The sequence below is a fragment of the Cupressus sempervirens genome, chromosome 7, assembly GCF_028749045.1.
Source record: "Cupressus sempervirens isolate cs-2001-9-10 chromosome 7, ASM2874904v1, whole genome shotgun sequence".
Taxonomy (NCBI): Eukaryota; Viridiplantae; Streptophyta; class Pinopsida; order Cupressales; family Cupressaceae; genus Cupressus; species Cupressus sempervirens.
In genome coordinates, this window is record NC_143124.1 from 398,357,528 (window position 1) to 398,501,706 (window position 144,179).

The window sequence follows — 144,179 nt, forward strand, 5'->3', positions numbered from 1 at the left end:
TAAATTGATGAAGAGTGGTGTATAATGTGAAAATTTTCACATAATCCATCAATAATTTGATTTTTAAAGTACAAGGCATTATCTATGAGCATTGCATGAGGTATGCCAAACTAACAAAATGATATGGTTGAGAATAAAAGAGGAGATCTATTTTCTTGTAGAGTCGGGAAGTGGTATTGCTTCGACCCACTTGGTGAAGTATTTGGTGCCGGTGATAATCTATTTATGCCCACTAGAGAAGGGTGGATGGATGGCTCCAATAAAATCAAAGCCCCATTGATAAAAAGTTCATGGCATGGCCAAAGGGTTGAGCTCTTGGACTGGTGCATAAAGAAGGTTACCATGAACTTGACATTTTTTGCAGGTTTTGACATAGTCAATAGAATCATTTTCCATGGTTGGCCAAAAATAGCCCATTGTAAGAATTTTCTTTGCTAATGTGAATCCACTGGAGTGTGACCCAAAAATCTCTACATGGACTTCTTGTAGAGTGACTCTAGACTCATCCTTTTTGAGACATCTAAATAAATTATAGTCAAGACCTTTCCTATACAGCGTATCAGTGACCAAGATGTAATAGGAGGCTTGTCAAATGAAATTTCATTTTTGGTTACATGAGAGGTCAAAGAGAATGGTGTCATCATGGAGGTAAGTGATGATGGGACTGTACCAAAGGGAATCAAGAGTGTCTAGGTGGCAAATGATAAGAGAATCAAGTTGAGTAAATGTAGGTTGAACCACCTCTTCCACTAGGAACTCATACCACTCGTGCTGCTCCACGAGCTGAAGTAAGGAGACCAAGGTGGTCATAGCACATACTACTCTATTCCTTTCTCTAGGAATTTGTTCAAAAGTAATTTGAACAAAACATGCCTTGAGTGTATTGACCATATGTGATGTAGGGAGTTTAGAGAGTCATAACTTTTGACTATAATCTGGGTTTTCTTAGATTTTTCTCAGTTTTTTTCAAAATCTATAGTTGAGGTGGATTCCAACTAAGCTAGCTCTATTGGGGCCATTTTCACTTTTTTTTTAGAGCCATAAATTCCATCTTGACCTCTGAGTTTTACTTTTAAAATATCTTAGGTGTTTTTTTTAATTTTTCTACTTTGTAATAACTTCAAAATTTCTTTCTAAATTTTGGAGATTAGTTGGCAATTCACCTTTTTAGTTTAAAGGGTAGATTTAGGAAATTTCAAATTTTCTTTTGGAGGTTTTTTAGAAGTTACCAAAAATGGCATGTTTTTCATATTGTCAAAATCTACCAAATTTGGGAATTTCCTATTTTTTCATAGTAGTTGTTATTTAATGGAGTTAGAGATCCATGTAGACAGAGTTTTGGAGGAAAAAAGAATTGAGAGTTTGAATCTGTATTGTGTTCTGTTACGAATTTATTAATTTCTCTGTGAGTTGAGATTGGCCTACTACATCAATATGGTTATAAGGCAATAATTTTTTATCTTTGGTCTAATAAGTGTCAGTAACTAAATTGATGATTTAGTAGGAGTCTCCATAAACCTCTAGGGCTATCAGTTTCCATTCCAAAGCTAGCTTGAGACCCAAGACCAAAGCTTCATATTCGGCCATGTTGTTGGTGCAAGGGAAGATTAGTTTGTAAGATTTAGGGATGGTAACACCAAGTGGCGTGATGAACAAAATACTAGCACCTGATCTATGGTGTGTGTAGGAACCATCAAAATAAAATTTCCATGTTATCAGCTCTATCTAAAGAATGTGCATATCAGGGAAGTCAACTAAGATAGGATTGGAACCCTCTATAGGTGCATCTACATTTGATAGGCAATGGACTATCCTTATATCACCTTCCTATCAACATACTCAATGTTAAATTTTCTTAGGATCATCACCCATTTAGCTAGTCTACCTGTTAATGCTATCTTACTAAGAAGGTATTTGAGAGGGTCAATTTTGAAGATGAGCTTGACTTTGTGTGTTAGGAGGTAATGATGTAGTTTTTGGGAAGAGAAAACTATGGCTAGGCAAGCCTTTTCAATGAAAGAGTAATTAATCTCATAATTGACCAAGGTACGATTGATGTAGTAAATGGCTTGTTCTTTTCCTTGATCATTTTCTTGTGCTAGAAGAGCTTTGATTTATTTATCTATTAGAGAAATCTACAATAGTAATGGTTTGTGTGATACCAAAGGTACCAACATAGGCAGATTCATCAAATAGGTTTTAAGTGTTTCAAAAGCTTTCTAACACTAAACATCCCACTTAAAATTTATGTCTTTATGTAGCAAGTGTGTGAAAGGCATACACTTTTCTGCCAACTAAGAAATGAACCGGTGAATTGATTAAAGCCTACCTTGAAGAGAGTGTAACTGACTCAATTTTTTTGGAGGTTGCATATTGATTATGGCTTGTACCTTTTTAGGGTTGACTTCTATCCCTTTGGAAGAAACAATGTATCCTAGGAGCTTTCTTGATTTGATGCCAAAAGTGCATTTCTTGGGATTGAGCTTGACTTTGAACACTTCTAGGCAAGTGAATATTTTGGCTAGTATGGGAATATGTTCTTCTCAACTATGGGATTTGGCAAGAATGTCATCCACATGATCTTCCATGAAGATATGCATCATATCGTGAAAGATAGTGGTCATGGCCCATTGATAGGTATCCCCAGCATTCTTTAACCCAAAGGGCATTACATTCTAACAAAAGGTGCCCCATGCATAAGTAAAATTTGTTTTCTCTTGATCTTCTAGTGTTATTCTAATCTAATTATACCTTAAAAACTATCCATGAGTCAAAACATGGAATGTCCTACTATTAGATTGACAATGGTGTCAATGTTGGGGAGGGGGGAATCATCTTTGGGACATGCTTTATTTAGATCTCAAAAATTGATGCAAATGCATATGCTACCATTCTTCTTTGATATGGGGACAATGTTGGATATCCATGATGCATATGCCAAGGGTCGGATGAAATTGGTATTGATTAACTTTTCTAACTCTGTCTTGACTAACAAAGCTATATGGGGATGCATCTTTCTAAGTTTTTGTTTTACTGGCTTGACCTCTGGCAAAATGTTAAGATGGTGGAGGATTAAGGTCAAGTCTAAGCCAAGCATGTCTACATAAGACCATGTGAAGTTTATCTATATTTCTTTGAATAATTCAATTAATGTCTTCCTTTATTTTGTGCTCAAGGACTATGCCAAATAAATGACCTTTGGTTCTTGTTCTATGTCAATGTTGATCAGTTCTGTTAGCTCAATCAAAATAGAAGATCACTTCTTGGAATGATTGGTTAAGGTATCAATTACCCCATCTATGGGTTCCATGCTTGAGTTTTCACTCTGGGATGCATCATTTCTATTTGTTTCCATTTTTTTGTCAAGATTAGCCATAACTTGGTGGTGGTCATTAAGGTTTTGGGATGCTTGCCCTGCTCTAGTGTGACTGAGCTAATTGATACCCGACCCAACCATATGCTCTTTTTCCATTCTTCATTGATGAGATGGTTCAACTACGTTAAGATAGATGAAAAATTCATGGTGAGTGTCAAAATGAGGGAGGTGATGAGGCTTAGTTGTATCTCAGTTAATGAGTTCGAGATGGACTAGGGAAAGTGATTCATAGCATGGGAAGGGTTTAGCAGGGTTTAAAGACATAATTTCATTGGATGGCTTATATGTTATATTTTTCAAATCTATGACATGGACTTCTTCTAGTATGTTAGGGAAAGTAGAGCTTGCGAGAGGCTCATAGCAATCATCTTCAACTTCTACTAGAAAGAAGTTAGGGAATAAGGTTTGAAATTGAAACCCTTCAACATGTTCATCATCTTCTAAGCCACCCTAATGTATGTGTACAATATCACATTCTTTATCGTGGAGAGATTCCTTAGATAGTGACTTAAATTCCATTTAGCGAAATCATCATTATCTTCATTATTGGAGGTATTTATGGGTGGTTCTTCTACAAAATGTGAACTTGAGAGGGACATATTTGCATTTATGATATTAGTTGTAGTTGGGGTATAACTATCCTTTTGTTTGGGTACCCACACCAAGGTAGAAGAGGAAGGATCATTATGCTTTGGGCAAGCTTCATAAGAGGTTTGTACCTTGTCTTGTCCACAATACCCTATCCCTATTTTAGACTTGTTGGACTTGAACTATGCCATAAGAGGTTTGATGATGCATGTCCCTTTCCCTAAGGGACCATCTCCCGTATATCCCATCTTTTTCATTAGGTCAAAGCCTTTCCTATGTAGGTGGGAAGAGATTTCAACATTCTATTGACTGATGTCTTCTATTGAGTTTGGAGGTGTGCCACTTGCTTTGGTAAAGTGTGCATGATATGGCTTGGTGGATGATAGTTTTCCATGAGACCTTAGAGAAAGTGGGGGATTAAATAGGGAGATTGAGTACTCATCTACCCCTTTATGGTGTAGCTTACACATTCTATCAAATTCTTTCAATAGTTTATCCATTTCTTCGTAGTGTAATTATTTAGGATCTTTTGATGATGGTGGTGGTGAAGTAGTGGAAGGACCCAAACAAACCACTTTCTCTTTACCCTTAGTTGATGTTGATGAGTGGTTTCTTGTTTGGTTAGTAGAGTGTGAAGTTTCTGTAGCTGTGGACTGGCTAAAGTCATCTATCGGTGTGCTAGCTTCTTCCCTGATATGAGGGACAAGTGAGTTACAATAATGGTCAAAGTCTTGATCTTTAGGTACGGTCACCTCTTAACCCATGTAAGGAAATTTAAGGCACTGGTGGATGGAATGGCTTGCATGTCATGAATGCATGGTCTTCCCAATAGGATGTTATAAGTTAATTCTAGGTCTAAGACCTAACAGACAATTTCTTTCACAACTAGTCCTACTCTAATTGGTAATATAACCATGTCTTTGAAGGATCTTTCTTCATCATCATAAGCCTTGATGGTAATCTATTTTCTTGGGTCAATAGCATCCTCTGTGTACTCAAGGGCTTTTACTAAATTGAGTTTGCAAATATTGAGACCAGCCCCACCATCAACCAATGCTCTCTTAACTTAGTTCCTATGGATGAATACTTCAATGTGCAAAGGATAATTTTGTGGTTGGATGACAGACATGTCATCTTGAGCTAAAAAAGAAATGTAGTGAGAGGCAACTAGATTACTAACCATGTTCTAAAATCTACTCACATCTAGGTCATTTGGCACTAAGGCTTTGGTGAGTATTTCTTTATGCTCTAGGGAGATTTGCAATAGTTTGAAAATGGAGATGTGGGCCAAAGTCTTGAGTAATTGGTTAACCAGGTTGTACATGGACATGGAGGAACTTGGAACTACTCAGTCGGGGTTTGTCACAGGTCCTGGTAGGATAATTCTAGAGGCTTGACCTCAAGTAATGGTGTTTGAGGATTGTTTTTTTGTTTTTATCTTTAATTATGATTACATTTACAATGTCATCAAATCCAAAAATCATGTCAATGGTATTATCGTGGTGATGCGCATAATTAACCTTGGTTTGAGGAGGTGTGTTTTTATTGGCCTTGGAAGACTCCCCCTTTTCATGACTCATGAAGGAGTTCTTGAAGGTTGTATGGTCTTCATTATTGTTGAGATTTTTTACTTCAATAGTTCCATCATTTATTAATTTTTGTATGACCCCCTTAAGGGCAAAATAATTGTTTGTTAAGTGCCCACAATTTTGGTGATAGGCACAAATGTGTTTGTCATTCCACCATTTTGGCTTGACTTGGGGTTCATATGGATTGGCCTCGGGTAACATGATGAGTTCATTGGACAACAGTGTTTGTAAAGCACTCTCATAAGACACCCCTATGGGTGTATACTCCTTAGTTATATTAGAAGACTGATATCTTTGTGGGGGAGGAGCTTGATTGTAGGCAACTTGTTTATTAGACATAGAAGGATTTTTTTTGTTATGTTGCTAAAATGGGTAGATATTATTTTGTTGAGGTGCAACAATGGGACCTAGTTGATTTAAAGGGAGTTGAGTTTGAGTTTTGACATGGTTTGCTTCAACTACCCCATCATTTGTGATTTTTTTGTTATTGTTTCTACACCATGATTTTTGTTTCTCAATGGATCAATCAGAGGAATTGTGTGACTGTGAGGAATTTTTGGAGAAATCTTTACCATCTTTATATAACTTAATTATGTCATTGTTTACCAAGGTTTCTTCCACCTTAGTGGCATTTTCTAAGGTGGTTTTATAATCTTTAGGCCCTTGGAGTTGGAGCCAATAATTCATTAGTTTTGAGAGACTGTTGATGAAGATATCTATCTTTTCTTTGTCTGGTATGTCTCTATGATATTTGGCAGACATGTGCCTCCACCATTGTAGGAAGGTCTTGAATGATTCATTTAGGAATTGTTTTGTGTTACCTAGATCAATCATTGTGACTTCTCTTTCAATGTTATAAGAATATTGGGTGATAAAAATGGAGGCCAATTGATCAAAGGTTTTAATATTGGAGTGCAATTTGGAGAACCACTCCATGGCTTGTCTCCCAAGGCTCCTAGGAAATAGATGCATTAGGTACGTTGTGTCATGGACAAACTCCATACTTAGTGTATAGAATTGCCAAAGGTGATCTTGTGGATCTGATATACCAAAATATTTATCATATTTTGGTATCTACACATTTGGAGGGAAAGGTGTGAAGGTAATGCTTTTATCAAATGGTAGGGGACACACCTTTTCAAGCCTATATTCCCTCTTTTTAGGACACACACGGGTTGTATTTTCCCTCTTTTCATCTTTTCCATTTCTAGTTGTAAGTCTTACAATTTTTGTGTGACAACATCTAAAGGTGACTCTTCTTCATCTTGTTTCAGGTTGGTCACATCAAAGTCAAATGGCAATTTTGCACCTTGTGCTAATGTGAGTATGTAGTGTTCTTTGTATTTCTCCAGTATTTTATCCATGATATAGACGAGTTCATGATTTTGCTGAAAATCTTCGATTTTAGTTTTGATACTTGTGTCATGCCATGCATTAGATGAACCCATTATGGCTAAGGATTCTGAATTTTGATTGAACAGGGATGACTAGTGAGTAACTGTGTTCTACGAGCAATCTATTGTTGTAGTAGATTTGAGGAGGTTTAGAGGGTTTGTGTGTTTGATGGCTCTACTTGCTATCCTAGTAGTCACTTGTATGGGCAGCCATTTTGGTTTTGTTGGTACCCCTGTTTTGCATGGTGGCCTGAAAGGTGAATTGGATTCTTTTAGTTTTCAGGCATTTTTCAAAAAAGTGAAAGTTTTCATTGACCATGATTTGTTTGTAGTAACAAGCTAGATAAGAAAAGGTTTTTGCCAATGTTGATAGGATAAGGTTCACTTTCATGAATTCGAGTAAAGGGATGGATGTGTGTCTTTGAACATCTCTAGCTTGATGTATGAAGTGAGGTAATGGTAATTTTTGGGTTGATGACGATGTAGCTTTGCTTGTTTCAAAATATGTCTTCCATCAAACATGGAAATTCCTAGATTTTATAAAATGCTGGCAAGGAAAAGGGTATCCAAATTTATTGTTTGTTTGTAATTATTATGCATGCAGATAGGCTCTATTTTATGTTTTTTCTCAGATGCATCACAAAAATGGTTAGATGCACTATTTTAGTGATCAAATGCACTATTCCATTATTCAGATGCATCATAGGAATAATCAGATGTGCTATTTTAGTGATCAAATGCACTATTTCATTGCTCAAATGCATCATAGGAATGGTCAAATGCATTGTTTCAAGGCTCAAATGCATTGTTCTACAAGTATATACATCATAATAGAGATAAAAAGAATTACAAGAATGTTCAAAAGTTCTATTTTATGTAGTGTATGCACTATTTTAAGGTTTTTTTGACAATGTCTTGATTTTGAACTTGGTTTCTCAATACCAATTCGAAGTTCTTCTTTCTGGAAGGATTATGGTCCGCACTGGTGTTTGTTATTAAGTTTTAAAGTACTTCCAAGCACAATAGCAGTAGAACCATTGCAAGATGTAAAAACTACACACACCTAGAAAATGGAAGAAAATGGCTTCCTGACAAGGTTATCTAAAGGCTGGTGACTAGTGGATCTTAGTGTTCCAACTGTGTTTGGATTTACCTCTCTTGTGACAAGGAGCTTCCCACCAATGCCATGGAGGTTTAGCACAATCCCTTGTGGGACTACTAGAGGAAGACTATGTTCTAAACATGGGTGGCTTGTATTTGATTAGGAATACAAGACTGGGGGCAATCCCTCTCACTAGCCCTACTAAGGCAAGTCGAGAGGTAGCCCTTCTATGGCTAGATAATCCTACCTAGTGAAAAGTGAGAAATGGAAGTCACAAATAGGTCTAGAAATTTGATCACTTGAGAAGCATGAGAGCATATCCCTACTATTTTGGTTCCCCAAACATGACAAACACAAAGGATTAATTACTAGCACTTATACTAGTGAAGACAAAGGGGCTCCTAATTGGACTATGTGTGGGTTCTTTCCTTGTTGAATTGTGACTAATCTTTATAGAAGGTCAGGTATTCTAATCAACTCAAAGGAGTTAACAGCATGGGCCTACTTCTTTATTAGATTAGTCAGATTGAATGTTCTTATTAAGCTATGTTTGAAAACTTAGAAATGCCACACTTTCAATTAACAAGAGCCAAGGTCCAACTACCTAATTCAGAGCTAGCAAAGGCTAGGCATATTTATGAGGGTTTTTGTTCTTGTCGCACATTTTTGGTAGCATTGGAGCTTAGATGAGGTCTGCAAACAACCAAAAATTAGATTCGAACATCAGATGTGAAGGTTAATAGCTCATATTAGATGTATAACATAAAACAACATATGCGTCATAGTAAATGGTATATGAGCTATAAGAATGACCAAATGCACTATAAGAATGATCAAATGCATTATAAGAATGATCAAATGCACTATAGGAATGATCAAATGAGCTATAAGAATAATCAAATGTGTTATAAGAATGATCGAATGCACTATAAGAATGATCAAATGCTCTATAGGAATGATCAAATGCACTATAAGAATGATCAAATGTGCTATAAGAATGATCAAATGTGCTATAAGAATGATCAAAAGAGCTATAAGAATAATCAAGTGCACTATAAGAATGATTAAACATGCTATAAGAATTATCAAAAGAGCTATAAGAAAAATCAAATGCGCTATAATAATGTGCAAATGCACAACAACATGATTCAAATGCGTTAAAAGAATAGGCAAAAGCATTAAAATTTTGTGTAAAAGTGCTACTACATGAGGGGAATGGAAAATCTAATCTTTGTGAGCTTGGAAATGTCTTTGAAAGTTTTTGATCTCGGTGTGTAGCTTCTCACATGCTATAAAACTTGCAAAAGATCAAATCTACCCCAAAACTAGGAAGAAAGTAGATCTAAAAGAAGAAGAATAGATTAGCAAGAAAACTTGAAGAATAGAGAGGCTTTAATATGAATCCCCATGGTGGGCCCCAATTTGTACACAGTGTAAATGCATATTCATGAAACCTTAGTGTAGAGCACAAATGGACTGACAACAAACTAAACTAAACCCAAGATATCATCATCAGAATTTAATCTCTATGAGTGTCTCATGTTTCCCTAACTACAACTGCTAAAATAGCTCTCAAACTAGCATCTTAATGACAGTTCTAGAATGGGAGAATGCTTAAAATGCAAATCTACGATGGATACATGCAAGATTTATGATTGAAATACAAATTATATGCTATCAAGATGAATATGAAATGAACTAAGAAGTGATAAATGATGCTAAATAACACAAAAAAAAAGTCTAAAATGCTATGAAAATGCTATAATGAGAATGCTAAAATGATGAATCAAAATGTGCCTATAGTGTAGATGCCTAAGACTTGGTTCCGTTTGCTCTTGAATTCTCCTTCTCTTTATGGGATTTTAGAAGGGGTTGGGGTAAGAATTTGGGTTTTATCTTTCACCAGTGGATAGAAGTGAAATTGAAATTGTCTCATGAGAGACAAGAAAAGGAGCCCAAAAGTCTTGATTTGTGGCCAATTGTGACTTTTATTTCAACAAAAATGTCTCATGAGAGACAAGAGGAGGAGCTCAAAAGTCATGATTTGTGGCTAAATGTGACTTTCATTTCAACAAAAATGTCCCATGAGAGACAAGAGGAGGAGCCCAAAAAGTCATGATTTATGGCTAAATTTGGATTTCTTTTAATTCTTTATATAAAAAGAGGATTTTTATTTTGTGAGAATAAATGGATTTATTGATTTAATAAAAGTTCCACTTATTCTGAAAAGTTTGTATTTTCCTTCTCCTTTTTTGAATTTCATTTTATGATTTTGAATTTTTTTTCTCCTCTTTTGAAGTTGATTTAGGTCTTATTAATTTGATAGATGATTAATGTAATCTTTTAATTTGAAAGTCTATTGTTTTTCTTCTAATTTTCTATTTAATTTGCTCTAATTAATCAAAATTACGTGATTTGCCAATTTTTTGGTGTCAACATGACCAAAACCACAGTAACTCTCTAGTTACCAAGAACCATTAGATCTCAAAAACACATTAACCTTAATGATTTCACGGCTTTTCCATATCCTAATTAGCAAAAACAAAAAGAAACTCACAATGCAATGAACAAAAAAATAGATTAGAATTTTTTAGACTCACTCAATTGTCTCACCAACAAGGGGAAAATTAACACCAAAATTTGTTGATCCATCATTAATTATTAAACTATTACATATATAAGCCCGTAATATTTTGGTCATCACAAATATTATATTTATGAAAAGATAGAAGAAGAGAAGCCAAAAACATAAGAACATGACATTTTTCATCAAGAATGGAATAATGATTAGGCTTATATATTTCAACTTCTACTATTGGTTGGATTGGCCCTTTCTTGGCACAATGTATGTCTCTTCCTTTCCCTAATGATGGCTACAAGATTCTCCTTCTTGGGGATAGACACATTGTTTAATTGAATCATCTAAAATTCATAATCCACTATGAATCCTTCTATGGTGTCAACCCAAGTTTGTATTTTTTCTGACACCTTCATTAGCATTCCATCTATGGTAGTTAAATTGTAGAGATCAAAAGTCTAAAATTTATTAGGGACCACTAGTCCATCAATGAAATCCTAGTAGATAGTCTTCATGTGCTTGAAATCAATAACTTCTTCACTTTAACTCTATGTACAGCTCTTGGACATAGATAAAAAAATTTCCCATTACTTCTTTACTAACTCATATAAATTTTTTCGTTGCTTCTTATATGTTATCATACTTTCTCTCTTGAATTTGACATACCTCATCCAATAGGATAGGGGTTCATCCTCATTCTTTAGAATGCCTAAACTAATTATATTTTCTACCTTTTATTTCCACAACTTTGTACATGTAAATGGAATCCTTTAACTTCTCTATGTGTTTCTTGAAAGGGTCAAGATTTTCAAACATGATATCTTTTAATTTTTTGACCCTTATATAATGGGCACCTAGCTTTTCAATTAAGGGTAGACCCCTTACCTTCATATCTTCTAGTCACCCATGTCCAATATGACCAAAATGCCTTTCTTCCTATAACTTACAAGTATAGCCTTGTTTTCTTTAGAAAATGGGTCAAAAGACCTTACATTTGATGATTCTCCTTCCTAGCTAGAGAGTGGGGCAAACAATTACCAAAGGAACTTGGATGATTCCTTTTTTGCATCCTTGATCTAAGACTTTGATATCTAGAGTTCATCTAGATCTTCATCTACTTCTTGGTCAAGAAATCTCCACATCATGCACTTAGTGTCATGTCTTAGTGGTGCCATGTTGTACTATTGAATATTGAAGTCCTTTAGGCTAAGATCAACCAATTTTTCATCTATCTAAGCTTGGAAAACCTCCATGATGTAATTTCATTTGTTAACATTCTTACCCAAGGCTACTTGTGTGGGAGATTTCTTCACCTTCTTGGTAGTTGGTTTATAGTTTACATTTATGGTGATCAAGTCTTTTGGAGGTGCCCCTTCCTCTATCCTTTTTTTCTTTCTCTCAAGTGTTTTCTCTAGCCAAGAATCTTAGGTGAGGACTACAATGTTATGGCATCAAAAAAATTCCTTGCCATAGGGGGAGTGTTATTTTTCCTTTTAGAAAAAGGAAAAATAATTGTTTTAGTATAGGAAGTAGTGGACATGAATATTACCTTGGGTATCTAGTGCTTGAGTTGTGTCCTATGGTAGTGGATCTATATTGTGTCCATCATCCTATTGGAATCTGTCTAAGCTATCTAAGTTAATCACCTAGATAGATCCATCTTTAACCTTTGCACCTTTGGAACCTATCACTTTCTCCTTCTCCTTATCTTTATCTTTACAAGGTTCCTCTATTGAGACTATAACTAGGATTGACCCTCCCTCATAAGTAGGGGTGATGGGAACACTTTTCTCTAAAGGTTGGTCTCCTCCACCTCCTCCTCTAATAATCTAGGAAGGTTCCTTAGATGTGCTTTCAGTAGTTGCAACTATGCTAGTGGAGGTCACAAAATACATCTATGTTGGTGGAGATCCCAATGGTGAAGAACCTATCCTTTTTCTCTAAGCCTTTGTCCACTCTGCCTATTTATCTATCCTTTTGATTACCTCATCTATCAAATCCTATATATTATCAATGGTAGGACCTATAGGCGGGGTCAAATCAATGGGGGTGTCTTTAATTTTCTTCAGATATGTGGAGGACTACATGTATTGACCATCATCCCCAACTCCCTCCACATCTATACCAATATTGTATGATTTTACTTATTCCACTATTGTTCTAAATAAAAATATTTCTCTATTCTCAAGCTCATCTATACACTTAGTAATGTGGGAATCTACTTCAATCTTAACCCTAACTACATATTGTTCTTGAAATAGTCTATAAGGTTTAATTTTAATCAAATTACCTCATGTGAATCTTACTTGTACTTCTCATCAAAAGTCATTAACATGTTTCTAGCATTATAATGATATGTTAGCATGAATGTTGATGGTATTCCTTTGGGGGAGTATCCTAAGAATTTCCAAAGAATGTACGATATTATTAGCATGATTGACATGATGCATTCATGACTGTATTTTTCATTGATGTCAACATAGTTGTATTTTTGTGAAGACTGGCAGAGTATCAGATAGTGAATGTCATATAGATAGAAAACTGATGATTAGGTCAAGCACAGTTAAGGATAGGTTCTACATTTTGTTTATATGATGTGGTTAAGTGTACATGAATCAAGTTGAAGACATGCAGAAGATATGCTTGATTTACATAGAGAACTATATAGACAGAGTATCTAAGAAGTAGTTTTTGATGTTTGATTTGTATCTCTTTACAGAGATAGAGTAGTGATATAAGAATTTATACTATGATAGTAAACATTCTAATGATGATGTTAGTGAGTGCACAAGGTCTAGACTCACGCATATGATAAGTTGTAAAGACTGTGAACCAACAGTGTTGTATAATTGTAGAATAATTAATTATTTTAATGAGGTCCAATTATAATTAACTGGAAAAATCCTCAAGGTTGACTCAAGGTTTTTTTTTGAGGACATGGTATAAAGGAAGGTTATTTTCCTTATGGTGGAGTGTGAAATTGAAGTGTTATACATGAATTATTTGATATATACAAGTAATTAATCCAAGTGATTATTACATGTGAAGTTCGTGATCTAGTATCAAGATTAGAAGTCTGGTTGATAGGACAAAGGAAGAGGAAGTACAAGTACAAATCATTTCTATTATTTTTCAAGGTATAATATGGAGATTATTTGGATAGTGAGTTCAGTGATCTTGCCCCTAAAGTTGTTTGGACGATAGGTCCATCTACCTTCCACAACTCCTAACAGGGTTGGAATCTCTTAATAAGGATTCAAAGTCTCCTAATAGGGACTGATATGTACTGAATGTTATTTTTACTCTTAACAGGGTCCACCCTCTAAGAAGGAACATTTATAATAGTACATCATTTTGTGGGTACCATCCCCACCAAGGCTTTCCCACTGATCAAGGGTTTCCCCAGTTAACATATTTGGTGTTATTGTGTATTAGTGTCTTCTTATGGTTGTTGAATATATTTCTCATATGGTTAAGGATTAATAAGGTCAATAATTGTTAGAATAGTTGGATAACTGATTCACCACCACCCCCCCCCCCCCCCCCACCCACCTCTCAATTATATTGATGGACTTTACTTTCTAACAATTGCTATCAGAGCATCGAGTCCTTGAAGAGAAAGCTTAACAGCTTTGGGAGATCAATGGTGAGTCATTTAAGGAAAGAAATTCTAAATTCTAATGAAGTTAATTTTCATATATAATCATAAGATGGAGGTTCTGAGGTGAGATATCAGAATTATATAGAGAACAAAAGATTGACTTCTAGATCTAGATTCTTTTAGTTGCATACAAAAGGATAAACCTACTAATGCAAGCACAAGAAAAGGAAGGTCTAGATCTGAAGAATATAAGAAGATTGAAGAAGGAATTTCTCTACTTATGAAAAGAGAGTTAGAAGGTATGAAATTTTTTTGTTTTTTGGACTTGTAAATAATTTGGTCATTGTTCATCTAGATTTCCTAAGAGAGTAACGAAAACTAGAAATAATTCACTATCTGATGATGATAAAGAATTTAAAGAAAGTATTGAAAGACTCTTGAATCATAGTGATGATAAAGATAATGAGCTAGAATTGATTGAGAAGGATAAAGTAATAGAAGAGATAGCTTTAATGACTATTGTTGATGCAAAAGATAACCATGAGAATGTAGAAGTTTTCTTTAAAACTAACAATGACTTGTAGAATGATGTACACATTATTGAGCAAAGAGGAGAATAGATAACTGAACCAAGAGAAGAAACAAGATTTGAGATAGAAACTCCTACACCAAATAGGAATTTGGAAAAGAATCACTATGAAAAGTAGATTATTGGAAGTAAACAAAAAGGATTAATTACAAGAAATAGAGTACATGAGAAATTATGTCTAATTTCTCAAGTTGAACCTAAGAGTGCAAATGAGGCATGCAAGGATGATCATTGGATTCAAGCAATAAAGAACTAGATTAGATTATGAAGAATGGAATACCAAAATTAGTTTATAGGCCTAATGACAAGGATTTTATAGGAACTAAATTGGTATTCATAAAAAAGATGAATGAAAAAGGTGAAGTTCTAAGGAAAAAATCTAGATTGGTATGCAAAGAATATTCATAGCAAGAAGGCATAGATTATGAAGAAACTTATGCCCCTATAGCTAGAATGGAAGTAGTAAGAATGTTCTTGGCATATGAATCAAATAAAAGGTTTAAAGTGTGTCAAATGGATGTCATGTCAACCTTTATGCATGGAGAACTTGAAGAAGAGGTTTACATTAAGCAACTTGAAAGATTTCCTTTGACGCAAGCACCTAGAACTTTGTATGCAAGATTAGATTAATATATGGAAAAAATTGGAATTTTCAAAAGTTACAGTAGATAGTAATTTATATTTGAAAGGATTTGAAAATGATCTTTTGATCATTGTGATATTTTTTGATGACATAATCTTTAAAGGTGATAATGAAGAAAAAGGTACGTTTCCTAAAGAGCTGAAGAATGAGTTTGAGATGAGTATGATTGTGTTAGGATTAACCTTGAATAGAAATAATAGTTACATGCAAATATAACCAATACAAGAAAATAGTAGATTTCATAAAAGAGAATACAAGACACCAAGATTTAATGTGGTTCACACAATCCCTGGGCTACATCCACCAACAGCAAGTCTAGTATTATTATTATCTAGTGATTACAATCTGCTTTCCCTTATAGCTCAATATCATTGGAAGAAGCTACAATATCACCATTACATTATGAAATCCCTAACTCTAAGCTTTTTTTATATAAGATTTTTTCGCTTACAAAATTAGGGCTAGCATAAGTCATCTAATAGGAAAAATAAAATTTGATGCCTTTTACAATATAATGACATTATTGGCTTCTGGGGTGCTACCTCTCAAGCCAACCCCATACTATGACAGGGAGCACACCATAGGGGTGCTTCCCCCAAACCCCCGTAGAAATAATATGGGGAGAAAACCATGCTGAATAAAACTATGAATCTAATTAGGCCCCACATCACAATAATCTCTCACTTAGAGATTGATCAAACTCCACTACAATAACCTCCCACTTGGAGACTGATCATAGCACTCCTAAACTTCTAGCTCCCACTAGAATATATCAAACCACCTTGGATCCTACTGTTCTTTTATTCTATTCAGTCAAGATGACCAACTAGAGCTAAAGAGGTGTTTAGCTTCTCCCTTGTCACTACCTTTGTAAACATATCCACTAGATTTTCATCTATATGTATCTTCTCCATCTTTAACTATCCATCATCCAAAATTGAATGAATTAAATGGTACCACAACTATATGTATTATTTGCAAGATGAATGGCACTTTTGCTATCTATGAAAAAATAATTATCCCTCTATGGGTGTCCCAATTCTTCCATGAAGAGCTAAATCCATATCACCTACATGGTTGCCTCTATAGTAGCAACATATTCTATCTCTATAATGGATAAAGTGTTCACCTTCTATAATCGAGAAACCCAACTCACTATTGCCCCACACACAGTAAAGACATAACCTATAGTACTCTACCTAGTATCAATATCCCCTACCAAATCTGAGTCAACATATCCTTATAAATCAATAGTAGAGCCTCCAAAATATAGACACTTATTGGATGTTCCTCTCAAATATCTAAGAATCCATTTAACTACATTCTAATGATCAATTCATGGATGACTCATATACCTACTAACAACTCCCACTGCATGTATAATATTTGGCCTAATACATACCATAGCGTACATCAAGCTTCCTACAGTTGAAGCATAAGGTACCTTGGACATATTATCCTCCTCTTCTTATATCTTGGGACACACCTCCTTAGTCAACTTCAAATGACCACATAAAGGTGTGTTGACAGCTTTAGCATTCTCCATTGAGAAACATTGCAACACCTTCACAATATAATCAGCCTAAGATTATGTCAATTTCTTGTTCTTCCTATCTTTATAAATCTCCATACCAAGGATTTGTTTTGCTTCCCCCAAATCCTTCATAGAAAATGCATGTGCTAATTGTTCCTCTAACCTCGTAATGTGATCCATTTGAGACCTAGCTATAAGCATATCATCAACATATAAACATAAAATAATATAGTTGTCATCATCGAACCTCTTAAAATAAACACAATGATCTAAATGACACCTACTATATCCATGTTCATGCATAAAACTATGAAATTTTAGATACCATTGTCGAGGTTCTTGGTTCAAGCCATATAAACTTATCTCCAATCTACACACTAAATTCTCCTTATGTTTGACCTCAAATCCTTGTGGCAATACCATGTAGATCTCTTCATCCAAATTACCATGAAGAAAGGTTATTTTAGCATCAAGCTGCTCTAAATTCAAATCTTTAGTAACTACAACACTTAAAAATAGTGAGAATAGAAGTCATTTTAACAACAGGAGAAAATATCTCATCAAAATCAATGTCATTTTTCTATACAAATCCTTCTACCACTAACCTAGCTTTAAATTTTCTTACCTCCATCCTCTTCTTTCAAAGCCCTTTTACTTGTAGGCAACTTGCATAAATCCAAAGTCTTATTTTTTAGCAAAGATTCCATTCCTTCTTTCATTGTAGTCTCCCACTAAATCTTTGTATCTACCTACATAGGTTCATCATAACATTCAGGTGCACCAGAATTAGTAAGTAAAATAGAATACAAAGAAGAAAAAAATCTTTCTAGAAGTCTACTTAGCCTTGTTGTCCATCAATATTTCATTGGGGTGTGTGGTATTTATTGTTGTGGTTGTTGTAGATCATGAGGAATTGTTGGAACATCATCTTTTGGAGTATCATCTAGCAATACATAATCATCGTCTTTATTCTCATGTTGCTACAATAGATCTTTGTACAACACTTTCTCATTGAATATGACATCCTTGCTTCTTACAATTTTACCATTTTCAAAATCCCAAAGCCTATAACCAAATTCATTAATTCAATATCAAACAAATACAAATTTCATTGACTTAGCTTCCAACTTGATTCTATTTTCAGAATCTATATGAGTAAATGCTTCACAACCAAAGGTTCTGAGAAAAGAATAACTCACCTTCTTACTAGTCCATGCTTCCTCTAGAATACCATAGCCCATAGGAGTAGAGGGACCTCTATTAATCAAATATAGAGTAGTATTGATCACCTCCACCCACATGTTTAAGGGAAACCTTGCATGTGACCTCATGCTTCTTGCACACTCCATTATAGTGTTGTTCATGCATTCAATCACTCCATTTTCCTATGGAGTCCTTGGAATAGTTTTATGTCTATGAATACCATTAGTGGAACACTAATCTTTAAATTCATGACTGCAATACTCACCACCATTATTAGTTCTAAGACATTTTAATTTCTTACCAATCTCATTTTCAACCAAGCATTTCCATTTCTTAAAATTTTGAAATACATCATATTTATGTCTAAGGAAATAAAATCATACTTTTTTAGTTGCATCACCAATAAATATAACATAATATTGAGAGCCGCCAAGGGAAGATACCTGATCTAGTCCCCATACATCTATATGCACAAGCTCTAATCTCTCACTTTTCTTTTCCTTCCCAGTCTTCACAAAACTCACTCTCTTTTGTCTTCCATACACACAACTTTCATAGAAATCCATATTAACACATTTCAGACCTGGTAAAAGCTTTTTCTGAATGAAGTATTTTCATACCTTTCTCACTCATGTGCCATAGCATTGTATCTGAATCTATAGCATTTGTTTGTTCTCCCTACTCAACTACAGCAACTATAACTTAACATTCATTTTCTCTAAAACAATCAAAGTAGAAAAAATAATATGACCTATACAAAAATATAAGGTGCCTACTTTCACATCTTTTGTTACTACAAGGGAACCTTTTGAAACCTTCCAATTTTTATCATTAAAAGTAACTACGCAACCCTCATCACCAAATTTTCCTGTTAAAATTAAATTCCTACTTAGCCTTGGAACATGTCTTACCTCATGTAGTGGCCAATTATTCCCATTCTACCATTTAATCTTGACTTTTCCCTTTCTAATAATCTAATAGGGTTCATTATCCCACAAATAAACAAGCCCAAAATCCCCTTAGACATAATCAATAAAATAACCTCTATGAGGTGTAGCATGAAATGAAGTACCAGAATCTAAAATCCATGAATCATCAATACTTTCTAAAGAAAGAAGAAAAGTGTCCTCTTTGAATTTTTTACTTACCACATTTGCTTCCTTATTCCCTTTTGGTTTATCTCCTTCATTGTTCTTTTGAGTATAGCAATCTTTCTTCTTATGCCCTAGTTTCCTAGAGTGTTGGTAGTTGTTTGGTCCTCTCAATTGAGACATCTTCCCCTTTGATTTTCCTCTTGATTTTCCATGATTTCCAGAATTATTTCTTATCTCAGTCATTTCACCTCTGTTTTGTGTGTTCAAAGTACTTCCTAATGTAGATCCACCTGAGGTTTTTCTACAAGTTTCCTAACTAAAAATAACACTAATCACATCATCATATTTTAGGGTATTAGATCCAAAAATAGAATTATTCATAGCCATTACCAAGTCATTCCAGCTTTCAAGAAAAGAACACAAAATCCAGAAAGCTGTAATTTCTTCATCAAAATTAGCACCCATAGAAGATAACTAGCTAGTAATAGTATTAAACTCATTTAAATAATCTGCAATAGATGCACCTTCTATCATCTTCATATTAAGTAAATGCTTCATGAGAAATACCTTGTTTGAAGCATAGGGCTTTCCATATAGTTTTTCTAGGGTTTGCATCAACTCTTCTATTATCTTTGCTTTTGTAATGTTAAATGTCATCATTGGTACTAGGAATAATTGAATGCTTCCAAGTGCCTTTCTATCTAAAATCTCCCAATCCTAATTTTTCATAGTTCCCTGATTCTTGGTTTTTCCTTCCAATAGCTTCCATAAATCCTTCTGATAAAGATAGTCCTCCATTTGCATCTTTCATAATTGAAAGTTTTTCCCATTAAACTTGTCAACCCTTAGCTTTACCTTGTCTTCCATCACTCCTACTCAACTATGAGACTCCCACTCAACTGTGAGTCCTTCCTATAGAGGATCACTAAAAAAAATGACAACAGTCTGGCTGAAAAAAATGATGACAGTCTAGCTAAAAAAATGATGATCATTTGGCTCTGATACCACTTGTTAAGATTAACCTCAGACAAAAATAAAAGTTACATGCAAATATAACCAATACCAAAAAATAGTAGATCGCATAAAAGAGAACACAAGACAATAAGACTAAACATGGTTCACCCAATCCCTAGGCTACATCCACCAATAGCAAGTCCAATATTATAATTATCCAGTGATTACAATTTGCAATCACTTATAGCTCAATACCACTGCAAGAAGCTAAAATATCACCATTACATTATGATATACCTAAACCTAAGCCTTTTTTATACAAGCTATTGCTACTTACAAAATTAGGGCTAGAATAAATTGTCCAATAGGAAAAAATAGCATTTGATGCCTTTTACAATATAAGGGAATTTTTGGCTTCGAGAGTACTATCCTCAAAAACCCTCACAAGGGTTTTGCCCCTTGACCCCACCCTATACTATTACAAGGAGCGTACCTAGGGTGCTACCCTTGGACCCCACAGGAGCACTATCCCCAAAGCCCCATAGAAATAATATGGGGAGAAAACCATGCCAAATAAACCTCTAAGTCTAATTAGGCTCTACATCACAACAGATTGTTGAGATGAAATTTTTCTTGGGTTTATAAATTGTGCAAAATAAATATGGTTTTTAAATATCACAAGCTAAGCATTTGAAAGACTTGTTGAAAAAGATTTGGCTTCAAAATTTGTATGCTTGTTGGTATACCAATGGTAATTGGTCACAAGTTATCTAGTAAGGATGAGACACCTATAGTTGAGAAAAAGAAGTATAGATCAATGATTGGATGTTTGCAATATCTGAATCACACTAGACCATATATAGCAAATAAAGTTGTGATAGTAGCAAGGTTTCAATTTGATCCTAAGGAATCTCATTATGCAGCAGTAAAGAGGATATTCATATATTTGAAGGGTACAGTTGATTATGGATTATGGTACGATAGATCAAGTAATTTTACTTTGTGTACTTATATTGATGTGGATTGGGAAGATAGTATAGATGATAGAAAGAGAACTAGTGGTGGAGAATTTTTCCTTAGAGGAAGATTGGTCTCTTGGCTAAGAAAGAAATAAGATTGTATTCCATAACGCACAATAGAAGTAGAGTATATGGCAGTAGCAAACAATTATAATCAAATCATGAGGATGAAGTAGATGTAGAAGGACATTGGAATAGAATTTTTAGAACCTATTATCATACATTGTGATAACATAGGTATAGTGAGTATGTCTACGAATCTTGTATCACATTCTAAGACTAAGCATATATCCATTAAGTATCATATTTTAAGAAAGAAAGTTGCAGAGAAAGAAATCAGATTAGAGTATGTCAATACAAAAGATTAGTTTGCAAATATCTTTATGAAGCTTTTGCCTAAAGATACATTTGAGTATTTGTAAGGTATGCTTGGGGTTATACATTTGCCTACTTTTGAGTAGTTGATTAGAGATTGCATCAGCCTAGTGGTATAGAGCACTACTATTTGATTGGACTAAATTTTAATGCTTCTTGTATGGGGGAGTATCTGAGATTAGCAGAGTCATTTAGGACTGTTGGTAGTTGGTCTAAGAACTTTTTCTTTGGTCACTTGAGTTGATTGAAGACTTGGAGCACATGATTGACATAATGAAACCTTCTTCATTAATGTCAGTGGGGGGTGGACCCACAATAATGGGTTACACATTTTTGCCTAAACTAACACTAAACTATGAATTTTCAAGAAAACTTTCACATTCAAATGCAAATTTCCATTTAAAGGTAAGGAATTTGAAGATGAAGTAAATTGGAGTCTTTTAGAATTTTCTATGTAGATTCTAAATATATATTTTTATTTTTATTTTGAATTTATTTGATTGAATTAATTTTTCTCCCACGAAAATTGCTATGTTATCAAAAACCTGATTTATAAAAAGTGACATTATTTTTGTCACACATAAATTTTTTTCTACAATAGATATCAATGTGATTCTTTCGAATTTAGCTTGTTAACATTCATAGCAAAATTGTAGAGGTGATCTGATGTCTTTATCCTTATTATTTCATATTTTATTAGAGTTTAAAGTTGACCTAACACTAATTTGGACATACGTGGATTTTGACATGTAACTTATTATAGATTTATCCAATTTCAAAATTTCTTTTTTTGAATGAAAGAGGACTCAAATATGGAGACAGTAGTTATTTTTCAAAATATTTATTCTCTTAGTTACTATTTTTCCACAAGCATTCAATATATAGGTTTATTTTTTATAACAAACCTATATTCAATTAACGTAAAAAAATGTATACTTAAACCATTCGAAATATATCAAATCCATAGTCATTAGAAAGCTAGTTCTGAGTACATGTGTCCTAACAAATGAAATATCTTAAGTGCTCCATCTGAACCTCGAAACAGAGCCTGGAAGCCATGAAAATGACAAGAAATATTATAGACTTTGAAAAATGCATCTACATTACTAGTTTCGATAGAAACTAACTTTCTATCGAAAGTTTTTTAATAGTTTCGATAGAAACTATTTTCAATTAGTTTCTATCGAAACTATTTAGGACAAATTTTTCATGCCTAATTAGTTTTGATAGAAACTATTTAGTTTCTATAAAAACTAATTAGGACAAAAAAAAAAAATTAGTTAGTTTCGATTGAAACTACCTTTGAAGGTAGTTTGAATCGAAACTATGTGAGGAGTTTCTATCAAAAGTTTTAGGGCCAAAAATTTGTCTTGTGAATTTTTGGATGAATTTCTTCCTCCAAAAAAGTGTAACCCACTATTGTGGGTTCACCCTGGGGGAGATAATGCATAAAAAGCATCTCTTTAGTACTATAAGGGAGAGATTGACTAAAGGGGCAGAGATTGAGATCTCCTATGTATGGGTAAGAGAAAGTATTATTGATGGGGAGTTACATTGAATGTGGAAGAAGTTGAGATTTGTTCTTGATGATAAGAGCATGAACAACTAATGTCAATACTAAAGCAAGAGATGTAGAAAGAGCAGTGTTCTAGAGGATTTAAGATTTGATTGATGAAGAAGCTTTGAAAAATGAGAATAGAAGTAGTTGTAGCAAAGTGTTGTTTCGATATTCTTGGGACTTAGATTTTTTTCATCTATGTTGCCATCAATGCCAAAGGGGGAGACTATTAGCATGAATGTTGATGGTATTCCTTTGGGGGAGTATCCCAAGAATTTACAGAGCATGTGGGTGATTTTTATCATGATTGACATGGTGCATTCATGACTATATTTTTCATTAATGTCAATATAGCAATATTTCTATGAAGAGTAGAAAAGTAGCAAATAGAGAATGAGGTCATAAAGATCATGAATTGATGGTCAAGTCAATCATGGTTAAGGACATATTATACATTATGTCCTAATGATATGGTTAAGTGTGCATGAATTAATTTGAAGATATGTAAAAGATATGCTTGACTTATAAAGAGCGGTATATAGAATGAGTATCTGAGAAGCACTTTCTAATGTTTGATTTGTATCTCTTTACAGAGATAGAATCATGATATGTAAAGTTATACAGGGATAGTAGATAGTTTGATGATGACATCAACGAATGCACAAGTTGTGGACTCACACATATGAGAAGTTGTAAAGATTTCTTTTCGACAGTGTTGTGTAATTGTAGAATAATTAATTATCTTAATGAGGTCCTATTATGATTAATTGGGGAAAACCTCAAGGTTGACTCAAGGAATTATTTTGAGGAGATGGTATAAAGGAAGGTTATTTTCCTTGTGCTGAAGTGTGAAATTGAAGTGGTATATGTGAAGTATTTGGTAAAGGTGAGTAAGGGATTCAAGGGATTATTGGATGCAAAGTTAGGTATCTAGTATCTACATTAGAATTTTTGGTGATTGGACAAAGGAAGAGGAAGTACAAGTACATTTCATTTATACAAAGTTTCTAGATTTTATAGCTAAGTGCACTTACGTAATATGAAGACTGGATAAAGTTATGAAGGATTTACTGAAGATTAGTTCAAGGCAACATGTACAAAGAATGGTTATTGGTAAATTCTAGTTTTATCTCCTAACAGAGAAGGAATCTAGTTGAGAGGACTCAGACAAATATTGAAGACATTCTAGAGATGTTGAGGTTCAATGAAAAACATTTAATATTATTGTGTGAAGAGTTATGAAGACTGTGAGATGAAAAATTACTTGTAATTGTAAAAATATGTAATATTGTAATGTAACGTGTAGTGTAATATATTAAGTTGGTCATATATTATTATTGTAAATTGGGAAAGCCTCAAGGCCATCTCAATAATAAAAAAATTAGGACTTGGTACAAGAAAAGGTCATTTTCTTGTGGTAGAGTGTTGTATTGATCAATGAGATCATATGCATTATTATGTTTGGATATGTGAGCTTGAATGTGAATATATTTTGGATTAGAGTAGAGTTTGGTGCACTTAAGATATAGAGAGCTTACAAGGGATTGTATTTGCCAAGAGAATTTTCTATTGGATAGTTTTTGATGTACACTTGTATTATTCAATGAGGATAATATGGAAGTGTTTTGGATAGTGGGCCATTTTGTCATCCTTTAACTCCTAACAAGGTTGGCATAACTCCTAACTAGATTGGAATCTCTAACATGGATGAAATGTCTCCTAACAAGGACTCATATGTACTAAATGTATTTCATTAACTCCTAAGAGGGTCTATCCTTTCACAAGGAATGTGTATATTAATGCATCATCTTGTGAGTACCATCCCCACTAGGCTTTTCCCTTTGGTCAAGGGTTTCCCTAGTTAATAGATCTAGTGTTATTGTGTATGGTTATTTTTCTATGGTTGTTGCCTCTATTGTTTACATGTTTCAAAATTAATAAGGATAATGAGATTTCTTTTAATTACATAGTAGATTCCCCCTTCTGCCCTCTCAGTTATCTTAGTGGAATTTACTTTCTAAAAATTGGTATTAGAGCCTTAGGTCCTTGAAGGTAAATTTTAATAGTATAAGGAGATCTATGGCACAATTTAAGAAGAAATTCCAAGTTTGATGGAGTTAACTATGATAGTTGGAAAGAAAAGAGGAAGACACATTTTCTATGCATGGGTCTAGGTTATTGGTTGATTACTAAAAATCTAAAGGATGTCATTGAAGAAGAAAAGATTGAAGGTTGTGATGCAAATAAAAATATATATTCATGTTCAATATTCTTACTAGAGAACCACTATTATCAACTCTTTTTGAAATAAAATTTTCTCAGATAAAATCTTTAAGACTTGCTCATGAAATTTGGAAATATTTGAAAAGTATATTTGAAGGTGATAATCTTGCTCAAAAGGTTAGATTACAGAATTTGATATGATTATTTCAAGATGCTAAAATTATGGAAGATGAATCTATAAGATGTTACTTTGGTAGAATAGTAGAGATTTTTGTAGGAATCAACACTTGTGGAGGAAAGAAATCTGAAGATGAAGTTGTATGGAAGATATTGAAGACTTTGACACCTGGATATAGATAGACAACACAAATTATTGAACAAGTTATCCTCTTAACATCCAATTTACAAGAGAGAATCTTCTTGGGAGATTATAGTCAGGGGAGATGTGGATGAGATAGAGTGGATATATGCCTAGAGTGTAAATTCTTTTAGTGAGTTACATGTTTAACATATGTTGATCAGGAGTGCAAGTACAAGTGGAGACTATGCTAGTGGTAGCCAAACAAAAGCGTATGAAGATAAGATTATTGAGGAAGGAGTTTCCCTACTTATGAAGAGAGAAACTTAAGGTAATAAAGTTTTTAATTTTTTGATTTGTAATGATTTTGGTCATTATTCTTCTAAATTTCTTAAAATATTAAAAAAATTCAAGTCTAGAAAGCCCTATAAATCAATAATACATGAGCATTTCTTTTATGTTGATGAGGATGGTGAGCTTAATGTAAAAAGTGTAGACTTCTTGATTGAAAGTGATGATGAAGATTATAAAATAGGATTTATTTCTATTAAATAATAAAGCCCTAAAAAAGAAGTTAGAGAAGAAAAGGCATTAGTGTTACAAGTTAAAAAGAAAAAATCTAATTGAATTAAAGATAGTGGTTTTTCCCATCACATTGTTAGATAACTGAGAGGGGGAGTGAATTATTTATGACCAAATATCACATAGTCCCTTCAAATATTCTAACATCAATAATATAGTATAATTTTTAACAATAAACACTAGGTATAGACATCCAACTTAATACTTTCCAAACTTATCACTTTTTGTTCCTTGTATTACCAACTATCAATAAAATTTCAATTATTACTTATTAAACTTAATTATTATTGAGTTTTAATATAATTGAACACATGTAAAATAACTTTCAACACAAATAGCATTCACACAATTAACACCATGTTATTTAACAAGGAAACCTTGTGAAGGGAAAAATCACCTAGGGACTAGCAACCCAAAATTCTCACTCTTCTGAAGTGAGATTGACTAAGAGAAAACCTTGTTACAAATTACATACACTTTATTAAAGTGACCTTGTTAGAGGATTTTACCAAAAGATCATGTAGACCTTATCACTCCTTGTCTAGGACGAAAAAGAGTGGCCTAATTTAAAGAACTTATAAATACTTCTAGTCAATGTTACAATATAATATTTCATAGACTAGTTATGTCCACTCAGTGCTTCCAATATTTTATGCTACAATGGTTAAATAGGTGTAGAATAAAAATGATATGTCCAATATAGAAAATACCTTTGCATGTTTAGATCTCAGTTCTAACTCTTTCTCTTTCTTTTCTCACTTGGTTCTTCTTTCACTTTTGACTCATCTATTTCATTCCTTCTCCTTTCTCTACTTGGCTTGCTTTACTTGGCTCAACAGTTATCTCTTTTCATTCAACAACTTTGCGCTTTGATCTCTTCTTAACAATATGATCACTAATAACACTTCAACTAACAATTGCAACATCAACATAGCAAAACCAGCAATACTAACCTAAATATGTTTGGGTTACCACCTTAAATAGATTTCTCAATGCTTCTAGATCCTTCCATCTTTTATGTCTTAATCAAAATTGTCAATCTTAGGACTTAATACAATGAATTTAGACACTCATAAAATAAAACTTTGCATAGAAATTGTTGGGAGGATTATTAGGAAACAAGATGTTGAGAGGGGGGTGAATCAGGATCTTAAACTTTAACTCATAAAACCAAATTATTGAATTCACACCTAATTCATCTCATATCTTAGATCTAACATTAAAACTATAATTTTGAATAGAAAATGAAACACATCACATCCATAAAAGATTCAACACATAACACAAATGATTTGGTAACCCAAAAACACTCCAATGTGAAGGTAAAACTGGGGTGGGGATGAAACCCACAAATCTTCATTGTTGCAATAATAAAGTTAACCTTTTAGGGTTACAATGTTTGATAATAATATATAGTCTACCTATAAGGGGTCTACCTTATTAAAATCTCTAGGATTGTTAAAGGATTTCACACTTATAATTAAATAAGGACTCTGTTAGGAGGTTTGCATAGACCTATTAGGATCACTCGGTTAAGAGATTTTCCTTGATTCAAAATTGATTCAGTACCTAATCCTTGGTTTTCTCTGCAAGCTAAGTTTGGATCTCTTCTATACAATGTATGATCTGATCTCTAAATTTGATATCTCCTTTTAGTTCTTCACTATTTTGATTTCCCTTGTTTAAACTAATTCCAAACATAACCTTTCTTTCTCTATTTTGTCCTTTTTTGCTTCTTTCATGTGTGCATTCATTCACACATACACATTCTCCTCTATCACTTGCATACACACATATATTTATTCTAGGATTGGAATCTTCCTTAAATAGATGTTCTATAAACTTTTTAGATCTCAATTGATGGTTCACAATTCATCATCTTTTGTCATTAATTACTAAATTTTTGAATGGTTGAATTTCATTCCTTGGGATCATTACCTTTTGTGATGACATGTAATATGCCTCTACAAATATTAAATCCCATATGGAAGTTGGCCAAAATGGTTTAGAAAATTGTTCGTGCAATTACAAACTCATATGACAAAACTGAACTACTTGGCATCTGAATATGCTTACACTCAATCTTCATTTTCATTTATACTAGCATTCAACTTCTATATACATATGTTCTCTATTTTCTCAAAGAATATCATCTTCCTAATTTACTCGATCTCTACTACAATAACTTGGCTTGCATATATTCTCAAGCTCAATTGGGGTGTTGTGAAATCACTAACTTGTTTGACATTTAATGCAAAATAAATAATTCCTTTGTTATGCTTGGCCTTTACTAGATGACTCGGTCACAATGATGACCATTCATCCTTTCTTAGTAAATGACTAAGTGTTTGCACACTAATAGACAACATAGGCTTAGATATCAACAAGAACTTTGTGTCCATCCTTACCTTTCTTCATTTTCCTTTGTTAGATCCTTCTTGATATTTCTTAGCCTTAGATCTTGCAAAAAATTTGACTCCATTCTTAGACCTTCTTGAACTTTCCAAATTTCTTTCATAAGTCAGCCTCAGATCTCAATTTCTCAGTCTTGTTCATCTAGGTGTCACTCAGTAAACATAACATTTACTTAGGCAACACATAACTCAATTTATACTAACTTTCTTAGGCATCATTGTGTTCTTCAATCACTTGGGCAATATTGTGTCACTCAGTGAATACATTCTTCCAACATTAACCTTCCTCACTTGAGTTAGCTTTGTAAACTTCAATCCTTTACAACAATACATGATTATAAAATAATCAAATTATATTACATGATCATTGTATAGCTCATTCAAGTACCCATTGAATACCTTATACAACAACTTTTTCTTCATCATTCTCTCTTCAAATTCTCTCTATCAATCAAATGATATGGTACTTTCCTAAGTTAACATAATGTCTAGTCAACTAAGACATTGACATCAATGACAACATAACAACTAATATGTCTCTTTTATGTACATTCATAGCATCGGCACTTAACAATCTCCCACTATCAATTACATTATCAATTGGGGCTAACACACATGAGTGGAGATATGAATAAATTTTTTGAATTCAATAGCTATGATGGAGGAATAGTTAGAGTTGGAAATAATGCAATTTGCCATATAAAAGGAAAAGGGTCTATTAAACTTGATGGAAAGACTAACACTGGTGATATTTATTTTGTGGATAATTTGAAACAATCTTTTGAGTGTTGGACAACTAGTTGACAAGGAATATGACTTGCATTTTATAGAGAAGACTTGCATTATCAAAGATAAGGATGGCACATTGATTGGTAGTGGTACAAGGACAAGAGGTAATGTATTTTAGTTGAATCCTACTATAGTAGCAAGGGATAGGGCTTGGAAACATGTCATTCCTAGCCATAAAAAAGGAGTTATGACTTGTTGGCATTGTATGATAACATATAATGGGGGAGGTATTAATATATTAAAATATCACCTTGGACATATACCAAGGTGTGATATCAAAGCATGCAAGGTGGTCCCCCAAAATGTTATGCGTGATATGAAAGTTCTCTCAGAGGAATCTCTAGGGAAGAAAGAATTTTTAAAAACAAAGAAACAAGAAGAGATGGCACAATTAGCTCAAACTAAAAGTGTAGAGGTCTCTTCAAGTTATCATGGACATGGTCACCCTCTAGTTCCATCTTCTAGTACTAGTACATCTCAATGTGTGAACATTCAGCCTCAGATGTGTAAGCAAAGATTCTCACTTGATTCCATCTTCATTCCATGCACAACTCTAGGTGCACGTCCATCACTTGAGAACATGTTTTGGAATAAGGAGAAGCATGAGAAAGAAAATTTGGTACTTTGAGATTTAATCTTCTATAACAACCTTCCATTTAATGCAGCAAGATACTTATTATTTTAATTTATAATTTTTATGGCTTCTCTTCCTTTCAAGACTCAATAATTTATGTCTTACTTCTCTTACTAGTAATTTAGTAAGTGTACTTATTAGTTATTTGTTTATTCAATTTGTTTAAGGTCTCATTATTGAAAAATTTCCACAGATTATATTATTGTTTGTGGTCTTGGGTTCAAATCACCTACCAATGAGGAGCTAAAAGGTCATATTTTGGCCCGTTAAGTTCTTGATGTAAAAGTTGAAACTGAGGAGCAATGTAAAGTATGGGCCACCAAGGGTGGCACCATCATGACTAATGGTTGGACAAATAGAAGACATAAAATATTGCTGAATTTTCTTGTCTCCTCATCACCTAATTTGATGTTGTACTTAGAAAAGTTAGAAGTAAGTAAGTTAGTATTAAATTAATTGGTCATTGTAATTCTATTAAATTTCTTTATTATTTCTCAGGTTCCACAATATTTTGAAATCAATTGATGCCTAGGGGAAGACCAAAAATGTTGAGTATCTTTGTGAGGTAATAGAGCAAGTATTGAAGGAGATGGGTGAGGAGAATGTGGTGTAAATTGTGATAGATAATGCAGAAAATTGTGTTGTTGTTGGTAAAGATCTTATGGATAGGCAACGCCACTTGTTTTTTACCCCTTGTGTTGCTAATTGCATGGACCTCGTGTTGGAGGATCTAGGTAAAATTCCTTGGATTAAGATATTTTTAGAGAAAGCAATGAGTATTTGTAATAATCATGTTTGGGTCCTCAACCTTATGAGCAGGGTAATCTTTAAGAAACCCCAGACTTCCACCCCCCCCGGCCCCCTGCCCCGCTTCCCTCCATTAAAAAATGTGTTAAAAGATGGTGAAATAATACCGAGGAAAATATTAATTATATTGGAAAATAATTTAGTTTACACAGGAAAAAAAAAAAAAAAAAAAATCTCCATTGACAAATTATTCATGTTCCCTAAAACTATGTGAAAAATATAGGCAAATTATTTTTTTTCCAAAACTAAAATTATATATATATAGATTGGTGATTTTTTTGTTAAGCCCAAAATAGTTTTATATGTGAGAGAAAAATTAATTGTTTTAAACAAATAATAATGGTTGTAGCTAATCTTTGGTGGTAAACTAAAAAATTATTTAATTTGAAGGAAAATTTGCCAAGTGTAGTGGCTACCAACCTTTAACTAGAATCTATTGAATGTCATATCAAGGTTGAAGTCATAAATGTGATCAAAGCCTCGCAATTGTTATTCAAATTATCCCATTAAGATTTATGAAGTCATGATGGTCTAATTTTTCATAACATCATAAGTATGTTTCCTAAGTGTAATAAGATGTCTCAATGTTACGATATGATGTTATGCATAGGGTCATAAATCTTTTCTTGTAAGTCTCGTAAGATCTCACAAAGTTACAATATATGGACAAGCATAAATTTGCAAGTCCTATATCATCCAGACACAAAGTTTTTCAAGGCTATGAGGGACGAAAGGTGAATATTATCATAACTTCACCAAGGTTAGTCCTCACAAAGTGAAAAGGGTTACAAAGTTATGAAAGTTAGGGATAAATGATATCATCGCAAGCGTTAAATACTAAAGAAGGAAACAAGTCTCAATGTTATGATAAAAATAAATTCATTGTTGGTGTAGCTTCACTCCAGTTTAAAAGGTAAAGAGGTTAAGGGCTCTAAGGTTACAAAAATTGTCAAGTGTAAGTTCAAAAGGATGAGGGCTAACACATGATGATGTCACATGGACACTCTAGGTCATATTCTTTTCCAGGTCAATGCTAAAGTGTAATGTCTAATGAATCTCAGGGGCCCATAGAATTACAATAAGGTAAAGTAAGAAATATGTCATGCATAAGTTCAGAGTGGTTTGGCAAGGAAATTCTCAAATGGTTGTGGTATCACAAGGAAAGCTCTAATGATTAAACTTAATGTCAGCATAGCTTCAGAGGTCAAAAGTGTTAGTCATTAGAACAAGCTCCAAAGTTATAAAGACCATTGAGCATAGCTTTACAACAGAGAAATAAAGTAAGAGAAAAAGGGTAACAAAGTTGTGATGCAAACCTTGAGCAGTTAGCATAGCATCAAAAGTCACATGCAAGGGTTAGTAAAATAAGTTACGAAGTAGAAATTGACTTCATGCATGACTTCATAAGGATAAAGGATTAACTATCATAACATGTCCCAATCTTTCAAAATAGTTAAGTATCATAAGTGTGCTTCATGGCACTTAGGGAATAATCTGAAAGATATGTTTTGAAGTTGAGATTAAGAACAGAATTGGTGTTTGTAGCTTTTTAGGAGTTTTGAGGAAGCCTTTGATGAAACCTACGATGTTATGAAAAAGGTTAGTAATTTAGATGCTCACATCTTTGGAACCCTAAAGGGAAATTTTCAAAATAATATTTCAATAAAAAATGGAAGGATGTTGTCTAGGGTATTGCACAACACTTTACTGAAGAAATAAATTCCTGTGCATGTAGGATTAAATGGAGTTAATGAGTTTGATAAGGTAGTAAATTACATTCCTTAGAGGTACTATTATACATAAAGATAATTCTCTTATTTGATAAAAAAAACCATTGCAGAGCTATGAAAATGTTCATGTTGTGAAGCTCAAGTTGTTTAGTTACCACTACCAGAGTTGCAAGTTTCGATGTGAGTTTCAGACTTCAGTACTAGTAGAATTATCAAGTACCAAAATATTAGAATCTAGTTCTTCACAAGAATTTTATCTAGAGGTTCCTCCTAAGGTGGTTCAAAAAACAAAGAGAAAGGAAGCCTGTATGTAGAGAAATGGATACATACTTTTCTTGGGTCTCCTAATTTTTAGTCAACAAGCAACTATGAGTTGAAAGACCCATATTCTTATTGTAGAGATTTTGTGTGCTCTGGCACCAATAGGTATGAACTCTTCATGTTTTTCTACAAAATTATTCTTAAAGGGCCTCTAGCCTCAAACCAATGGGAAAGAAACTTGGAAAACTTAATTGTTCCTAAAGTATTCATAAATGTAGACTTGATAAAAGCACTGATCAAGTCCTAAAACCATACCACTCAATCCTTTCATAGAAAAGATAGGAGCATATTGTCTACATTGGATAGGTCTTATTTTATTAAAGCTTTTGGGTTACGAGGCCAAATGAGCATGGATATTGACTTGAAAGATTTGTAGGCCAATTTGAAAGGCAAAAGAATTACTTCACTAGTAGGGTCATGAGGCACCACATTCCTCTAAGCATGAAAAAAATTGGTGAGATACCAAATAAAATTGATAAGGTGTTGCCAATAAAATATTTTCATAACTACTTCAAGAATATTGTGTATGGTTTTCATAAGGTGATTGGATTGGATGGGACTAAGGATGTTTCTAGAGGATTTTATGTCATAGAAATCAATATTCAAGAACAATTTACAAAAATATAATATAATTATGTGGGACACATAATCAACATGATACAAAGTTAGATCAAGGCTACTTAAAGGGGTAAACTTGGAAATTTCAATTTCCACCATTATTCTCTACTCATGTACCTAATACTTTATGGATACATTAGATATGTCAACCCTGATTTCATAGATGCCATAGAGGATATGCATGGTACATTTCTAATTCATATTTGGACATTGGTATGGGATAGGCATTACCCTTTCTCAAGCTCTATTTCCTTTTTCAATCATTTTAGTTTTCTTTTGATGAATATGTTGGGGATAGAATTAGAAAGGATTCCCCAAATTATTAGGAAATTGTGTAGGCCTTTTGTTTGCTATGATGACTACCAATTAGATCACAATTGGGGGGTGCCTTTTTATTCAATGAATTTTTCAATTATGAGGGTTTATGCTTGCCCCCAACATCCTCATATCCTACCAAAATACATTCTTGTAAGATTAGGAATTGTTGAATTCATATGGAAACTAATGATGGTGGATAAAGAATACTTGGGCCCTAAAATGCACAGAGGGAGATTTCTTTGCAGAAGTTTCAAAAATGGTGATTTTATCATAGGGAAGGATGCTTTAGATGAGGTCCATGAATCCTTGAGACATTACAATTTATCCTTTGCTCCCCAATGGGTCTATGACCTAAAGAATGTAGTAAGAAATGCTTTGAAGGAGATGAGGCACTATAATTTTCCTAGCAATGTAGAACTATAGTAGGAGAATTTTATAAGTAATTACCTTAAAGGTGATGTTTTTGTAGATAGATTGAGAAAATGGGAAGACATTGTAAGGGTGGAGAATGAGCTAGAAAAAAATGATAATTTTTTTACTGGATTATATACTAGGGAACCATATTTTGAAAGAATTAGAAAATGCATTGAAAACTATGATGATAATATGGAAAAGATGCTAGAGAACCCAATGGGGGAAGAGGAGAGGCTCAATCTTGACTCTTCGGAGCCAGGTGTACTCCTAGATACACAAACTGATCAACCTGGATCATTTGAATGGGTGGGGAAGAGAAATAAAAGGTAGAAATTAACACATGTTTATGTGCTAGAAAAAGTAAGAGCAAGGGCATTACAAATTATGTCTAGTCAAAACCAATACTTTTTTTATATGATGCAAAATCTCCTTTTTAAACAAGCTACAGTAGAAGAATAATCTCTTAGTGAGATAGAATTGGTAGCAACAAGATTGGATGAAAAAATCATCCAATCTAAAGAATCCATGAAGGATAGTGATTTTATACAAGCTAAATTCAAAATTTTCATGTTCAAGATTAAGAAAAATGAATTGATGTTGTCCCTTAAGCCTTAGGAATTAGAAGAAAAAATCAAAGAATTAGTGGCCAAGCTTTAGGCCTATGATCCCAATAGTCATTCAATCACTAATGAAGAGCCTAGAGATCTTCTAAGGAGGAGTGGCATGCTATTGGTGCCTAGTTGTGATTTAGGAGGAGCATTTGTGCTTGACCAGATTAGGAAATAGGAAAGATTTGTGTCATATAAGGCATTTGGCCCACAAGATTTGAAAAGGGGATCAAGATACAATATTGACACTAAGACTTTAGTTGTTTGGAGCATTGCTCCATAACCAAACAAATAAAAATTAGTAGATGTCTAGGATACTACCCAAGGGAGTATGTTGTTATGGACCCTCGAGTCTACAACTAGAAAGGAGATCTCAATCTTGTTGAAATTTTCCTCTTATGTGAATGAGGCAAAGGTTGATCAGATTGAGGATCAACTAGCTAAGACTTTCAAAGAATATGCTGCTACAAGAAAAGTATATGAGGAAGAGCTTAAGAAGAGATATACTCTGGAATAGAAAGTATGAGAACAAGAGGAAAAGATAAAGACCTTAGAGAATGAAGTGAATCACCTTAAAGAATAGTTGAAGTCTCAGGAAGAGGCTAGAGTGGAGGCCAGGACAGAGGTGCCAAGAGAATCATCAGAGCAAATTGCATAGCCTTATGAGGATCAACTAATTGCCATGAAAATAAAAATAATTGATGAAAGAAAAGATATAAGGCTGGATACTTTGAGGGGTGTGTTGTTGCATAGGCTAGAAATTTTGAGGAACATCTCCCAATACGTTCATGGTGCATTCATTTCTCTACAAGGAGCGAAATATTTGTGTTTTGGGCCTTTATCTTTTCTTTCTCCTCTTTTTAACAAATGGTGCCCATATACACAATTCTTTGACAAATTAGTGTTGTCAATGGCTATGAAAAACTATCTTACCAAACAAGATCATTTGTATCAGGTAGATGCTAATTAAAGTAAAGGAATTATTTTCTTTCTTTTCTAGTAAGGCCCAAGTTATTCAAAGTAAAATTTAAAAGTGTTTACTGATGGTATTGATGGTTTCATTCCCTCCATTATGGATGATGAAGGAAAGATTAAGGATTGGCAGGAATGGTCAAATTATTTTGACCAAATTTTGAAGAATGAAAAAGTTGTTGTAGTTTTTTATGAAGGGGCTGATATATCCACAATCCATGAGGTTACTAATGCTTTATACAAAAATGAGGTGGATATGAAAAACTACATAGTAGAATTAGAGCAGTCACAAATGTCAAATGGAGTAAAATATTGTAAGAGATTGGTGCAATTAGAGATGTAGAGTGGCCCACTGAGCAAGAAATTGATGTCTAAGAAGTTGTTAATGGAGATTCAAGCCCTGTCATCTAGGGATAATTAGAACAATTGGGTAAAGTTTATATTGAGCCAATAGAAGAAGGATAGTTTATTCAAATAGGATATCTTACCTTTGTGGTTCACCCACTATGGATATTCCTACACTACAAAATAAAAAGATCCTGAAAAGTCCAAGCTACCAACTATCAATTTTACAACTATCTCTATATCTTGTGTATGAGCATTGAGTTTATAAATTTATAGCTTGTACTAGGAGTTTTTTTTAATGAAGATAGACTAATGAATCCTATTTAGTTATGAAAATTGTTAAGTTTCATACATATAGTGAATGTATTTCAACTTTCTCTCAAAAAGGTTAATACAAGAATTTTTACAAGGAAAATGTGCTCTAAATCTTCTCTCCTTTGGTTATATCTTGTGGTATTGTTAATATTTGAGCATGTCTTAGATAATCATATGCATTTTATTTAAGTGTATATCATTTCATGGTTGTTGATGTTGGAATGTTTAGAATAACTAGGAGGGCGGTGAATCAATTATCCAAGGTCCAAATCTACAAATAAAACTTTTTAGTACTTCAACTTATACTTTTGCATGCATTGATCATTCAATATCTTAAATTTTTTCATATTGTTCTCCTAGGTCAAAATAACTTTGTAGAAATGTAAACATGAAATACCACAAAATCAATCACACATTTTGACAAAAGGATTTTATGTGGAAACCTAATTTTGGAAAAACTACCAGTAACATGCTACCAATTTTCACTCTTCTAAAGTGAGCCCTATGAGGAGCCAACCCTATTAATAATTACAATGCACATTGTTAAATGTGACCTTGATTAAAGGATTTCAATCACCCTATTAGGAGTGAGTTTTGTTAGGGGACTTTAGAAAATTCCATTAGAATGTCACCTTGTTAAAGGATTTACTCATGATTGTTAGGTCAACCTTAGTCCAAAGGATTTATCCAAACTGATAAATTGTTAGAAAGTAACAGTAAGACTTGATCTAATAATAAAAAAACTTACTTGCATGTTACAGATCTCACATTCAATCCTCCATTTTTCTTTGCATTCATCCTCTTCATCTCTGATAGCTTGTTCAACCTTTAAGCCTTCATCTCCTTACACCTTCTTTCTTAGTATGCCAACTATAGACTCTTTCATTCGGCCACCATATGAAGCAACACCCTAGACTCCTTGTCTATCTCAGGTTTGAGTTCTTGACTTATTGCTTCTAGCTTGTTATCTCCTTATATGGAGAATTTAGATCTTTTGCCACTTAACACAATTGTCCATTTTATACTTAGGTCGCATTCATTGAATCTACCTATCTTTCCATTTTATTCCCTTCTAGAAACTTCTCTTACAATCCTCTTTGAATTCATCTTAAAATGATTTATCTTGAATTTTGTATCACTAGCTCATCATACTTATCTTCCACATGCTTCACATAATTCAAGAAATCAACTTTGTTGGCTTAGATTCGTCAAATCTTTGATTAAACTCATTTTAATGTCACTCAGCAATAACATATTGTTTTCTTGGCAAATACTATCTTCTAATGCTCGATCAAAACAGGGTTGCTCGGCATACACTAAGTTTTGCTTGGTTGTTGTTGCCATCTTCTAATGTTCAGCACATACTAAGATTTCTTCACTTGGCACCTACTAGATTTCTCTTTCCTTGACACATACTAAACTTACTTCATTCAGCTTCAACTAACTTTCTTCTTAACCTACACTAATTTTCTCAGCTTCTATTATTTTCTTAGTTAGGCTTGGAAGACACATTTCTTTACTTAGTCGTCTTCTAGTCTTTGCTCAAGTATCCTTTCATTATAGCCTTAAGTAGATAAAAAATACACTATATCATCAAAATCTTTCTTGGTCTTAGTGCTCCTTTTATACACCATATAACTCAACCTTTCTCTACGTTCTTTGTTATCCATTCTTTTCATATCCTCTTCATCAATTAATAAAATAATAGCATTGAAACCAAAGTAAACAATTATCATATCAACAAGTAGCAGGTTTGATGTCAGTGACAAAATAATGATTGTTCCATGATAGGTTTCATCACTTCTTCATTTCAACAATCTCCCTCTTTGGCATTGATGTCAAACCAACACCAACAACATTACCAAAAAGAAACTTTATACCTTTTATTGAAATCTCTCTCTATCAATATGTGTGCCTTCCTCTATATACTCTTATCTCTTCCTTAGATTTCTCCCTCATCTGGTCTTGTCCCTCTTTGACAACAATCTTTCTCCTTTTTTCTTTGAACTCTTTGATATCTCTCTCAATATATATTCTCCCTCTTTGACAATAATTCCAAAGACTTGGCATCTATGCATGTAGATATAATCAATTCAAGTTCTCCCTCTATTACCTTGTATGTGACTATACAACTTTTGTTTCAGCTCCTTCCTTATTTTAGAAAAGTCCTAAAGTAAGATCGACTACATCAAGTTGTAAAATATGTCATTTAACTTAGTTGATGCAAGGCACTAGTCTTACTTCTTAAATAGCTTTGGATAGGGGTATCACCCCTAGCTTACCTCTAAGATATTTATGTGCATCCCTAGGTAAAGCCTTTGTGAATATATCAGCTATCTATTCTTTTGTATTCACATGTTCCATTCTCACTTCTTTGTTTTGAACCAATTCTCTCAAGTAATGATACTTGATTACAATGTGTTTTGTCTTTGTGTGCATCACATGATTCTTAGATATGTTTATATCACTTGTATTGTCATAGTAGAGTACCACAGGTTCAGTAATTTCTTCCTTCATTCTTTTGAGTAACTATTTAATCCATACCACATTTGTGCAATTCACTATAGCAACCACATATTCAACTTTAGAAATAGACTGTGAAATACAATTCTATTTCTTTCTAGTCCAAGAGACTAATCATTTTCCTAAGAAAAATGCTTTGTCATGTGTATTTTTCTCATCATCAATGTTTCTAGCCTAATCAACATCTATATAGGCTCTCAATTCAAACTTGTCATTTTTCTTGTAGTATAAACCATAGTCTTCTATCCCTTTCAAGTATCACACAATTAACATCCATTAAGTGATTTTCCTTAGGATTTGTAGAAAACCTTGCAACAATCCCAACAGCTAGTGCAATGTCAAGTCTGCTATGAATTACATATTGCAATTTTCCAATCATAGACATGTACAATGTTTGATTTACTTTAGCAGAATCATCAGTTTTGGATAGTTTTTGTCTTATCACTATAGGAGTGCAAACTAGTTTTGAATCCTCCATACCAAAAGTTTTTCAAGATTTCCTTCACATACTTGGACTATGTGATACATGTAAATACCATATTTCATCTGATATACTTACAATCCAACAAAGAATTTTATTTCTCCAAACATGGACATCTCAAACTCTTTCATCATTTGGGAATGTCTTACACAATGCATTTTGTCCTTCAAATATGATATCATCAGCAAATATTTCAGCTAGTAAAATTCCTTTACCTCCTTCTATCCTCAAGTGTAGATTGTTGTTGTCATCAATCTTCTCAAAACCAATCTTCACAAGATAGTTATGTAGTCTTTCATACCATGCTTTGGGAGCTTGCTTCATACCATATAATTTTTTGTGCATTCTACACACCATGTTCTTGTTGTTTGCATCAATAAAAATTTCAAGTTATTCAATGTAAACCTCCTCTTCTTGTATACCATATAGAAATGATGGCTTAACATATATTTGATAAACTTTAAAACATTTATAGGTAGAATAAGAAAGCAGAGTTCTTACTCTTTCCAATCTTGCAACTAGGAAAAATGTCTCTCCATAGTCAATTCCCTCTTCTTGTGCATATCCTTTGCAAACTAATATTGCCTTATTCCTTGTAACTTCACCATTCTCATCCAGCTTTTTTCTGTACACCCACTTGGTTGCAATAACATTCTTGTTATCAAGTCTACGTACTAGTTTCCATGTTTTTCTCTTCTCAATCTAATCAATTTCTTCTTTCATGGCTTCACTCCAATCTTCATTCTCTAATGCATCCTTCACTGACTTAGTTTCATGCATGCTTAGGAGACATTTCATTTCTCAACCTATTCCTTGTCATTAGTCTATCTTCTTTATCTCCAATAATTTTCCCAAAAGGGTGATGTATTCTGACATACTTTGACAACATTGGTTCCGCTCTCCTTTATACATTGGGTCTTTCATTAAGTTCAATTTCAGATTCACTGTGCACTTCTTTATCAGGTAACTCAACATCCTTTCATGTGAATTGTTCTCAGTATCATAATGTACCTCAACTTTTGATTGCAACTTGACTCCTGAATGTAGCTTGATGTCGATTATATGTGACTCAATAGTCACTGATTCTTTTTTATTAGCAACTTGGTTTGCAAAACTATCAACATTGTCAGAAATGTCTTCATAGTAGTACATAAAAGTTCTGTAATTTTTAGGTTCCTTATTTGCTTCATCTTAATGCACTTTTGTATATTCATCAAACTTTACATTTGCACTTTTCACAACTTTGTTAGTGTTAGTATTTAAACACTTATAAGCTTTACTTCTTGTGGAATAGCCTACGAATATATCTTCTTCACTTTTAGCATCAAGTTTACCATTTCTCTTATCCTTCAAAATGTAACACTTGCTTCCAAATACATTAAAATATTTGACATTGGGTGAGTATCCATATCATAATTCAAAAGGTGTGGAATTTTCACCTTTATTGATCTGTACTTTGTTCAAAGTATACACAATTATACTAATAGCTGGAATCTATACCTTTCTTGATTGTACCACAAAATCAATCACATATTTTGACAAAAGGATTTTACGTGGACACCCAATTTGGGAAAAATCACTAGTAACATAGTATTAATTTCCACTCTTCTAAAGTAATCCTTGTGAAGAGCCAACCCTGTTAAAGGTTACAATGCACACTATTAAATGTGACCTTGATTAAAAGATTTCAATCACCCTATTAGAAGTGAGCCTTGTTAGAGGACTTTAGAACATTCCATTAGAATGTCACCCTATTAAAGGATTTACTCATGACTGTTAGGTCAACCTTAGTCCAAAGGATTTATCTAGACTAATACAATTGTTAGAAAGTAATAGTGGGACTTGATCTAATAATAAAACAACTCACTTGTAGATTATAGATCTCACATTCAATCCTCTATTCTGCTTCACATTCATCCTCTTCATCTCTAATAGCTTATTCACCCTTTAAGCATTCATCTCCTTAATCTTTCTTGCTTAGTATGTCAACTGCAAATTCTTTCATTCGGCCACCATATAAACCAACACCTACACTCCTTGTCTATCTCTTGTTTGAGCTCTTGACTTATTGCTTTTGGCTTGTTATCTCCTTATATAAAGAATTTAGATCTTTTTCTACTTAACCAAAATCTTCCATTTTAGGGTTAGGTAAGATTCATTGATTCTACCCATCTTTCCATTTTATTCCTTTCTAGAAACTTTCCTTACAGTTCTCTTTGAATTCATCTCAAAATAGTTAATCTTGAATTATGTGCCACTAGCTCATCATACTTATCTTCCACATGCTTCACACAATTCAAGAAATCAACTTTGTCATCCTAGATTTGTCAAATCTTCTATCAAACTCATTTTACTATCACTCGATAATAACATGTTGTTTGCTTGGCAAACATTGTCTTTTGATGCTCAGTCAACATGGGGTTGCTCAGCATATACTAAGTTTTGCTTGGTCACTACTTCCATCTTTTTACACTTGGCACATACTAGTATTTATTCACTCGACATCTACTAGATTTATCTTTCCTCAGCACATACTAAACTTCCTTCACTTGGATTCAACTAACATTCTACTCAACCTACACTAACTTGCTTGTCTTCCATTATTTTCTTGGTCAGGCTTGGCAAACACATTTCTTTACTTAGCCTTTTTCTAGTCTTTTCTAATGCTCAAGTATCTTTCATTATAGCCTGAAGTAGATAAACAATACACTATATCATCAAAGTCTTTATTGGTCTTAGTGTTCCTTTTATACACCATATAACTCAACCTTTCCCTAGGTTCTCTTGTTATCCATTATTTTCAAATCTTCTTCATCAATCAATCAAATAATAGCATGCAGACCAAAGTAAGCAATTATCATACCAACAAGTAGCAGGTTTGACATCAATGACAAAATAATGATTGTTCCATGATAGGTTTCATCAATCTTCTTCATTTCAACAATCTCCTTTCAATAGTTGATTCAAGGAATCAAGTAAATACTCCTAGGAGTTAATAGAATCATTGAGTTGTAATAAAGGATATTATAAGAAGGATTAGGATATATATATATATATATATACACACACACAAAAAAAAAAATAGATAGATAGGTCAAAATCCTCATTGTATTGTTGTGACTCTAGTAATAACAATGGATAAGGCACTAGTGAGAATTATAGAGGTAAGCAAACTTTCTACGTTGTTCATGGTTGAAAACAAATAAATATAAATCAATCTTTTACATGTTACAAAAGAGCTATAAAGTAGGTCCTCACTTAGTACTGTGAGTTGATTGCTTTGTGATTGGCTATTTGAAATTTGTGATTGTCTTAGTCTTTATTCTTTCAAATTTCAATACAAAACCAACTTACAAAATAACATCAACAATAGTTTTGTAATTGTAAATGCAATAGGAGTCAAAATTCAAGAAATACAACATATGAACTTTAAATTTTTGTAGAAATACCTATGAATTAAATGCTAAATCACTTCAGTGACTCGGTGAGAAGTCTGATGCTTTTATATCCCACATGGAATCCATGTCTTGAATTTTATTATTAGTAACAGGTTCCTCTACATTTTGAGTTAGGTATTCAAAATCATAAAATACTTTATCTTCATTCTAACTCTAGGACTAAGATCTATAATTTGTCTCAAAACTAGTAGTAATAACACCAAGTGTTGAAGTGTTGGAAAGCCCTCATCTCTCACGAATGGAATTCCAAATTGTCAATGCCCTATCATAAGGAAAATTTGTAACACTATACTGGGTTAAAAATAACCTCAAGCAAGTTTCCAAATTTATGTCTAGTTTGTTTCTGATCTTTGATTTCAAAAACCCCAATGCACTAAAAACTCTTTCATCTTCCATCGTCCCCAATATCATTGTTTGACAAAAATCAAAAAGTTTAAAATATTGTGATATTGATTCACATAATACTTTGCTCTATCCTTTTCTAAAGCTTGGTTATTGCACTAGGTTCAAATGGATTCTCCAAGTTTTTAATACACAATGCAACTTGTCTACACCATTTTTTAAGCTTAGTTGAATCCAAAATTCCTTCAATTGGTTGTTCATTTCAATATGCATGTTTTGAAAACTCTCTCATCAATTCATCATTTTTTTATGAAACATTTGTACATTATTTTTTGAATCTCTAAGGCATTTCCAAAATTGAGGAAACACACAACCCATGGCTTCAATAATTTCTACTTGGGGGAATCTTTCACAAATCTCACCTAAAAGTTCATAGGAAATTGACTTCAAATTATCACTAACAAATTTAATAATGTTGTCAAAATCTGCATTTTTAACTGGAAGTAGTTTTCCTCGCTTGTTCATCTTAGCTATGTGCATTGGTATTTGTTATCATTTTACAAACACACATAAACAATTCTTTTAATTGAATTTTAAAAAATTATCAAAATGATTCAAATCTATAACTATCTACCACCTAAAAGAATTTAGGCTTTGATGTATTATCATATCTGAATATAGAGCATCTAGGGCAACACATATCATTTTATGTAAACTATTATACGCAATGATATATATACTTTTTTCTTGGGCTTTCTTAATAAGTTGTTTCATTAAATCTACATTGGGGAGAAGATTGGCTAAATTTAACAGAGTCTCTATATCACTTAATTTGTGTAACAGATCAGGAGCTTTGTCTACTATGATGTGTTGTTCATATATTAGTCTAATCAAGGATTGATATTGTGTTAGAATTCATTCTACTGGTCCATGCAAAGAGATCCATCTAGTCTCAACATCCTTGAGAAGATTGTTTCCTGGTGTTATTCCCTCTGAAAATTCTTAAATTCTGCAAAACATTTAGGACTTTTGCAAAAGTAAGAGTATAGCTTGTGGACAATATCTTTAGCTTTTGACAATGTAGAAAATTCACTTACAATTCCATATGCTAAATCCATTCACTGTTCCATGCAATGTATGCCAAGCATGTAAGGTGCAATAGTAGTTTGTAATCTTACACAAAGACCATTCCTTTGGCCTCGCATTACTGTAACTCCTTCAACTCCAAGACACACTAACTTCTTGCCAATTGTCAAATCATCCATACCACCAACTTCATTCAAAGCTTTCTTGACTTCAAGATATAAGTTTTTTGTTGTTGAATTCCCCCTCATTTTTCAAACACGAATTAGATGAAGTTGGTGGACATGATTGTTTACTGTATACACATGCACACAGACCCAAGAAGTGTTATCTACTGCAATAACCTCATCTAAGGATAATGAAATGAATCTAGATTGTCTTACTTTCTCCTATAAATTTTTCTTTTCAACCTCAGAAAGACAGTTTTTTATTTCTCATCTAGCATTTGTTGACCAATGTGACATAGGATAGTGAGGGACTCTCAAAGAAGATAATAAATTACCATATTCTAAGAAGTCTCCCATAGGACGCCCTCCGAACATAATCGAAAAACAACACTCATTTGTATTGGTTTTTCCAAGTTTGCTTCATTTGTTGTCTGTTGAAAACCAATTTTGATTGAATTTTCACTACTACCAATTACTTCCATTCTCTTCTTATGCTCTTCATATTCTATGGCATACTTAACATGAAACCATTCTTCCTTTTATTTCCACCTCAGTAGTGATATTTCTTGTCTGTCTATGGTTTGTTTTTCATAAACCTTACCAATAATCTTTTCTATAGTGTTGAACTTTAGTTGCAACTTCTTCTCTCTTTTAGTTTTTCAAGAACAAATCTTGCATAAGCATCCTCTTGTTTGTTCATCATTGTTTTCAATTGGTTCAATGAACCAGTACTTTTCTACCCTATCGATCTTAAAATTTCTTATCATTTCCTCTTTCTTTTCCTCATTCCTACATTAGTATTATCTTCATTACTAGCATTTTCAACTGACCAGTTTTGTGTATCCTTAATAACATCTTCCAATTGTGCCACCATTTTTATCCTCATTTGATGCATTTTGATTTAACTCACTAACAACCTCATCTTATGGTGGTGGTAGTGGTGACCTATTGAGACTCGATTTTGCACTTGCAATTGGAGAAGTTGACGGAACATAAATGTTTCCAAGGAAAGCCTTTATGGTAGTATCTTCAAGTTTTGGGCATCTTGATGGCCTCCCAATCCCTTCACTACCCTGAGAATTCTTACCCTTGCAATCCCTTCACTAGCATGAGGAATCTTAGCCTTGTCTATCCTTCCAATCCCTTCAATGACCTGAGGAGGTTTACCCTTGTCAACTTCTAGGCTTGGCCTTTCATTTGCAATCTCATCACTTCCCTGAGGAGTATCAGTCTTGCCCATGTCTAAAATGGAAATCATGTCAGTTCTATCACCATAGTGAGAAGTCTCAGTTTCAAGTTCAACCTCCCCTAGTATCTCAATCCCTTCACTAGCTTAAGGATACCCATTGTCACCTTTGTCTGACATCTTGACCTCTAAGCCTCTCACAATTAAAGCAATTAAAGTTATAGCAATATAGCAAAGTAATTGCTTGCCTTGGTGACTTGGTCCTTTACACTAAATGGTGAATCCTTTGTTTACCAAGGCAAATTGCAAAACTATAATTTGTAAAGTTAGCCCTCCAAAATTTTGTAATAGCAAATTTTTGTTTAAGTTTTGAAGCTTTTCATTAACTAATTGCAATATCAATCTACAATTCCAATTTCCATTTTTGGGATATTCGCAAGATTTTCAAAATAATTTAGGGTGGTGAAAAATGTGTGACCTATTCCCTACACATTGTTTATATAACAATCTTTCTAAAATAGGTCTTGGTTTAATATAACAATCCGGGCGAATGTAACGGTTATCCACCAACAATGTAAATTTTTTGGGGCAAAATGGGTTGACTCATTCAATTCATAATGAATAATGGTTGGTGAAATAGGACCTAGTTAATAGTGCTAGTTTAAATATCGAGCGAATATAGAGTACGCTACAAGAACCATGTTGAACGGTGTATTGGCGAATAATGAGAAATATAACGGTCATTTGCATGAAACAAGAAAATCTCAATGGAGATTAGAATGACTGTTGACTAGCTACCATGTAAAAATTGAGCGATTAGAATGACGTTGGATCGGTTACTATTTGCCAATTTTTGAAACTAAATTTCCCAGAATTTGCCAAAAGGTGAATATTTGCCACTAAAAAACACTCTTCTTATGAGGCAACACACAAAGAAAAAAGAGTTGTCTAGTCCATCGGTCACTAGATTTGCAACAAATTTCCTCATGTTGCAATCTTTTCTTTAGGCAAAAAGTTGGTTTGAAAGGCATGTTTGTATGTGAAGACTAGACAAAGTTCATCATATGCAAAACCCAATGCAACAGCTAAGGTGGTTGATCAAGTTTTTTTATGAGAGTAGCTTTTGGAAACCCACTAAAGAGATTGTGGAGGTAATTTTCCTTTTTGTGCTCATTTCCATTTTATTTCACTATTTTTGTTAAACACTTGTTTATGTTCATTTTTCAAAGGAAAGCATAAAGCTTAATGTGTTGTTTTTCACAATGATTGTAGTTCATAGAGCCTCTTCTTGTTATCCTATGGATTGCTGATAAAGAGAAGCCTTTAATGTGTTACATTTATGAGGACATGGATAGGGAAAAAGAGGTCATTCAAGATTTGTATGCATGTCAGAATAAATATGGTCACATCTGGGGTGACATTGATAGGTCATGGCACAATCTACTTCATAGGCTTATACATGCAGTTGCCCACTTTCTTAATCCAACATACCACTTTAGCCCAGATTTTAAGCCTGATGAAGAGGTGTTGAGTGGCCTATATGATGTTATAAAGAGGATGTCAACCGATGAAACTGTTGTAACAATTATAGTGTGTGAGATAGAGATGTATAAGAAAGCACTAGGAGTGTCAGATGCAAGGAGCAAGAGGCCCCCTATTATTATAGGAGACCTATTTGCATGAGACTTATGCAAGAAAAACCGAATAGAACTGGTGTTCGGTAAAAATCTATGATTCTAATTTCTAATTTTATTACCAGTTACCACTTTAGAATCCAGAATCTAGATTGATAAAGTCAAAGTTATAGAACTAATTTAATTTTTTCTTGTTTCAGACGTATGGTGGGAGATGTTTGACTCTAAGGTGCAAATATATAAGATTGCAATTTGTATCTTGAGCCATCCATCTAGTGTTTTAAGATGAAAACACAATTGGAGTATTTTCAAGACACTCGAAGAGGCACAACAAGTTGGCAAAAAAAATGTTGAATGGTCTTGTATTGTTCACTACAACCTTCACTTCTGCCACAAACAGATTTTGGACATTGATACATCTCCTATTGTATTAGAGAAGGTTGATATACAAATAGGGTGAAACATGAAGGTTGATGATCTTGTCTTTAGTGATGAAGACTTGGAGTGGGTTGATCAAGTGGATCGAGAGGGAGGTAGTGGTGATGGTAGTGGAGGAGGCTAAAGCATGAGAGGACCCAACGCAAGACCCTGAGGCTGAGAGTGATAGATCTGACTCTAATGATGAGGATTATGAGTGTGCAAAGGATGATCATGATTAGCATACGGTTCAACCTCAATCACAGGTAGAGATGATGGCTCTAGAGTCTTCCATGACCTATATTAGCGGAAGACATAGACTACTATGAGCCTTTCTTCTGATATAAGCTTTTAACTTTTGATTCCATGGATTGCATATTCCATTGATATTGTAGAGATTTGATAGTTACACTATATTTCATATTTCTATTATGTTATTCAGTTTAGCTTTTAAGTAATTTTTTTCAAAAATTTGCATTTACACTTATGTGATCTATGCAAAGTTGTGTGTGTACAAAGTAACTTCTATTTATCTCAATTATCGTGTGTATTTGATGTTAATTGGCTAAATGTTGCATGAAAAAAAATAAAAATCCTTAGCCCAATTTGGATTGATCAAGAAGGCTAGTTCAGATATATGGGGCACTCATTTAAGAACATGTTAGCTTGTTCCTTTTAAAGATGATTTTTCTTACAACATGTCAATCCTTTGATTTTTTTTATTGACAGTCAACTATATAATTTTAGTCAATCTCCACCATCCCCTATTTCATGAGTATCGGTTCATAAGATGATCTATAAACTCTTATTGTATTATAAACCAACCACAATTAAAATAGCTTTCCTACTTGCTTTGCAAATGACAGTTCAATTCACTTTATATTGTATCAGATTATGTGATATTTTATCAAATATTGAACCACCAATATTTCATGAGTAATGGTTCACAAAAACATGTGTTTTTTCACCTTTAGATTAGCTTATAATATTTATCTAGGTATATTTTGTTTACAGTTAAAAGTGGTTGCATGGATGCACATGCATGTTGGTATACATTTTATGGGTACGTGTCTATGAACTTTTTATTTTCTGAATTTTGAATGTCTTTTCTTACGCCTTTACCTAAATGTGGCACTATAGCAACTTCGGTTGTATACAGACAAATCAGCTTCAGCCCAAAATATAGAAACATATATCAGTGCATATGGATACAATATCTGGGAGTACTGTATCCATGTCTGGTACCTGCTCCACAGATGCATATATCCGGACAAAGTAGAGGAAGCATCTGGCTACACAGCTCCAGAATGTAATTATAATTTGGTTTAACTAAACGTTTGGATATCAGTTTCCTATTTCAACTTAGATTCTTACCCGATACAGTTTTGAGAGTTAAATTTGTATTATGAAATCTAATTTTTTATACTCATCCCACAGATCATGAAAGGACACTTTTACATTGATTAAAATTCTGCACATTGATTACATAGATAATCCTCTGCAGCTGTTGTAAGATAGAAAATGAAAGATGGATGATTTTGCATCTGAAAATAGATGCCTGATAAACCATTATCAGCAACTGGCAGCAACAGATGAAGGTACATTACCATCTAGTCGTTCAGAACTCATTCAAGCATGAGCTAAAAGAATGGACACGTGACATGGGTCACGTCTCAAAAGCACAAACAGGCAACACTTACGGCAACCTCAAAATTGGTGATGATTCAAAACTCCATATGCTCAAGGAATATTGATAAAGATTACAAATCACTTTTTCATCAATTGTTGCATCATGGCGCATACTCCTAGCACATAATCTCATACTCCTAGCACATAATCTCAAGTGCATCCCTTGTTCGACCAAGAAGAGTCAACGCTGTTGCAGCAATGTGAGTCCCTGTCAAACCAGCATGTGATAATTGTTCTCTTGTAGACCCATGCTCAATATAATGGTCAGGTAAGACCATAGGCCTCCACTGTGACATTGCATTTGCATCAGAAGTGAATCAGCATAAAAATACAGGATAAAGTCTACCATGTGCTTTATGAGGTAAAATATATACTAATAAATGTACCTTCAGTTTTCCATCAAGAAGGCCATCAAGTGCCATAAACTGGACAACATGAGATCCAAACCCTCCAACAGATCCCTCTTCCACTGTAATTAAAACATGGTGTTCTCTTGCGAGCTGTCTAATCAATTTAAGATCAAGTGGTTTGCAAAATCTTGCATCTGCAACTGTGACATGTATCCCAAGCTTAGCTAATAAGTTCCAAGCCCGCAAACAACTTTGCACCGCTGCTCCATATCCTAGAAGAGCCACCTCAGCACCATCAACCAGGATTCTACCATTTCCAATCTGTGAAATGCATTCATTATGTCTCATGTTTCAAATCTTTTTTATGATTTCCAATCTGTGAAATGCATTCATTATGTGACATGTTTCAAATCAATAATTGTGAGCATAAAAACAGAAAGTGAAATGGCATAACAATATACCTCCAGAGGTCGTCCCTTATATCCAGATGGAAGTGACACTCCAGCACCATAACTTCTAGGATAACGAATGCAACTGGGTCGGTCATTAACAGCTACAGCAGTAGCCACCATGTTAAACAACTCTCTTTCATCAGAAGGTGCCATAACAATCATATTGGGCAGACATGCCATGTAGGCTACATCAAATGCTCCAGCATGTGTAGGCCCATCTGCTCCAGCAAGTCCTGCACCGTCCATTGCAAATCTGACAGGTAACTTTTGAAGGTCGACATCATGAATCACCTGCCAGTAAAAGTAGAATATTTTTTTCATCTCTGTTGATAAATTGCTGAATCACTAATTATCAAATGAATCTACTTTCAAAACAAGGAAATCCATTAATTTAAAGACTTGTAAGATCACAAGCAGTGTCTACTGTCACCCAAGTATGATATCTGCTTTCAAAGTTCAAATGGATGAGATTTCACAGTTTACGAGAAGAAAAGGAGAAGGATTTGGGAAGAGTTAATATCAAGATAGCTCCTTGTCAAGCATCTATAGCTTTCTTCAACTATTATTGGCATACTACTGTAAATACTAATAGAATTTTGTGGATATCTATATTGTATGAATTCTTAAGATAGATAGTCATTTATATAATAAACAGATAATAAAAATAGGCAGGATAGAAAATGTGCCGCACTGATCAGAGCTATGAAGTATTCAGAGTTTCAAGACTGACTGTAGGAAGAGATAAACTGAAGACATCAAATAATAAGGTTACATGGAGAAGAATTTTACTCACTATATTCAAGTTTAATTGAAAGATAATAAAGATTTAAAAATTGAATAATACAGTCATCAAAATACAACATAGCAAAAAGGAACCTTCCCACACAAGACATAATAACAATCTAAACTGAATAATTAAGATATGTACAATTGAAGTTGGAGGAATATATAATCAAACAGATTTTTTCTTTTGTTTAAACTCACAAGCAAGTTTAGTTCATGCAGACATAAAAGGATGTGCTTATAATAAAAAGCTACGTTGATAACTTGAATTAATAAGAAAGCTAGTTATTTACATAATCTCATAGAGAAGCAAGTCTACTGATTTCATAGAAAAATCAAACACAAGTTTAATGGGATATCATTAGACTCTCAAATGTACCTAATGTTTGATAGATCTCTGACGTTGCACATTCTCATGAAATCCTTGCACACAACATATAAAATCAAGACTTCACATGTATTTCCATGGTACGTGCACATACAAGACCTACATTGATAACCACAACCAGCAGGTTGAGGCTGCAAGAAGACACACTACTAAACTAAAATGAAACATCGGTTAACAATAACCAGCATGGATCACTAATTTAGAGCTTCAACTAACTCCATCTTTTCCACATAGGACAAACAATTAGAGTGATTTAATCATTTCTTCAATAACGTGCATACAGAATAATGAATTCTTAATAGTGTTTGATCCATCTCAGAAATCAATATTTAAATAGTCCTAAGACTCTACTGAAACAAGAATACAGAAAAGGAAAGAATAACTTGACCTAGACTTTATAATAGGTAAGTTGACATTTTATGTGTTGTGCATCTACACTTGATGTTTGCTTGTTTACTGGACAAGAACTTATATCCCCGGCAATAGCACCAGGATTTGGTGATTTCAATGCTGAGCCAATGTGCCAATGTCCTCGCCGTATGGACGACATATCTATCTAGTTTGTATTATTACCCCTCCAGTAATTGGTAAATCCAAATTATAATGCACTGTGTGATTAGATCTGTGAGCGTGTCTGTGCATTTAGAGTTTTGCAGTTGTTGCAGAGATTAAATTAAATTCTGATTTAATTTGTTTGAGGGTTTTTATTGAATTGATTTTATTTAATTTATTTGTCAACTAATTTGTCGTAGTGAATTCCAATTTAATTAGAATCCCCTGATTAAATTTGCGAAAGGGGCCAACTAGTCTATTAAGTGATTTAATATTCTAATTTATAAGTCACTTTAATAAAAAGTGTTTATATTGGGCAAAAGTGAGTTTTATTACTCACTTTTCACTTTGTACTTTATTGTTTGGAGGTTTTTGCTACAAAACACTCTTGTGAGGATTCATTGTTTTACTTGTTGTCGGAGTTTGGACCATTCGATCTTCACGAGATCGGTCTCGTTGGATTCGTGTGGGGATTGTTCCACTTTTCCAAAGTTTTCAACCAATTTGGCAGGGCTTTATTTAGTTCTTCCCATTCCTGGTTTTTACCAAACATGAGAGGTAGGGCTTTCTAGTTTAATTGTTTTTATTTTGTTTTAGCTTTTTCTTTTGTTTGCTAAATGTTAGGGAGTGGACAATTAGTGTTCCCCTCTGTTTTTATGCGATTCCATCACCTGATTGGACGGGGATGAGCATTTTATTATTGTATGTTTTTGAAAATGAGAGTTTTGGCACTATTCGCTGTTGGATTTTGATTGTGTGTTTTGGCACTGTTAGCTGCTGGATTTTGATTGTGTGCCCAAAAGTTCAATTTTATTTGATTTTCATGAGTTTGGTCATGTTTGTGAAGTGGGTTTTCAATTTCATTGAATTCTGAGGTGGTTGAATTTCAAGTGTTTTTGGCATTGCCTGGTTTTATGTGCCCTCAAATTTTTGTTTGTTTAGGACATTCTGGGGTATTATATTTCCTAATCCAAAGTTGTGTTTTCAAACTGGTTTTGGTGGATTTGTGATTCTTACCAAAATTGTCATATTGCAAATTTGAACTTGGTTTGTGAATTTTATTGGATCCTTGGTCATTTGACCACATTTTGGAAATGGATTTTCAATTTTATTGAGATATGAGAAGTTTCAATTTCCCTTGCCTCGTGTTGCATGCCACCCATATTTTGTTGGAATATTGGCAGAATTTATTTAGATTGTAGAAATGGATTGTATTCCATGTTCCTTTCATGTCATGGTTTTACTTTATGGACATTGGGATTCTTCATGTCAATTCCATACTCCTGGATTTAGACCAATTGAGTGAGTTATTTGTGCTTGTTTCATTTTACATTTATTGTATCCAACTCTTGCAATGGTTTTATTGATAATATTCATGAAGTTGGTTGTGCCCACACACGAGCACATGCATGTGCATATTACAGGATCTTGCTTGACTCAAACTCCCAAATTTAGGACGGTTGAGGTATTACTCATTTGAGTGTTGGGTTGTGAATTTGCATTGCCTACGGACACTTATCATGATGAGCATAAGTATGTAGGGTAGATGTGTGGAGTGGCTTTTGTCTTGTACCTTGGCCCGTAAATGACCGACAAGGTAACATGAAGAGGTTCTAACAAGTGATAACCAAAATTAAAATACGATATAATAAAAATTAATAAGAATGATCTAACCATCTGGGCGATAGCTGAACATCTCGAGGGAACCAGTGGGAGGGTGATGTGTCCGAGCAGTAGCCTATCTTCTACAGTAATTGGTGCAAGGAAGAGTGTGAGGCCTCCTGTTGGAGTTGAGCCATGCCAAGTATGTGGTCTCCCTGAGGGATTTAATCCATGCCATATATAGCTTGAGCTTGTCGATGCCCAGTGGATTACACTCCACTAGAGTCCCTACATAATTATCCTATAGAGTGTTTGATCAGTGACCTAATGCACTGCATTGTCTTCATGATCATTGAGTTGTTGTCATGCATTGATTGGTGTGTGTGTGTTAGCCTTGTATGCTATGTCTTATGTGACTTTGGTTGGGTTGCTATCTCCATCAACACAGCGGGTGTAGGCCTAAGGGTGCCACATGATTGGGAGGCATAGTTACCTATACCACTGTTGAGGACCAATGAACAGAGATGGTCTTCTTCCAATTTCGAGGCCGGAGCTGTTTGTTCACATGGTGCTTTGTTGTACCCAGAGTATGTCACTTGTTAATTTATGCTTTTCCTTTCTACATTTAGTTGGTGCCTAGTTTTATCATGTTATGCGATGATGCATATTATTGTTTACTTGAGGTTGTATCTCATTGCTATGGATTAGAGATTTATCTTATGGATTAGAATGTTATGTGTAATCTTGCTTTGCATTGATGTTGTTTTACCATAAGTGACGTATTAGAGTTGTATTTGGTAGATTAGCATGATGATGTATTGTTACATTGCTTGGATGTATATTGATGGTATCAAAAGTCCATTCCTCGATATTTGTATCCAGCACTCCCCAGTGTGGAGATTGATTAAAATTAGTTTCAATTTTATGTTTTGGATGTTGCCTTTAAAATCTTGTATATGGGAAGGGATACTCTTGTATGCAAAGGTATTGTCTCGTATGACTATGGCACTAACTCATATGGTTTGTTGAGAATCCTCATATAGTAGTTAATTCTGGCTCATATGAAGGTTAATCATAAATTGTTGTTCACGAACAATGAGTGTTTTTGCATGTGTTTTGGGGTGTAAATTGGATATATGGATACCCTTTTGGATTTCGCACCTTCCCAAGCCATAACAGATTGGATATCAATCACTATTGGGTACAGTTAGAAGATATCTTATATCGTTATATGTTTTAACAGAAATTGAACATGTGTTTTAGCCATTTAGTTTTTTGTATTTTCGGTTTTAAAATAAACATCCTATCAAATGTTAGTATGATTAAAGAAATCAACATTGTATTGTTAATTACATAGCTGGAAAGTACGCGTTAGTAAGTTCTAAACGCTTGTGGATCTTTGGTTGGTTGGTTAGTTCAATCTTCCATTGCGATCTTTGGATTGTAGTAGTATATATTTGTGCAAGTTTTAATGTAATTCTTAACAACAAAAAATAACTTAGTCTATGTTTATCCTTGTTTCCAAGGATCTTTGGGCATGGCATTACATATGGTAACAAATATTCAAGCTTTCTAATTTGTTTCTTTCCATTAAAATAGTTGTGCTTACAACTTGGAATGGATTAATTGATTTTTGAGCAAGTCAAATTTTGTTCATATTGGTTCATTCATTGCCCAGTGTGAAATGTTAATTTGGATGTAAAATTACAGTCTAATTTATTGAAGTTCATGTCATAAACTATTCCTCGCTCACTTCTGTTGATGTCAGTTTTTATACCACACAACATATTAGCAATTAAACACTTGATATGGAATATCAAGTCCTCAATTCCTATCTTCAAAAGTTAGTACTCATGAAGACATGAGTATAACTCAAATGTTCCTTACACCTGTGGACATTGACTCAGTATATTGATGTGATTTGCTAGTAATCACTTAGGCAGCCTTACGCTGTTTGTTTGAGGATGACTTGGGCTTTGGTGGAATGATGGACATGGTGATTCGATGTGAATGCTAGATGGTGTTGATGGAGAAGGTGATGGTGATGGAGGGTGAATGGTTCTTATGACTTGTGTCTTTCTAATCCTCTTCTTCAAAATTCTAACTCCTAAACTACTTGCTATTCTACTCCTACTCCTATCAATGGAAAGATTAGCAAATGGACGAGGATCGAAACTAATGAAAGTTAACCAGCGGCTCCACCTCCATAGATGCAATGATTCAAAGGAAAGTAAACTAGTTTACCACACAAGGCTTCCCAACAAGCCACTAGGATGCTAGTGGCCTAGTATTGATCCTTATCAAACATCTACTAATGCTACCATGCAACTATCCATCTACTTTACTCTTACTTAATAACTTGAAATGCAATCCACTTCAACAACTTGAAAAGAAATTTTACTCTAACTATTTGGAAGTAGAAACCATGCAATAATACCAAAGGCTCTTAATCACCATGCAAGTTACAACAATGAGAAAGAAATGGCGAATTTTGGCATTATCTTTGCAACAATTTTCTCCGACCATTACAAACGAGAGCAAATGGCCTTATATAGAGGCCAAAATGTACAACCGATGATCCAGATTGAATCCTAGAAACCCTAATTAGGGTTGCCACCCCATTGGCCAATGAGAAGATGCCACCTCGCCAATGGACCAATGAAAAAAGTGGAAAATTAGCAACCAATGAGAAGGCACCAAAATGGTGGCCTATCAAAATTAGACACTTGTCCTACCCTAGAAGAAAGATAAATTGCCACTTGAGCTTACATCAAATGATCTTCTAATATAAATCTCCCTTTTTCTTCCATTCTTTTAGCTAAGGCAATGAACCTAGCTAGCCTTTCATTGACTTCCTCCATGGGAGGGCAAGGTGTATGTTTTATCTTGAGCTCAGCCAATTTCATCATGCTGCTTGCCTGTAGTGTCTTCTCATGGTCCTTCTCATACTCTTTTGCAAATCTGACAAAGGCATTGAGGGAGGAAATGGTGCCCAAATGTTTCTTCTTGATAGCAACCTTTCCTAACTTATCCAATCTTGATCCAAGTCTTATCTCATCAATGTCCTCTTCTCTGATGTCTTCAAAATCAAGTGCCACCTCAACATCGCTCATCATGGTTGAAATGGAAGTGTCGACGCTTGGGCTGTGTTGTACAACTGCATTCTATATCTCCTCGAGTGTTCTCAATCTGGTAGTCAAGGCAACAAATCAAGACTCAACCGTACTCAATCCTTTTTCATCAACCAACCTGGCCCTTTCCAAATATGCCTCCAATAGCCCAATGAACGCTTGTAGCCTGGGAATAGCTAAATCCTTGACTGAAAGGAAATCCTTCCATTCCTCTTCAAGTATTCTGAATTTGTTTCTAACAGTCACTAACGACCAGAATGTAGAGACAAAGGAAGGCAAGAAATTTCACCCATGTTGGATTGTATCATGGATCCAACCCCTAACTTCATGTAGCTAAGCCGATATCTCTTCTAGGTTGCTCCCACTGTCTTGAGGAAGGGCTGCCTGGTGCAACTGTTGGATAGGCTGGCAATCTCTCCAATATTTGTTCTTAGCCTCCAACTTTATGATCCTTTTTTTTGCCTTCCTCAACCTTTCTCTGATTGAAGCTATACCCTCCTAGATCTCTTCAGATTACATGTCATCTCTGTATCTTCCCAAATTATGCTCCACTATCTCATATTCTTGGGCCGCAATCTCATCCAATGCCTTGTTGACCGTTGGTATAGCAATATGGACCTTTCAGTGCCCATCATTGTTGCTCTTGATTACATTTGCCACTGTTTTTTGCCATTTGTCTTTGGTTCTCGCTATCACCCTTTTCTATTAGTCCTTGGATGTCTTCAATTGTTCGGGCAGTTACTACCTTGCCTCTTGGCATAAGCATTTGCCTTAACCATAATGGTGCGGTGCATCTCCCCAAATTTGGATTCGGTTCAACTAATAGAGCATCACCAATGGCCTCGGGTGCCTGACTTATTGCCTCAATATCAATTGGCCCATCTCCTTCTTCACTAGTAACTGCCATGTCAAATCCACGTTGATTTTCTGAGAGAGAAGAGTGCTCAGTGCTATTACTATAACCACTTGACTCTGAATCAGAGCTCACTTCTTTCGCGGTCCTTTGTTCACTTGTGTTATTTTCTTGGCCTCTAGCCTCAATTATACTTTCCCTTGACGGCGCTGCGTGCTGTCTCTTTGCTGGAGGTTCTAAATGTTCTTTTCTTTTTTCAACCTCCAAAGCTCTCTTCTTGCTTCTAACTATTTCCTGTTGCCGGCTACTTCCTTTGCCCTTATGTCTGACTGATTCTATTGGACCCTCTTTTGGCTTCATTTTCTCATAAGGGGGATCCTTTGACTTTGTAGTTTCCTTAATCTTTCATTATACCACAACTCGGTATGCAAATCAACTACTCTTCTAACTGCCTCCAAAGAAGAATCCTGATGATCATCCCAATCTACTGGATTCAACTCTGTTCCTTCTACTGTATCATAATCTTCTCTCAACACATTTTCATCATCTTCCAGTTGATCGAGAATATCAAGGCCTCTCCATTTGATATCTCTCATCATGTTCACCGACAATCTTGAGAAAGCTAGCTTTCTCACATGAAAGTCATCCTTGCGATTGGCCCAAAAGTCCTCTATAGTGAAAACATGTTTAAACGCATTTCCATGAGATACCTTGATAAGACCATTAGGATTGAATCCTTACCTTGCTCTGTACCATCCTAGATGATACCATTCCAATTCGTTCTCTGCAGCTGCAAAGGTGACACGATTAGGGCAACTATCATTGCCAATTCCGAATGAGAAGGTAATCCCTGATTTACCTTCATTTCTCTTTGTTCTATCATAATGCTCAAGTTGCCTAGCCAATTACATCAAAACTACCTTGTCGAGTGGGTATCTTGGAAGCCTCTTGGGACAAACTGTGCTTCTTGCTACTCTAACGTAAGCGAATTGCGGAAATTGGATGAACCAACTTCCATACTTCTTTATCTTTGCTTCTGCTTCCGATGAAAGTCTCTTAGCAGGTGTCCCTTGTAATACCCTTATTGTCTTCATGGAAAAAGCATCACAAAACATTTTGTAATCCTTATTATTGTGCAAATGAAGTTGTGGATAGCATTCATGTACCAAATATTGCCCTAGCCCATTGCCAACTTCTCCTAAGGCCTTAAGTCTCAGACTTTTATACAATCTAGCAATCAGGTAAAACAGATAGGATCCCATGTAGAATTGCTTTTGGTTTTGTATGGTTCTAAGTTGCAACTCTAGATTCTCGCTTATGATCCTAGCCCAATCAAATCTTTTTTTTCCTTTTTCAATTTCATCAATAAAGAAGTACATCCAATTTTTGAATTGCATACCTTGAGCTAGGCCCATGATCCAGCTGAGAAGCACAATGAGATCGCCATATTCTAATTTGCAATCTACCACTGTAAGCCTTGATGATCTGGTTACTCCTTTCTTTCCCTCGTGTAGCCAATCCTGTTTTAGATGTGTGAAATAAGCTTCTTGGTTATCCTGAAATGATTTGGTTGTCTGATCCATCATCACCATTGTCATGCTATTGTATTGGGGAATGTTAAATGCTTCTTCAATCGCTTGTCCGCCAATGTTGGCCAACACCCTCTTCCCATCATCAAGAATGATGGATTTATTGATCAAATCAAACCTGGATGCACATTCCATAACCAATTCTAGACAAGGCAATGTAGGAGGAAAAGCTACTGCGTGTACAATTTTGCTCCTGTATATTTTCTTTGCCAAGGGTGGTTGTCCTTCCTTTAGTCTATCTTTTATCTGTATCATGTTTACTGTACCGACATTGGTATCGGTTATTCGCTTCATTTTCGAGAAGAAAGTTGTTTTGGACATCATATCCTCTATCTTTTTTAGTATTTGTTCCCTTAGGGTTCTTGCTTGCCATAACATCTACCATACTAAACACTTATTCCTGCCCCTTCGTTCTAAGTGATATGGACTACCCTTATCGATTTCCAATCTTCTTATCAACGGATTCTATACTTATTTCCGCCTCGCCAAGTCCTATCATTACACTTATCAATCTTCAATCTTCAACCTAGGGTGGGACTAACACTTATTTTTGCCTCACCGTTACCTTAGCATGAACTACACTTATATCTCCCAACTTCAACCTAGGGTGGTCTAGCTTATTTCTACCTCTTCAAATGTCTTATCATGGATTCTACCCTTATCAATCTCCAATCTTCAACCTAAGATGGGATGATGAAGTGGTGGATGATGAATGCAAGAACCAAAGGAAACAAAACTAAACAAAAGCAAAAGAGAGAAATCCGCTTAAGGACCCCTTTCAACTCTAAATGATTTGAACTGACCTTTACCAATGGCCGTGTCTTCTTTTGAAATTTAGGATCAGACTTAAGAATTTCAAATCCTTTGCAAATTTTGATGCCCTAGCTAGAAAAATCAGAATTTGGCCCACTTGAAATTGTCCATGCACGTGCTACAAATCAGAATTTACTCCTTGTCTTCTTCAACCAAAAATCGTCCAATCTTGGGAGGAATCGCAGCCTCTAGAAGATGTAAGATCAGACTTCAAAAATCAGCTAGGACAAGGAAAAAATCGCAGCCCTCCAGCAAATATAAAATCAGACATGAACAATAACAAATCTGCCCTCCAACTTTGCAATTCTGAAAATGTCTTCTTTTGCCAAAACAAATCGCCAAGAATGGGAAGTCTGATCTGGATTGCCTAAAAGGAAGAATTGTCAAACACCATGAAAATTTTCCTTTAAAAATAACCCAAAAAGTGGGAACTTTTGTCCTTTAACCAACTCGCCAAATATGGAGGATGTTCTTCTTAACAAAAATTGCTAAATCTGAAAGAAAATCAGACTTAGATCATGAGAGGTCTGCTCTAGAACGAAATCACCAAGCATGGGAAACAGCTCCAAGTTATCTTTAAAAATCGCAAACACAATGCCAATCTGCTCTTGCAAAATCGCTCAAGGGAGAAGAAATCCGCTCCAAGTCAAAAATCGCCAAATACCATGAAGAGGAGGAATGAGAAATGAAGAGATAAGGGGAAAAGACTTTCTCTTATACCCCATTTTCTTGCCCTTTTTAGCTGGCTGACTGGGACCCTAGGAGCAAAACAAAATATTAATTAGAACACAAAGCTAGCCCCCAATTAAATGCTTAGCCCAAAATTAACTTTGCCAAGATGAAATTTACTTTTTCAAATTACCAATTAGACCAAGATTGCAAAAAGAAAGTAAATAATGCCTTGGAGATGCTAAATGTTTCCATTTAATGATGATTTAGTAATTAATATATCATTAAAAATCATATTTTGGCTTGCCAAAGCTATTTTTTCAATATTAAATTACTAATTTCATTAAAGACTCTAGAATCTTCAAGGCAAATTTAATCCATTTAAAGCTAGTTTTTGCAATTTAATCCAAATCTATTTTGCTAAGCCATTTAAACTTATTTTAAAAATAAATCATTTCTCTAGAGTCTAAAATCGATTTTCTTATTTGATTCCATCATCACAAAATTAATTTTCTCACCGAAAAAATTCAAGATTTTCGAAAAAACTTAAATTTAACAAAAATTTCATTTTTGTGAAAATTATTCAAATTTATACAATTATATTCAAATTTTCAAGATTTTCCAAAAAACTTAAATCTAACAAAAATTTCTTTTTTTTTGAAAATTATTCAAATTTATACAATTATATCCAAATTTTTTTTTAAATTGTCTAAGTACAAAATTTACAATTTTATCCTGCCAAGTGTTGTTCTGTGAAATTTGTCCGGCCTATGGATGAAATTGGTTGTTCTGGAAAATCAAGTTGAAACCGGGTGAAAATAGATCTAACCCTCTCCCTTCTGGCCTGAAGGTGTCCAAGACCTTAAAGTTTTCAAAAATTAAATCAAAATTTTTTGGACAACTTGAAAAAATTTGCCAAGGCAAGCGAAAAAAGGGGGGTCCCCAAAATTTTGGGGCGATGGTGTGAGAACCTCACAACATCTAGTGACTCCACAGGTGAAATGCTTCTGAACGTTTCAAGAATAAAATAACTTAGAACAAAAAATCTCAGGATGGCTTGCCTGAAAACCTACTTAAGGACGAGCACTCAACAAGGGAAAGAACTCTCAAGTTGAACTTAAGCATCCTCACCATAACTTACTCACGTGTGTGCAAATGATTTATTCCCCGCTCGACAAGGACTTGATAGTCTCTCAGATCCATCAAACTTAGCTTATTATAATATCCTGACTTCAAAAGCACCCTAGATAGAGCCCCGTTGCCAGTCAGGCATCTATAGCCCCAACAGAGTTATCGTTGTGGCACCACAATCATGGTTCTACCTTAAGTGATTATTTTTATAGCACCGGTAGAGATGATTGCACGCCCTTGAACCAAATTTTGTCTTTATTTTCACTTTGATACTACTTTTTCTCTTTTCTCATATATTTCTCTTTCTTTCTTTTCTTTTCAATCTTTTGTTTGGTTTGCAAGCAATGAAGCTTGTGGAGGGTTTGAAAGACCACAGTGACACTGAAGCAAGTGTATGATTTTTACTAAGTCCAATTTCACTTCAAAACATCAAGAACTCAGAGCAATTAGGGGAGAGGACCCAGTAGTTGTGCACCCTAACTTCGCGCTTCTCAAAATCCTATGTGGAAATTTCAAATCACTCTCATTTTTTGATAGTAGCTTACTTGGCAAGTCCCCTGCTTATAACTAAGGTTTCAGAGCCACATCATCAAATATGATGCCACATGAGCATGCTTTTTGTCAAAGTGTCCAAAACAGCCCAAAAAAAAAGTGAGACCAATCATAGTGCATTGGAGACCCCATACTTATGCAGCTGATGTGGCATCACACTATTGGTTGCTATTGGGAAAAGGGACACTTTTCATTCACTTATGGGTAATCATCATTAACAAAAACAACTTTAAAGTCACATCTATTGGTACAATCTTGTCAAAAATGTTGGATATTAAATCAACAAGTATGGGTATTAAGTTAACAACTACTGTCACAACTATTGGAATGCGCACAACTACTAGGTCCTCTCCCCTAAGTGTGAGTAGAATGTTGTAAGCATGTCGGAGATAACTCAAGAACCTCTATCGAGTCTAACCCAAATTTAGTACAAGTCCTACCATAGACCAACGACTAAACACATCTTTTAATCTCTGATCCTTGTTAAATGCATTCGAGAAATGAACAAGATAGACTCCGTTTTGTTACCAAAATGTAAAATCTACACACCCGCCCACGAGTGATAACATGGACCCCCTTTGCACTCGCAAAGCCCCAAAACCAAAACTGCCTTCCAACTGAGGGAAGCCTAAAAATTTCAAGTCAAATGACTTAATGCAAATCAAATTCAAGCTCCCTCACAACACCTAAACTAAACAACTGAAAGAAAACTACTCTAACCAACTAAAAGGGAAACTACTCTAACCTTCGAGCCAAATGGTCCAAAACAAACTCTATTCTAAAGAACAGAAAGCAAACTAACTATTAACCAAAAGTAAACCTATTCTAACTATGTACAATAAGGGCTCCGGATGCAGTCCTAGGCTTGGAAATAATGCTTGAGGAATTGCCCATTGACAGGCAATGGGACATCCTCGCTAGTGAGTGTCTTAAGTCTAAATGCATTATCTTCGATAATCTCGCATATCTGGAAAGGACACTTCCCTAGTTTGTCGAATTTGTCATGTTGTCCTTTCTTTTCATGAGCTTTGTCCCAATATAAGACCAAGTCAGGGATCCTGAAGGCCTTACTTTGCGCTCTTCTGTCAAACCAATGCTTAACTACCCCTTGATGTTTTGCAAACTTTTCTAGGGCTTCATCTCTTTTCTCATCTAGTTGCATCAGTTGAGCCAACCTAACTTGGACTCTGTCTTCGTCCTCATCAGAGTATTCCTATATAAACCTTAAAGTTGGAATTTTCAATTGGATTGGGAATACCGGATCCTATCCATAAACCAAATGATAAGGAGTGATTCCTATGGATTCTTTAACTCTTGTTTTGTCTGCCCGTAAAGTGTATCTCAGTTGTGTGTGCCAATCTCTTGAGTTCCTGTCTAAAAGTTTTCCAATTACAGTCAAAAGGTTCTTATTTGTGGATTCTGCTAGGCCATTTCCCTGGGGATAGTAACCTGATGAAAATTTTAATATGATCCTATGGTCAAATGCCCATGAAATTTCAAAAAAGTGAAAGCAGAACCATTATCACATACAAAAGCAGGACACCCAAACCTAGTAGTGATCTTTTTCTCTAAGAATTTAATGACGGTCTCAGCAGTGCAGTTCTTGAAAGCTTGAGCTTCTGACCGCCGAGTACAGTAGTCAGTTGCGATTAGAAAATACCTGTGTTACGCTGAGGAACGTGGATTGATAGGACCAATGAAGTCAAGTCCCCACATCGCGAAAGGTCTCACCTCGATAATTGGCCGCAAAGGCATTGCTAGATTCCTTTCTCTCTTTGCTGCAATTTGGCAAACATGACAAGTCCTTACATGCTCGTGAGTGTCTTTGAACAAAGTTGGCCAATAGTATCCGACTCTTAGTATCCAATGTGTTGTAGCCAAATTTGATCCATGTCTTGTTCCCCATTTATCACGAAAATGTTCCAAAATGTTCCTGGCTTCTTCCTTTCCAACACATCTCAAATATATCCCCTCATGATTTTGCTTGTATAACACTGCTCCTTGTAGCATATATCTTTTGCTCTTGAATCTCAATGTCCACTTTTGCATTGGGTTCAAATGTGAAGGGCATCGGTGATTTAACAGATAGTTGATTATGTCCTGATACCATTCGTTGGGATGCACATCCTCCAATTCATAAACTTGTTGCACAAGTCTAGGCCCCTCTAATGCCATGGTCTGTGCCAATTGTTGTCCTCTAACCAATTTCATCGGTTGAATCTCTATGTCATATTCTTGGATAGTGGCGACCCACTTGCCTTTTCTTTCTCCAAGCTTGTTTTGCATCAAAAGAATCTTCACTGCTATGTCAAGCACAATTGCATGTACTTTGCTTCTCAAGATGATGCCTGAATTTCTTTACCGCTTTCACCAAGGCATAAGCTTGTTTCTCCACATTAAGGTAGTTTAATTTGGCCTCCCTGAAAGGTGCACTCATGAATGCAATTGGATGCTCTTCACCTTCCTTATTCTTTTGTGTTAAAATGGCCGCACACGTGTGATCTGAGACGAAAGAATATATATTGAATGGCCTTTTATAATCCTAATTTACTAGAACTGGTGCATTGATGATAGCATGTTTTATCTCTTCAAATGCCCTCTTCGCTGCTGGAGTCCAATCCATTTTTGCATCTTTCTTTAACATGTCATTCATTGGCTTCACAATCTTAGCAAATGCAGATATGAACTTTCTCATGAAGTTGATTTTTCCAAAGAACGATTTGAGCTCTTTCTTGCTAGCTAGTATGCCAAGTTTGGAAATTGCTTCCATTCTCTCTGGATCTATCATGATACCCTTTTTTGAAATCATGTCCCAAAAGTTTTCCTTCGGTAACCCCAAACATACATTTCTTCAGATTCAAAGGAACTCCAAACCTTCTACATCTCGTGAAAATTTTCCTTAGATCCAGAATGTGATCTCTGTTTTTTGAAAATATTGTTATATTATCCATGTAAATGATAATACATTTGTCTTTTAAGTCCTTGAAAGTGTAATCCATGGCCCTTTCAAATGTTGCACCTGCATTGATTAGGCCAAAATGCATCCTCCTGTATGCAAATGTTCCCCACTTCGTGGTGAAGGCCATTTTCAATCTATCTTCCTCTTTGACAATCACCTAATTATACCCTGAGTATCCATCCATAAACGACGTCATTTGAGCTCCATTTACAATTTGCAAGACCTTGTCTAGTGATGGCAATGGATAATTATCTTTTTCTGATACTCTGTTCAAATTTCTAAAATCAACACTTTATTTCTCTGTTTTTCTTCCTGACTGGGACAAGATTGGCGACCCATGTTGAATGTCTTACTGGGAAGATGATCTGCGCATCCAGCAACTTCTTCACTTCTTGAAATATCAATGGTTCTAACAAAAGGTTGACTGGCCTTTGTCGCTGCCTAAATGGCTTACTCCCTTCCTTTAGTGGAATTGTGTGTAATGATGGAAGGATCATATGTTTTCAAATCTTCATATCCCCAAGCAATTGCATCTGGGAATTCCCTCATCGAACTCAGTATATTCACTTTTTCCTTAGGTGTACAAACTTTCCCAATGTGGACAATTTTGGGACAATCCTCTGTTCCCAAATTAACTTTTTCACACTCATCACCTCATGTAGGTTGATATTGCACTTTACTAAATTGGTCCATGTCAAATATTCTTTCTAATTCAATCATTCCCTTTGGAATAGTATTTGTCTTTAAGCTCATAACTCCTACGTCGATCTCTGCTTCTTCATCCACTTCACCATCAATGATTTGTGCTGTGAAGACATTCGAGTTAGTCAAGAACTTGAGGATATGTCTATCATCTTCAAACACCTAGAAATTCTTGACATTGTCTGGTACCGATGGGACCGATGCTAACTCAACTCTAAATTTCTTCAAGCCATCCAACTTAATTGGTGCTAGTGAGTTTGCAGTCTATGCGAGGGTATTTGCCACCTGATTGTTTGCTCTATAGCTAAACTTGATATTGAAGGCATCGAAGTCCTCTATCAAATCCCAAACCCTGATTCTATATCTCTTCAATCTCTTTTCATGGCAAGTGAATTTCTGCCTTATCTAGCTCAATTACTAAATATGAGTCTCCAAGTACATGAAGTATCTTGGCACCTTTCTTGATAGCACACAAGCAGCCTAAAATCAGAGCTTTATATTCTGCCATATTGTTGGTGCATGAGAATTGCAATCTATGTGCCTCCAAATATGTTGCCCCTGTTGGGCTTGACTAACTTGAATCCGGCTCCAGCTCCTTGCTTAGTTTTGGAACCATCGAACCTTAGAGTCCATACTCCATTGCTTTCTTGATACTTCTCCTTTCGGGAATTCTTCGACTCATCTGTTTCATCACCTCTCTTCATTTCCAAGTTGGGTGGTGTAATTTGTTTCTTAGTTTCATCCATCATGCTACTTTCTGCTTCATCAACTTGTAGAGCCTCAATCCTCTGTTTGCCATGTTGATCTTCTTGTTTTAGAGCCCCTGGGATTCTCTTTTCTACTTATTCTAAGGCAACAGTACACAAGGAGCAAGATAACTTTGAATGGAATGCATTATGAATTCTGCAACAATTGGGTAATAATAAGTCTCTCACTGATGTTCGGTTACCCAACTCCATTCCTTGCTGCACAATTCTAGTCACAAAATTCTTTAAGTTCTCAAACATGCCTTCACCCTCATTGAATGAAGCATCTGGATTTGACTCAATCAGAACCTCAGTGGAATCCCTTCCTTCACTTATGATATTCATTGTCAACACTTCTACCTTCTTTGGTCTATAGGTGCTCATATTTGTTTCGACAAACAATATTTCATTTGGTTCCCCATACTCTATAACCGTCAATCGCAACCTTGGGGTGCTATCGATTCTAATTTCATTGGCTAGTCCTTTCCACGGAAGCCACATGTGAGAGAAGTCAATTGCCATGTATCCATCAGTGTAACACGAGGACGCGTCCCCCCCAAAAACTGGGCCGTTTCGGAGACGGGGACATCCCCGGGACGGGGGGACAGCATCTCGGTGTTTCGGGCAGCACCACTTAGAGCGCCACTGCCGCAGAAGACGGCTAAAGGTCTCCAAGATGGGGGAGACGTCTCCAAGATGGCGAGACGTCTCCAAGTGTGGGGCTGCGGAGGGATGCCAAGGAGTCTCCTTCATTGAGGGGGGATGCCAAGGAGTCTCCTTCATTGTGGGGGGACGCCAAGGAGTCTCCATTGATTTGACATTTTAATTTGGACTCTTGGAGACTTGTAGTTTTTGTTTGCATTATATACTTATTTTGATATCGTGATTCATGGCACATGATACTTATTGTAATCATCTTTATGCCATGACTCATATGATCATTGATTACTATTAAATAGTAGAATCTAGATACTCATACTATTGATTTGAAGGCTGATATATAGTCTAGACTAATATTTATTATTTGTTGATGTTCAATGTTCAATGTTCATTGTTTGTTTGTCATTTGATCATGAATCATGATGTTCCAATTGATATGGATATACTATACCGTATGTATAGTATATACTATATACTATACCATATGTATAGTATATACTATATACTATACCCCTGCTCCTTCCGCCACCCCCCCATCCCCCCGCCATCCCCCTGCCGTCCCCAAATCAAGGCCCCTCTGTCCCCCCGTCTCGGAAACTTGTCCCCCCGTACCCCCGTCTCCCAGGGCAGTGTAACTATGGTATCCATTCAACCTTAGAGCCCAATCCCTACCTAGGATCAATCCATAGGTATCGGCCACATCTACCACTGAAATATCTACCATGTGTTCCATTCTCGGATCAAATGCCAATTGCATGTGTATGTTGTGTAGTTCACCCACCACCGGCACTTCTATTTTATCCAATTGGGTAACCTTTTTGTTTGATCCCAAAGGTGTGATTCCCAAACTTTTGTAAATGTTCAAAGGCATGACGTTACTTGATGCTCCTGAATCTATCAAGCAATTGTGAAGCAACTTCCCGAATATCCTTATTGATAGCAAGAATGGGGCTGGCTCATCTTTTCCTTGATAATACACCACAGGTGTCTTATGTACTTGCTTTGGCTTCACTACAAAATCTGTCGATTGAGTTGCCTCTTCTTTCTTCACCTTTTCCTTATTGTTTATAGGGTCTTGACTCCTTTTAGTTTGTTGTTTCGTCGGTGTTGAACCTTGAGCCACATAAACTCGTTGAGGCCCTAGCTGTCTGTTGAATTCACTGATATCACCATATGCAATCTCATGTAGAGCTTCTTATCTTTCCATATGAAACTTCTTGAGATGAATTTGTCATGTTCGCTCTTGGAATGTCTTGGATCACATGTATCAAGTTAGGAGGAGGCCTCCCTTGAGTTTGTGTTGCTGCACCTTGAGACTCTTGTGATTTGTTATCTTTCAAACTGTTAAGGAACGTTTCTCTAATCTCCGCTACCTTCAATAATTTGAACAAAGGGAGATTGATTTTGACCTTCTTCATCTCCTCTGTCACCCTTTGTCCTAATCTTTTCAACTCCTCATTGTTCACGGCATTGTTTCCAATCCTTCCTCTATTTGCTTCTTGTGTCGAATGGACATTCTGAGATCCTTGAGTACCTTGATTATTTGGTTGTGTACTTTGTTGAAAACTCTACTGTCCATTTCCACTGTTATGACTCCCATGTCTATATTCAGGTGCATCCCTTGAAGAATTTGGTACATTACTTGCATTGGGGTGTGGAGGCGTACTGAAATTATTTGGGGGTATGGAGGATGTGAAGGGTCCATCATTTCTCTTGTCGTTCCTTTGATAAAACCTTGCATTGCTAGCCAGTTGTTGAAATGTTTGGTTCCCACCTATTCCTTAAACTAGAACAGTGTCTCCCAAAGGTGGGAAAGAAAAATCTGACCCATTGTTATACCCCTTCTGATCCATTACCTCATCAATTGGCCCGTTTGTTGACTCAAGAGGAAATCTCCCTTGGTGTTCTTCATAAGCTTCAAGTTCTAGCGGAAATGAAAACTCCTCAAAAGTCAAACACTGATCATATCCTGGGGATGGGACAATCTCATACTCGTAACCTTAACATGTTCCTGATTATTCGACTCATCTATTACGTTTTGAAACAGGTTAGATGCCCTCTTGAATTCTGCACATCCTAACTCCGAATGTTGATCAATCTCATGGAATCTACAATATTTGGACATGGACTCAGCTAAGAATATCCTGTCCACCAGCCTAATATCCGCTGAAGCTTGATTATCGAGTGGCGACACCACATTTCCGTTGTTTGGGCCTATGTTCCAAGTCCTCTTCTAGTGTGACTGATTGTTGTATCCTTGGTCTTGTGATTGGTTGTTACCTTGATAGTTATTGTTTCGATAGTTCCTTTGATAACCGCCCCCTTGATTATTTCTTTGGTAGCCTCTATATTGATAGCTCCTCTGGTATCCACCCTCTTGATGATTTCTTTGATACCCTCCTTGATAACATCCACCTTGATTTTGGTAATTATTTCCTTGATTATTTCTATGGGCATTTTGGAGTTGATTGTTCTGGGTTCTCAAATAGGTGACTTACATAGACAGCTTCTTGACTTGGTTAATCAATTCCTTCATTTCATCCTTCTCTTCTTGAGTTCTTGTGGATGAAGTTGCACTTTGCAAATAAACTAGCATTGATGGTGGCATCTGAGACAACGGAGGCTCCAAATGTACTACCATCTGATTTGTAGGTGCCTGGTATGCAAGTTGTGGAATTGGATTATTTGGATACCTAGCACTTGGAGGTTCCATTCCTTGTTGGCCCAATTGTTTCCCTATTTCAATCGCTTTAGTGTAGACCTCAGTCAACGTTGGGGGAGCAGGATTTGCCATCCTTGTAAACATAGCCGTCTAGTTGTCTAGGGCACTGTAATATGCCTCCAATGCACCTACCTCCGTCATTGTGTAAGGGGCTCGCAATCTCGTGTAAGCCTTATGGAAACAATCGTTGAAGGAACTATTGACTCCCTATCATGTCTCCTTATGTCCACAAACATTCTATGTAACTCCAGTGGTGTGGTGGACATGCCAAACTTTGCAATAAAGGCTTCTCTGAGATGGACCCATCCCGTTATAGATGATACTGGCAAATTGACAAACCAATAATAAGGTTCTTCCCCCACTGAATACAGGAAAAGCCTGCATGCTACATCTTCATGTTGAATTCTTCTGTTGCACAATGCATCTTCAAACACTTTGATATGCTCCTCTACTGTATGATTAGGGTCATTAACAAAGAACTTGGAGCAGAATACCGCCAGATTCTTCGATAGATCATGGTATTGTTGGAATGAAATAGGTGAAGCATTATTTTGAATCCGTGGTGGTTAAGCCATCATTGGTTGATTGACTTGAGCTTCAACTAGTTGGCTACTTGAGGGGCTAGCTAAATTTGAGGTATCAACTACCCAACGGTTCTTTGATTTCTTATGAAATTCTAACACGAGTAAATCCTCTTCCTTGTGTGGTGTGGATCTCAATATCCTCTGCCTCCTATCAGATTGCAGTTTCTCAAACCTTTCGGGGGAAAAAGACCCAATCTTTCTATCCAGCTTGAAAATAATCACAACCCGATTGACTCTCTAGTTTGAGTTTTCTTCAACAGTAGCTTGAGATTGTCTTCATGCTTCGCTTTCTCTTTCAAGCTTCCTTTCTCATTCTCTTTGGTGTTCTAACCTCTTTTGAATTCTCCTTTCAATAGCTCGTGTTTTCCTTTCTTCTTGATTTAATACGTCAATAGTGTCCAAATACTCTCTAGTGTTCTCACTTTCTTCCCAAGCAATTGAGCACAAACTAGCTACAATATGATCTTGAAGTGTTCTCCAAGTTGCTCTAGGCTGATTTGATCTAGGAAGCACCATTCTTCTTCATAGTTAAATACCAACAAATCCTCAAATGAAACACTTTCAGGCCCTCATCCGAGCGCCAGATAATGTTGATGTCAGTTTTTATAACACAACATATTAGCAATTAAACACTTGATATGGAATATCAAGTCCTCAATTCCACTCTTGAAAAGTTAGTACTCATGAAGACATGAGCATAACTCCAATGTTCCTTACACCTATGGATACTAACTCAGTATATCAATGTGATTTGCTAGCAATCACGTAGGCGGCTTTACGCTGTTTGTTTGAGGATGACTTGGGCTTTGGCGGAATGATGGAGATGGTGATTCAATGTGAATGCTAGATGGTGTTGATGGAGAAGGTGATGGTGATGGAGGGTGAATGGTTCTTATGACTTGTGTCTTTCTAATTCTCCCTTTCAAAATTCTAACTCCTAAACTACTTGCTATTCTGCTCCTAGTCCAGTCAATGGAAAGATTAGCAAATGGACGAGGATTGACTCTAATGAAAGTTAACTAGCGGCTCCACCTCCATAGATGCAATGATTCAAAGGAAAGTAAACTAATTTACCACAAGGCTTTCCAACAAGCCGCTATGATGCTAGTGGCCTAGTATTGATCCCTATCAAACATCTACTAATGCTACCATGAAACTATCCATCTACTTTACTCTTACTTAATAACTTGAAATGCAATCCACTTTAACAACTTCAAAAGAAATTTTACTCTATTTGGAAGTAGAAACCATGCAATAATACCAAAGGCTCTTAATCACCATGCAAGTCACAACAATGAGAAAGAAATAGCGAATTTTGGCATTATCTTTGCAACAATTTTCTTCGACCATTACAAATGAGAGCAAATGGCTTTATATAGAAGCCAAAATGTACAACCAATGGTAGGGATAAAGAGGAAAAACCAATGATCCAGATTGAATCCTAGAAACTCTAATTAGGGTTGCCACCCCATCGGCCAATGAGAAGATGCCACCTCGCCAATGGATCAATGAAAAAAGTGAAAAAGTAGCAACCAATGAAAAGGCACCAAAATGGTGGCCAATCAAAATTAGACACTTGTCCTACCCTAGAAGAAAGAGAAATTGCCACTTGGGCTTACATCAAATGATCTAATATAAATCTCCCTTTTTCTTCCATTCTTTTAGATAAGGCAATGAACCTAGCTAACCTTTCGTTGACTTCTTCCATGGGAGGGCAAGGTGTATGTTTTATCTTGAGTTCAGCCGATTTCATCATGCTATTTGATGCCTGTAGTATCTTCTCATGGTCCTTCTCATACTCTTTTGCAAATCCGACAAAGGCATTGAGGGAGGAAAGGGTGCCCAAATGTTTCTTCTTGATAGCAACCTTTCCTAACTCATCCAATCTTGATCCAAGTCTTGTCTCATCAATGTCCTCTTCTCTGATGTCTTCAAAATCAAGTGCCACCCCAACATCACTCATCATGGTTGAAATGGAAGTGTCTATGCTGGGGATGTGTTGTGCAATTGCATTTTGTATCTCCTCGAGTGTTCTCAATTTGGTAGTCAAGGCAACAAACCAAGACTCAACCGTACTCAATCCTTTTTCATCAACCAACCTAGTCCTTTCCAAATATGCCTCCAGTAGGCCCAATGAATGCCTGTAGCCTGGGAATAGCTAAATCCTTGACTGGAAGGAAATCCTTCCACTCCTCTTCAAGTATTCTGAATTTGTTTCTAACAATCACTAATGACCGAAATGTAGAGACAAAGGAAGGCAAGAAATTTCGTCCATCTTGGATTGTATCATGGATCCAATCCCTAACTTCATGTAGCTGAGCTGATATCTCTTCTAGGTTGCTCCAGCTATCTTGAGGAAGGGCTGCCCGGTGTAACTGTTGGATAGGCTGGCAATCTCTCCAATATTTCTTGCGGCCTCCAACTTTATGATCCTTTCATTTGCCTTCCTCAACCTTTCTTTGATTGAAGCTATACCCTCCTGGATCTTTTCACATTCCATGTCATCTATGTTTCTTCCCAAATTATGCTCCACTATCACATATTCTTGGGCCGCAATCTCATCCAATGCCTTGTTGACCGTTGGTATATCAATTTGGAACTTTCATTGACCATCATTATCGCTCCTGATTACCTTTGCCACCGTTTTTTGCCATTTTTCTTTTGGTTCTCGCTATCACCCTTTTCTATTAGTCCTTGGATGTCTTCAACTGTTCGAGCAGTTACTACCTTGCCTCTTGGCATAAGCATTTGCCTTAACCATAGTGGTGCAGTGCATCTCCCCATATCTGGATTCGGTTCGACTAACAAAGCATCACCAATGGTCTCGGGTCCCTGACTTATTGCCTCAATATCAATCGGCTCATCTCCTTCTTCACTAGTAACTGCCATGTCATCTCCACGTTGATTTTCTAAGAGAGGAGAGTGCTCAGTGCTATTACTGTAACCACTTGACTCTGAATCAAAGCTCACTTCTTTCGCGGTCCTTTGTTCACTTGTGTTATCTTCTTGGCCTCTAGCCTCAATTATACTTTCCCTTGACGGTGTTGCATGATGTCTCTTTGCTGGAGGTTCCAGATGTTCTTTGCTTTTCTCAACCTCCAAAGCTCTCTTCTTGCTTCTAACTATTTCTTGTTGCCAGCTACTTCCTTCGCCCTTCTGTCCAACTGATTCTGTTGGACCCTCTTTTGCCTTCATTTTCTCATAAGGGGGATCTTTTGACTTTGTAGCTTTCTTAATCTTTCATTATACCACGACTCGGTATGCAAATCAACTTCTCTTCTAACTACATCCAAGGAAGGATCCTGATGATCATCCCAATCTACTGGAGTCAACTCTGTTCCTTCTACTGTATCATAATCTTCTCTCAACACATTTCCATCATCTTCCAATTGATCGGGAATATCAAGTCCTCTCCATTTGATCTCTCATCATGTTCACCGAAAATCTTGAGAAAGCTAGCTTTCTCACATGAAAGTCATCCTTGCCATTGGCCTAAAAGTCCTCTATAGTGAGAACATGTTTAAATGCATTTCCATGAGATACCTTGATAAGACAATTAGGATCGAATCCTTGCCTTGCTCTATACCATCCTACCTGATACGATTCCAATTCCTTCTCCACAGCTGCCAAGGTGACATGATTGGGGAAACTATCATTGCCAATTCTGAATGAGAAGGTAATCTCTTATTTACCTTTGTTTCCCATTGTTCTATCGTAATGCTCAAGTTGCCTAGCCAATTCCATCAAAACTACCTTGTCGAGTGGGTATCTTGGAAGCCTCTTGGGACAAACTATGCTTCCTGCTACTCTAATGGAAGCGAATTGCGGAAATTGAATGAACCAACTTCCATACTTCTTTATCTTTGCTTCTACTTCCGATCAAAGTCTCTTAGCAGGTGTCTCTTGTAATACCCTTACTGTCTTCATGGCAAAGGCATCACAAAACATTTTGTAATCCTTATTATTGTGCAAATGAAGCTGTGGATAGCATTCATGCACCAAATATTGCTCTGGCCCATTGCCAACTTCTCCTAAGGCCTTGAATCTTAGACTTTTGTACAATCTAGCAATTAGGTAAAACAGAGAGGGTCCCATGTAAAAAAAATTTTGGTTTTGTATCGTTCTAAGTTGCAACTCTAGATTCTCGCTTATGATCCCAACCCAATCAAATCTTCTTTTTCCTTTTTCAATTTCATCAATAAAGTACATCTAGTTTTCAAATTGCATACCTTGAGCTAGGCCCATGATCCGGCTGAGAAGCGTAATGAGATCGCCATATTCTGATTTGAAATCTGCCACTATAAGCCTTGATAATCTGGTTACTCTTTTCTTTCCCTCGTGTAGCCAATCCTATTTTAGATGTGTGAAACAAGCTTCCTAGTTATCCTCAAATGATTTGGCTGCCTGATCCTTCATCACCACTGTCATGCTCTTATACTAGGGAATGTTAAATGCTTCTTCAATCGCTTGTCTGCCAATGTTGGCCAACACCCTCTTCCCTTCATCAAAAATGATAGATTTACTGATCAGATCAAACCTAGATGCACATTCCATAACCAATTTTGAACAAGGCAATGTAGGAAGAAAAGTTGCTGCGTGTACAATTCCGCTCCTATATATCTTCTTTGTCAAGGCGAATTGTCCTTGCTTTAGTTTGTCCTTCACCTGTATCATGTTTACTGTACCGACATTGGTATCGGTTATTCGCCTCATTTTCAAGAAGAAAGTTCTTTTGGGCATCATATCCTCTTTGTTTTTCTTAGCATTTGTTCCCTTAGGGTTCTTACTTGCACTAATACCTACCATCCTAAACACTTATTTATGCCCCTTCTTTCTAAGTGATATGGACTACCCTTATCTATCTCCAATCTTTTTTTTATCGATGGATTCTACACTTATTTCTGCCTCGCCAAATCCTATCATTACACTTATCAATCTCCAATCTTCAACCTAGAGTGGGACCAACACTTATTTCTGCCTCGCCGTTACCTTAGTGTGGATTACACTTATATCTCCCAACTTCAACTTAGGGTGGTCTAGCTTATTTCTGCCTCTTCAAATGTCCTATCATGGATTCTACCCTTATCAATCTCCAATCTTCAATCCATGATGGGATAATGATGTGGTGGATGATGTTAAAACTAGACAAGAGCAAAAGAGAGAAATCCACTTAAGGACCCCTTTCAACTCTAAATGATTTGAACTTACGTTTACCAATGGCCGGGTCATCTTTTGGAATTTAGGATCAGACTTAAGAATTTCAAATCCCTTGCAAATCTTGATGCCTTAGCTGGAAAAATCAGAATTTGGCCCACTTGAAATTGTCCATGCACGTGCTACAAATCAAAATTTACTCCTTGTCTTCTTCTTCAACCAAAACTCGTCCAACCTTGGGAGGAATCGCAACCTCTAGAAGATGTAAGATTAGACCTCAAAAATCAGCTAGGGCAAGGAAAAAAATCACAGCCCTCTAGCAAATATAAAATCAAACATGAACAAAAACAAATCTGCCCTCCAACTTTGCAATTCTAAAAATGTCTTCTTTTGCCAAAACAAATCGCCAAGAATGGGAAGTCTGATCTGGATTGCCTAAAAGTAAGAATCGCCAAACACAATGAAAATCTGCCTTTAAAAATCTCCCAAAAGTGGGAACTTCTGCCCTTTAACCAACTCGCCAAATATGGAGGATGTTCTTCTTAACAAAAATTGCTAAATCCAAAATAAAATCAAACTTAGATCATGAGAGGTCTGCTCTAGAAGGAAATCGCCAAGCATGGGAAGCAGCTCCAAGTTATCTTTTAAAAATCGCAAACACAATGCCAATCTGCCCTAGCTGAAAAATCGTCCAAGAAAAATGCCAATCTGCTCTTGCAAAATCGCTCAAGGGAGAAAAAACCTGCTCCAAGTCAAAAATCGCCAAATACCATGAAGAGAAGAAATGAGGAATGAAGAGATAAGGGGAAAAGACTTCCTCTCATATGCCATTTGCTTGCCCCTTTTAGCTAGCCAACTGGGACCCTGGGAGCAAAAAAAATATTAATTAGAACACAAATCTGGCCCCCAATTAAATGTTTAACCCAAAATTAACTTTGCCAAGATGAAATTTACTTTTTCAAATTGCCGGTTAGACCAAGATTGCAAAAATAAAGTAAATAATGCCTTGGAGATTCTAAATGTTTCCATTTAATGATGATTTAGTAATTAATATATCATTAAAAATCGGATCTTGGCTTGCCAAAAGCTATTTTTTCAATATTAAATTACTAATTTCATTTAAGACTCTAAAATCTTCAAGGCAAATTTAATCCATTTAAAGCTAGTTTTTGCAATTTAATCCAAATCGATTTTGCTAAGCCATTTAAAGTTATTTTAAAAATAAATCATTTCTCTAGAGTCTAAAATCAATTTTCTTATTTGATTCCATCATCACAAAATTAATTTTCTCACCGAAAAAATTCAAGATTTTCCAAAAAACTTAAATTTAACAAAAATTTAATTTTTTTTGAAAATTACTCAAATTTATACCATTATATCCAAATTTTCAAAAAAAATCGTCTAAGTACAAAATTTACAATTTTATCCTGCCAAGTGTTGTTCTTTGAAATTTGTCTGGCCTAAGGATGAAATTGGTCATTCTAGAAAATCAAGTTGAAACCAGGTGAAAATAGATCTAACCCTCTCCCTTCTGGCCTGAAGGTGTCCAAGACTTAAAGTTTTCAAAAATCCAATCAAAATTTTTTGGACAACTTCAAAATATTTGCCAAGGCGACCGGAAAAAGGGGGTCCCCAAAATTTTGGGGCGATGCTATGAGAACCTCACAACAACTTCCTGTCGCAAAACAGTACAGAACAGAAAATAGGCAAGAAATTATTTCAGTAATTTGTTGAATAGTTGCATATCATTCTACTTATCTAAATAGTTTCAACCCTTTGGCAAACAGCCTAAACACCTTCTAAAGCTTACGAAAACCCAAATTGACACAAGGAACAAACTGAGTGAAGCCACCAAGACTAGATATCACTTTCAATTCTTTGATCACAGTCTTGTCCCAACAATGATGACAAAGTAACATCCAAAGACTCTGAGCTCTAAATCTATGAGTTGAGTAGAAATTGTCAATTAGACACCCTATTAGAACTTACATTCTCTAAAGCATACAGACATGTAAGAGGAAAAAGTGGCTAGTTCTACTGCCTGAACAGAGTGAATTACATTAAAATGTCATTGGGAAAGAAAATCCCTTTCAATTTTTTGACTTTGTCGGGTTGTTATGAATGAGAGAATTGTAGCAAGAAGTAATCAAGCCTAAGCATCGAGACAAATGAAATCTCAAAGTTGGTCTCAAAAGCTCAATTCATTTTCAATTTTTCACTACTTTTACTAGTTGACTGGCCTCCATGGCGTCATATAGAGTCAAAAAATTAGAAATGCAATGACATTCTTATGTCAAGTTGTAACTAATATTAATGACTCATTCTTATGTCAAGTTACAACTAATATTAATGACTCATGAAGGGTGTTTTGCACAATCGAGCTTTATATATTGAATGGAAGATTAATTCAGTCTGGACTCAAGATAGGGATAATAGGAGGCATCGTATGGGAATCAACCTTTATCTTTTTCATGGTCACTTGTTCACTGTGGCTCATACCGAATGATAGAAAGTTCATGCCTACTTTCCCATGGGATTCAATGTTTCTTGAGTTGGAAGTAGGAGAATGCAGCTCCACATATTATAATATTAGAAGGCTCGGGCTCACACTCGGCAAACACCATCTTCTTCAGAAATTTGAACATTATCTTCTTAGAGGCTTAAAGCCATGAATAAGGGACCAAAAGCAGGTGTATATATATATACACACACACATACATATGTATATGTCAAAATAAGCATGTTGTGTATTTAGGAATCTTACACCTTGATAAGTAGGAGATATATTTGATGCAAAGGCACTTGTAAGTTAACTATCCAATCCTTTCCCAAATTGTGGCTCTTGTCCCTCCTAGGGTGAGCAATACTTAGACCTTCCTAAGGTCACAAGATATGGGTTCTACCTTCCCAAGGTGTCTACTAACACAATCTACACTAGCCTATCCTATACAAGTAGGATTAGTCAATTTGACTCCAAAAGGTGATTAGCTCACAAGAGCTTCTACCAATAGGATCTCATATTTTTTAGCAATTTCATGTCCTCTTTCATAAGTCTGATATAACCTTTGAGTTGGGGAAGTAATGGGTTCTAAAAAGTTTGCCAAGATTCAATTGCTCGTGTTAACTAAGCCTAATCGACCTACTAGAAATAGGCCTCCATTTTGAGTTTTTCCATCATAATTTTGAAATTGACTAGAGAAAGGCATGATCTTTTGACCATTTCATACACCCATTTGGACGTTTCATACAATTTCACAGAATTGGATATGGGTTTTCTCATTAACTTCTCTAACCCAATTTTACCCCTTTTAGGCTACTTAGGCTTTATGGAACAGCATTTGATGCTTTTGAGTCCAAACTCACTACCATGGATTCAACTCTCCAATCCAATACTTGGATGAGGTCTGCTAGAGGTCAATGTACACCAATCCACCACCCGATCTCCTTGTTCAATCCAGGTAATCAACATTCATGGCCTTTTTCCAAGCTTTCCTAACTCACTAGCACCAAGTGATCAGCCTAGGGCTTTAGTAAAAAAATAGCAAATCAATCGAGTTCAACCTAAAATTACCAAAAATGAAACCTGTACATCATAACCAAACATTCCCCCAAGCCATTTAAATTTCGAACCATGGAATGTTAGGTTTTTAGCCATTCCTTTTTCAAAACCTTGATTTTGGAGGGTTTGTGACCAGTTTGGCTTCAAACTCACAGAATATCCACCTGCAAGCACTTCAAACCAAATGCAAATGAAAGCTAACTCTCTACTCTACAACCTCCAATCAGATTTACTGTCAGAAAGTACAATGGAGTACGGAAATAAACGGAAAAAGAAAGAAAATAATGCAATCTTACCAAAAACTTGTCTCGATTGATCAACTAGCTTCCAAAATCAATTTTCCAAGGCCTTCGTATGCTCTTGGTTCAGTTAGGACTGTTCCTAATTGTTTCTCGGGTCCAATGTGACATTTTTGCAATCTTGAGCATAAAGATCCAAAATGTTACATCCCTATTTTTGCTTAAATATAAAATAAACTTTATAGCCGTAGAGACTTCATGTGAAGTGAGTTGATTTGGCTAAATTAGTTAATCGTTATGGTTCATGTGAAATGGAAATGTTGGCCATTTGTTATGTTTCATAAAAATTGAAATAATGGTTAATCATTATAATGTTATACGAATTGGAAATGGATAGCTAATATGAATATTTGTTATAGTAGTTTTGATTTTATTAAATGATGAGAAATATGCTATTGCCATGGTGAATTTGTTTTGCACGAATACAACAAAGGAGGGGAAGCATTGCTTGAAAAGGAGAGGGTATGAAGGCACTACCTACCATTGAGCTAACAGGTATGGATCCTAAACCACCTTAGTCAAGGGAAGAACCGGACTAGGCAAGCAAGGGTATACCAAGTGATCACCATGAGCTAAATTGCCTACGCATTTAATAAGATGATAAAATAATTAAATGGATCAAAATTGTTACCTTTATATATTGGAATGTGATGGAGCTTAAATTTTAGAGGCTCCATTTTTGCAATAGTGTTTACATGACATTTACTGATGATTGTAGGGAATCAAATTATATGAGGAAGAGAGCACTGTGAAGGTTTGAATGAGCTATCCAAAGTTGTTGAAGTGTTATGTCTTGAATGAACTACACTCTAGACCATCAAAGGCCAAAACAAGTGAATAGACTTTGGATCTCTTCTTTCTCCATGTTTATCAGATAGAAAATAAAGTGCATGTTTGGATGCTTGTACAACTGTCTTTCAAATATGCCCTACAAAAGATAATACTTTGCCCTCTGTAAACAAAATAGCAATCACAGTTTCTCCACGCATTTCTTCGAAACATAATACAATCCGCTAGTCCAAAGATGAAATTGGATTATGATTGCACCTTTATGAGAAAGTCTTCAAGTTACTTTTGAATCATTTGACGAGAGCATGCCCCAATAAAATTCGCTCTTCTATGGTTGGAATTGCAAAATGATGATTAATATGAGAATATATTTACTCATAAAATGCATAATACCGTCCATCTGCTAACTCCAGACACTTAACAGAGATGACTCCAGACACTTAACAGAGATGACCATACCGTAGGCCTCTAACTCAGCATCAAAGATTATGAAGAAATAAGACATATACGCAGAGGATAGGCAATGTGAAAGCCATCTCGTCCATTCACCGGCCTCGTCAAGTAAGAGATTTAAAAAGCCATCAGCGTCAGTAACCTGGCGTCCATGTCAGAAGATCAAAAGGAACAGAGAAGTCGACACATACATATCAATCACAAATATGCGGTTATGATTGAAAATGATTAAAATATACAAAATCACCGCACAAAGTCAAGAATATATTACAGTTTAATTAAATCAAGATTATGAATTCATTAATAATGTTTTTGAAGCCCTGTTAAAATGAATAGAGAAGATACAAGCAAAGAGCTAGGCTTCTACGCAATTTCTGGAAGAACATCGTGCCCACATACTCCAAAACAAGGCCAGACCATTGAATGGAATGTGTTGAATGAAGAACAGAAGGATACATAAATTAACAGGTAGACCATTCGCGTTAAAAGAATGAATCCAGAGATGTAGATGTAATTGATGCGGCACAATTTCATTCACCAGACTGCACTACTATGATTCATACTGAACGAAGACGCATAGCATTTCCTTTGTGAGATGGATATTAAGTTTAACTATTGGTCAAATAATTATTAAGCACTTTAGTCGAACTCCAAGCATCACAAAAATTAATCTGGGGTTATGTTATTCTAATTAGAAATAATTGTTAATAATGAATAATGAAGAGTCACAATGCTTTTCATATATTCTTCGTCTTTTCATTCATATAAAAATAGGGAAGTAGTCATTTGCAACAAAAAGACATTCGAAAATCCATATTGAAAAAGTATAATATATCTACTTGTAAGAAGGAATAAGGAGCACTAATATGACTTTATAATATAAATTCAATTATTTTATTTTAATAATATAATAAAAAGTCAGCATGGAGATTTAAACTACAGATAATTCGTCCTTCGTAATTTTTTTTGAATTCTGTATACAATTTTAATGTCAGATAAGTGGACATAGTCATTTAGCATCTTAAACTCGATCATCACAGATATTGTGAAACATTTGTTTCTAAATCTGTGTCCAGTTTGTCTCCCTACTAGAGGAGTTAAAGTTCAATCTGGACTAATTTAAGATTGCATATATATTTGATCTATCGCATCTTGTTCACAATATAAGTACGTAGAATTGTATAAAGATGTACATGAAAATCTTCACTTAAATTGACTCTTGCCCTAATGAGTAGAGGCACTGGTCTTTTTTATTATTGAAGTCAGAAAATCTATATCTTCCTTCTTACAAGCATCAAATTCATTATTAACAAACCTTATACAAAACATCCAACCATTTCGAAGACTCAGCATTCAATTTCGTTTTAATTGAGTTCAAGAACTTTGCCAACCAAAGAACTCTCCAAAGCTTAAATTGGCTTTAGAAAAGCTCTGAACCAAGTGATCAAGTTTGAGGAGAGGGTCTACCTACCTAGGTGTAGTGGAGCCTACAGTGCAAAGGAATCAAGGTGATTCCTGTTCGTTGGTCAGAACTGATTGTAGAATCCTATTGGTGAAGTGACAGGCTCTTGGATTTTCAATCTACGATTTTGGGAACCAACAAAATGAACTCAAAGCTTCCTATGACAACTAACATGACTTAATATAACGATACCATAGTACCTACATGTGCTTGTACATGTATATACATATATATCTATATAAGCGTAAATTTGAATGAGAAATAGATGAGCGTATACATCGACTTAAAATAAGACGTATGCTTAGAATATCACCTGTGTGTGTGTAGGATGGTATCCTTATATTAACACTTTGACAGTAAAGTTACGATTTCCAATCTTTGGCTATGATTTAATAATTAATATTATTTCATGTCATTGGCCCTCTTTATTTTTCCAGCTGCCTATTTGATTTTTTCATTCTTTTTGAATAGTCATATGTGCTATCGACCTTTTTAGAGGCTCTTGAATGTAACTCTCATCGATGCCACCTTCTATCTTGGTTGTAACTCCATTTTCGGGAAAGCATATCGAGCATGTAAATGGATGGGCAAGCTTTTCATATCGCAGTGATTACCTTTGTAGCATTGGACAATTTTTCATGCTTGCAATCATTTTGCTATCCGTACTTCAATGTCATCTATGTTACATTGTTGTCAGCAACATTTTTGCTATTTGCAATTCACTATTAATGGTGTCACTTTTGCTACCTGTGTTCATTATCATTTACGTTCCTTGTTACTTATGTTTGCTCCTTCCATAGATCATATCAAAGGTTTCTATTTATAAGTGTCGTGAAGGTATATCCGGAAGCATTCTATCCTTATCATGATCAGTTCTAACTGTGATTACCTCAAGTTGGAGATTGTATTCCTATCTACGTGCGCAAGAGGCTGTTATCTTATAGCCAAGTTGCCGGAAAGGCATTCTAAGCAACCACCAGCACTTGAGTGTGAAATACTAACATTTACAAAGTCAGCTCATGCATTCTTTCTGCACTTCATCTATCATTTTCTTCTATTTATAATAAGGTCTGAAAATCTAGCTTGAATCTGAAGAAGCATGTTGATTAATTTTAAGCAGAGCTAGTCGGACTAGGTGCGAACTAGGTCCGAATTGGATGTTTTGATCAGATTGTTTATGTATAGAAAAAGGGAGCCTGAAATTATTAGTTGTAACTATTGCGGTTCCTCTTTTCTGATTTTTAAATTAAATTGAACGAATTTTGAATTTGGTGCAATGCTTATCCAGTGACATCATCCACATACCACCAAGATGAGAAAGAGCACACTTACAGAGTCTCTATTATGAATAGACCATGAACTTCTTGTAAATGTCTGTTATAGCCCAGTTTGGGCATAAAGTTGACTATAATTAACAGAGATGCTCAAGGATTTAGACAGTCATACTAAGATTCATCAAGGATGACTAGCAAGGTCAAGATGAGGAGTGTGGGATAATAGTAAAAGAACAAGAAGTTATACCTGCACGATAAAAGGAAGTAATAAAAAACAAAATAAACAGTTATTTAAACAAATATTATAGACTGGGTCATCTCATGGTGATCAAATGGTACTAATTTTCTTGTCAAGTTGAGCGCTGGCTGATTGGGCACATAGTGTCCATTTAAATCCCTAGCTAGGGTAGGTTTAGTGGCATGCTTGCTGCTGTGATCACTAGAGGTCAGGGTTGTTAGCAGTTGGATAGATAGGTTGATGACAACAATTTCATAGCCTAGTTGGCTAACTAGCCAACACTCTAACACCAGGATGCTTAGTGGCAGGACAAGGGCGTCCCATGCCTAATCCCAGGTGGGGAGGGCCTTTCTCAGTTGAGATTGTGTAGGGATACTTAAGGGTCCACGGTTGGGAAGTTAAGCCCCTGACAATGCTTCTCTTCTCCTCTTGATGCCAAGACTTGCACAAGACAGAGATATGACTTCCATTCAAGTTACCTTCTTTTTAATGGTTACTTTTCTTTTTAGCATTTGCTTTTTCAATTGAAGATATGTTAGTCAATTAATATTGTTAAATCGGTTACTCTCTTTCCATGGATTAGGATTAAATTAATCTGTCATAACCATTGATCCCTTTCATTTGAATACCTAGAGTAGTTATTATAATTGTTTTAATGTGAATATGAAAGATACTGTTTATTTTGTTTATAATTAATTGTTTATTCAGAGAAGTGAGAAAAAATAGCTTGTTACACAAAAGTTGTCAAGTTGCAACATTGCAACTTTGACACTCTGTTGCATTTCTTCATCAAATATGTTCCTAAGACTCCAACACCTCAAAGAAATCAAGAAAACATCATCTAAGACCTCTAAAATGCCTAATCCACACTTTGACTCACCTTTGACCACCCTAGGCGGCTATGTACCTCAAGTTGCACTAAGATAACTTTCAAGGTCTTTCAAACCAAAATTGCTTTCCCTTGGCTCAATCTTACTAGATTTGTTGCCAAAAGGGTTTATTACATTCAAACCACTTATTCACACTACAAACTTGCAAAAGACAACCTAGTTGCTCCTGCACCAATATTCCACAAGTCAAATTGTGATCTTGTTATCAAGATTCCAAATGCATAGTCTGACTCAATGAAACATGGGTCTATGAGTACACCTTGATAAATATCTATCATGATTGGTGCTCCCAGTAGATTTAGATGTTTCCAAAGATCACATTCAAGTGCATCCAACATCTCTAATAACACTAATAAAAGGCTCAAACCATTCCAAATAATTTCCACAATTTTCTTACCCTTAATATAAACAAATCTCTCCCATTCAAGAGTTATGCAGCCTCAACATTATTAGTGTTCATATTGCTTTGAATATTAGTAGGCAACAAAACAAAAAGTTGATCTCCCCCTTGTAAGGTTTCTTGCAAAATTAAATTTTGACACTGTTGCAAGGGTAACCCTGATATAGATGGAAGCCTTTGTCGTCTAAGACTCAAGAAAGAACTTGATTTATTGCAGCTCTCTTTAGTGGCACAAACAATGAAGAAGAATGAACGGCTTCAATAGCAAAATTTATCCTTTCTTGCAACAATCTAGCCTTCCTAGCCACTTTCAATGGCTTTTTGGGTTAGTGTAATAATCCAAGCTTGTTCTAGTCAAAGAAAATCAAATTGGGACTAGAGACATTTTGTCAAATAATTGGCATGTAATCCTGATAATAAGCTCTGGTGTTGTTGTAAGTAATTCGATTCCAGGATGTATAACAATAAATCACTTAAGTCACTTAAACTTTAATATCTCTTTAAATACTTGTCTGAAATAGGAATCTCTCCTCATAATTCCCCATGTGACCAAATACACTTTCTAAAAATAGAAAGGGTCCATCTCTATTACCCCCAACTTACTATGCATAGTAAGTTTGGCAAATGGAGTCCAAATGAGATTGAACGAAGGCCAAATCCATAAATTGTTGAATGTTGGAGATGAATCAATCCTCAGAAGACCCTCTAACCATCCTCATTAGCCTACGATGATCCAATATTAGGCTAATCCCTAAACTTTTGATGTTGGTAATCAAAGGGGACATTACAGTTAGCAAACCTTGCCTGTTGGGTATCACTCTAAATCTATCATTCATGGCGACTTTATCAACAACCTAGTATTCTACCTTCAAGATAAATGTCGAGGCAATTGATCTTAGGCTTACACAACTTTTTCTTCCCGATCAATATGTGCAGACAAAATCGCAAAGTTGTGTGGTCATATTAAAGTTATCCATTCTTTTTGTGGAGACGTGGGTTCGTTTTTGGCTAGATCACATGTGCAACACCAATCATGGGCATCTTGAGGTTGGTACCAATTTTACCATTTGTCATTCCTATTTCCCCTTAATGCATTGGTCCTAACAATGAAGGGAGATTCACTATATTGTGCCCTTCCCTTCTTTGGTGAGCAATCGTAAAGGTCAATCGGCTAATTTGATGGAAGCTGGGTGGAAGAGGCGGTGGACACCAATCGTGCATCGCCTATTGTACATAAGCATTGAAGGGTAGTATAAGGTTCAAAGGGGTTTCTTGTATGTCTTATGGTAATGAGATTATCTGCATATCCATTTTTTTTGTTGTATGGCTGCTTCAACTTCCCAATTGCAACATTTTGGTTATAACTATTTTCACGTTTGTAGACTTTTGTGCTCATTTTTATAGTTGTTGCTATGCGTTTGCAGCATTGTCATCACAGTTTTCTCCTAAGATGTTATACCATTCTCTATAAGTGCCTTTTTAAATCAAGGGTGGAACCCACCATAGGTCCTGCTACATATGTGTGTGTATGAATGTATGTATGTGTATATATAAATATACATATACATGTGTATGTGTGTGTAAATGTAAATATACAATTAGATGTGTATATATATACACATATATGTATGTGTGTATGCATGTATAAGTGTGTGGTGTAATATCCCTTATAAATATAATAAACACATACTATATTAATTATTATTCTTACTAGTTTAATTTTTTATGGTTGTTGCTATGTGTTTGCAGCATTGTCATCATGGTTTTCTCCCAAGATGTTATGCCATTCTCTCTAAGTGCCTTTTTATATCAAGGGTGGAAGCCACCATAGGTCCTACTACATATGTGTGTGTATGAATGTATGTATCTAATATACGTATAAATACACGTGTATCTGTGTGTAAATGTGCATAAATGTACATATGTACATGTGTATGTAAATATACATTTAGATGTGTATATATATACACATATATGTATGTATGTATGCATGTATAAGTGTGCGGGGATGTAATATCCCTTATAAATATAGTAAACACATACTATATTAATTATTATTTTTACTAGCTTAAGTTCAATGAACTAATAATAAAATAATAATTAATACTAAATAATGTAAATAATAATCATTTAATTAAGTAACAAATTATGTGGAAGTTCACGGGAAGTTAACTGAATATAACAATTTAAATACGGGTTGTGTGCGATCAAGGAGGGACATCGAAGGCTAATTGTGGAGGATAAATTTGAAGTTGTAGAAAGTAATATTAATTCCTTTCGTCAGAACCTATCTGACCTAGTGGAATCAGAGAATTGAGCGCAAATGTCCATATTATCAGTAGGGAGTAACACAAAATAATTGTCGACTTCAAACCAGTTATGTGGAGATATTCTGGTGGAACCGAAGCACAAAAAATACTGGCAAGTTAATCGTAGTTTGGGCAGTCATTACACGTCATCGGATGATACGTTATTAACCTCAGACGAAAGTATATGAATTATGCAGGAGACCAATGGCTAAAACTCTTGTTCCAGTGCGGAGGAGGATTCCTGAACGGGACCGATTCTAACTGTAGGAAATACAGTTGTCGTGGTGAAGAATTCATTTCCCAGAATCATACAAATTGTGATTATATTCTGAGCAAAGGAGAAGTGGACGTTGGTAATCTAGAGGATTATTCTATCTGTAGCGGAGACAGTTCGTAATTGATGCAAATAACTGTACACACTCAATGACGTGTATACCTGAAAAGATCATAAGGTTTCATAGTCTCTGACAAGCAGCGGGGTGTCACAGAGGCAAGGACATGCGCAAATTGAACATTGAAGTAATTTCCAGAATTTGAAATCTATATCAGGTGCTATTCTTAAACTTGTCATTCTCAGAACTCTGGACAAATTCGAATATAATTTGATAGTCAGTTTATTTCATATGAATTTGCAATCCAGAACAGAATGTAATTTAGTATTCAGTACATTTGCATTTACGTACTGTAGTACGAAGAATGATATTGAAATAATATTAAGAGTTGTATCCCGAATTTCACAAGAAATATGATATCTCTTCATATTTAAATATAGTTTTATATTCAGAATAAAATTCCAGGAACTTGGAATTTTACAGGGGGCATATATATTTATATATGTATATGTATATATTTAAGCGGTTTGCCTTAACAAATGTTCAAAAGCAATCTTCCAGACACCTCGTCTTTCCAAATAATTATGAGAGAAAGAGTAATTGAAAAGTATCCCTTGTGAGAGTTTGGGCTGGCTCATCAATTGAAGTGACAATAAGAGAAAAAAAGATATTTCTGGCACTCATAACAATGAGAAATATTTTGAGTTAAGCCTTAGAATGCTTTTTCTAATTAAGAAATGTAAAGAAAAATGGGCAAAAAGCATGATCCCTTTCCTAGCGTCCTAGTACGCTCATTTTCCATCCACTAGCCATTAAGTGGTATCAGTCTCGTCCCAGTGTTCCTTTCCATCTGTCAACAAGATGGTCTTGGAATGTCATTTCCTTACTAGAAAAGTGAACACTCGTGTTTTAGGAGCACAACTAAAGAAACTGGCTCATAAAAGAAATTCTACAATTTGATACTGCTAAGAACCAGTTCTCTCCTCCCTCACCCCCATCCCTAATTAGAGAAAATTAGCTTTACCAATTGATGTGATCCAAGTTAAAGTTTTATAGAAGTTAGCTCAAATGAAAATTCCCCTTTAATAAATCAGGTACCATATAAGTTATATCTTTTTTGTTGTGTAATATTATGTTTTCTTAAGGCGTTATATTTATGATGTTGGCTTATCCAAAGCTGCAAACACAGTTTACTTGCACAACGAGAAATTGTAGCAAGAAAATGAGACAGCATAAAGCATAAGGGGTCACCTGATCATAAGCCCTTTGCAGAAATGAGGAGTTAATCACACAAAAAGGTTTCAAGCCTTCACATGCTAAGCCAGCAGCAAAAGTAACTGCATGTTGTTCAGCCATACCAACATCAAAGCACTTATCAGGGAACTTCTCTGCATAAGTGCCTAGACCCATGTCAGCTCCCATTGGTGCATGGACAACAACTATATCGTCATCTTTGTCACTTTCTGAAATCAAGGCTTGAACAAAATAATCTGCATATGTACAAGGATAAAACTTCTCCATCTGCTGCTTTGTGGGAGCTAAATCAGGAATTCCGATACCTGGGTAGATACACAAAAAACAATGCTGAATGCCCTCTTAACATATAAATGCACTCACAAAAACGATCAATTAAAAGATATGTTGACAAATTAAGCACTAAAGGTAGATCTTTATTCATAGTGCACTAAGACTGCGTATGCTACCTTGATGTTTAATTGTTTGATTCTGAGTTTCCATGAAACCTCGACCAGTCTCTGTTACCACATGTATAAGCACTGGACCTGTTGACTGTGTAGATTTTACTTCTTGCAGAATACTTACCAGATCACCAATATTATGACCATCAACTGGTCCTATGTAATAAAGTCCTAGCTCTTCAAAAAGAGTAGCACCTAATGGACCAATCATGCCACGTGCAAACTCATCCACTTTAGCAGCCAATTCATGCATTTTCCTACCAAGTTTCTTGGTCATACCCTGAAAGATGTACATTCGAAAAGATTTTATTTGGATTTACATACTTGTCTGACCAAGTCTCTCTAATAATAATCAGCATTCTTGTTTCTCCATACTATCATTAACTAATGCAATGCAAATTTACTGGGCCCCAGACTAAGTGCTTACCTTGGCGGCTTCTCGAAACTCTCGAAATGTTTTGCCTGATTGTAATTTGGTTAAAGTACTAGCAAGGGAACTGATTGGCATCTTAGATGTTTCAGATATCTTCATCTGTAAGGAATGTCTACTATCATTGAGAATGACTATCATATTTGAGTCTAAATAACCTGCATTGGTCATAGCTTCAAAAGCTTGTCCTGCTGTTGTACTTCCATTTCCTATCACTGCTACAACATGATTTTTTCTCCCTTTTAAGTCCCGTGCAACAGCCATACCTGCAAAGACATTAGAAAGAAAAAGATGATTAGGAGGTTCACTTTTAAATTAGGCTGAATTATTTAACAACTATTTAGTATTTACCATAATAGTCGAGCAAATGAAGATGTTTTATGAATCAAAAGCTATTTTTATCGAAGGAAGAAAGCACTGGTCATCAGTAAGCATATAGATGAGTGAAATGTTCTATATTTGGATCACATAAATGTTAATAATATATAGTTAATGATACCCCCCATTATATGGATCACATATGTCTATACTGAATATCTTTAATAATTTGAACATTGCAAGAACCCATGAAAGTTGATAAATGACCTCAAGCTTATGACTTTTACTATGCAATACTTTAGCCCTATATCAAGCTTGTTACATCCCGACCTAATTTGAAATGTAGTCGTTGAGGTTCACATGAAGTCAGTTGACAGTTAAATTGGTTATAATCTTGTAAAATGATAAGATGGTTAGTCATTATAATTTCATGTGAAGATAACATGTTAGTTGATTATTTATCACGAATTCATGGAATTGAAAAGGCAGCCATAACTTGTTATGATAATATGATTTAATTGCGGAGAATTTTCTTGCAGAAAACATGTCGAAGGGGTGGAAGCATTGTCAAAAAAGAATTAGGCATAGAAGCATCACCATCACTGGGCAGATGGGTTGAGGACCTAGCGACTTGAAACAGGATACGTCTGTAGGACCCGCATGAGCTATTTAAATAAATAATTTGAGAAACATAAATAATTGAGTTAAAATATAAAACATACCTCAAAGGATTTTTAATGATCTTTCACCATATTATTATAATAAATATTTATATACGTACATATAAATATAAAAATGAAATGGCACAATTATATTATAATAATTTAATATAATGATGTCACCCCATTGATATACTTACATGAACGTATGCAAGTATATATTATAATAATAATATTCAAGATATGATAACATTTGAATTATAATCTTCCAACTCTATTCTTCCACTTTAATTTTCTTTGCTTTTTACCGATTAGCACTTGGCGTGATAAATTGACAATACTCTTTCCAACTTTATCTTCCAAACATTTAATTTTTCTTTTCCTCTTCTTTGTTTTAGTCAAATTAAAACACTTGGCAATTTGAATTTGCATGTAATCTTTTAAACCGTTGGAAGCCAAGGAGTCACGTGTTCTTTCTTTTTATAAGAAGTCGTGAGGGAGAGGCGAGGTATCTTTTCCAAGCACCCGACTACCTCCTCAAAATCGGCTTCCTTTATCAAATCGGATTCCTCCATTAATTCCATCCTTTTTCTTTTGCTCATAGTTTTCCGGCTTCATTTACCAATCGAAACTCTACAGACTTCATTCAAAATCTCTGCAATTTTTGGCAGTGTCTTTCTTGTTTCAAGTCAGCTATATATATTATTCTTTGCTGGAGTTGATGGATTCAAATGCACACTGTGATTACACTTTGTAATCAATTTGAAGAAGAGCCGAAAACCCTATTGTTACCAGTCTATACCATGGCAGTAATCCTTCCCACTATTTCATGCCCTTTCAGACATGCTGCCAGGAATCGAGAGTGTTATTTTGGTAGGAGCCGTGACTTGATCCTTGAAAGTAAGGTGTGGTGAAGTAGCTGAGGGTTCAGCATGACAATATCATCAATTTGTTCAAGTTTTGTGAAACACCCGAAAACAATATTTCCAATTTGTTTTCCTTGTATCAAAAGGTACAATAACATTGAATTTCATAGCAGCAAGTTTTAGCATTGTCATGATGATATCTTGTTTGATTTTAGAGATTGAACTTCTTTAAAATTAGCTTTGTTCATGGCAAATGATAACCCAGTAACCATAGTATGGACCCTTATGCCAATGGATATTAAAATTAAACAATCAATTATGAAATCTTTAAAGAATATAATCTCTCAAATCACAGATTGTAATAAGCTAGAATATATGTTAATTATACAATAGTTGAGAATCAACAAAAAGAACCGTTTGTTCTGAGAATTCAGAACACCTAGGACTCACCCGGCTGTGTAGCCAAGGAAATGGGTGATGAGGTGAGAGAGGTATCTGCAATAACATGAAACAAAATCAGATATGATATAACAATGTTTATTATTTTTAGTCTGAATTATTTAATAGCTCATGCATGATCCTGTTAATTGTATCCTCCTGTTGTCAAGTCAAATGGTGTGTTTAAATACCAAAATACTCAGTAGATGACAGATGTTCCAAGTCCAATTCCGGGTAGGGGAGGTCTTTCTCATTAGAGATTGTGTGAGGATAAGCTATGGTCCGAGGTTGGGTGTTTAAGCCCCTGACAATATTTCACCTCTCCACAAGTTGTCGGAAGTGCAACAGACAAAGATAAGCTATGCATTCAAACGTTGTTGGAAACGGGTAAATTTGCTTTTATAATGTATATGCAAGACTAAGGTAAGATTAATTGAGTTTTATCATCGTTATAGTTATTATACATTTTGTTGCGAGAGAAAGATTTATCTGATGGATTGTTATATCAATCTTCTATTTATATGAATAATAAATATGACCATATCTTCTAATATTGAGTTAATGCCACAGTTAAGCAATCGGAAGGAAAGGAATGATTTAGTGGTATCTGAAGCCTTAAATGATACAGTGGTATCTGAAGCCCTAATTGATTCGTTGGTATCTGAAGCCTTAAATGATACAGTGGTATGTGATGCCCTAATTTTATGTAGTGGTATTTAATGATAATCGTCATTTGATTTTTGGTATAGTGTTATTGGATGGAAGTCGTGATGTGATATTGTTATAGTAGTATTTGTGGACTAATCTGGGTGATTGCAGAAGTGTCCCTACAATGATTTATTGGTTCAAATTCCATGGTATGTGGATTTTATTTTTTATAGTAAATTCATTGATGGTGCTTTAAGTTCTTAGTTAAAAAATTTGTTTAATTGATTTTAACCGTCAATCTCTTTCATATGAACGAAACAGATTTAACCGTCTTCTTATGAAAATGAAGTAATAATTGTGTTTCTTTGAGTATGTTAGTTGTTAATTAAGACTCGGGAAATCTGGTTGTTACAAAGCTGTGAAGTTTAGTAACTTGAAAATAGATGGGAAGAGAAGATAATTATCAAATTACCTAAGCCAGCTGAAATACTAGAACATCCATGACCAGCACCAAATGCATCATAACCACTTTCAAAACGGCAGGTAAAGCCTGAAAGGCCATTATTCTTCCCTAAAGTATGTAATTGCGACCTCCTCCCTGTAAGAATCTTATGCGGATATGCCTGATAACAAGATTACAGTTGCTGGTGAGAAATATTAGTTGTAGGCACAAAAACATGGTCAGTTTCTTATCGACTACTGTGCAGAAAGGTTTGCTACTGCTCTGACAAAATAAACTGTAGAAAAACAACATTGGTTTCTCTATGCATGATAAGGAAATAGTATCATATAGCTCTGACTTCACTTTCTCATCAAAATTTAACAATAATTAAGTGAAGAAAACAAAAGTTTAACACTTTTGCATCCATCTGATCTTGCCATAAAATGATTTTAAATACCTGTTCCCCAACATCCCATAAAAGCTTGTCCATAGGGCTATTAAAGACGTAATGAAGTGCTATGGTCAAATCTACAGCCCCTAGACTGGCCTTGAACGGACTTCCAGTATTAGATAAAGTGAAAATTATTTCAGCACGTATCTCCTCAGCAAGCCATTTCAACTCCTGCATTCCATTACAAACATGTTCATCACTTATGCAAAGAAGTAGTGAACTTTAACACAATTTTCCCATTCTAACAAAGTTGGTAGGGTTTATGGAACCTGCAATGACAAGTTTTTCAAATGCATTGGTGTTTCAACTGTATCCAGTAAAGGAGTTGACGGCTTTTCCCAATAGTGGCTGCCTGTGCCATTAACAGATGAGGCCAAACTGACTGAGCCCTGCATTCCAAGCACATGTACATGATATATTTAGAAGAAATATTGTACAAAAAATAAAATTATCTTAGCATACATAAAAAAATCAGCTAATCATCTTGAGGTGATAATTAGACTGTAAAATGACAAGAATTATAAAAGCATAAACCTTAAATGACAACAACAATGTAACTGGAGTATAGGTGAAAAGCTAGGGATTAAAAAACTAGTGGATAGTAAAAACATGTTAACACTATCAGATTTTCACAATCCATTTCAAATCTATAAATTTTGTTTCTGAGTTTGATTGTGTATGTTTTTTAGCATCAACGTTTCAGATCATAGTCCATGATCCATCATCGGGATGAGAGAATGCAAGAATTACAATGTTGCCCCTCCCCCACTCTTTTTTAATTTCCCACTTACATGTTCATAAAATACAATTTCTTTTATATGTATTTGCAATGTGCATTACTCTTTTGCTATCAAACTTTCTTATTCCTTCTTTCTCTAGCACAATGGCAATTCATGAACTGTGGATGCACAACTAGAAATACAACAGCACAAAACTAATGTGTCCTCACTTTAATAAACAACATGGACTATCTTGAATCTACAAGCACAAGTGGAGCGGTTGAAAAATGAGATACAAGCATACAAACTGAAAGCAAAGAATCTAAATGTAAAACATAAGCCTGCAAAACATAATAGTTTTCATTATGAAGCAGCAAAAGCATGCCTTAATTTTGAAGGCAGATCACAAACAAGTACGTAAGATTGACTTAGAAGAGGCAACTGCCTTCCAACTGTCCAAATAGCAAAACAAAACAACACAAAAGAGCCAAAAATGTTGACTACGATATACCAAGATCATAGGATACTTAGCTAGATAAACTTTGGATACACAAGAAATTTCTTAGACAATTCAAGGATGCAACTGTACAAGCAATCATTGCTGACCCAACAGGAAAGAAGTTGTCATTTACAATGCTAAGGCAGATTATTTGGATTCTCTTCCGATGTGGAGATCACAAATGGCCTTAAGATTAAGCAGTGTAAATTCCAAAAGTGTCATTTGTAAGGCATGTTAGAATCATAATAGGCAAATGATGTGATGTCCCAAATTAGGAGCTCTTTTATTTATCGGTGTTGTTTTTGAATAGTTCAATAAAGTATAAAATAAATTAAGAAAACTATAAATAAATGTCATTATTAAATAGTTTTTGATTGAAGGTTCTTGCCCAACTTTTTCCTGGGCCAACCTTGTGTATTTGAGCCAGTTATTTCAATAGACCGACTTTGGAAGGAAATATATTCATAGGGGTCACTGTAGTGGTGGGGGTTATCATGATTTGAAGGAAATTTCCTGAAGGTGTATCTATTCACTGAGGCACCAATCTTAGGGAACAAATTTGCAGGAGTAATGACAGCCTCACCTACACTCTTAAATGTGCAATGTCTTTCGTCATTGTAGTCTGCCGCCAGGAGTCCACGGCTGCATGGTAGGAGTGCAAGGAAGGCTTCATGTTGCATCAGGAACCCTAGCATTAGTGCTAATGGTTAAAATAGAACATAATTTCAATGTCTCAAGAGCATATATAAAATTCTCAATTCTAAAATATTGTTAATATGGAAGCTTTAGCTGGATACCAAAAAAAATTCCTGAAGAGCTACTTTCCAATTGAACTGAAACAAGATCTATAAAGGCACTTCCATACAGCTATCTTTGGCCTAAGGACAGGGCCAGCACAAAAGGTTGACTAGACCCTACTGCACAGGGCATTCAGCATTTGACATTTCAAATTCCTCATATCTTTGCCCAAGGTAAAGTTGTATACCTTCTTGAAACCAGTATTTGAAATTTGAATTCTTCTGTTTCTACTAATCCAATTGTGGATCTTGGGTTGCAGACTCAATCATTTACTAAGCTTCTCTTTAATGCATTGGTAACAGAGACAACCACCAGGAGACCTTGTAATTATAAATTATAAATCAAAATAAGGTTTTATCAAATTTTAGGCCCCAGTCTCTCCTCCACAAGCAACCAATGTCCATAATGAGCACTGAAACAATAAGCGGAAATTCCTGAATTTTATCTAAGATCATCTTTGTTGACACTATTCTGCTTGACATAGAGCCCTTGCCATAGGATCTGTGTCCCATTATTGATAAAGATCTATTAAATTGTACAATATCCCTTCTTGAAAAGCAAGGCGCATATAACCAACTACAAAGGACCTTCTTGATATAAATCAGACCATTCAAGCATTAGCAGTTGTGAGTGAAATAATAAAATATCTTCCCTATGTGCAAACGCAACTCAAGATGAGTCATGATGACAAGAGAAAAAGAATGGACTGTCCACGAGACCCCAACAACTATAACCCAAACCAGTAAATGATAACTATCACCTTGGAGCTTGAGATTAGGGACTTGAACCTCACATCTCTCCTTACTCTTTGAATCACAAAGAAGAAAATATCACCAATAGCAACCTTGAAAATTTTAGAGCTGGAGGTGGTTGGTTCATATATTTCCACAGCCAATGTAATGCATAAGAGTCTGGTGAAGTTCATCTGCAAGATCTGGCAAGCAAGTGCCAGGATTAACCTTCATGCTTCTGATTGGAGCTTGCAGACATAACTCTCTCTGCTTCTCTCTAGCTAGTTCCTTGTGGAATTCTCCCTTGCTACTCCTTGCACTGTATCAATGTCAGTCACAAGTTGGCTATACGTTGATGGAGACAGGAACTTCATGGCAACTGCCTCTGTTTGGAATTGAATATAAGAAGGAATTTTTGTTTCCACTTAAATATTGTCATCCATAGAAAGAACTTAATGACAAGTTCAATTGTAAAGCTTAACACAATTTCATAATGCAAATATAAAATTGTGAATTCTTATCAAGTGACAAAATATAGACTTAAACAACTGAAAAAAGAAATTGTCCTCAATCGAGCTATTTCCAACTGATGATAAACAAGCTTAGGAAAAATGTCTCCACCTGTCACAAGCACCATGATCTTGGCAAGGGATTAGGTCAGATGATTGAAAGACTACAATCTTTCAAACAAGATACTTTAATCTCTGATAAAATAGCCTAGGTTGTTTATGCCTAGAACCGAAGGGATTCAGTGACTGATATGAAACCCCGGAAACCAAGCCTTTGGTGGCAGAGTCATGATAGAAAATCCCCCAATTTTGCACCTCAAATCACTCCACTGTGAGATACTAAAGCTTTGATACTGCAAATAGGCAAAGACAGGCCGGAGTGTAGCGGAGCAGTCCCTAGTGTAGAAAAGTAAGATACTTTTATCCGTAATTGTTTCCCATATTGAAAAAATCACAAAGTTCTAATCTGTTCACTTATTTGACAATAACTATTTTTATATCTCCATTTTCAATAACCTTTGACCCCAAAGAGATAAAGCCAGTTGCCATATACAAGGAGACTGTGGATGTAATGAAAAACTTGTACCCATCAAGTAAATGATTGTTCAACATTATTCAAAAGTCCAATTTCAAATTGATCACTTTCCCTTTGGTGTGCTTGAGAGCTTCCCATGACTTCTGTATACTTAAGTCACAAAGGTTCACAAACCCTTAAAAGGTATTCAGGCTACAAGCAAATTATGAAAACCCTGAGCCCTATAAATGTTTATTAAAATTAGAAGGCTCTTGTTAGTGTCACAAAAGCACTTCTCAATATTCTCTAGCATGCAATCTCTAAGGTGCAAGTCTTATGCAAGGGTGTGAATAATTACCAAACTACCCTTTTGTTCAGAGGCCCAATAAATATTCTGGCCCGCTCACTGAAATCAACTGGAACCACTGTTGAATCGTATAAGTTCATCTAATTTGGCATGGAAGTGAAAAAGGGAAGCCAATAAACAGAATAAAACATAAGTGGCACACAACATCCTTGTAAAGATCTAGAATCTAGAAGCTAAAGACATTAGCCTATTAATCCATCATCCAATTTTAATTTTAATTTTAATATTTTGCTTGACATGTTATTAAGCATGAGTACGAGAGAGAAGGTGGTATAAAGTAGTTCCAAGAATATGAGAAGTTTACCTCGTGGGATTGATTTTCTACCTCAAATCAGGTGGTCTTTTTCATTTCCTCTTAAATGCAACTTTTCAACTTTGAATATTGGATCTGAAACATTCATTAAGTCTCCACACAATCTACAGAATGTCTGAAAAATTATTCTTCCTCAAAATCAATGAGTAAGAAATTATCCACAATTTGTCTATTCACCAGCTAGCAAGTTCCTTCCCTTAGACAAGAGGGACCTTTTTATGGTGCAACTGCATACAGTTGTATATAAAGAATTTAATACCTGAGGGCTTCAGCTATGAGCACATCTAAAGCTGGTGCTTATGGGCATAATTATCTGATTAAGCAAGAAAAGAAAAATTCTTGAAATTAATGATGACAAGTAGCTTAGTGTTACAACAGCTCGCTAGGCTAGAGTGGGTTTTTCATTAATGGTGAGAAGTAGCTTAGTGTTAGTACAGCTCACCAATCTAGAGCAGGTCCCAAATTTGAATTCAAGCCTGTCTGCAATTTTTCGAACAAATACTTAACTAGAATAATGAAACTGCATAAAGAAACAGCTTGCAGAGCAAAAAACGGGTTCCTGTAAACTGTGTTGAAAAGAGACAACCGAGTAACAAGAATATTCCTGAACCCTTACAAACTTCCTTTCTTTCTTCATGCTGCTAAATAATGCAGTATAAGCATGGTAGATAAACTGACCACTAAAGCATTCAAAAAACAATAGTAGTTGTAATAGCATGACCTAGGTTCAAATCCATAATTACATGGTAAATAGCTTAGTGGTTAAGCTGCTTATCAACCCAGCCATAGTTCCTAGATAGAAATTCAAACCTTCCAAAATTTTAAACTGCACTACTCCTACAAACCGGCTATTCTAGTGTGGATCTAGGATTTGAATCCAAGCCTATAATCAAGACCAATGAAATTACATCAGCAGCTTACAGAGCAGAGCAGGAAATTCCGTTCAACACTGAGTGATGAATAAGAGCAAAACCAGTAATAAGAATATTCCTGAAACAACTTTCCGTGCTTTCTTTATACTGCTAGTGCTGAAAAATGTATAATAAGAAGGATAGACAACTGTAACAGCAAGACCTAGATTCAAATCCATCATGACATGGCCAAAAGCAGATTGAGCTGCCATCAACCCAGCAACAGGTTTAGATAAAAATTTAATCCCTTTCAAAACTTAAAACAGCATTAATCCCAAAATTCATTTAAATACTATAATTAGCCGAAGAAAAACTTTCCTTGGCAAATCAGGCGCTGCTGTTGAAAGTTTTCCCAATAGCGATAATTGTTTTTGAATTTTTTTTGTGCTATAAAACAACTCAACTCAGAAAGACAGCAACAAGGATGTTTCTAACAGCCTTCATTTCATTTACAACTCTAGAGGATAAATCATCACTAGAAATTGATTATTAAAGAGGAATCAGCTTCAAGAATTTTCCTAACACGCTTCATGGTTTTCAAGATGCTATATAGTTATGTAGCATTAAAAGAAGAGAATTGACAATTAAATTGTCCAAAGGGATAGAGCTACAATAATAACTGCGGATAAGGATAACAGTGTATCGCAGGTTCTAATCCTTCATCCTAATAGGCCAATCCCTAATCATGATACCCAGCTTTAAATCCTTGCAATGTGGCAGAACCTCACTCGAACAAACTTGAAGCTACCCATTTTCAAAATTTACTGACTAAATAGCCATTATAGATTACATTCAAGCTTGACACTCATTTACAAATCTTATAAATATGGTCCAGGCTTTATCCACACTATGTTATATTCTAAAAGTAGAAAAAAATGGATACATTGAAGCTTGACCAGAGTTGTAAAATGCTATGAAAGCCGCCCAAGCCTAGCCCACGTTAAAGACTGCCAATAACATCACCCACTTACCAAATTGTCAAAAAAAAAAGCAAACTAATTCTAAACTGATCAGAGCAAGCCGTTACCATCGAAATCGCAAACCCTTCTGATGTCCACTCATACTTTCAAAAGTTTTCAGTCATCTTATCATCATACCGGAGCCAAAGTTCATACAAAATTAAGCACCAATCTAGATCAATCAAGCTAAAATCAATATGAAATTAAACGCCAGTCTAGAACAATACAGCAAATCTCAAAGACGCAGAATACCTTATGAAGGTTGCCTGAAGCATTCTTATGGCAAGGCAATTTTCTTGATGGGTGCAAATGATAAATATGCGGAGTTTTCATTGCTGTAGAAAGTGACTGAGTAGCCAAAGAATGAATGGAACTGCAACCCATATTCGTTACTCCGGCGATTGGGCACAGACCACCCTTTGCCATTTCTGAAACAGTCATGATTGCTTACACATAGCATATACTCTATCACTGCTCCTAAAGCATCATACCGTTTGGATTCCTCGATGTTAAACTGCCAAAATGTTTTTATAATAGGATTTTTGGGTTCCATAGTTTTGAACGAATCTAAACAATGGAAAATTCCATCTTATTCAGATATGTTTATCCTCTGGACTTTTTTCGGAAATTCCAGAAGCTGTAGACTCAGCAGTTAGTTAATTGTCTACGCGTGCTTTTTGCGAGAAATTTTTTGTTTCCAACTTTACACTTACTATCGACGATTTTTCTCCTTGGGCTATATCGTAACAAGAAATGTTTTTGGACCGACTCACGAACTTGGACTTTCCGTGTTTCCGATGATTTCTATTCGGCTGCACCGCACTAGATATTTAGTTCCAACCGTTAACATTGGAGAAGCTCGAAGTCCCAATATTTGAATGTTCCACGATATCAATGTTAAGCCGGCTATGTTTGGTTTATATTTTGTAATTTATTTCTTGTACTAAACATAATGCTAAGCCGGCCGTGCTTGGGGAAATCATCATTTTTATTTTTATTTTTATTTTTTTTTGGAAAATTATCATTTTTTATTTCAAAAATAACTTTATTAAGTTGTACCAAAAATTGACGCAAAACTAATAATTGAAATTTTTCAATAAATTAGAATCAAAAGTTTTCAATATAAAAAAATATTAGCAAAGGAATTTGTATATTTATGTTAACTTTTATATAATTCGTGTTTATTCTAGAAATAGTTGAATGTAATTATAAATCAAAAAATCACTTAATTCTATATAAAGCTAAACTCTTTTTTCAATTGTTAGAGTGTTGAAAAGTGCATATATTTTGTCATTTTATCTACAGTTTGTAGTCAATTTAGTGTTCATTCCTCTCATATTTGAATAAGTTTGTTTCACCTCTAGCTTGGCATTTTTCCTCTCATGATGCTTGGGATACATTTTTTGCAATTACCTTTCAACATCACGTTTGCATTGATTGTGTTACCTTTGTCACCTAGTGCTCTTAAGCACAATTTGTGTTGACACTAGCATGGTGCACGAGTGTATGTGCATTGTGCATGCATCCCTGACATCTTAACATTCAAAAGTCAGTTGCGGGTGTTTCAACACTGGTCACCTACCCACATCAATGGAAACAACTCATGAGTCTCTTTTTCTTTTCTCTTCTATCTCTTCAATTCATTATTCCACCTCATTCAAGCTCTCTTGAACCCTTCCCAAAGTATCTTGTGTTTCTTTGGCTTTTACACCTCTTGTAGAGTCACTCTTTGTCATTGCAAGGAAGTAATAGAGCGTCAAACTTTGGATTGCAAGTGCAATGAAGTAGGTATACTTTATATTAAATACTATTTAATGCAGCTAGGAACATATCTTGCATTAAGTGAAATACTATGAGGTTTAAATATATTGTTATTTACTATTCGGATTGTGTGTGTGTGTGTGTGTGTGTGTGTGTGATGGTACTTCACAATAATATTTGAGGTGTTTTGCATTGAGAATATTGGATTTATATGTTAGGATTGTTATCGTTGATTCTTATACCTTGTGCCTTATATGTTGTTGGGTATATAATGGAGATTTATCTATAAATGAATGGATTATCTGTAATTAATACATTATTCTCTTTGGTGCTTGTTGGTGAATCCATATTCATCTCAAGAATGTATGATAGGCAAGTTTGTGTCTATACGTTACAATTCTTGCAATCATGAAAGATGTTTTAATGAAAATGTTTTCAATTGATGGTAAAAATAAGTTTTCAAGGGATCCAAAACCCTTTACATTCTCTTTATAGAAACATTTTCAATACATTCATCAAATCAACTATTACCCCAAGAGTAGGTAACACAGACAAGGCGCACCATGATACTAAACAATAGACACACTAAGAATAACAGACGCACAAACACTAGCTAATCACAAAACCAAAAAGGACCAACGAAACAAAACCAAGAGGGACCAACTAGACCAACTGCATGAGGTGAGTCTTTGTCTCCTTCTCCAATTTCTCAAGCCTCTACAATGATTCCTTGATTTTAGATTTTTTCTTAGGCTTTTCCTTCTTATCTACCTCGATCTTCTTCCTCATGCTTGAACAAAGTTTGTTGACATGGCTCCCATTAACCACAGTTGAGGTGTCGTCTTCATTTTCCACATTAATGACTTATTTTTCCTTGTGGCTGTTGAGAAATTCATGTGGACCTTCAAGGTTAATCCTTGATGTCGCAAGGCCTTTATGACTATGGAGCAGAATGTTCCTCAACAAAGCTTCATTCTTTTCCATATATTCATTTATCTAATGTATATGTGCCTCCATTATTGCATTGAATTCACTTTTAGCACTATTGTCAAACACCTTACTTTTATTGCCCTTATGGATGTCTTTAACCTTGTTCCACAAATCATGCAAGCCTCTTTTGAGCTTCTTAATTTCCTCAACCATCCACTTGTCAAACTTGAAAGAGTAGGAGTATCTAGCCTTGATAGTTTGCAAAATATTCATGGGGCTTTCCCAATTGACATTCAACTCTTCATTGTCCCTGTAGGAAGTGGTATCAATATTCACTTTGTCTCTTGTAGCTTCAGTTTGAGAAAAGTTTTGCTAATCCTTCCCAAAATTGAAGTGGCTCGAGGGATCCTTATTTGTTAAAGGGTTTTCACCCCCTCTACCTTGGGTCTGATTCCAATCATCCTTCTTGATAATCTACTTACCTCCAATTTCCTCATTTCCCCTATTTTTACCAATTTCATGAAGAATTATTGCTCCCGTCTCATTATGGTTGGCTTTTGTGTAGTTATTGTCCTCTTAATTAGTATCTTCATTACCCTCTTTAACATCTTCCCCTTCTTCCATGGCTTCAATTTTCTGTTCGGCATTCTCTTCTTTAACCTCTTCATTGTCTTCCTCTTCTTCCTCATTTTTCTCCTCTTCATCTTTTTCCTCATCATCAAACTTTCCTTCCTCTTTAGTTATTTCTGACTCATTAGTGTCACAACTTTTTTTTCTCCAAGCTTTAGTCATTTGAATTCGAACTCCTTGGGATTTTTGTTTTTGTGATTTTTGACTCTGAAGATGACTCATCTGAAGAATCTTCAGTCTCTTCTTTGTCATTTTTGCCCTTATTTACATCCTTTCTATCACCTTAATCACATTACATTTATTTTGGATAGTTTCCATTTCTTTAGCCTAGTCTTTCAAACCCAAAATTTTCCCCACATTATGCTTACCACAATTATTTGGAAATGAGTGTCATTAAACCCTCATGAAGAATTAGGTTCTCAAGATCATTAAAGTGCTTGGTCAAGTTGTTAACCAGAGAGTCGTGCCAATAGTAGGGAAACAAAATTTTCTTGTCATGTCTAAAATGGTTTAAGAACGGGAATAACTTTAAGAAACCCCTGCCCCCAAAAATATATAAATTCATCACGAATCCAGCACTAGTTTTGGGTGGGAAAATTTAATTTCTATTGGCAATTTTTTTCAATGTCAGAAAAAGTTTAATTTAAGATATAGTTTTTCTCCATCCATGGTAAAATTTTATAAAATAAAGGTGCATTTTTTCATTGTGATAGAAAATATATATATTGTGTGAGTTGATTTTTCCCATTTAAGAAAAAATATATATATTGGATTAGGTGATTCTTCCCATTTAATATAAATATATATATTGGATTAGGTGATTTTTCCCATCTAATGAAAAAAAATGTGTTGGTGAATATGCACTTTGAGATAGCAACTAAGTTCATATCACTTGCAAATGACGTGATTACTAAATGAATCAATAGTTAGAAATTAATCATATATTTATCAAATCAATTATCAGATTATCAAAAGATTATTATCAGTGTTAAATCAAAGATTGATGACAAAGTGAGGTGTCTAAAGGATAACGTGCATGTGGAATGTCCTATTGCATTTATGGAAGAATGGAATCTAGTTGAAAAAACATTATTTAAATTGCAGACATCTTTCTTAGTGCTTGTCATTATTAGAAATGCAGTTGATTACCAAAAATGGGATTGTTTGTGGTAGAGCGATCGTGGAATGAATATCCCATCCCCATTGTCAACCCAAAATTGACCTTAGAGGAGGATGAGGAGCAAAGTGATCTTATTACTAGACTTATGGAAGCTTTACGGGTTTTATCTGCTAATCCTGGGGATGTCATGAAAGAGTTGGAAAAGGAGCGGGAAAAGGAAGACCTATAAGCTGTGTTCATTGAAATGGGTTTCAACCCTACTATGTTTGAAGAACATATTACAGATGCAGTGTAACAATAAAATTGGAACTTCAATGAATTTGGGATGTCTTGAAGGATAAAATAAGCATTATGCGAAGAATTGTCAATCTAGTTAGGGTTTATTTTGTAAAACATATTATCAAAAAGTTTATAAAATGTAATGGTTGGAAGCTTGTTGCTTCCCATTTTTAGAAAAAACCACAACCATTTTTGGTATAGAATAGTATAGTGTATATATATATATTGAAGATGAAATGTAAAGCACTTATGGAGAATATAATGAAAAGAAAACCTATTTTTGTTGATATTTATGTGACACGTATTTTTTTTGGCTCTATTTCTATTACAATAAATAGATGGTGTATTTTATTATTACTTTCCAAACTCACATAAATCCTAATTTAATTTTCTAGTATGTGTGTATTTTCTAGTTAGTAGACATTGCATAGAAGAGTTTGAATTGCATGTCTAAACTAATGGTTTTTTGGAAAATGTAACATCCATTATCTTCAACATGTACGCAATATCCTAATCCATCTATCATTTGATGATTAAATATCAATGGTTGAAGGTTTATTTTGAGCCAAACATCTTAAACAGAACCTCAACCTTGTTCAAGTCTCTAGAATGGTGACGCATCTTCTTCCACCCTATACCACTTATAGTGGATATTAAATAAATGCCTTGTCACTATCAATGAAATTTCCTCTTCCATCACCTCCACATGCACAACCATCTTTTTTGGCCCAAACTGACATTTATGAGGAAGATTTCCAAAGATTTAATCATTTAAAACAATTAAATTGGAAGTTGGAAGGACAAATGGTTAGGAACCAGGGTTAAGATTAAAGAAATTTGTAGTCATTCAAGCTTATTTATAGGAAATCAAGCTTCTACCTTTGTCAATTCTCATCTTGTTTTTGGTAGTCACTAGTTTGGTAGTGGTAGTGCTTGATAAATTCTGGTCTGGTTTATTTAATTGGTGTGGCAGACTGGTAATCATTGTTTTGTAGTACGTAGCTAATGTACATTGCATCCAATTACTTAATTGGTGTGGTGGTCATTATTGTGTGATTAATTGTTTCCTTAATCCTCCTATTTATGTTAATTGTAAATCAAGATGGACAGTCCAATTCACCTGACATGCAAATTAGAAAGCAATAGAAGACCCTTTTAGGTCCCTGCCCTAATGAAAACCTCGAATCAATTTGCAATGAGGTTGTGCCCACTATGGATTTCATCATTCATGTTATGACAATGGTTCTAGGGCATGAGTTTCTAGAGAATGTGAATAGGCATTATGTCAACACAAACACTGCATCTCATTTTCTAGCCTCTCTACTCAATCTCAGAGAAGAAAGGGTCAAAATTTTGATGCTCCTAAGGAAGACTTTTAAAGAATAATACATGGGTGATGATATTAGTGTTGTTTCTAATGCAGAATTATGCATGGGGATCCCTTAGGTAGGTGAAATCGACAAGCTTCTAGAACATGGCCAAGAATGTGGCCCTACTACCATTTATATTGGGCCTAATTGTTGGGTAGTTGAAGCACCATACAAAATGAACACGAATTGGCACATATTTTATCCAAAAATGGTATAATCTAGATGAAGTGGTAGAGGAAAACCAGTGGCTTCAAGAATTCATAGACTTAGTCAGGTCCCGTACTTTCTACACAGACTAGTACAATAGTACTAGTGTTTTCCCTTGTTGACATTTTTGTCAAGTTTCTATTTTGTTTTATCAAATTACAATCATTGTACATGCATCTCCCTATAGATTGTAATTTTCAAGGAAAGTCAATGAAATATTTGAAGTTCCATATAAAATTGTATTTTATTGTTCTGTTGACTTCTACAATGTTTTGGCATTTTCAAGTTTTTCCTATAAATTTGTAAGAAACAAAATATAACATTTAACATCGAATTATAATTAACATATTGAGGTTTACCTTATAACAATCAATCTAATTAATAAACTAGTTATTTTAGTGTTCACTAGTACAAAATATGTGGAATAGAAACGATATTTACTTTTACAATCTAATTTATTTCACCATTAGATGGGTTTATTTTACAATCAAATTTAAAGTATCATTGAATTTTTTTTAAAATCAGAAATATTCTAATATATTTAAGAACTATAATATTAATATCATAAAGGGGATGCCCCAAGTACCATTGGATGAACAAACAAGAATGAATGCAAATGTCTTTTCGGCCGAATTCGGCAATAGCCTGCTATCTTTTCCAAATTCACCAGGAAAGAAGACATGTGATTAACATGTATCCAGTGTGAAATGACTATGCTCATAGTAACACCATTTGATCAACTTAGATTAATGACCCGAAATGAGTTTTGGGCAAATCTAGGGAACACTCGACCATTTTTATAAATGTCACCTAGAAAGAAGACATATGACAACTCTAATAACTAATAAATTAATAATGATGTTTCATTATTGAATTAATAATAATAATGACACCCTTGTCCCATTCTATAGCCTATTAAACAATTATGTCTTTATTTTATCATAAGAGATCTTATTTAAATCTAAAACTTTAATCTTGGATGTACTTTAGATCACTATGGACAAGGTGGTTCAAGCACTCTTTGTGCATGCATCAAAGGTCCCTATGTGTGAGCCTTAATTGCTCTCAACTCCTTGACGTGTGTTAGCATTTATGAAAATGTCCTCTTTGCATTCTATTTTTCTTATTTATTGAAGAATGTTGGCTTAGTCATTCATTCTATTAGCCATATACATCCATATACACTCCAATCAAGCTTACTTCTCCTTCTCATCTTTTTGCTTCCAAAAAACCTATTAAGATAGAGAGGATTAAGAAATTTATTTTTGTGAGAAATAGGTTGATTTGGAGAGCAATTCTCTAGTGTCTGGGAGCTTAATACATTAATTTCCCCAATAGTTTCCACTCCAATGTAGACATTGCGGCCATGTTTATTGATGTTGCTCATCATTTTTATGTTGATAATGACCTTATTGCCAGTCTTCACCAAGATTTGTTTGATGAAAAATTGTTGGGGGACCTCAACACAATTCTTATGAATATTAGAAGGGACCTCTTGATTTCTCTGGTGGTGAATTATAACATGCTATATGTAAGAGGAGAATTGGTCCCAACTAACCCAATTATCTTCATTCAAGACCTTGCTAGTTTTTTGTAGGATAGGGAGATTTACTAAAGGAATCTTCATTTCCTCCTTTTCTTCTTTTCCATTTTGGATTATATTGAAGAGGATTGGTTAGAAAACTACGTCGAGGAGGAAGGGATTATACATGAATGATCCCTTAGAGTTTCTATTGAAGATTTGCATGAAGCTTTTAGGGTAGATTAGTGTTTGAAGAAATTTCTTTTAATAGACTAGTTGTCTTCTCCTTTTTGTTTTGAAATCAAAAACTTCTTGAATTTTGGATAGTTGTTTCAACTTTTTGAAATCTAAATATTAAAGGAACTTATATATAATTTATAATCTTATTAGAACAATAGTGTCTTCACTTTCAATTAGACTTGTTTTCAACTTAATATATAGAAATGTCTAGTTATCTTATGCAAGAAATTTAATTTCAAAACCTACCCTAGCTTGATTGTACAGGTACTCTTTGGAAGTGTTAAGGATATCTTTGGAAGTGGGGAGTTAATGAGTTTTTTCTTTCTTCCATCTCTTTTATATAAGGGTATGATTTTTAAACATCCATAAATTATAATGATGATGCAATCTTTCATAAACTTTGGGCCACTAGAAGGTAAATGACTGGTATAGGCATGCTTCTTATTATGCTTCTATGTTTAAGATCCAACTGTGGTTACTATCTAAATAGAATCTATTTTTCTTCTAGCACTTAAAGGGTCATTATTTAGGGCTTTTCTCATGAAATATGTTTTATTTAAAGAATAGGTTATTGGGTTCGGAATAATGTACTAAGAAAACAAAATGGTTGTTTCAATTTGAGTTTGTTTGGCTCCTTGCAACTAACATAATCACCTTGTCCAGAATAGGTTTGTCTTGGTTATTTTTGCAGAATATCTTTAGAATAGGGTAGAATTCATCTCAAATCGACTTATATCCGAAGTGGTCTTCTTCATCAAAGTTTTAAACAGTATGTAAGACTAAGGGAAGTGGTTTCCATATTTCAATGTATATCTCTCTTCTTAGAGTGTTTTTATATTATCTTCATCAATATGTAATTGATTGAACTCAAAAATTATGAGCTTAAAATAATGTAAAAGAGGGTATGCCCTCTTCAAGTCCCTGATTAGGCATTTGTGTGTATACAAGACTTTGGTCTCGAGCTACACTGAGGGTTTTCTTAACCCCATTATTTTTCCCTCGGTGCCTGCACTTGAATGGGGTATTTGTAAATATGTTGATATTAATAAAAAATAGGCACTTGCCTCTTATTAATAAAATAAATAATTTGTAGGAGAGCCAAAGGATATGTGTATCAAAAATGAGATTGACTTTTATAATCTATTAATATATTAAATTTTAAAATAATTTAAATTTGAATGTAAATATATAATTACTACCATATAATGTTACAAGCGTCAAGTATGAATTCATGATTTTATAATTTTCAATTTCAAGAATTAATCACAAGTTCAAGGCAATTAAATTGGACAATCAAGTTATTTCTCTCATTAGATGGGTTTAAAAGGGAATAATTGAAATGCTTATAATTATTAAAGTTCTATAAATTCATTTTTTATATCGAAAGTATCATTCCAAAACTAATTTATTTGAAAAATTAGAAATATTATGATATATTTAAGAACTATTATATTATTATATTATATAAATATAATCAATAACTTAGTATCCATAATCCAACTCCTAATCAATGAAATGGTCTAATTAAATTTCACTTATTTATAGTTCTGTCAAATACAATTTTGTTATTATTATTATATATAACAATAAATATTATAATTATTATAATGTCACAAGTATTTATATAATAAAGGGGGTGCCCCGACTACTGTTGGATGAAAAAAGATCAATAGCTCGCGATGTATTTTGGGTTGATTTGGGCAACACTCAACTTGTTTTCCCAAATGACCCCAAAAAGAAGACATGTGGCATACATAGTGACACATGGTATCACAATGTCAACATCATTTATATTTTACCAGAAAAAGCCCAAAGGTGATGCAATATAGAACCAGATTAATCCCCAATGGAAATGATATAGTTCCTAGCAATTAACTATACAATGAAAACACAACATAAGATACAAGATCTGATACCAAACTTAATTGTTTATTCATAAAACTACTAATTACATACAATGTATTGAGTTGCAAGGCCTTCCTAGTTATAGCCAAATACAAAGAAAGTAGTAGTTATGCAAGATCTCTCAAGATTCAGCCCAAATCCTAGCTAGTCTAGATCTACAACACAACAACATTCTGGTAGAAACCCAAGAAGAATCTCAACTTATGCTCACAAATCACCAAGAAACCTTCTTATTTCCCAAGCCCACACTTAGCTACTAGCTCTGCTCAAACTTCACTCCTCTCACCTACTCCATGATGAATTCCATCTCCCTTAAGACTCCCCTAAACCCCTACTTATACCCAACTAAGCCACAAGTCTACCTAGAAAGTTACAAATTAAATAAAACCTTACATTAAATTCATATTTAAGCCACAAATCAGCCTACAACAAATATTAAATACCAAATGTCTTAGAAGGTTTACAACACTTATTAAATACATATAGGAAAAATAAATAAGACCCAAATAGGTGCACACAAATTCCCACGATCACTCCACCTCATGATCACACTCCTCACACATTAAATACACCAAGTAGATTGATCAAATCTGTAAGAACTTCATTCAAAAAACCAAACTGTTGAGCATCAACACATACCACCAAGTATGACCGAGCTCTTACAAGCATCACTAACCTCCTTCAATTCCTAAGCAACTGACACATGCCAAGAAACATAGTATAAGCTAAGCAATAGTGTACATGTTAAGAAAACCTTCAGCGATTGAGATCCTCAGTCAATACAAAAAATCAATGATGATGAAGCAATGATTCTCCTTCAACCGAGCATCTAGCTTCCCCATCGAGCCCATTCGATCAAGCCTCCAACTAAGAAGCACCATAGAGATGACCGAGCATCTCTAGTCTTCCCTAGAAAATGCCAAAAATTTTAGGAACCTTAGATGCCTCTACATCAAAAGGGGACACACCAACCACCATTTGATTAACAAAGATCAATATTTCCATATGTATTTTGGGCCAATTTTGACAATAGTCAACTTATTTTCTCAAATGCCCCCAAAAAATAGACACATGTTATACACATATCAAGTGAGAAATGAGTATCTCAATGCGCATTGCTACAACATCTAAAGAGGCGTTGACCACAATTTTTGTTAGATCATCAAAGATCAATGGTTGGAGATGTATTTCAAGACAATTTTGGCTACACTAATCATTTTTTCAAAATTTCCCTGGAAAAGAAGTCTATGACTATTCATAGATAGAAATTATCACTAATTATTAAAGTTAATCCTAAATTATATGTGTGACATTGCATGTTTCACAATAAATTAAAATTATAATATCATTTATACAATGTACAATGTACATAAAAAAGAATAATATCAAATACAGTCTCAACTCTGTTGATTGTACAATTTGTAAAATTTTCTTTTGTGTAGATCATAAGGTTTTATTTTTATTGTTCAATCTTGGATCTCTATACAAACTACCAAGATCTTTGCAAAAGCATTGAAGCATCACTGATTAGAAAGGGGTTACAAACTTACAATTTACAACATAGTCCTAGTCTTCTAAGACAACTCACAAACTACACTTATCAATTTGATTTTCAACTTTCCAAGTAAGATCTTGAACACATTTGTCTTACCACATATTTTTATTTTATTGTAAGTGTAGTATTGATTGTAGAATTTAGGGTTTAATTTTGAATTTATCATCATGATCTTACAATAAAATTGTTTACATTGTAGGCATAAATAGTTTACATTGTAGCAACTAGGTATCTTGTAAAGTAAAATATTAGAATTACAATTTAGGGTTTAAATGTTGATCGTGCCTATAAATTGTAATTTGTGTATGTGTATAGTTTATAAAAAAATTAATGATGAAAAAAATATAAAAGAGGAGTGGCATTGGCACTAGCAATGGAAGAGCAACCCAATATAAAATATAGGGGACTTGGAAACTAGTTTTTGACTTGCACAAATTGGCTAATACACTAGGTTTTACTAATGAATTCCACAATATTTTTGATCATGTTATGTATGGAAGGAGTATGAAGGAAATCAAACATGCAATTCAAAATAAGTGGTTGACCCAGAAAAGGAGTCAAAATATATTAAAAACTAAAAAATGATAGGGTCCATTGTAAATAAATTTGTAACATGGGCTATGGGAACAACTTGCTTGGGGTTACCTCCAACATTCCCTTGTCCAGAATTTGTAATGGTTTTTGCTGAAAACTATTATGAAAAAAGAAAGGGAATTGTCAATCAAAACATACAAAAGGTAATTATGTTGATAATACAGAGTGAATTTGCTAGTTTATTGAACCTACAATATGAAGCACAAAACCCAACCCATAGTGATCTAGAAAAATTGGTAGGATTATATGAGAACTTATGACTAGATAGAAACCATTCGTATATTAGAGAATTAGCAAAAAGATTCAATCTACCCTGTGATCATAAATATGAATTGCATATTTTTTCACAATGAGTTTAGGATACTATATACCTACTATCAACATACATGTTTGGATTTGGAAAGTAATGAGAAAGTGGGTGCCAACATTCTTGAAAATGATTTTCAATATTCATTGTCTAGAAGTTCTAGTAAGATATAATTATATTGAGCACATCATTCATCACACACAAGAACAATTGTTAATGATTAAAAAAGATTCATGTTCACACTAACATAAGACATTTAGATACACTACCTACTTGTTTTATCTTTTGTTATCAAAGTTGGTAGATTTTTTGAAACAGACAAGCTTCAACTTAATTTTGATAAAAAAATAATATTTGAATGGACACCTGTGATTAGGATGGATGATCCCCAAGGGGAATACAACCACTTTGTAGACTACTTTTTGGCACCCCTTTATCAAAACTTACATGCACTTCAATTCCTAGATTGCACGTGTCTTGTAAACAATTCATTCAACTAAGAAGTCAAATTCAATTAGAAGACAAGTACTTTATGGAAGAGTGCATTGTATTAAGGTTTTATGGTTCAATGGTGGAACCCTAAAAACTCCCAATACACGTGACAAAGAGGGTATTTACATTGAAATATGTACAATGGGTGAAAAGCACAGATGTACTCTTTCATGGCCAGCAAAAGAAAACCATTTTTCCTTCATTGCCTATCACATGTCGAGGGTTCACATTTGAGAAAAGAGCATTCAATGTGGCACATGAATTTTCTACATTTTTAAAATTTGATGTTACCAGACACTAGTAGTATGGTCCACTAAACATAGTTACCACAAATCTTGTATACAATGGGAATTCGCAAGAAAATGTCAACATGATTGTATGCCATTGATTTAAAATTTTAAAAACATGGACTCCTAGGAAGTAGTGAAAATAGAGATGGAGAAATGTGCTAGTGAAAACAATATTTCAATAGAGGAATTGTCAGCATAAATTAAAGAATTGCACAAAAAGAAAGAAAAAGTGTAGCTTGTGACATCCTACAATTTATACTAGAAGGCATATTGTCCAAGTAAAAAATCTCTTCCAGATGCCATAAATAAAGATTGTGTAGCTACAAATTGGTGTTGATAAAAAAATAATATTTTTTGGGAAATGAGGAAGAATCTCAATGACCCTAAGACCTATGTAGATTTTGAAGACTTGCCCAAGTATGAAACATTTAGAAAATTAGGGGATAGTGAGCATCCTAAATGTAGCAACAGAACAACATGATGCTAAGGACGAAGAAAATGAGTATGAGGTTTCTAAGGATCATCCACCACCATAGGCACTACCACTAGTTCCATTGAATCCACTCCCCAAACTACTACTACTGCTAGTACATTTAATTCACCTAAATAATGTATTGTGCTTAATCTACAAATAAGGGAAACTTATGGCATAGGGGCACAAATGATAGAAAAATGGGTTATTCAAGAGATGGTGGGCTAGGCCCAACATGTTAAGGACCTTGGTATACATTCCTCATACTAGAGCACCAGAACCTAGTCATATACTAGTAATTGGAGATGAGTCACATGACCCATAAAGTTCATCAAAAAATGGTGAACCCATGCTATTATTCATCCTAGATGGAAGTCCAACCTCCCATTTTGCTTCATCTTCAAAAAGGACAATATGACTGCAATTTGATGAGAATATTGTAGTTGAAGCTTAATGTGTAAAGAAGCAAAAGGTTATGGATACTCATATTGATACAATGTCAGTCACAATTCTCTTAGGATAAAATATTTAGAATAGTCCAAAAACTCCACTTGTTAGTAGTAGTGGGATAGGATTAGGAAGGGGTGATGTTGTTGGTAATCCTCAAAATGTAATTATTATAACCTTGAGCATTTGTGGAGACAAGTACAATGTTACAAGTGCTCTTTCTCCTTTCAAACATCATATTGTGTCAGTAGAGACAAATTTTGTAAGGAATTTTCAAGAAACCACAAAAATGAATAGAAAAAATAATAAGGCATTCAAGAAGGATGTACTTAAGGTGACTCATTCTCAAGAACCTACATTGAGTAGGATATTTCCAACATATAAAACAAATAAAGAAATGATGAATTTTATGATTGTTTCACCCCCAGTCCTATAGCTCGATAATAATCCACTAGAGAGCAAGATAAATCCACTATATTTTCATGTTATCACCCTATCATTGGATTTCTCCAAAAATAAATTAAAAAAAGGGCAAAGTCAACATAGCAAAAAAGACCAACTCCATGGTCTACAGTTCACTATTCAAGATGGAGAGAGAGAAAAGGGTTGGAGAAGCCAATTGAAAAGTTAAAAGAAGACTTGGCAAATGCAAAGGAAAAGGAGAAAGCAACATATAATAGGTGTAAAGAAATATAGAAAAAGGATATCGAGTGCTTCATCTCAAGAAGAAACTACACAACCAAAAAATATAGAGGCAGAGATGAAAATTCTAAAAGAACAAATGGAAGAAAGAAACAAAAAGCTAACTGATGTAAATGTGGAGAGAGAAGCAAAATTCAAGAAGTTAAAGGAACAATTGGAAGAAAGCAATAAAAAAAACTTAGCAATACTTTGAATCATACTAATATGGATGTAGATGTAAAATTCAAAGAACTCAAGGTAAGAGACCAAAAAGCAACTTGAGGATGAAAGAGCATTTGCAATAGATATTTTTTAAAATTTGGAATCTAGTAGACATACAATCACTAACTTAAATAAGGAATTGGACAAAGAGAGGAAAAATAAAAAATAGTGGGAAGAGAAAGCAAAGGAAATAAAGAAACAACGTGAAAATCAATTGCCACAAATGGTGCAAGAGGTATAGAAGGTAAATAAAATAATCACAACCTACGAGAATAGATTGTTTGAGTCAAATGAAAAAATCAAAAATTTAGTCGAGCTAATTAAAGACAAAATGTTGGGAATTATGGAAAATGTTGATAGGTTGTGTGATTACTTTGAATTGCATTAAAGTGTTCAAGTTGTTTGTGGAAGTATCAAAGAGAAGATTGAAAAGAAAAAAGACCTTTTAAAGCTCGAGAAGACTACAAGACAGATTATACACATAATCAACACAAATAGTGATAGGTATTTGGTGAACAAAGGAATTTATGACTGCATTTGTGCATCAATAAATTCATCAACTTTCATTTGAAAATGCTAGAATATAAGGGAAGGAGAGGAATATTTGAACTCAATTGGGAGAGAGCTCACCAAGATGGATGATAGAGAGAAATTAATGATAAGTCTTGGTTTGCATATTCCTTGTCGTAGTAACTCATCAATGAAATTCGTTGGAAGGGAAGCTTACCAAAAAGAGTTGGAGGCCAAAATTGTATGTAGTCAAGTTTCCTTAGGATACAACTCCTGAAGGAATTTTGAATTGTATGAAACCATTGGCAAATATGAATGCACTATTGGATGTAGCATTGCTTTCAAGTAAATCTTCCAAGTATGGAAGTTTAACAAAGTTGCAAGTCATCTACTATAACATAACAAATATTCAAACTCCAAATGAAACAAAATTCAACATCCTAAAAAAGAAGATTGAATCTTCAATTACATCATAAGACATCCATTTGAGTATGTGAAACTTGAAAAGTTCTTTTAATCATCTTTGTAGTGTTGACTTTATTTCTATTTGTAATAGTTTTACATGAGTTTAAAGTTTGAACTAAGTTTCTTGAACAAGATAAACATAGCAGAATCCAGATGTTATTTTGGTGAACATAATCTAAAATGCTTCCAATGAGGCAAAATTACTTGAAGGTGTCATTGCTCCCTTATTTCTATAGAAGGGAATTCAGGGACATTTGCTAAATCTTATGGTTGTAAGCTTATTACTTATAACTCATGATTATGAAATTGGATATTGAAATTTAACTTTTGCAACATGAATTCATTGAATTGTATCATGTATCATGTGTAAAAAAATTAATGAGAATGAATATGAAATTTATCATATGAATTATAATATTTTCATAAAAAATATCAAGGATTGTACCATAACAATGTATCATATGAGCTTGTTGCATAATAATGCAAATGAGGAACACTAGTAATGGTGACAGTTGAATGATTGATGACATCATCTAACCTAAAATGTACATGTTTGTTTGACATTAGACATTTAGAAAATGATATAATTATTATGTGTGATAGATGAATCATGATTAGATTCAGAGAATAGTGTCCAAAATCTAGAATGTAGACTATAGTAAATTACTAATAAGTAATATATTCATAGTTGACACATCATGCCATAACTATTAGAGTTGCCACTCCATCTCATCATTCGAATTGTCAAATTCCTTGCCATCAAGTTCAAATAGTCCTTTATTATGCTTCATATTTTCTCTAGTATGCATATCTCTGCTTGCATGATCCTCGGCTTCAACATCAATGCTACCAATACCACTAGTTGATTTAGTGATCTCATTTGAAATGTTTTCCAAACCTCTTCTTTGACATTTCTTCCTCCATAATTTCAGTTCCCTTTCATAAGGAAAATTATTGACTTAATATCTAGATGTATATAGCCTCAAGCAATTTTCCTAATTATTGTCTAGTTTATTTCTTACCTTTGGCTTTACAAACCCCAAAACACTAAAAACTCACTCATCCTCCATAGATCCCAATATCATGGTCAAACATAGTTTAACAAGCTTGAAATATTTTGATATTGAATCCCACAACACTTCACTCTGAGCCAAATTTCTGCAAAGTTTGGTTACCAATCATTCTCCTCTGGGGTTCTGCATAAGATCATATTGCTCCTTCATTTTATTTGCAAAGCAACATGATTTATCTCTCAAATAAGATTCATCTAAAACTCCATTTATAGTTACCCCATTGATTTTTTTGGTTTTACAAAATTGATCTATCAAAATCAATAACTTATTTGTAAAATCTTTAGGACTTTTGAAACTCCAATAATTGGGAAACACAATACACATTGATTCAATTAATTCCTATTGAGGCAATATTTCTCTAATTTCTGAGGAAAGATTATAGAAATGTCCTTCACATAATCAATTACAAACTCAACAATCTATTCAAACACTTCCTTTGTAAAAGTTAATTTTTGCTACGTGGGTTTCTTTCCTTTTCTTGTGGACACATGCCTTCTATAATAGTGCATTGGTATCTCAACAGCCCGTATATTGACACAAAACTCCCCCTTTGCATCAATATTTGAAAATTTATTAGGGTTGTCCAAATCTATGATTCTCATCCATCCTAAAAAAATTCATCCACATTAAATGAATTTTGATTTCTATAGAGACTATTGAGGGGCTGCACATGTCATTTTTCACGGTGTATTATGTTCTAAGTATACATAAATCTTTGCTGGATCTTCTTCATTATATTTCTCATTTCCTCTATCATGGGGAGAATGGTTGCTAATGTTAAGAGTGTCTCTACACTACTTAACCTTTCGAGTGGCTCACAATATTTTTGTTGACTAGTGGGATTTTCATGAGTTGACTCCATTATACCAAGCAATGATGGATAGCAAAAAAATAATTGATGAGCTGGTCCATCCAAAGAGATCCATTTGGTATCATTATCTTTAAGAAGCTTTCTCCCATTAGACTTCCTAGGTAAATTGTTGAAATTCCTTGAATTTTTTAGGACTCGACAAAAGCATCTATAGATCTCTTCAATTAAAATCTCAACTCTATATATTTGTAAAGAGTTGCTAACAATTCTAAAAGCTAGATTCATTCTATTGGCCATGCAGTGAATTCCAACAACATAAGGTGCAAGAAAACATTTTCACTTTTTGACAATACCATTCTTATTGCCTTGCATTATTGAAGCTCCATCTTTTCCAACACAGACCAACTTTTGGGAAATTATCATTTCATCTATACCTCCATATTCAATTAGAGAAGTCTCTACTAGTTCAAATATGTTTTCCATTGTTGAATTATCCTTCATTTTAACGACAATTAATAGATTAGGTTGGCGGAAAAAATTGTGTACACTATAAACATATATGCATACCCATGAATTATTTTCTATTGCAGTCACCTCATCTAAAGATAATGCAATAGAATTTGACTCTTTAATTTTTTCTTCGATATTTTCCTTTTCAACCTTAGCAAGACAACTTGCCCATTCCCATCCATTGTTTACTAACCAATGACTCCTCAGGTAATAATGAACTTTCAGAAAGTGTAATAAAGCACTCAATGATGGGTAGTCTATCATGGCATGCCCTTTGCTCAAAATATAGAATAAAATACTTAACTAAATAACTTTACCCATTTCTTCAACTTCTATTGCCTTTTCAAGAAGAGATTCAATCAAGCCTTTTACTTCAGTAGGCTTTGTTAGTATTTTCTCTTGAATTTATAAGATTTTTGCATTCTTAACATGTTTACATTCCTCCTTGGTTTTCCATCTTGTCCTTGAATTTTCCACTCCATTTATGATTTTCTTCTCATAAACTTTACCCATATGCTTTTCTATGGTGTTAATTTTTAGCTATAACTTATTTTTCATTTTATTTATCCTTGTGCATATCGTACATCTTCATTCTACTAAAGGCTCATCTTCTTTAAGATTGTGCATAGGTTCAATGGATGTATACTTTGAACCCTATTTTATATGAAAATTCATGATCAATAGATCCCAACTCTAATCTATTTTGGATTTTGCATCATTTTTTGCATTATATTTCCTTTTTCCCTTTCTTGGGTGTGCACCATCACAATATTTGGAATTCTCATTCAAGTCAATTATATTATTTTGGCTACTCTAGGTATTGACCTAAAGATCTTCTTCAAGTTCATCATGTTTAGAGATACCAGGTTCACCAATTTCTTCAATATGTGTTAGTGACACTGGTAGTGGTTGGAAATCTTGTAATGTACTTGTGATGTTGTAGCATCCTGATTTTGGCCACTAAAATATGATGGCAAGGTTCAGTTAGTACATTTGGCTAGCCTTGCTTGGATTTCACCACATGTAGTACTCTTACCCTTGTTCATGTTTGACATCTCCAAAGAAATATAGGTTGCTCAAATAAATCAAGTTGTTGAAAAAGTGATAGTTGACTATTACATATATTTATCTAAATAGTATTCATTGGTTGTATGACCTATACTATAAAATGTAGACATCCTAGGTCTCCTTGGTTATTGCATGACTCAATGGTACTATTCACTAGTCCTAGGTGATAATTAACCACAAACTAAAATTATAAGTCTAGATAGATAAGGTCCTGAGTTACTCACCTTAGCCTAAATTGTAGTCGTTGTAACTTTCTTGGCAATGACCTCGGCAGTTTGAAAAAATGTGACTTCATAATCAATTGGAATTGAGATAACCGACATTCTATGAATGTATTTATACCACTCCTTTTTTGAAAATTTGGTGGGAATATTATAACATATATAAAATATTTGGTTAAGCATATGTAATAAAAATGCATCTTACATAACTTAGAAGGAAAATAATATTCTTCCAATATATGGTCATCCATAATATAGTTGACAAAAGTGAATTAGTTGTGACACACATTTGCATATTTGTGGGGAAATTGTCATCCCTCTCCTGAATTTTTTTTTGAAACTAAGGATGAATTGAGACCATCCAAAAAGTTTCCTTTGGAAATAATAGGCAAATGTGTTTAATTTATCATGTGCAAATTTGTTTTTTGATTGGCTATATCGTGTCGAAAGGAGAGTCAATGGAGTAAATCCTATGGCGATGGGCTCGAGGGTGTGACTCATATTTGGTAAGCTTGGAACGATATGCCATACCACATATGTGGAAACGATTCACCAAACTAACATGGTCGATGAGAAAAATTCGCCAATTGGCAAATATTTGGCACTAAATTAAATGATGTTTAGGAACACAAAATGATTTTTTTTGAACCCTATTAAATCTACCATCTAACATGATATACTCTATAATTTGCTTCAATGCATTCCTCCATTTTTTCTTAAATTGGTTAATTTCAAAAAACCTAGCATTTTTCTTAACCAATCCACTATTTTCTTTTGTGCTTTTTGAGAAAAATTTCACAATGTCTTGAGCATATTTTATGTCCTTAAAGAATTTCTTACCCACATTCATCATACCAATAACTTTAGCAATCAAGTCCACAGAGAGGTCTACCTTTTGATTGTACAAAACCACTTTGTCATTGTTCCATGTATCTGTGAAATTCTAAGTGATTTCTTCATCAACACTTTTAAACTACTCCAGGAGATTCGAAAGAATGCCATTTTGAAGAATCTGTGAGGCTCTCTTCTTATTCTTCCACTAACAAGACTTTGAATTCACATAATTTAAATTGCCACCCTTCTTCTTAAGAGGAATTCAAGTTCGTTAAAATGTTAACCCAAAAAAGAAGGTGAATAATACTTATACTATTACAGTTCAAGGTAGGAGAATCCCCAAAGGAGATGTCCAACACCCTAGCTAAAACTTGCAAAAAAAAAACACAACACAAGATAAAAGATTTGTTACCAAACTCAACTCTTTATTCATAAATCAAATGATTACATGCAATGTATCAGGTTGTAAGGCCTTACTAATTATAGATAAACACAAAGCAAGTAATAGCTCTAAAATATCCCTAAAGATCCAACCAAATCCTAACCCTAGATAGTGAGATCTATATCAACAACACTCTAGTAGAAACATCCAACAAGATATAAACTTGTGCTCACAAGCGACCAAGTAATCTCTTTTTTCCCAAGCTAGAACCACTAGCTTTGCTTACAAATTTGTAACTCTAGATTTGTAACTTGAATCCCTTCTATCATAGTCACCCCTCCCTTAAATCTATCCAAGTCATCCTAAAATATTTGTATGACCATAGGTTGGCCTCTTGTAAATAGAACCATCTAGAAACAAATTAAATACAAAATGCCTTAGTTGGCTTACAACATTCATTAAATTCATGTAGGAAAGAAAAGAAAGACACAAATAGGTTTGCACACATCTCCATGATTAATCCATGCCAAATCATAGGATATACACATTAAATGCACCAAATTAGTTGATCAAATATTTAAGAACTCTAGTCAGCATGATCACCCTATCAAGCATCAGTAGAAACTCCTAAGTATTGTTGAGTGCTAATACATGTCAAGTAACCAACATACATCAAGAAACATGGAATAAGTCAAGCAACATAGTGTGCTTTGAGATCCTTAAGAAACCAAGAACCTTTAACGATCAAGATCTTTCAACATATGGGCACCTTTAGTGACCAAGCTCCTTGATCAATATTGCATCCCAATAACAATTGAGCATCACCTCTTCTTTGACTGAGTTCTCCAACTCCAAGGTCAAAGCACTCCAACATCAAGGATTTCTAACTACCCAAGGATGTTCCTACATCAGACACCCTAGGTGTGAAAAATATGTTCTTAGTGACTAGAAGAATATCTTCTGGGATCCATCACACAAATCACAAACTAGTTCTTCACATACTTATCAAATTGCACACTCTTTCCTTTATTCCACTTTGCATCCATCATTGGTGTACAAGTCTACCTTCCACACCAATCTCTAACCCTTTCAAAATCCCTCAACTCAACTCAACTACCAAAACTCAGGTTCCTCCTTGCAAGTTCTTCATTCTACAAAGGAATTAGTGAAAACTTCCTTCCACCCTTCTCAACTATAAATACATTCTTGATAGAATCATGCATTTCCCTACAATCTTACTACCAAGGTCTACCAAGTCATATGTGATAACTACTCATGTCCACAATATCACACAACGCTTGACCCTTATATTTCCTTATCTGAAAATAAACAAGACATTATCCCCTTAAGTTTCCAATGCATGTTCATCTTGCAACTAACCAATCCTATAAAGACAAGGATGTATTATTTTCTTCAAACCAAGTTTCTAAACCATCTCTTCAGCAATAAGGTTATCAGTATTACCACCATCCACAATCACATTGCAGATTTTACCTCTAGAGTTACAACAAGTCTTGAACAAATTACTCCTCTGACAAGGTTTTAGTACTCTCTTACCAAATAGTACTCATCAAGCCAACAAATTCTCCCCTTCACATTTAGGATCATTAACCTAGTTGTCTGCCTCATTCACCATAGTAGTTCTTCTATCATCAGCCTTCTTGTCAATATTGGGACATTCAAACTATTTGTGATCTTCTTCACCACATCTATAGAAAGTAACCTTAAATGTACCTCTACCTATTCTCTTCCTTGGCTCAATAGGTTTTGGTTCATCTTCTACACTCATTTATCCTTTGCTGAATCCTTGCTTCTCCTTCCCTTAGGAGCTACCTTGATGTCTTCTTTTCAACTTATCTTCTACCTTTGGAGCATACTAATAAGCATCCTCAACCAAATCAATCTTTTTAGCATACTAACACCATCTTGGATATTGAATCTCCAACCATTAATCTACCAAGCTACCTTTTCCTTGGAAAATTCTCATACCTAGACTGAATAGTCAATATGTAGAACTCCTCAGTATAATCCTTCATAAACATATCCTTCTATTTTAGATTTTGCAACCTCTTAAACAAATCAAGTTCATAATCAACATGAATGAATTTAGCCTTTAATTTAGTCATGCCATCAACCTCCAATGAGTGATATTTATTTCACCTTCCTCTTTTCTATCTCTTTGCAATTCTTTCCACCAAAGAGCACCATGCCCCTTAAACTTAGTTTGTGCCAAGCTCACTATGAGCGGATCACCAATATCCAAAGTAGTCTTCCAATTTACCAATCCAACCAATCAAGTCCTTAAGATTCAAAGTACCTAAGATATTAGAAACATTAATCTTATGTTTTAGCTTTGGTTGAGTGTCAGATCTATTCAATCAATGAACTTTATCATCCACAGATCTTTCAACATGGCTAGTTCTATCTTCCCCACTTAATCCAGCAACCTCAAAGTCTTTAACAACTTCCCAATAACCATCCTTAGTACCTACATTCTAAGGTACACTAGATATATCTCTCATGATCTCAATAACCATATCATTCTTCATCAACTACATCTTATATCTAAAATCTGCTTTAACCTTCTTTGAAATCTTAGTTTCCATAGCATAAAGTGATCTGCAATCACCTTAGAGTCCAATATTTTCAGAGGCATCCTTCAAGGTCTTTGAAAAATCCTCTGCAAAAAAAATCCTAACCTAGCTCCTTATAAAAAAACCAAGTTTCTTGCAAGTTAGATAGCAACCTACCACCTCACATGACTACTAAGGAAAAAACACAAGTACCAGAACACAAATCTATAATAAAAATCACACAAACTCTCTATGATCATGCTTTAAAAATAATCAACTAGATCAAACTTTGCTTTGATACCTCATGATGTAGTGCAAGGAAAGAGAATTCCCAAAGGAGATGTCCAAGACCCCAACTAACAATCACATAGTAGAAACACAACATAAGATACAAAATAATTCCCAAAGTCAACTCTTTATTCATAAATTAAATAATTACATACAATGTATTGGGTTATAAGGCCTTCCTAGTTGTGGCCAAAGACAAACCAAGTAATAGTTCTACAAGATCCCTCAAGGTCCAACCAAACCTAGCTAGCTATATCTTTAATCAACAATAATCTAGTAGAAATATCTAAGAAGATCTAAATTTTTGCTGGCAAGCCACCAATCAATCTCCTTATTCCCAAGATGCAGGCATTAGCTCTACTTACAATTATCAACTCAAGATTTGTAACTCAAATCTTTGCTATTAGAACCACCGCTCCCTTGACTCTACCTAAACCATCCTTAAATGCTTGCATGGCCATAGGTCATCCTGTTGCAAATAAAACTAGCTAGAAACAAATTAAATATAAAATGTCTTAGTCAGCTTACAAAACTCATTCAATGCACATAGGAAAGATAACCAACATCCAAATAGTTCCACACACATCTCCATAATTTATCCATACCACTATCACACTCTATGTGCATTAAATGCACCAAGTTAGCTGATCAAATCCTCAATAACTCTAGTCAACACAATCACACTCTCGAGGATCAACAAAAACTTAGGCAACCATTGTCGAGTGATAGTACATGCCAAGTAACCAACATATAGTTGAGAAACATGGAATAAGCTAAGAAACATAGTTTTTACCAGGCTCCTTCAATGACAAAGCACCTTCAAAGACCAATCTCCTTTAGGGACTAAGGTCCTTGGTCAATATTGCATCCTAATAATGATTGAGCATCACCTCTTCTTTGACTGAGTTCTCCAACTCCAAGGTCAAAGTACTCCAACATGCATGATTTCCAACTACTAGAGGATGCTTCCGCATCATATACTCATGAGGAAAAGCTCTTTCCATGTCAGAACAACTTGAAATCATATCACAATAAATTTTCGTCTCCATCAAGATTAATGATTACCTTTGCTAAGAGGTTTAACTTTTCCTCATTTATATATTAGTTAAGTCCTCTGCCATATTGATAGTCAATATAAAGTATTAATATCATTGCTCAAAGTACCTATTATGGCCAATTTATTGGCTGCCAAGTTTATTTCTCTAAAGTTACGTGATATTGAAAAATTACTTAAAATTGGAGCCAAGATCTTAATTTTATCAATGAAATGCTTAATATCATTTGCCACAACATAATTGCCTTTTATACAAATCACTATGTTCTTGGAATCACCAATCATCCAAATTTTTTTAATACCCATCATTTTCATAATTTGAATGGTATGAAGCACAACAATAGTTGTTTAGTGGTAAAATGGAAGCACTTTAAGGATGTAGACTTCCACTTTATGGGACACTAAACCAATCAAATATGTGTGTGAGGGGAAAAAGCAGATTTCCAAGTATGATTTTGATTATGATCCAAATTAGATTATCTAGGACCCAAAGGAAGAAGTGTGCTAATACTTAATATAGATTAGAGAGAGGAATACAATACAAATTAATTCACTCTATTAGATGCTTAATAGGACAATGTGAATGTGAATGTGAAATTGAACTAATTGCTTACCTAAAGTAAATCTAGATGCTATGTGAATAAAATCAGCCCGACTAAGATGTAAATCTAGGGTAAAGATGTGAAAGGAAATAAAATATAAATTGCATGCCTTTAAATGTGTATAGGAAGATGTATTTTAACTCGAAAACTCACAGATCTTAACTGTATCTAAATATTCATTGTTGATCTTGGAATGAAATGATGAAAGGAACAAAACCTAGAAATCTCCCCAAAAATTTGAGACTAAAGGACTAGGTCAACTTGGGAAGACATCCTACAACTAGGGTGATGTAGTTTGGCAATCTACAACTGTTGACTCCAAAAAGCTCACAAACTGTAGGTTTCAAATACGTAATCCTTTTCCCTCACAACCTACAAATCAACATAGAAAAGAAAGGTTTGGGGGTTGGGGTTTGATGAGTGCTTGACTTGGTCAATCCCTAGGTTAAGGAATTAACTGTAATTGAGAAATGTAAATATAGATGATTGAAAGGCAAGATAAATGTTAGGATTCATCTTGCTTGAATGTATGTAGATGTATTATAGATCTTGAGTTCAACATGAGTGATGTCGAATATCTCCATAATTGCAATGGATCTACCATAATGACATCATAGAGCCATGGATGCAATTGTGCATCAATGTAGATTTGCTTCCTTGATGACAAAAAAAATGCTATATTTTGAAGAGGAAATGTACAAAAAGAACCCTTGAATGCTTGAAGAAAACTCATTTGCTTTCTTGAAGGCTTGAACTCCTTGTCTTGAATGCTAGAATGTCTTGAGGATGAGATGAGATGACATATGAAAATGATTCCCCCAAGCCTCCTTATATACTAGTTTTTGGATGGGAAAATAGCCGAGGTCGATAGGGGATTAATTTTACTAATTCGAAAACTTGAGGACTTCCAAGCCCTGAACTATGCAACCACTAAGGACTAATTTGACTTGGGTTTACCTAGTCCTAGACTAGGTTGACCTAAGAGGACTAGGTTGACCTGGGTCAACCTGGTCCTAGAGGAAAGGTCAAACATGCCACAGAAAGTGCCAAGAGAGGCTAGGAAGATAATATACCAATATGGTCAAAAGAGTAGCTAAATAGTACCTATAAGACCACGTCAAAAAGTGAGAGATAAAAAAAATAGAGTGAAATGGAAGAGGAAAGGAGAAAAAGAGATATTGAGCACAATTCCATCCATGGTCTAAGAGAGGAATTATGGAAAAGGGTGCTTAAGGTTCTTAAAATGCAAGTGCATCCATTTTAAGATAGTACATTTAGCCCCCACTTTAGTTGGAATATTAGTTACCTCAAACTCATGGTAAAGTAGATTAAAATAAAAAGATGATATTATCAAAATTTATGAGACAAAGAAATCATCAAGAGAGGAACAATGCATAGATTTGAAGATAACACAAAAATCATACAAATCCATAAAGGCTAAAGTAGTCTAAGCCATACACAGAATTTTTTTTTTCCCCTAAGAAACTTGAGTCTTTATCAAACCCCAAAATCATAATAAGAGAGATGTTACTAAAAAGAAAGAAAGAGAGAGAAGGGGGGTGTGATAAACTTTCTCAATAAGGTTTGTGTTTCTTATTGTGAATCACACAAACGAGGATAGAATTGAATTGTCTAACACATTTATGTGCCCAATAGTTATTCCCATGAAGAAAAGAAAGGGCGAGGATTGAATGGTCTAGTGGTTTTGTCTTCCTAATAGTCAATGTTACAAATTTTCTTTACACTCTCATGAGATAGTACTTCTCTTCATGAGAATGGTTTGTGTGTGCACTTGGATAGATCAAATGGTCTATTAGGTGTTTTTGATCTATAAGCAGTACTTCTCTTCATGAGAATGGTTTGTGTGTGCACTTGGATAGATCAAATGGTCTATTAGGTGTTTTTGATCTATAAGCAGTACTTCTCTTCATGAGAATGGTTTGTGTGTGCACTTGGATAGATCAAATGGTCTATTAGGTGTTTTTGATCTATAAGCCTTGTTGCCTATTAGTGTTTAACACTTACTCATTTTCTAGGAAACATTGGTTGGTCATCATTTTGATTGAGCCGTCTTAATAAAGACAAGCTACATGGACTTGTTTATATTTCAAGTAAAATGTCACCGAGCACCCTGGTAGAGATCAAGCTACAATACATGTTGAGTGAAACATATGGAGACCGAGCGATGTAAAGATAACTTATGTCGAGTGAGTTAGTACATGTCAAGCTTATAGAAGTTGAGGGATGACATGAATGTTGTTTATGACCAAGCATTACAACATTCAATTGTCGAGTAAAACAATTTTTGCATATGTGTTTGTAATGACACAAAAACTTATGTCAATCATTGTAGCCAACTTCTACATGATTATTTTTTATTGTAGAGACAACTAAGGAGATAATTATGGTTTTTTTCAGAGGACATCAATATCTAGGAAGGCAGAGTAACCAATCAAAAAAATAGAGGGACTAAGTAATAAAAGAATGAATTTTGGATCATTGATTATGATCTAGAACCTTTCATGATTATCGATTTAAGAGGGGATCAAACCCTAGATCATTATGGGATGTGAAAGAGAATAACAACTACATGAAAAGGCTAAGGAAAGAGCAAGGAAGGCTAAGTTTAATAAGGAGATTAGACTGAGAAACCTAGTAGTGAAGGGTAGAACAAAAAAAATTAGATAAGGAGACCAAATTTAGACATTGAAGAGAGGAGATCTATAATCAGCTCTGTGAGAGAAAATTGAAGGATCAGGTACTGAGACATTTTAGCAAGTGAATTAGGGTAAATCTCTTAACAGAGTGGTCCTAATAGGCCTATGTAAATCTCTTAATAGAGTCCTTACTTCATTGTAAGTTTAAATCCTTTAGTCTAGGTAGGCTTAAAATCCTTGTAATTCTTTTAACTAAGAAGACCCCTTACAAGGTAGATCATCAGAAGTGATCAATTGTAGCCCTAAAAGGCTAACCTTGTTATTGTAATAGTGAAGATTTGTGGGTGTCATCCCCACCCCAGTTTTACCTTCACTTTGGAGGGTTTATGGGTTATCAAAATTTTATGTTATGAGTTTACATTTTCATTTTGATGGTTGTCATGCATAGTTAGATTTATTTTAGTTTTACAATTCATGATTATATGGTATATGAGATCTAGATATGAGATGGATTAAGAGTGAATGCAGTTGATCTATTATTTTTTTCAAGAAGAGAAAAGTTTTATAGATCTTGATTCGCCCCCTTTTTCAATATCTTGTTTCCCAATAAGACTTCCAACAATTGGTATTAGAGCATAGCTCCCTTGAAAGAAGTCTAATAGCTTGATAGTTAAGATCTTGGAGATGAAGTGTTAAAAATTGGAAAAGATTATTGAGAACTAGATGATTAACCTCCATCTCATATTGTAGCAACTTGAAGTAGAAAAAAAAGAGGTAAGGAAATCATTAAAGAAAAGGAAAGATATGACCATTTAGTAGAATGATACACTATATAAAAAAGTAGACACTTAAGGATTTCTTAATAGTGGTAATTCCAATGAAAGTGATACAAAAATAGCATACCTATTGGAGAAGAACAAAATTTTGAGTGAAGAAGTTAGAGGATTGAAGAGAGAACATGAAATTCAACTAGTAAGACTATGAGAAGTAATTGAACAAAAGAAGAAAGCTGAAGAAGAAGAAATCATGGTTGAAGAAGAAAAAATAAATAGCTACCAGACTTGAAGAAAGGTCATCTAATGTGCAGAAACTTACAAACAATCAACTTGACATGATGAATCAATTTTTACTTGCAAATCAGGAGCTAAACATGAAGGGCATGGAGATTACAAATCTTTGATCACAAAGTGACCAACTAAGGAATGATTTAAGATTTGAGAATTTTTTTTTGGGAAGAATAAAGAAACCAAGTGAATCTATAAGGTACTTTGAAGAACTGATGAGGTCACCAAGGTCATCCAGTGATACTTCTAGTTTAGGATATATTAAACACTCTTCATCTACCAAAGAAGGAGAGTCATCTAAGAGTGGAGAGAAAATAAATGGAAAACCTAAAGAAAAACCTACATGTCATCATTGTGGAAAAGTAGGACACACAACAAACATTTGTAGAAGCAAGAATGGTAAGAAATATCCTAAACCTAAATTTCCTAGTAATTGTTTTAACTACAAGAAATAAGGACATCCAACACATGAGTATAGGTCAAAGGAAAGTAATACACCTACTACACCTAGATTTTAGGAAATTTCTATATCTATCAATAATATGGACATAGAGCTCAAGAATGAAAATCCAAAGAAAAATCCAACTGGACATCTAAAAGGAAAACACATGCACCTAAGCAATGTAACTCCTACAATTGGGATTATAACACATGGTATAGTTTTCATTATTATGGAGAGTATGGCCACATTTGATAAAATTGTATTAGGACACATTTCAAAGGTAATTATAAGAAATGGTTGAATGAAAACTTAGTTTTTTTTCAGTTGTCACAAGGTTGGACATGTCAATAAGAACTCTAGAACCCAAGCACCAACACCAAGCAATGAAGACATCAAAGGAAAAGGCAAAATTGACATGGAAAAAACAAAGAAGGAGATGAATCAAACTTGGAAAAAGAAAGTATAAGCTAGAAGTAGTGGATCTAGTGAAGCTAAGATCACCCAATCCAATGGATCAGGTGATCACATCACATCCAACTAAGAAAAAAAGGTATGTAACACTTGAATGAAAAATTACACACTAGTTCCTAACCAGAAATGTGATTAAAATTCCATATCAACATGAATTAAGATGAAACAAGATAGATCTAAGGGAAGAATTGAGAAAAATAATTCATATGCCAAGTATTAGTTTTGTGGTCTACAACAACTGAGTAATGAGATATAAACTAAGTGTGAAAACAAAATCAAGGTAATACATTGACCAAGCTAAGTAATAGTGACCGCGTATTGAAAGGAGAGAAGTGAGAACACATTTTCTATGTAAATTCTAAGAAAACTTTAATACACCTACTTTAGTATAATGCATTTATTATAGACCTAATTTGACAGATTGAAGGTATATATAAAATTTGTGAAATTCATTTTCATTTACCTAGTAATTTCAGTGCACAACAAGTGATTTCAGCAAAAGAATGAGCAAATCACAACATGCCATCAACAAATATTTGAAGAGCTAAGAAAGTAAGATTTTAGTGACGAATTAAGTTGATTCAAAATTTTTAAACTGGAGTTGTTTAAACCCGAGTTTCAAAATGGAATCCACTGCATCTATATGTAGGAAAGAAATGTTGAAGGAAACCAACACAAGTTGTGAGGAATGACCAATGTCCTCCACCCAAATTCATGGTGTACACTAACATTGTGATGAGTGGAGATGCATTTGGTGTGCTATCATCGATTCCACCTAGAGTCCTAATGGTTCACAATGTTCAATCATGCTAGATGTGCAAGGTTGTAGAGATTTGAGAATATGAATCATGAACTTCTTATGATAAGCTATGTGATAATGAAAATTTGAGAGATGAAAATATGATTGTGGCCAAGAAAGGGATTACTCGTACCCTAGCATTTTTGAAGGTATTCAAGGTAGAATGGATAAAGATTGTATTCAGCTGATGTAGAATCATTCAAGATGACAAAGATTGAGAAGCCTAAGGAGAAGAGGCTATTTGATCTCGTACTTAACTGACAAGTGTTGTTCATATTGATATATTAATTGTTACACATGTTCAATAGGTAACATCAACTCAATAGGAGCACATTGAATAATAGACACTGAGACTAAGTATAAAGGAGAAACAATTATAATTATCACCACCTAGTGATAATACCCCTTGGTCACAAATAATGACACAAAAGTTTGACACACTAAGACTCCAATAATCTTAGTCAATGTCATTACATTACCCAAGTATGATCTTGATAATATGACATTGGAGAAAATGCAAGCTCTACAAGCTTTATTGAGTCAAAAGACAAAGAAAGAATGAATAAGGAGGGAGTTCAAGGAAAAAAAGGTACTGCATGATATAAAAGGCATCTTTGTAGATGCTTTTGGAATTCATGATGTGAATGGGAAGAGACCAATTAGTGTATATAGTTGAGAAAGTAAATAATGAAGATATAGATATCAGTGATAAAATGATGAGATGGTTTGAGAAAAAATTTGAGCACAAATTTTTGGAGAAAGACTCAACATAACTTGCAATCAAGTAGTTTGAGCTTTCTAACCTTGTAACTAGTTTGGAAGGGATTTTCACAATCATTCATTCATTTTATATGAAGCTTTTTTATGTTTATTTATTCACTATGGAGAATCACTGCTCCATTGATCAACTATAAGATGATTTGAAGGCTTGTGCTAAGACACTAAGAAATAATGCAAGTTCAAGCTCACCTAAATATAATAAATTAACATTTGGTCAAGGGACATCAGCCAAGCTAATGGCTAACAAAAAAAATATTAGATATAAATTGATTTTAATACAAACCATGTTACTACCTCATCTGGAGGTAATAGAGAAGGAATTATCAATTGCACAAGATTTGGTTAAGAGAGATCTTCATCTCTTAACTACAAATATTTTAGTTGATCTAGCTTCTTAGCTAGAAATCTAGATTCAGGTCCTAGACTTAGCTTGATCTAGATAGAATCAAGGATTAGAGGTGATTTTATCAAATCAAAAAACATTTTTGGGCAAGTATAAGATGACCCTTTCAAACGCCAAGCCATAGTGTGTCAAAAAAAGGGGGAAAACATTTATGATATTATTCATAGGGGAAATCATAACAGAATGATCAAAATCACACAAAAACTAAAAATTGGATGAGTTAGCATCAAAGATCATAGGATCATATATATAGTGTATAGTAGAGTCAAGTTTTTGGAGACTAAATCAGAGTCTAAGGAGGAGTGCCATTTTTTGATATTTTGGAATTCTAATGAATTGCTAAGTCATGACAAAGTGTTTTTGCCACTAATGTCAAAGGGGGATATTGTTGATCTCTAAACCTTGTTTCCTATTAATATCCAACACTTTGTAATTTTCTAAGGAAGGTTAGTTGGTCATCATTGCGACCGAGTCATCCTAAGAAGGCTAAGATTCATGGACTTGTTTATATTTCACTACATGCCAAACAAGTCAAAGGTTGTCGAGCACCCCAGTAGAGATCAAGCTACAATACATGCCGAGTAAAACATATGGAGACGAGTGATGTAAAGATAATTTTTTCCAAGTGAGTTAGTATATGTCAAGCTTATAGAAGCTGAGGGACAACATGAATGTTAGTTATGACCAAGTGTTAGAACATTTAATTGTCGAGTAAACCAATTTTTGTATATAAGTTTATAATGGCACAAACACTTATGTAAACCATTTTAGTTGAATTCTACACAATGTTTTTGGATTGTAGAGATAACTAAGGAGCTAATTGTATGTTTTATTAGAGGAAATTAATCCCTAGGAAGGATGAGAAACCAATCAAAAAAATAGAGGGACTAAGTGACAAAAGAATGAATTCTAGATTGGTGATTATGATCTAGAAACTTCTACAATTATCAATTTAAGAGGGGATCAAACCCTAAATCATTATGGGATGCAAAGGAGAATTGTGAATACATGAAAAGGCTAAGGAAATAATAAGGAATGCTAAGTTTGATAAGGAGATCAGATAGAGAAACATAGTATTGAAGGGAATAATAGAGAAAAATAGATAAGGAGATTAGATTTAGACATTGAAGAGAGAAGATACGTAATCATCTTTTTGAGAGAAAATGAAAGATCAAGTATTGAGATATTATAAAAAGTGAATCATGGTAAATCTCTTAACAAAGTGGTCCTAATAGGCTTATGTAAATCTCTTAATAGAGTGCTTACTTCATTGTAAGTTTAAATCCTTTAATCAAGGCAGACTTAACAATCTTGTAATGCAAATTAACTAAGCAAACTCCTCACAGGGTAGATAATCATAAGTGATCAATTGTATCCCTAATAGGTGAACTTTATTGCTGCAATAATGAAGATTTTTGGGTGTCATCCCCACCCCAGTTTTACCTTCACCTTATAGGGTTTTTGGGTTACCAAAATCTTGTGTTATGAGTTTGCATTTTCATGTTGATGGTTCATGCATAGTTAGATTTATTTTAGTTTTATAGTTTATGTTTATATGGTATATGAGATATAGAAATTAGATGGATTAGGAGTGAATGCACTTAATCCATTATTTTGTTTAAGAAGTAAAAAGTTTTATATATCCAAAATCACCTCCCCTCTTAGTATCTTGTTTCCCAACAAGTGTGTGTGGCATGATAGTCAACCACTCTAAGACATGTATAAAGAGAGAGTAGTTGGCCCTATCAAGTTGTGTCATGCTAGTATATCCTATATGGTGCACTTGAAAAATAGAACATATGAAAAGGGTAAGGACATCATGTATTCCCCCTGCCCCTTAAGAAGGAAAAATAATCTCTTATTTTGGCATCTTAAGGAAGTGATGAAGAAGGATAAAACAATTTCAGCATCAATATAGTATCCACAAGCAACACCCAGTCCAAACCAAAGAGGTCACAACTCTTATGAGGTCATGGAAGGATAAAATGAAGGGACACCATGAAAGAAGGGAAAAAGTAAATCCTTAAAAAGAGGATACACTATTATGAGTCTCCAAGGTAAGTGATCTATCTAACATGCAAACTGTTGCCCCACTTTTCATTCTCTAACCAATTTACAAAGTGGAAATTTTGTGTTCTAGTAAAGTCTGAGGTGTGTCTGAGTCTAAGTCCAAGTCCCTTTGGTGGAAGGAGTCTTCATCGAATTTTTCATCTTCCCCTTCCCCACATTTCATAGCCAGGTGCTTTTCCTTTTGTGTTGTGAGTTTTGCAGGTAGTTTAGTACCTAATCTGATGGAGATTCAAGTAACATGCAAAGATCATTTACAAGAGTTATATCTGCTTGGGATTCATTATTTTCTCCATGAGAATAGAAGTTTGTGGAAATCTGGAATTCACCTTCTCCTCGGTAGGTTTTCAACTCATGAAGGTGATTTTTTGTGGAAAGTAGCAAATGATGCATATGGAACAAGATAAGAAGATAAGAAGGTACCCTCTGACAAATTGATGTTCCTCTTACAATTATCTACTTTAGGAAACATTCAAAAATTGTCACAATTCTCAGAATCATTCTGGGCGGAAAACTAGAAATTGGCTTCTCCTTGGCAGGTTTTCAACTCATGAAGTTAGTTTCCCAAAAAAGTTAATTATGAAGGAAAAGAAGCAAAGGTGGATCCCTAATGACTTCTCACACTACTTTTGGACATCTTTAAACCCAAGGAAACCATGATCAAAAGGTAAAGTAAAAAGGCAAGCTTGGGCGGAGAAATGAAAATTGTCTTCTCCTGAGTGGGTTTTCAACCCGTGAGGATAATTTTTCAGATTTTAAAGAAATCAAGTTGGTGAGCGAATTAAACCAATATTTTGTGTACTAAACCTCTCAAGATGATAATGGAAATAATCTAACCATTGTGGAAAAGATCTACTAAGTAGAATTCGCTTCAGTGGATATTTTGTTATAGAGTCCTTTGTTTATAACTTTTTGAAACTTAGTGGTGAATGGGAAAGTAAATATGAGAGATAGAAAATTACCATTGGGCCAATGAAAAAGTGCAAATATATTGAGATATCCATTGAAACCATGCATTTACTATTACAATAGACCTCTCCTTTAATTCACTCATGTGGCGCAAATCCTAAAAATTAACGGATGGATTAAAACTCCTATATAGAGAGATACATGAACAGTTGCAAAAATTACCTCTCTTAAACTCTTATTTTGTTAATTTGCACAACTTTTGTTTGAAAAGCTAACATCTATGCATTTACTATTCTTTGCTTTTCTAGATTTTGAAATTCACCCATGAACGAAATGGTAACTAGATTCACATGTTTCGACAGATTAAATGGAATCAAGTCTTCTCTATAGAATTATACGAATACCTCTCTTCATTTCTTTGAGATGCAAGATTTTTAGAAGAGTGTGAAATCAAAGCCAATTTATCCCATCACTGAGAAGCTCTGAGGATGCATGCTAGTTGAAGCAGTAGGTTTGCCAATTGCAATCTAGGCTCTTGAATTTATTTACAAATGCATAAATCATTATAATCCAGACACCAAGCATATTGTTTTGCCAAATAAAACAATATTGATCTCTAATGATAGGAAAATAGTGGTAAATTATCTTTGAGTCTTAGAGTGGGAACATTTTTTAGATTTGACAATTGGTGCAGCCATCTCTGAGTTTTTCATGAAGAAAATGGTCTGGAGAAAGGAGATTATGCAATCATGGCTCCAAAAGCCATAAGGCACCAAGAGTAAGGTCCCTAAGACTTTTTTTGGGATTAATCTCAAAATTGAGATTGTCAACATCATGGTCCTCTTGCACAGATTGAAAGGTGAGGTAGAAGCTTTGAATTTTGTTGAATAATACTTCTTCTTGGTGCAAGTTATTTGTTCTAATACTCAATATATTGATTGGGCCTACGAGGTAAGCAAGAATCTATCCAATGCTCTTAGTGCTGCAAAGTTCTACAACACATTCTATATGTCTTCTTTCATCATTTATATGTTAGCTTCTCTACAATTATGGCCAAGCCTCCCAAGGGTGGAGAATTTTCTTGATGATGTGAAGTCTTATGAGTTCTACCCTTGTTTACAATTGGAGAATAGTTATGCAAATTATATAAGAGTTAATGATGCATTTACTATGAGAATTTGGAGGGAACTTGAGGGGTGTCTAGAAAGGATATTTAGCCCAGAAGCTATTGTGGCTATTAGTCAATTCGGGAGCTTTTTCATCTAGTTCTCATCCTTTTCATATTTATGTCTTGTAGCTTTTAACGGGTTCCCTTGGAAGCTACCAAGGCACCTAAGTGAAATGATCATATTGATCAAGATCGTGAGGTGGGTGATTTTGGTGAACGTGCTGAGAAAGAGTTTAAAGAAGAAGGGCTAAGATTTTCCTATGATGGTGGGAGCTTTCAATTGCAAATCTCATTTTGATGTGAACAATATGCTTAAGATGTTTAAGATGAAGTACACATTGGAAATGTATGAGGTCTTGAGACCTATGTTTGACCCAAATGGATATGCAAAAGATGTTCTTCAGATTGGGAGTGTAATTAAACATATCACCACCATAGAAGACTACTGGGCTAATTGCAAAGATGAGTTTGAGAGCCATGACTATGCTTTCTCTAGCCTCATAGTAGATAAAGTAAAAATGTATGGAATCAATCTTGATGTTGAAGGAGTTGAGGATGATGGACAAAACATGTATAGTAATACCTATCTAACAAAGTTGAGGGGCACTCCTATTAGCTCTAAGCCTTATGAAGATGCATGTGAGGATCTAGAGGTGATGATGGCCCAAATTATCAAGAGAACTAGGAAGTGGGTGGACCACAACAGGGAAGAGGTGAAGCAAAAGTGCGAGAGCTCAAGCCTCCCCAATAGCTATAGTAGCTCCTTCCTCTCAAGGAGGTACATTAGGTGTGACACTAGCTATCACCCAAGGACCAACCCAACCATCCGACTGATGTGATAAAACTCCTAATAAGAATATCCCCATTGTGAAAACTTGCCATGATGGCTCCCTCCTAGTGATCGGATCCTCGTTAGATGCTAAGAAGAAGAAAGTGAAAGAAGCCAAAGACACTGTGGTCACTCCTCCCCCTTTGACTCATAGCAATCCAGTTCTATCAATAAGCTCTACACTCCTTTTACCAAGTACCCCTCATGTACAAGTGGTAGATTTGGGAGATGGTGGAAGCAGTGATAGTGAATCTACCAAATTTGATGAGGTGACAAAGAAATCTAAAGAAACGGACAAAGCTCATGGCTCGTTGTAGTTGGTTTCACAAACTCAGAAGAATCCTTTTTCTTTGACTACCAAAGCCACCACTCCAGCCAAAAGGAAGATGTTTTGCATAGATTCTTTAGGAACAACCTCCAAAGTAATAAGTACAGATTCATGGTTGGAGGATACCTTAGAGAGTAAAAGGAAGAGGAAGGATGAAGGCACCCCCAACAAGGATGATCTATCCCTTGCCATCCACTTTGAATCAACATTAAGAAAAGTCAAGAAGCAAAATACTTTGTCCATCCTTGGACAAGATCATGAAATAGGGTATCTGACCATGGAAGTTGCCAAGCCCATCAAGGAAGGAATATTGGTGGACATGTCTCCTGATGATTTTTCCTTACATTCTATGGATCTTGGAGAGGCTAGACATGACACCAAGATTGGCTTACGGATGTCGACAAATGAAGTAATTAAAGGTTAATTAGAAAGCCTCAAGTTGTCAAAGGTTGGAATGAAGGTAGAAATACAAGAATTGAATAGTTTCATTAGGTAATTGGTCACCCCATTGGCAAGCATTCCTAGGATGCCTATGGCTAGTAATCCCATTGCTATAGATATTCAAGCCCTCATCTCCTAGCTGCAGAAAGATAAGCATTTTAGGAAAATTGGTAGAGAGTGGAGAGAAAAAATCAAGATTGAATGACTCTTCATCATAGAGTAGATCAATAATGCTATACTAAGACTAGAAACAAAGAAAGACAACATATCATCAAATAGAGCCACCTTAGCTGTGAAGAAAATAAAGAGTGATGATTGTGTTTCCTTATTGAAAATGATCATTCACATGAAGACAAAGGAGGCTGTAGAAGAAAAGATATTTCCTAAAGGGGATCAACCCTTAGTTGAATGGTTTCAAAGCATGCAATTCAAGTTTGAAATGATCATATCCATAGAGTACGGACTGAAGGAAACTAAAGCTAAAGTAAAGGAGTAGGATAGAGACTATGAATTACTAAGAGCCTTGCAAACAGATTCACAGTCCAGTCAGAAAGGGATGGTAATCATTGGAATATCCTTTATGCAAAAAAACTTCTCTAATTTTATAGACGGTCTAACAAAAATAGCTTCTAATCCTTAGAACAAGATATCTGAATTGTAGAAGCTTGGTGGAGGTGTGCACGTGGCCATGGAAGAACTATAAGATCAATTGGGCACTGTCAAAGACCTAGCCCAAAACCACTCTAAATGGCTCTTGATATACACCAATGTACATGTCCATAGGCATGAGGAGTTAATTCCAATCATTGTAGCCACTAAGGCCTATAGGGAAAAGGTAAAAAAGGGAAAGAAGGTAAAGTGATTCATATTCTACCCTTTCCATTTTTGTTATGTAACCATTTTTATAGACGAACTGGCAGCTTGGCATTTATCATTTTTGAGGAGATGAACCAATTGAGCTTCCATTGTAATGGTCATCTTAGAATCCTATATGTATGATAATGAAAGATTAATAAAAGGTTGGCATTTTTTTGGTGTGAAGTACTTAATGTTGCAAAATCAATTGAATGTTATTTCTGTATCAATTATTTTCTATTCCAATTTGTTAGATGGTAATAGTTTTATCTTCTCTTTGTCTAAATTAAGAAGGAAATAACATAGCTTCATTACCCTATTTTTAGGTAGAAAAATGATCATGATAAGTATTGTCGTTATGAGTTGAAAAGGTATCTCTTAAGCATTTTTCTATGATTTAGTTTTCCTTTATCTGCAATTAGTTTAGTTTCTAATAAATTTAGCTTAGTAATAGCTAGTATGCATATTAGAACCATCCAGTCTTATAAGTTCATAGAATGTGTGAAACTCATAAACTAAGTTAATCCTCTCAAAATAATTTCTTGCCTGGGTTAAATCTTGTATAGTTTTAACTCGGTTAACCTCTCCTATTCTTAGGTTAAGAACATACCCTGTTAAACTTAGGATAAACAAAATTCATTGCAAATCCACAATAGGGAGCTATACCTAACAATTTAGAGGGAAGTTAGCCTTCCTAGAAGAAACTTTCAAAACTATTGTAATAAGAGTTTGTTCACAAATTAGGGCACTTGTGAGTCAAAACTGGAAAGAACAAATATGTTTACCAACATATTTTTGGCGACTCTGGTGGGGAATATGAATAGTTGCTTGATTAAATAAGCCTTTAACATGAGGGAAAATGGTACTACCTCATGAGAATATAGTCCTAGTGCTCCAACCTAACCTTTTTTTCCAAGATGACCAAGAGGACATAATCTCATCTCTTAATACATTTGTTTGGAGAAATAGGAGGAATGTTGAACACTATAGAATGGTATCCATGTGTTGGAAGAAGAAGAATCTAGGGCTAGAGCATTTGAAAGAGTTATTCAGAGGAGAGAAATTTGAAGGGTAGAAAGGAAGGTACGACATGAAGCTCAAAGATAAAATTAATCTAGCATCCTGGAACAAACAAGGTTCCTCAAAAGTACCAAAGAATAGGGTGGGCAAGACCCTATTTTTGACAAGCTCACAGATGTTGGTTTTCCCATCCTAGATATTCCTAAGTGAAAGGGTGAAAAGAAAATTTGAAGTAGACCATCTTCACCTACTAGAAATCAAAGCTCTTCACATAATATCTCCCAAGTGTTGGCCTTGCACGGAGTTACTCCTCCCGTAGTTGTCAATTTTTTGCCATACCTTGCTAGAACAATTATGGCTGATCCTTGGGCTATAGCAACAAGTCCATTATTACTAACAACCTATCACCCACTCCCAGCCAGTTCAAGAAAGAATTTCCTTAAATTTTTAGGTGATGGGAAGGGTACCATAGATTAACATATTAAGGCCTTCTTCATAGCTACTCACATCTTAGGGGTTGCTCATGAAGATGTTGCTATAAGATTATTTGTAGAGACCTTGAAAAAAAGTGTAGCAGACTGGTTTTATCATTTGGATGATGGTTTGATTACTAATTGGGATACAATGAGAACAACCTTCGAAACCAGGTTAAAGACTATAGAAGATGAACACATCTTGTTAACACAGTTGACATCCATTGAAAAACAACCCACCATGAGTATGAGGGACTTCGTTGTGACTTTTAATAAGATCACTAGCAGGCTCTTGACAACTAATAGACCTACTACTAGAAATTTGAAAAAATTCTTTATAAGTGTGATGCCACCAGATATTAGTTATGATTTAAGAAGGTCTCATCCCACAGATTTAGCAGATGCACAAAAGAAAGTTGTCAAATTTGAAGATGACCTGATCTTTGCCAGAAAGTGGAAAAGGGAACTCCAAACAAAGGGAAGTTCTAGTCATACCACCTCGTCTGATGAATTGATTCAAAGCTATCAAATGAACCGGTGGCAGTAAAGAGACAATTATTCGGGTTAAATAATTCTTACCAGTGAAACTATCAAAACCCACTAGGAAGAAATAATGATGGAAAGTTTCCACAACTTATAGGGTCACAAGCAAGATTGGCAATTAAAGTAGCACTAAATAAAGGAAACATGTGCATGTTTCATTTGACAAAAGATCATGATAGTGAAAGCTACTTGAAAATTGCTTGTATGACGTAGTTGTTATCCACTAATTAGTTAAGCACCACAATCCCTGCCCTGAGTTAGATTCATACTCAAACGGTGACTCTGGAAACTTAGTCTTGGAATATGAATCTAATTTTGAGCCAAAGGGAAAATGCTATGCGACTATCAATGGAACTTCATACATAGTACTAACCCAAGGTCAAAAACTCAAGAAGTCATACTCTAGTCACATTCTAGGAAATGACCCCAACTCTTCATCAAATAATATTCACATTGATCAAGGAGCATCAACATCTCAAATAGGTAAGGACAAGAACCCTTTTGATTTCATCCAATTCTATGAAAAGTCAAAAATTCAAATCTCCACTATACATTATTTGAAATCTCATCCCTCTAAGTTGAAAAGATTGGTAGATTGTTGTAAAGGGAATATTTTAGATTCGAATCATAATGTGACCATTGAAGAAGGGGACGAAACTTTGACATCTACCCTATTTAACCAAGAGGATTCCACTATCCTAGCAACCTCTCCTGAGAAAAAACTTGACCCATTCTATATTTTACTATATATTAATGGATTTAAATTGACCAATTGCATAATAGATTCAAGTGCATTAGACAATGTGATGCCTTATTCTGTAGCTAAAGCCTTGACTCTCACTCTTACTAAAGTTCATGGAAGGTGTTATTCTATAGATGCCAAACAAATCCCCTTGCTTGGACAAATCAAAGATGCTCAAGTAGCCTTAGCTTCTTATCCATAAAAGAAGCTATTACTGACTATCCTAGTTGCAAATATTCCAGCAACCTATGGGCTTCTCTTAAGCAGGAGTTTTTGTCAAGATTTAGGAGGAGAAATAAAGTTAGATTGGTCCCAACTAGTCATAGCCATAAGAAGTAAGAAAGTTAAATTGGAACTTGAAGAAAAAGAAAAATTTATTGTCCTAAAGTTAGATGATCCTAAAGCTCAGATCCTCTACCAAGAGCTGGAGTTTGGTAATTACATGTTGGTTACTGAAGAGGCTCTAGATGAAAAAAGAAGTGAAGACCTAAGAAAGGAAATCCTTAGTGAGAAATAAGAGTCAATAGACATTTGAACATTAGAATTTGATGGAAGTTGTTCCTCTTCAGGATCTGGTGTAGGTGTAGTGTTAATACTTCCCAAAGGAGAACTTGAACCCATGGCTTTTAAAATGGAGTTTGTAAACACAAATAACACCGCAGAGTATGAGGCCTTACTCCTTGGAATAACAACCGCAAAGGAAAAATGAGTGAAGATCCTAAAAGCACGAGGTGATGCAGAACTTATTGTAGGACAAATTAAAGGGAAATACTCCATAAAGAACCACAAGTTGAAAAACTATAAAAACAGAGTTTGGGATGAAATAGAAGGCTTAGATGCTTTTGTTATTGAAGCAGTACCAAGGCAGATGAACACCAAAGCTGACTCCTTAGTTGTTTCTGCTTCCTTGCTGCTACCTTATCCTGAGTTCAAAGATAAGAAATACTAGGTTGAGATTGAGTATTGAGCCTCTGTTCTAGACAATATAGAATCCTGGCAAGTTTTTGAAGATGACAAGAGTTTGCAATTATTCTTAGAAAATAAAAAAGCCACTTGTAAATTCTCATCAAAGGAAAATGATCATGGAGACCTTAAACTAGAGCAAAGAGAATATCAAACTGATGAAGTCCAATCACAAGTTAATATTATTCCCCCATACTTTGTATCTTTGGAAAGACTGTTTAATGGGCATGATGCTTACATCAAGTGAAAGAGAATGGAAAAAGGTCCTACTATAGGTGAGTATGAAGGAGTTAATATAGGAGACAATCATAGTCCCAAAATGATTGACATTGGAAAGTGTTGTTCACCTAAAGAGAAAGAAGCTGCTAGACAAATTTTCATAGAATACCAAGATGTATTCGCCTAGTGCTATGGGGATTTTATAGGGATGGGAAGGTAAAACATCGAATTCCCCTAAAACTTAACATAGTTCCCTTTTGACAAAAACAAAGGAATTATAATCCTAAAGTAGTTAATGCTATATTTAGAGAGGTAGACAAGATGTTAAAAGAAAGGATTATTTATCCCATTCATCATTCCACCTGGGTAGCCAATATAGTGCCAGTTAGAAAGAAAAATGGAGAAATAAGAATCTGTGTTGACTTCTAGAATTTGAACTAGGCATCTTTGAAGGACAATTTTGCTCTTCCCAACATGGATTACCTATTAGAAATAGTAGCTGGGGCTAAAATGATGTCCATGCTCAATGGTTTCTCAAGGTATAATCAAATAGAAGTAGAGGAGAAAGATCAACACAAAATGACTTTCACTACTCCATGGGGTACATTTTCATACCATAGAATGCCTTTGAGACTCATTAATATTGGTGCCACATTTCAAAGATGTATGAGAAAAACATTTGCTGATTTAAAAGACTAGATTATTGTTATATACTTGGATGATCTCACTGTATTTTCAAAGAAAAGAAAGAAACATATCAAATATTTGAGTAAGGTATTACAAAGGTGCCGAGAACACAAAATTTCCCTAAATCCGAAAAAATCCATTTTTTGTGTTACAAAAGGAAAGCTTCTTGGTCATATAGCTTCCTAGGAAGGTATAAGAATTGACCCAGAGTGGGTGGAGGCCATTTGAAGGTCAAGCCTGCCAGTAAATAAAACAAGAAGTTAAGTCATTCTTTGGATAGGTAAATTTCCTTAGAAGATTTGTCATAGATTTTGTGGAAACTACTAAATGTATTGTAGATATGATGAAAGGGAATTCAAATTTTAAATGGAATGAAGCTAGGAAACAAGCTTTCCAGAACATAAAGAATGTCATTGCTAATGCTCCTATATTATGTCATCTAGATTATAAATGGGATTTCATCATTTACTATCATGCCTCTGAACACACTTTATCAACAATCCTAATGCAAGATAAAAAAGAAGGAATACAAGCCCCTATAACTTTCACGAGCATACCTTTGAAAAATCATGAGTTAAAATACTCATAGATTGAAAAACATGCCTTTGCAATAGTCAAAGCGCTAAAGAATTTTAGATTCTACATCTTGCTCTCGCATTCTATGGTGTGCATT

General features: G+C 34.8%; 1 protein-coding gene and 1 long non-coding RNA gene across 5 annotated transcripts; one reads left to right on the forward strand and one right to left on the reverse strand.

Moving 5' to 3' along the window:
• Positions 1-49,312: 49,312 nt before the first annotated feature.
• On the reverse strand, positions 49,313-101,074 carry LOC149547195 (putative 1-deoxy-D-xylulose-5-phosphate synthase, chloroplastic). Of its 3 annotated transcripts, none has more exons than XM_089791542.1 (11): positions 100,484-101,015; positions 94,181-94,300; positions 93,918-94,082; positions 93,491-93,641; positions 92,383-92,427; positions 90,087-90,355; positions 89,666-89,939; positions 89,214-89,521; positions 50,377-50,658; positions 49,952-50,236; positions 49,313-49,852 (listed from the first exon to the last, which is right to left on the reverse strand). In XM_089791542.1, the coding sequence occupies exons 1-11, from the start codon at positions 100,670-100,672 to the stop codon at positions 49,703-49,705; spliced, it is 2,238 nt and encodes a 745-aa protein (XP_089647668.1). In that variant the 5' UTR covers positions 100,673-101,015; the 3' UTR covers positions 49,313-49,702. The 3 variants fall into 3 exon arrangements, with proteins under 3 accessions (XP_089647668.1, XP_089647670.1, XP_089647669.1); XM_089791544.1 differs by lacking the exon at positions 100,484-101,015 and adding an exon at positions 95,713-95,817; XM_089791543.1 differs by lacking the exon at positions 92,383-92,427 and having other exon boundaries at positions 100,484-101,074.
• LOC149547196 (uncharacterized) lies at positions 87,476-105,238 on the forward strand. 2 transcript variants are annotated; one of them, XR_016353842.1, is made up of 3 exons: positions 87,481-88,179; positions 92,941-93,054; positions 104,726-105,238. It is a non-coding gene; the product is annotated as an uncharacterized LOC149547196 (long non-coding RNA). The 2 variants fall into 2 exon arrangements; XR_016353841.1 differs by lacking the exon at positions 104,726-105,238 and having other exon boundaries at positions 87,476-88,179; positions 92,941-93,116.
• Positions 105,239-144,179: the final 38,941 nt, after the last annotated feature.

What these genes read in the sequence shown, in the direction of transcription:
- LOC149547195 (XM_089791542.1), bottom strand. Translation starts at nt 100,672, where the DNA reads ATGACTGTTTCAGAAATGGCAAAGGGTGGTCTGTGCCCAATCGCCGGA. An exon ending in TATGGGATGTTGGGGAACAG is followed by an intron (nt 93,642 to 93,917) that starts GTATTTAAAATC and finishes TCTTGTTATCAG; the next exon opens with GCATATCCGCATAAGATTCT. An exon ending in ATAAGGGACGACCTCTGGAG is followed by an intron (nt 50,237 to 50,376) that starts GTATATTGTTAT and finishes TGCATTTCACAG; the next exon opens with ATTGGAAATGGTAGAATCCT.